We start from the raw sequence: 140,533 nt of genomic DNA on the forward strand, positions 1-140,533 counted from the left end.
ATGATTTTGCCGTACACAGTTTATGCTCTTGCGGGCCAGGAACGTTTGGTTGTCACCTTTTAGGCTCGTGCGAACGAGGAGCTTTTGGTGCCGTTTGCTTTAGGGGTAGTAGCGCTTCAAAAATCTGCCGTTGATGGGGCCGATCTTCAACCCGTCTTCTGCCATGATTAAGTAGGCGCCATTGGTGTAGACCTCTTGTATTACGTAGAGTCCATCCTACTTTGATGTGAACTTGCTTTTTGTCTTGTGAGTTGTAATGATAGGCCTACGCAATGCCAACACGAGATCTCCGGCTTGGAAAGACCTTGGGCGGACTTTCTTGTTGAATGCCTTGGATAACCGTGCTTGGTAGCATTCCAAGTGTTGTTGAGCTTCGAGCCTTCTTTCATCTAGCGCTTCCAACTTTTGAAGGCGCAACTTTGCATTTTCTTCATCAGTCAAGCCTTCTTGTATAGCCATCCTTAGTGAGGGGATTTGACTTTCGAGCGGTAGAACAGCTTCTACGCCATATACGAGAGAATAAGGTGTAGCTTGGGTAGGAGTCCTATGTGTAGTCATATATGCCCAAAGTGCTTCACTTATTCTTTCATGCCAGTCTCTCTTTGTTCGGCCGATTACCTTTTTCAGGAGGTTGCACAGCGTCTTGTTGAATGCTTCAGCGAGGCCGTTGGCCGGAGCATGATACATGGAAGACTTGTGCTGCTTGAACTTGTATTTGTTTCAAAGCTCGTCCACGAGTCGGTTGGAGAACTGCTTTCCGTTATCAGTGATAATGTAGCGAGGCACCCCATATCGATGGATGATATGCTCCTTGATGAAACGAACAACAGTTTCCTTTTTGACTTCCTTTAAAGGTATGGCTTCAGCCCACTTGGAGAAGTAATCTGTTGCAGCTAGGATGTAAGCTTCTCCTGCAGATGACTTTGGCGTAATTGGTCCTATAACGTCCAATCCCCATGCGTCGAACGGCCATGAAGCAACTGTAGGGTGTAATGGTTCAGGCGGTTGATGTATGAAGTTGGCGTGGAATTGGCAGGCTTGGCACCTTTTGGCGTGTTCCAGGCAGTCATTCACCATGCTCGGCCAGTAGTAACCCATTCTTTTAAGCTGGAAATGTAGCTTTGGTCCCGACTGATGTGCCCCACACACACCTGAATGTGCTTCTTCCATGGCTTGATTAGCTTCTTCCTCACCTAGGCATCTCAGGAGCACTCTTTCAAAAGAGCGTCGGTAGAGTGTTCCTTTGTAGTAAAGGAAGCGATGTGCTCATCGATGTATTTCGGAACGGTGTCTAAGATCATTTGGAAGCTTTCCGTGCTCTAAGTAGTCGATCAGCGGCTGTCTCCACTCTTCAACATCGACTGGAAGTACTGAGATGACATTTGTATCATCTAGTGACATTTCATTAACGAGCGAAATCACCTATCTTTGGCAAACTGGCACGTCTGCAGCTTCATCTTTTCCTAGTGTCATACTCGAGGCTAGATTGGCGAGAGCGTCTGCCATTTGATTTTCCTTTCTTGGCACATGTTCTAGTGTCACGGCTTCGAACTTTTGTAGCAGTTGAGTCGCTAGCTTGAAGTATGGGACGAGATCATCTTTCCTCACCTCATATTCAGTTAAGAGTTGATTGATTATGAGCTTAGAATCGCCATATACCTCAAGAGTTGTGATTTCCATGTTGATCGCCATTTGGAGCCTGATGATCAATGCTTGGTACTCAGCAACATTGTTGGAGCATGGCTCACTAAGTTGGAAGGAGTAAGGTAGTATTTGCCTTTGTGGCAACATGAATACTACTCCTGCCCCCGCTCCGTTTGCTCGTGCGGATCCGTCGAAGAACATCGTCCATGTCGGGAAGATGTCGATGTAGAACACCTCCTCGTCAGGCAAGTCGTCTGAGATTTTCCAATCAGCCGGGATTGGATAATCGGCAAGGAAGTCTGCTAGCGCTTGTCCCTTGACGGTTTTAGCTGGGACGTAGATGATCTCATATTGATTAAGAAGCAAAGCCCATTTAGCGAGTCGCCCTGTCAAGACTGGCTTAGACATAACGTATTTGACAGGGTCGGCTTTAGCAACCAAGTGGATGGTGTAAGCATGCATGTAATGTCTGAGTTTCTGAATGACAAACACCAAAGCGAGACACATCTTTTCTATTGGGGAATAGTTCAACTCAGCGCCGGTGAGAGTTCGACTGAGGTAGTAAAGTGCTCCTTCTTTTTGGGATTCATTCTCTTGGGCCAAGAGTGCTCCGATTGAACTTTCCTGAGCAGCAATATACAATATGAGCGGTTTCCCGGGCACAGGTGCCCCCAGGACAGGTGGACTTGACAAATATTTCTTTATGCTTTCAAAAGCATTATGGCATGCTTTGTCCCATACGAATGGGACATCTTTCTTCATAAGGCGACTAAACGGTTGACAACGCCCTGCGAGGTTGGAGATGAAGCGTCTGATGAAGGCTAGCCGTCCTTGTAGACTTTTCAGCTCGTGCAGGTTTCTTGGCTCGGGCATGCTTTGAATGGCCTTGATCTTTGATTGGTCTACTTCAATACCACGGTGCTTGACGATGAAGCCGAGGAATTTTCCAGAGGTGACGCCAAACGCACACTTTAACGGGTTCATCTTGAGGTTGTATTTTCGCAGCCTTTCGAACACTATTCGCAGATCCTTCAAGTGGTCTGATCTTTTCTTCGTCTTAACCACCACATCATCTACGTAACATTCTACGTTTTTGTGTAGCATGTCATTGAAGATTTTCTGCATTGCGCGTTGATACGTAGCGCCAGCGTTTTTTAGACCAAAAGGCATCACCTTGTAGCAGTAGATACCTTTTGGAGTACGAAAGGCTGTTAGTTCCTCGTCTTCGAGGGCCATGCGAATTTGATTGTACCCAGAAGAGTTATCCATGAATGATAATGCCTCATGGCCAGTGGTTGCATCCACCATGATTTCAATGATTGGCAAAGGGAAGTCATCCTTTGGGCAAGCATCGTTGAGGTCCCGGAAGTCTACGCAAACACGTATTTGTCCTGATTTCTTAAGGACAATGACGATGTTGGAGATCCACTTGGGGTATTGCACTTCTCGAATAAAGCCTGCTTCGATTAGCTTGTCGATCTCGACCTCGATTTGTGGGATAAGCTCAGATCGATAGCGTCTTTGAGTTTGCTTTATCGGTCGTGTTCCAGGCCTGACCGCAAGATGATGAACAGTGATGATAGGGTCCAGGCCGGGCATTTCTTTGTAGGTCCAAGCAAAGACGTCTTTGTACTCTAACAACAGCTGATAATACTCCTCTATCTCATCTGTACTTAATAATGCACTTACGAAGATAGGCTTTGGTTCCTTGCTTGTACCTAAGTTGAGTTCCTTGAGATCATCGACCGTGGCTTGCCCCCCATCTTCAAGCTGTGGTGGTGCAGCAGTGACATCTTCCTCGGGGATTTCGTCTTCTTTACCTTCTTGAACCATGATGTGGAAAACATCTTGGATCTCCTCTTCAGTGCTGTCTTCTCGAGCTTGTTGGCATAAGGATTGTCTGGTGTGGATGATAGTACGCCTTCTCACTTTCAGTGGTCCCTTTGTGTCAACCTCTAGGATTGCTTGGCGCTTCATCCTTGAAGGAATCAAGCTTCGAACGTCGCATTTTTCTGCTAACTCATCGAGCTTTTCTTCCTTTGGTGTTGTTTTCCTCTTTCCAAAAGGCTTTTCATTATCTTCAAATCTTTCCGAAGCTGATCGTCGCAGAGGAGAGATAGTTGTGTTGCTTTGTTTCTTAGGCTTTAACAACCTTTCAAAAACAGAGCTTTGGGATGTTGGCGCGTTAAGCCGTTTGAACATGGAAGTTCGGTCTTGCCCACGAATACGATCAAGTACCAAAATTCTGGGTTTTGAATGATTCAGCCTATCGAAGACTAACACTCGAATAGGAGGTTTAGGCTCATCTTGATTTTGTTCAATGCTCACACTGATGTGTTGAGCGCTAGCGTTTTTCGCTTTGCTTGAAATCTTCACGAGTGCATTTGGTGTGAAGCCAAGTCCAGCTTTGTTGTTGTCAACTCCGTAATCATGCTCCTTCAACTTCTTTTGAATCTCGGTGAGGTCACGATCTTTGTCGTTGACGGTGTTTGAAACCTTCTTTCCAAGATTTGAAGAGGAAGCAAAGTCATGCCTAGCCTTTGACATGAGTTCGTAGGCATTTGGGCTGAAGCCTTCTTCGGTCCTCTTAGTTGGAAGAGAGCTTGGTTTCACTTTGATGCCATGTTGCGCCTCCAGATGGTTGATAAGTCCGGCGGTTTGCAAGTTTTTCTCCTCTGCAGTCTTTATCAGCCTTGTAATTATTTCCTTCATCTGAACCAGCTGTTTTTCAATGGAGGTAGCGCCGATGGTCATGACTTGTTCTTTGTTTGAAGCCATGGACTGTGCTTGAATATCTTGAACGGAGACAGAGATGAGAGGTAGAGATTGTCCCACTGGGCGTGCCAAGTTTGTGAACACGAAAAATTCCTGAAATAAGAAACAATTGTACGTGCACAAAATAATATTTTTGTGTTTAATGATTTTGGGGTTACAATCTCTCTGTAGTTTGGTCCTCTGATTCTATCTTCGTAGGGTGTAGGTTTGTGGATGAGTTGTTGATCCAAAGGGCCGTCGGGGCTTAATCTAAGGATGAACAGTTGATGAATGGATCTTCAAGGGGCGTTGGGCTTGATCTTGAAGAATGGGTGTATGGGTTTGTTGAGGTTGTTGATCCAAAGGGCTGTTGGGGCTTGATCTTAGGATGAACAGTTGATGAACGGATCTTCAAGGCTTTTGGGCTTGATCTTGAAGAATGGGTGTATGGATTTCTTCAAGGGCTTTTGGGCTTGATCTTGAAGGTTGATGGATGAGCAGATCTTCAAGGGCTTTTGGGCTTAATCTTGAAGAACGATTGAATGTGTGGATTTGTTGAGGTTGTTGATCCAAAGGGCCGTTGGGGCTTGATCTTAGGATGAACGGATGATGAATGATGAATGATGAACACTTTCTTCAAGGGGCCGTCGGGGCTTGATCTTGAGTTGGTGGGAGTTCTTCAAGGGCCGTTGGGGCTTGATCTTGAAGGAGGATTTGACGAAGAACGAAGATTGCTTTCTTGATCCTTCGGGATTTTCTTGAGAGCTTTAGAGCTTCAAGGCTTCAAGGTTTTGGTGTGTTCTCCTCCAATTTGGGAGTAGAGAAATGTATTTGTGAATTCCTTGATGCTTGATACCTTGTTGGAGAAGCCTATTTATAGGCTTTGAGAGTGAATCACCACCATTCATTTTTTTGGTGAAGTGAGTGGAGGTTGTAGGTGAAGGGAGTGGAGGTTGTAGGTGAAGTAAGTGGATGTTGTAGGTGAAGGGAGTGGAGGTTGTAGGTGAAGTAAGTGGATGTTGTAGGTGAAGTAAGTGTGTGAGGTTGGTGAAGTAAATAAATGTTGTAATTTTAATACATTGGTTAACATTTATTTTACTGAAATTTCGATGTCTACAGTTGGTCACATAGTGTTCACGCGAGAAAATTCTAATAGCAAAAAAGTCAGTTTACTCTCACCAATACGGCGGGGATGAGGAAACGTGGCCGTCTTCATCTTCTTCGTCAATTTATGGGGAAGCCATAAAGCACTCTGCTTTTTGCTCCTGGCCATCAGCAGAAAATTGGGTTTTTTTTGCCTTTCGGTAAACTGTAAATGCATTAACAAGCAAAGGAGCAAAGGAGTGTTATGGGGAATAAGAGAACAAGACGTTGCAACTTGTGCAAGAACATCACCCCAAAAACACTAAAAAATATTAACGTTTTACTTGGAAATATTTTTAAAATGACTAAAAATATTTTTGGTGAGACTGTTTTTGGGTTCCAAAATCACTTTTGGTAAGAGTGTTTTTGGGTTCCAAAAGCGCTTTTGTTGAGTGTGTTTTTGGGTTCCAAAAGCACTTGACGTGCTTTCTACAAGAAGTACTTGAAGTGCTTTCTACAAGAAGCACTAGATATATGTTTATTGCAGGAAACGCTTCAAGTGTTGTTTCAAGATTCACTTGCATCTTTTTACTAAGAATTGATTCTAAAGCACTCTCTTCAAAAATGCTTTCAATTATTTTAAAAGCACTTCTAAACGAATCCTAAGTAAAAGGAGGACATGAACGAAGAGGAATAACCAATCGATGAAAGAACATGAAACCATTTTGTTCCAAAACCAATTCCGGAATAAAAGACCAAAAGTCGAGCTTTTGTAGACAAGGAAGTCCATCCTCGTTGAAAATGTGCACCAATGAAGAGGGGGCCTAACGACCCATGTGCCAACGCTCATCTTTTGATTCTTAAATGATGCCAATGCTCATCCGCATAAATTGAGTTTTTAGCATTTCTTTCGTAAAAACATGATAAGTACTTCGCATGGGCAAATTACTTGGTTGTATCATGTCAAATCAAGTGATTAGTCACATGCATTGCGTGACGTTGCGTTGCCATCTCAAAGACGGCCCTACGATCGACAAATTTGTATCATGTCAAATCAAGTGATTAGTCACATGCGTTGCGTGACGTTGCATTGCCATCTCAAAGACGGCCCTACGATCGACAAATTATAATAATGAGTACCAATATGGTCGCTATTACATGAGCTTGGACGTAACAAAATCACTTGTTTGTTATATCAAGAGTGAACAAAATCAATATGGTCGTCTGATGCACTATTTGGCATTACGGTTCTTTTTGACAACGATACAATAATTACATTAAATTCATCTAAATTACGAAAAAGATACGAACTTAAGTGCAGAGGATAGAGCACACTACTTTAACCGTAGATTAGAGTTTGGGTAATCGAAACAAATACAACGTTTTTGGTATGTTCATTTGACACCACCAGTAAACACCGTCTCTCCATGACGAAGGATTAAACTCTGCAATTTTTCCTGTCAACACATTTCAGAAAAATGGGACCTAAATTCTTCCTTAAATTTGTCAGTGAGCCGGACGGATGTTTTAACCTCACGTTGCAACGTCACAAAACAGCAACGGCATGTCAGCTACCAACAGGAAAAGACAACTGCAGCTAGAAGGCGAGAATTCAGATGACATGCCGGAGTAGCATTCCGAACGAAATTTTGATCCTCTTGGGACATGGATTCAGTGAAACTTTTTGGAGATCCATCAACTCCACAGCAAAAGAAGTCGCACGCAAGTCGCGTTGAGCAAGAGAACAATTGTTGACACTTAAAAAACACATACTTTGCTGCTTTCCTCCAGATTTCTTGACCCTGAAACAGCTGTAGCTAACGGCGGCTAGTTCGACTTTTCGGCTTTGCTGATTTCTGCAATTGTTAGAATACAGGGAAGAAAATATTCAGCAGATGTATACTGCACATCAAGTAAACTATATTACTAGAGATGGAAAATTAATCCCATCTCTGCATTATAGAGCTATTCTCCATGAAAACAATAACTAAATTACTTGATTAGTATTAGCTTCGTAATCTTTGAAGCCCATGTTTGTTTACGGAGCAAAATTTGAGTTATATCAAGTGCAACGTGACCGAAATAAGAGAGCTGAAAGAAAATTCACTCACCATTGCAGTAAAGCTAGAATTCAGCCCTGATCCAGCACTACCTGTAAAGTGATAAAAGTATTGGACAATCAAGCCTAAGTTACGATAAAAGATTCACATATGTGCCAACCAATATTACCAGTAGAGTTAATTGAGTTACGTCAAGATACAAGATGTACATTTTACATATTTACAACATTGTAGAATCTTTTCTGGTAACATACAACATTGTATAATTGTGTACGTGAATTATATCAAAGTTTTCATGGTTACGTTGTAAATGATCTTTAAAGACAACTCATTTACATCTATGTCATCTCAACGAGAACAAGTCCAAATACAGTATGGATACCAATCCTCAGTCTACATAAACTACTGGGCTAACAATAAAATCTCCCAAACTGTATAGCTCAAAACAGAGCGAACAGTGGAGAACCACATGGCGGCCACTAATAAATTTACAATAACAAACCAGGGACATACATGCTGTCATGGACACTGCTTATGCATAATGCTATTTCAACCAGTAATGCCAAACAAAATGCTCCTTGGTAAGTTTTGAACCGCCCACAAAAAAGGAAAAAAAAAATAGAACCATGACAATCTTGGGAAGTAAAATCATAAACTTTTATAGCAGAAGACTTCTGCATGCATTGGTTCTAGCATACACTATCATAAAGAGAGATTTCCATTTAACACATTCAATGCCTCAAAACCATCTTTCCGTTCTCAAATTAGAGAATGATAAGAAATACCAAATTTTTTTAGTTAAATGTAGAAATCCTGAAGTAGGTTTAAGCGGAATCAGAAGAAACCTGAAGTAAATAATGAACTTCCAATAGTTGGTGTAGAACCGAAGCCTGGAGCAGGATTGGGAAACAGAGAGGGAGTTGAAGCAGGTCCAAATGCTGATGAAGAACTAAACAGTGATGCCTGGGGCGTAGAAAATGGCGTTGCAAAAAGAGAAGATGCAGGACCAGTAGTGGGTGGTGTAGCAAATAGAGAGGAAGACACTGGAGCAGATGAAGCAGAAGGGGTACTGAAAAGTCCACTCCCAGATGAAGCTGTAATGGTAGCTGCAGCAGACGTCTGTGGGGTGGTAGATGTCCCAGGGGTTCCTGAACTAGCAAACAATCCAGCAACTTGTGTTGATGGTTGCAACGTTGCAGGTAAATGCAAAGTTGGATGCACCCTCTTAGCAGCAGCTTCTTGCCTAGCTGTTTCCCGCCGATCAGCCTCGAGAAATGGATCATTCCCATACCCTTGGCGGCGCTCATTAACAAGATAAGCTGTTTTCATGGACACAACGTACTGATGAATACTCTCCACCTAAAAAACACATTATATCATTGATTAGTAATCATACATGCAAAGAAACAGAATGCTGCTTCATTTGTGCACACATAAGCATGTAGTTGAGGGGAGGGAAAACCATAATATATATATATATATATATATATATATAAACTCAAGGGCACATGCATTAAACAAATGAGAACTCTAATGACCTTTTTTATAGCTTCATTGTTTATTTTACTTTGAAACCATTCAAATGATACAAAGTGCTAAAAAAATTACCATTTATGCAAGTAAATTGGTATCCAAAAATACCCTTATTCTCAAGTTGTATTTGATATCAAATAACAAGAATTTAGATTCAGGTCATGCAAATCTTTCTCCATCCATAAACACGAGATATGAAAATGATTTTTTTTACAAGAAGTTAAAATATAAGAACAATAAATTATGGAAGGAATCATCTCTGTCATATATACACCAACCAAATGCTAGTTTTAGCATAATGAAGTACACTTTACTGCATAATTGTATGAATAATGTTAACTAAAAAAACATCATCAATTTTGTTCACCTTAGCTGCCACATGAACGAAAAAATCATGCACATTTGACATGACTTTTGGAAGAGACTGCAACAACGAGGATCTATCATTGGCTGGGTTCCTCTCAGAGTCTAGAAGCAGCTGCTCTAATTCCTCAATCCACTGGCGACAATCAACAAGATACTTCTCAAATCTTGCAATTGTTTTCTGTAGGAATGGAGATGGTTTCCTCAGAATCCCGTTGTAGAAATCAAAAACTGGCACTATAGAACTAGTTGTTAGTTGACTACTTGAACCCGGTGGTACTGTTGCTCCAGGAGCTTGTGATGGGGCAGTGGCATTTGAAGTACTTCCTGCATTCAGATGAAGAAACCTTGGGCGTAAAATCATAAAAGAACGAACAGCAACCTCGCTGTTCCGCAACATGTCTTTCACAATAGCCATCAACTCCTGCAAAAGAGCTTTCTGTCGGTCCATGGAAGTACCAATTCCCCCAAGTTCCTGTATAGATAACATAAGAAATTGAATCATACCATACATTGACAACTAGAAATATAAGGCATGCAAAAGCACTGATTGACACAATCACAAAGAAAATGGCATTGAAAATTCTAGAACTTGTGCCAGACCTTTCTAATTTATTTAGATTCATGGGTAGCATTTAAGTCTTTACATCAGACAAACGATGAGGTACAGTCAACCCTTTTACCTATCAGTACTATGCAATGCACTTCTATTGTAAAGGTACGAAGTCATTCAGAATTGAGCATAAGATCTCGCAAGTTAAATACTTTTCAACTTTTATAAAAATAATGTACATACAAGATAATCAAACTGCCAAAAAAAACATACTCCTGTAAGTAGATATTGGACTGAGGAGGACTGGGAAAAATTAACATCCTTCCATTTCCATTTCAGTACAAAAACATGCCATTACGTCAGAGCCCCACAGTGCAAACTATATAGTATAACAGTATATACACCAGAGTACAAAATCCACCAAAACAAAAGCAATTTGCTTACAATGACCAACTCATAATAACAAGATTGCAACCCGAAAAAAATAAACAGTAATCGCAATGAGAAAATTTGATCTGTCCAAGAGACAAACCTGAAGAATACGACTTGCGTCATGCTCGAAAGCATCATTGGAAATGGAGGAATCGTAGAGACGACTACACTGATCCAGCCGCTGGCTTTCATCCCTATACCCCAGTATCCGTTCCCTGCGAGCAAACAATAGTTCAGAACAGAACCTCAAAAACCATATAGGTTATCTCAGGTCAGCTCATAATTATAAGAGTGAAAAAATAAACCCAAGTTCTGAACTATTACACTTGGAATTAAATACCAACTAAACCCAAGTTTTGAACTTTAATTAAAACCCAACAAATATCGGACAAAAAAAAAAAAAGAATTCACTATACAGAATCTAAAGCAGCAATTTTGCATAATACTACTTTACACAACGAAAAAGACTCAAAATTTCGCTTTCTTTTCCTACATTTTCTCAGTAACCAATCAGGCCAAACACCCCAAAAAATCACAATGAAAAACCGATAACAGGCTAAAAATTTCTTCGCAAAAATTAAAGAAAACTTACTCAATCTGCAGAAGAATTTTCTGGGAATCCGGATGGAGATCCGCCCACTTGGTATCATAACTCGCCGGAGTCTTGTCATTAGTAAACAAATACAATTGCTGTTGCTGCTGCTGCTGCGGTTGTTGCTGCTGCTGTTGCTGAAATTGCGGCTGTTGAAACAGCGGCTGCTGCTGGTGGAATTGCGGCTGTTGAAACAGCGGCGTCTGTTGCTGCTGCTGCTGCGGTGGTTGTTGGGAGAAGAAAGAGCTGCTTTGCAGAAAGGGCTGTGAGGGCTGTTGAGTTTGAAACGGCAATTGCTGCTGCTGCTGCTGTTGTGGCTGCGGCGTAGAGAACAACGACGCGAACGCCATTGTTGTGGTTACTGTGGGCTGGTTTTGGGATTGAGGTTCGAAAATTGGGGAGGACGAAGAGACCCCTGTTTCAAAACCCTAGTGAGGGAAAAAGGACAACTGGAAAAAACCCGCCCTTTGTCCTTCAGTGTGGACTTGGACGAATAAATTGAATGAAATCTTTTATTTTTTCCATCCGATTTCTCTCGTCACACCTTATAAATAGTGTTTTTGTTTTACTGGAGGAAAATGGAAAAGAAGTAGAAAGTAGTTATTTTAGGAGGGGCACACCATCGCTAAGTTAAATTAATACGTAATTAATAAAGGTCACACATTTTCTGTGTTGAGAAATATATTTTTTATATTTTTTAAATATTTTTATTTTAATTTTTTTATGAGAGGAGTTATTTGTTTTTACCAAGTTGATAGGCATCCCCAAAAAATAGGGGTTGGCAATTAGGAACGAGAGTGAATGAGTTGAGAGGGTAGTGATAAAATGATATAGCTGTGAGGTTTAGAAAAAAAAAACAGTAAAAACTTGTTTGTACAAAATGACTTTAATACCCACATTATTTTCTTTTCTAATATCTTCTTTTAGTTTTGTATTAAAAGGGTATGGTAGTAATTTTACTCTTTTTTTGTTGACAAACAATGTTTTATTAATATGTAGTTTTGATTACCGTATTACTCTTGATTGGTAAGTTAATCAAATTGATAGTCCATTACACAAGAATATGCTTAGATTATGTGTGGATGTATGATGTGATCTAGTGAATGAACACGAGAATTACTCCAATTTGACATCAAAACTTTGTACCTCATAAAAATTATGTAAAGGAAAAGCGACGTCATTTAAAAACAATGTGTATAGTACGACAATAGGCAAACTCATTACACAATAGAGTAATGGGCTCATTCGCAAGACTTTGTACTTCGGCCATTTTCTAGTTAACAAATAATAGGAGTTAGGAAGCCAAGATCTGATCTGCGTAGTTCTGGTAGCGCTCTGGTCTCAACATGCTGGACCGTCAGAAGCTCATTCCCTACCATCAGTATCTGGAAGATATCAGCCTAAAGTTCAGACGGAATAATTCATAATTAACTTAGTTAATAACAATAAAATTTACCAATATATCTATTAGCACGGTAACAATTCTTTATTCCTAATGATACATTACCAACAAATTTACTTTCCCTAAAGTCAGCATGGTAAACCTCAGTCATGTCAGGATAAAACAATCCACATTGCTGCTCACTTCCCTTAGGCTTAAGATCCTCATTGAACAAAGCCAAAATGTAAGCCTCTAATCCCTTTCCCGGTCTTTTTGGTGTCCCAACTTGCCCATGCTTGATCAGATTGGTATTATATGTCTTAGCATTCTCAATATTTGCAGGCTCTTCTCCTTCTCCTTGTGAAGGCCAACGTGTTTCGCTGATCACAACAACCTCAACTTTTGTGCCCCACTTTCTCAAGTGCCCGGTAAAGGGCATCTAGTGAAGCATCAAGCAAATTTGTGTACCCCAATGCTCCATCTTGTACAATAACCTCTGTGCATTTATCAATGCATAGTCTAACCTAATCTCTTGCGGATGATCGCGGTATGCGAAACATGGATACGCGTTGAAGAGAAGGGGGCGACCATTGGTTTGCAAATATTGTACTAGAGGAACCATTATTGAGGCTGCATCAGGATGCCATGTTCCGGCTGATGGCGGATACAGTGATGTCAGTACATTTTGGAACACTGCAGGGGATAGAGGAATACTGAGGTTGGCTGTAATTAGGGCATTTCTGAAGTTTTGCATGGCTGGGACCATGCTGCTAGCATTTTACTTGGAACCATTTCATTTCCAACGGATATACAGCGAAATTTCGCGGATGAAGCAAAGGGAATGACATTGGTTTAGAGCCAAATGTTAGCGAAAGCTGAACCATTGACTAGGGTTGGGACATCTGCGTCGAGTGTGCCTAAAATGACTTGTATTCCTGACCCTTTCAGTGCCTGCAGAACATCTTATTGTGGTTTGAGTAAACGAATCTCCGAATGTTCCTAGATTTACATACCTCGATCACTTCCGGTGTTGGAAGGTTGTCAGCTTGTCTGCTATAGTTAACTCCATCCCCTTGAGCTCCTGCAAAGTGACACTAAATATGACATAGCTTTGTAAACATGTGTGTATGTTTGTTGTTTTTACACGAAAAATGATATATATAAGAGAGGAAGTACTTACCAGCGTAGCTTTGGAAATCAGTAACAAGAAGCATAAAAGCTACTGCAAAGTAGTAGATGAACTGTGTGTTGTTTTGTTTTTTCTCTGGAATTAGTAGCTCATAACATCTTCAAATTGCATGGACTTTCTCTCTAATTTTTAGCACCAATATTCTTTCATTATTTTCTTAGGTAAGGTTCAGCTAAAGAAAGATGTTTGATGTGGAAATGAATCAATTGAAACTTACCACGCATGCTGCTCCTTTGTAGGGTCAATCAATTTAATTCAATTCAAAGAAATAGAGAGGGAAAATGCAGCTTGCAATTCCATCTGAGTCTGACAATAAGGAATGTTATTTTGCCTTTTCCTTTTGGAGTAGACAACCATGTAGCGTGGAGCCTTTCAGTTTTCATATTTTTAAAAATCGTTTGGTAATTACTTTCCGTTTTAGAAAAATGAAAGTACAAATGAAAAATTAGAAAAGAAATTGGTTATCAAATGGTTATAGTTTTCTCTTATTGATTTAAACAAAAGCATTTCTCTTGTTTTAATACTTTGTTAGATCCCGAGTTCGATGCTTTGAGTTAGTGAGTCTGTTAGACTGTAGCCACGGGCAAGATCAAATTCCCGATAGCCTCTCTGGGTCCAAAAGGGGTGGATAACCATGACTTGCCATCAGTTATCCCCATTTTTGTTAAAAAATAAAAAAAAAGGGTAATCTTTTCTCAACTAGGATAACACTAAATTAATTTGGGTTAGATTAATTTTCATCATTTCCTTTCCTTTTTGTTCAACATGTCCTTCTTGCATATATTTACTTAAAACCGATTAATTCTATCGCTTACAAATAATTTTTTAAAACGCATTGACGACATCATGATGGTGATATGAGTGTTGGATGTGTTTACAATGGAGTCATAAAGCACTCATATTCTTCAAATACTCAAAAATCATATAACAAGCTAGAAGCATGGACCAAAATACAATTTACTTCAATTTAGGCGGTAGTTCTCGGACATATAGAAATTTAACTGGTAACTTTAAATCAGACTCAAGGCCTCAACACTAACATTAAAAACCCTGGAGCACTAAAACACAACATTCCCCATTACAAACCAAAAAGAGTAGAGAATTACAAAGAGACTCAAAAGACACAGATTTTTTTTTCACTTGAGTCCAGGAGTAGAAATTGCCAACTCCGGCCAAGAACATAACTCAGCTCCGACAGGGCTAACACCCACGTTCACAAACCCACCACCCTCTCCGTTCTCGATCTGCCACGTGTTCATCATCCCGCCGTGGGGTCCACCGAAACCACAATCTCCTCCCATCGCAGGAAAAGGCCAAAAAGCTCTCCCAAGCCCAAAGCCCATCTCCTCGAACCCACCTGAAAGCCCAAGCCCGAACCCGCCCAGAGCCAAAAACCCACCAGGCCCGTGGGTGTTGAGCAGAGAATTGAAGCTCCCATCGCCACCGCATCCATTTCCCATGTTACCCTTCAAATCACCGAACTGTAAGGCCGCTCCACCACCTGGGTTCAGAAAAACAGGGGTGGCGGAAATTGGGTTGTTGTCAGAAGTGGAGGTGGTTGTGGCGGCTGAGGTGGCGGTGCGGGAGCGCTTGGCGTTTTTGCGGTTTCCGCCGCCTACTGGGATGTCGCGGAGGGTGCCGCCGTGGGTCCAGTAGCGGCGGCAGGACTTGCAGAAATGGCGGGGCTGGGAGAAGTTGTAGTTGTTGTAGTAGCAGAACTTGGTGTTGGTGGAGTCGCAGCGTGGGCAGGGCAGGTGCTCTTGCTCCGGCGGTGGTGCCACCGTGGCCTGGGCGTCTTTCACCGTCTTCCGGTTCTGGCTGCTCTTCTTCTGCTGATCGCCTGAGTCCGACGGCATTTGGGTGTTCAAATCAAACTGGCTGAGCTGGGTTTTTGAATATTTGGTTTTGGTTTGGTTCTGGAGTGCGAAGAAAGTGTTCGATATTTGGATGGTGAAGAAAGTTAGAGAGCGAGTTTTTGCTGTGAGGGGGTAAAGGGGTTTTTATGGAGGAGAGAGAAAGGAACAAGTTTTCTGAGGCATATATGAAGAGATGAACAGAGTGAGCAGGCTTTTACAGCGTGTTCTGTTAAGCACGACATTTTCAGTCCGCTCCAGAAGAGGGGAGAGAGAGAGAGAGAGAGAGGCTCTGTATTAATTTCTGTGATTTTGTTCGGCTAAAACTACAGATAAATTTTAACTAACTAATATGTTCCCTAGCTTTTTTTTTTTTTATTTTTTATTATTATTATTTATTTTTTTGACTTGAGCAATAGATGTTAGATGGTAGACCTGGTTTGGTACTGAGGTGATTCTGAAAAAAGTTGGTATAAAAAAAAGCTGGGATCTGTTTTTGTGTTTGGTAAACATTCAGCTTCAGCTTTTTTTCACAGTTTTGGGTGAAAAAAAAGCCAAAAACAAGAAGCTGCAAAACCCAACTTTGAAAAATCGGTTTTTTTTCACATCTGTTTTACATAAAAGTTTACCAAACACTATAATACTGTTTTTTTTTTTCAAAAGCACTTTTACAAAAAAGTTTACCAAACACTCTGCTGCTTTATTTCACAGCCGCTTATTCTCACAGTATAGCAGAATCAACTTTTTTTCAAACCACAGCAATACCAAACCAGCCCTAACTACGAACAAAGTTCAAACTCATGCAGTTATGCAAAGAAACAACACATTTCCACCACTATGGTAAATGACCACTTGCTTTAGCTACGAAGATTTGGGTTGCTGGGGATTCAGATAATATCCATTGGTTTATTCATCTTTTGCATATATGGTATAAAATATAGTCGGTTAAAATTTCTGTCTGTGTTTAAATGTAAAATATGCAGAATACAGATAGCAGCCTGTGCCGGAGATTTTGTTTCACCTTTTGCATGCATGCTTTTTGATGAGGCCTCAGTCCTGAATTACTGTGCATGGGAACTAATTATTTATTTATTTATTACAAAAACAAAGGTTTGATCTTACGATAATACCGTACTAGATTACTGGATTTATTGCCGTTTTCGGGCTAGTAGCTAGCTGAGATACGTAGTTGATCTCTAGGTTATGTAAAACCTAGAGTTATGAAAGAAATTAGGAACAAAAAGGAAACAGGAAGGAGTTTGATTGCATGCAAGTAAAAATCAAGTCGGTTTTGTTTTTCTTTTTTTAGAGAAACGATATTAGCCATTTTTATTGAGAAATTAAGAAGAATTACATTACAATCTTCAAAGAGGATGTGTGGAATTGATAAGTCTAGAGGCTCCTCAAACAAAAGAGACCTGAGAACATAGTACAATGCCACTTTGGACGATCTATGAGCCGCTCCATTGGCGGAATAGCCAAGCCAATCTATAAGCAAAAACCATGTTCGTTTGTTACATATAACATATTGATAGTTTAATTCAAACTTTACTCCCTAAACTTCCAAAAGGGGGCTCTAAATGTCTTCTCTAAGAGTGAAAATAAAGAGTCTTGCATGAAATGAAGATGTATATTATGGTGACAGTGTCTCAAATCTATAACAAGATGTTATATGTTTTAAATTTTTTATATGACAACGTATGATGATTTAAGATACCGTCCCCTTGACGTCTCCGTTTTATGTAGGTCCTTTTTTAGTGAAGACAGGCCAAGGTTTGAACTCTTCTACAATGACCACCAGTATTACTACAAGTTTTCCACACATTCACATCTTGTTTGCTAACATACACAAAAAAAAAAAAAAGGAAGGCTATTTCTCTTTGCATGGTATGTATCCTTTTTCACATTGTACATTGAACTTCATACCTTCACATTGTACGTATTGATTTGTCCCCTCCCTAAGTTCGATCATGTGTAAATCGTCACTTTACGTATTTGGCTAGAGTACCACCTACATTTTCTGGCGTGGCAAAATACATGCATCTACCAAGATTTTGCAAAGAGTGATTTAGTCAAATAATTGACGTGGATAAGTTTAACCAAGAAATGTTTTTGTGATTGTTACATTAACTTAACAGAATTATGCTTTATTAAACCGTTGTGGATGATATATAACTTTAGTGCGTAAGAAAATGTAGGCCTCACTCTCGTCAAGTTAGCAAAATGGCTCAATGGACAACTTAATACAGTTCAAATACATTAAGAGTGAAGTTACAAGATGAATATAAATTTACTACGTAGATTGTAGACTTCATAGTCCATGATTAAAACAACGTGAAAAACTAACGTTTATACTTAGAGGGTGAAAAGTAAAATTAACCGCCAGATTAATCAATTAACACTTTCTTCACACACATTGCTATACTTCACAAGAACCAAACCATTATTAGAAATTTAGAATGCAAAAATACTATGGTGCTCTGGAATATTAGATGCTTTAGAATTTTTAATTGTTAGATTATGGTTATTGTTTCTTTAACTAAAGATCGAACATCTAAGATGTCGAGATATAGAATACTCCAGGTCAGTCTAACACATAAAGGTAATTATTTGATTCTCTCTCTAGAAACGCTCTCAGGAAAGAAGAAAAACCCTAGCAACATTTGTAAGCGTCGTTGGCCCTTGCTTAGGCTTGGGCTGACGGCTCTCCCTCTTTTTCTTTTCATTCCTCCTCCTTGTCCCTTTCCCTTCCCACAACCCCCTCCCCTGACTGGTTTTTCTTTCTTTTTCTTCTCTCTTCTTCTTCCCCACTTTCTTGTTGGCACCTGCCCTTCCGCTACCTCTGGTTGTCAGATTGTGAGGTCGTGGCTTATTTTCCCGGCGTCCTTTGCGTTTTTCGTCGTTTTCCTATTTCTCTCCCATGCTTTTCCATATCCCACTCCTCACTCAGCCATAAGCTTGTTCTTGAAGTGCTTGACCCTATTGGTTCCCTAGATCCACACCTCACAGCCTCTTGCCATATCGGCATGCTGAAAATTTTGGACAAAGTGGAACGATTTGCATCGTAACAAGAGTGTTTTACACATCCCCTCCTACCCTCCCCTTTTTCTTTTTTTCGTTTGGTCTCTAGGTTCTCTTTGTAGGTGGTGTTATCAGCATTTTGGATCCCGAAGGTTCGATTTGGTTCAGCAGTTTAAGCTTAATCTTATAGTTCGTGTGTGGATTTGAATTTGGTGTAAGCACGGAGAGCAGCGTTGAAGATTAGGGTTTTCTTTTGTTGTTTTTTTGCTTTTGTTGGACTTAAGTTTGTCTGGGCCTCCCTAACTGTTTTGGGTTGTAACTCAACATTTGCTCTGACCTTTTGTTGTTGTATTTTCTTTCTTAACTTTTGTACTGATTTATCTTTTCAATGAATCTTTTCGTTTCGACCAAAAAAAAAAAAAAAAAAGGGAATGCTCTAGTATATTAGAAAATCCAATAATCTAGAATGATCTGTATAGGATTAGATTCTCCCTATGCAAGAATATTAACCATACATTACCCGTCAAATTGGAGGAGAGGGGAGGGGAGAGGGGGGATTGAGAGGGATTGATGGAGCATGTTTGGGGTACGTAGGGCAGTGCCGCAGAACCATGAATGTCGGGCAGCGTGGGAGAAATTATTCGGTCTCTCCTCTGATTTCGGACGCGTCATGTCCGCATCAGATTCCCTTCTCCGTACGCCTTTCTCTCACCGCATTTCCCGCTCCACTGTACCCATCACCAAACAACACCAAATCTCTCCTCTTCATTTTCATAATACTTCTATGGTACGTAATAATGAAGGATTAAAAAAAAATTAACGGTTTAGATATTGCATCTAAAAATCTAATAAATCTTGTAAATGTTTCTTTAAAACTCATACTACTTTGTGTATCATAGCATAGCTGGACCCCTTCATTTCTTGTAATATGTACAGTATGTACCTCAAAAATAATTAACGACACAATTAAGCTTAATAACCAACCACAAGGGGTTTGTCTAATGGAAAGCAAGGATATGTTTGAAACTTTTAATTCGTGTTTAAACTTTTATGAATGTATTGTGAGGCTACCTGACTTTACTTTATCGTACTTTTTGATATAGGGTTCAAAAATATGTTACAAACTCAAACGGTACTAACGTTGCATATCGTACTTTTTGATATAGGGTTCAAAAATATGTTACAACCTCAGACGGTACTAACGTTGCATAAGGAGAAAGATTAGTATGCCATCAATGAATCTCAAACAACTTGGAGACCATGGATTGTGTGTAATCTTAATAACCAAACCACATACAGTACTAACGTTACATAGAGAGAAAGATTAGTATGCCTCTATGAATCTCAAACAACTTGGAGACCATGGATTGTGTGTAATCTTAATAACCAAACCATGCATGCTTTATTTATCGTGTAAGTTTAAATATAAAGCCATGCATGTATATATGACCTAAAGTTGAAAACAAATTGATATAGAAGTTCATGCATCGATCCGAATTCATGCATCTATTAGACTTGTACTACGTTGCAGATAGAGGTTACATGGGGACAAACTGTTTCTAACAATTTGAAGGGTGTGTCGAAGAAAAATTTGCTCCATTATGTAGAACCCTAAAGTAATATGTGGATGAATGTTTCGTTTTATCCTTTTTAATTTTTTACCAAGAACGTTCTCTTTTAAAAATACACCATAATCTTTTCAACCATAATGACCCGTGCCAAATCTAATTATTAATGGAGAACTTTGTGTTGCCATGCCATCATGAATGGAACTACATGAATGGAACTAATTATTAATGGTTAACTATTAGGCTGAACTTAGTATTTGTTAAGGAGGGATAAATAAACTTTTTTTTTTTTTTTTTTTTTTTGGGGTTAAGTATATATACTAAGCAATTTTTAGGGGTAATTTCAAATTAGTTTCAGTTTTTTTAGAACATTTTAAATAATTATCTAACGTTTTAATAATTTAACATCCATTAGGTCACTATCGTTAAGTGATAACCTTGACAAGTATTGAAGCGAGATTTCATTCCGCGCCATTTATAAAGCCCTAAATTTCCAAATCAATCCTTTTTAACTAGACAAAGTTAGCGTTTAACTTAGCTAAAACATGTCAATTTAAGGATTTAGAAGTCTAAAATGATGTGTTAGTGAAAATTAGACTTAATATATGTCCATACCATCACTTAACTTTAATGACATTGTCAATTAGCGGTAGTGACATTATCACTTAATGTCAGTGACCTAACAAGTGTTTATTTTTCAAAACGTTAGGTAGTTATTTGGAATATTTTAAAAGGTTGAGACCAATTTGAAATCACCTCTAAAGGTTGAGACCAATTTGGAATCACCTTCAAAGTTGAGTAGTTACTTGTAATTAACCATTTTTTTAATATCTAATAACATTTATCTCTATATTTGACATAAAAAATTAAAAATAGGTGGGTCATAAAAATATTGTCTGGAGAAGCACATGAAGAGGCTAGCACTTAAGTTTTTCCAAAAATTAATCACTTCTTAAAAAAGCACATGAAGAGGCTAGCACTTAAGTTTTTAATAAGAGTAATGTTAGATAGACTAAATTTGTAAATTTGCTAACTCAATGACATGTCATTAATAGAAATGAGCACATTTATCAACGATTAAATAATAATTCAATCATTAACTTCCATGTTATTTACTTTACAAAATTTTATTTACAAATTTAATGTCCCTAATTTACCCGTTTAATAAAACTTAAGTACGTTATAAAAAGATAACTTCTAACAATAACACTTATGAGCTACTTGTTATGTAAGTTGACATTAGTCAATTTGGTTACTTAACCATATTCATGTTTGTAAACAACAATAGATAATTAAGCAATACTAAGTGATAGTTTACCCGTCGGGGGCAGATCCATTACTGAATTAAGGTGGTCCCGAAAGTCCGGAAAAATGTTTGAGAAGGTCTTTAAAGGACCTTCCAGATATTTGGTATGTGGTCCATAGTGTCCATCAAGTGTCAACGAAATACCAACTAAAGAGATCTCGGCAACACTCATGAGTCATGAGCAGGTGTCAACAACACTTAGTGGGTCTTGCTTACAAGTTGTTGACTAGCGTTAAGCGTAGCTAATAACAAATGATCACATTCTAACTAAGAACTCAATGGAATGCCTCACTTAAAATTTATTTTATAAGATACACGAAAAACTTGTATGTTTTACACAAGAGATCTCAAAGGTTCATCATGGATGTGTCATTAGTGCCAATATTGTGTGTTTAGACAACATTATATATACGATGTAAACAATGTCTAATTAACATTAGACAACTTCAAAATAAAAAAGCCATAATGCATATTATGGAGATTTCTACTAACGTTACCAAACTTTCTGTTTGGAATATTTTTTCAAACAAACATTAGATCAGAATTACTAGTTTTTGTTTTGCAATTGCAAAATTTTGATGAACAAGTTTGAGAAGGGTACTCAACACATCTTTTTGGGTTTGAATAGGACCAACCCTAATAAGAAAAACAAGAACGAAAAAACAAAAAGGGAGGGAGAAATTGGGATTAGACACTAAATTCTTTTAAAGATTTAAGATTAGAAGTACATCAAAGTAGTTTTTATACAAACAAATGCAGATACAAAAGATTGTATTGTACTTTTGTCTCCATCGCAAAGTCTTGGATAAGAATAAGATGAAGGATTCTCCCTCTAAAATCAGCTCATATGAACAAGGTATATAGGGGGCCCTATCACAGCGACACACGGCGGAGAAAATCATGTGGCCTGGTTGTCGGTCAAGAGGATAATAGCACGCTCAGCCACAGAGGGCCACAAAAATGTCTCCGGCAATCAATCATAGGTCGCTTTCAGCCCTGTCAGTCTCCATCCATGTGACATCCCACATCGTCCAGGGGATGATCCTTAAATGTATATTCCAATCCTAGCACGAGGCCTTTTGGGAGCTCACTGGCTTCGAGTTCCGTAGGAACTCCGAAGTTAAGCGAGAAGGAGGCTAGAGCAATCCCATGATGGGTGACCCACTGGGAAGTTGCTCGTGAGTTCCCAAAAACAAAACCGTGAGAGAATGGTAAGCCCAAAGCGGACAATATCGTGCTACGGTGGTGGAGCGGGCCCGGGATGTGATCCGCCCCGGACCGGGATGTGACAATTGGTATCAGAGTCTAACCCTGATCGTGGTGTGCCGACGAGGACGTCGGGCCCCTAAGAGGGGTGGATTGTGACATCCCACATCGTCCAGGGGATGATCCTTAAATGTATATTCCAATCCTAGCACGAGGCATTTTGGGAGCTCACTGGCTTCGGGTTCCGTAGGAACTCCGAAGTTAAGCGAGAAGGAGGCTAGAGCAATCCCATGATGAGTGACCCACTGGGAAGTTGCTCGTGAGTTCCCAAAAACAAAACCGTGAGGGAATGGTAAGTCCAAAGCGGACAATATCGTGCTACGATGGTGGAGCGGGCCCGGGATGTGATCCGCCCCGGACCGGGATGTGACAATCCACTCCTCCCCTACTGCTTACTGCTCACAGCTTACTGCTTATTTGATCTCCGATCAGCACTGACAACGCCTCCGTTTTCTTCCTTTCTCCATCAGTTGAGAGTTTTGATCAAGGTTCTAAAAGACGGTTGGTTCTAGTTGGGCGGTGAGTTGAGGTCTAGCGTCCAGACGGTTAGGCGGCGTCTAGGCAGACTAGGCGAATTTAACTAAATCAAATATATTTCGTGTAAATAAGTATATGTGTATACATAAAATATATATAACTTCATCATAAACTACAAAATAGAATGACACATATATTATGAAGTATTGGACCATAATGAAAATATGAGGAACAAACGTATAATGTGTGCTCATTTAAGTATTTAACAAGTCTCTTACAATTTATTGAAAAAAAATAAAATGCAAAATGAAAGTTATCTATTTTCTGCCTAAGTGAGTCGCAACCTAAGTGAGTGCCTAGGCGAACGCCTCAGCAAGTCTAAGAGTCATTTCTTAATTTTCAAACGCTTAGACATTAATCTGAGCGGTGGCCAGCCACCTAGCGCCTAAGCGGGGATTTTTAGAACAATGATTTTGATCGCTATCTATGTCTCTCTTAATTTGTCTCACTCTGGGTTGTATTTGGCTTTTTTCTTATTTCTTACTTAAGTGTTGATAATTTGTCTCTCTTAATTTGTATAGTATACAGTGATTTTGATTGCTATCTATGTCTCTCTTAATTTGTCTCACTCTGAGTTGTATTTGGCTTATTTCTTATTTCTTACACGGAGTGATACACAACATGTCTCTCTTAATTATCATTGATAAATGTGATCATTGATAATTTGTTTCACTCGGGAATTCTTACTTAAGTGTTGATTAACATGCTTATTTCTTATTGGTAATACATTATTTAGTGTGCAAATTTAGTCTACAAATTTAATCTACTAGCATTACTCAATTTTAATATACTAGATAATTAGTGTTGACATTTCTTGAACTAAATACAGAAATCGAACTGAAAATTACAAAAACCGAAATATATCCAAACCAAAATTTACCAAACTTTTCGGTTCGATTTCGGTAAGCAAACTATATTTGTGTATTTGGTTGAGATTAATCTCAACCATTGGTTCATAAAGAAGGTGAAACCGAACCGAAATCTATTTTTTAGAAATATATAGTATATTAGTGTGTTCGGTTGAGATTAATCTCACTCATTAGTTCATAACAACAAACTCATTCAATCATTCTCTCTCTTTTATCAGACCACCGCCATTTGCTACTGCTGCAAATTTCGCTGAATTTTTTAAGTTACATAAAAATTTGACATTCCAATTCAAACTCTCAAGCTCACATAAAAATTTTGCCAAACTTTGACACTCAAAATCTCTTAAATATGGGCTAAATTAAGATAGCCTAAAAACTTCGGCCTAACAAACAGAGGCCAATTCAATTTTTTGTTTACCAAAGCAAACCGAAACCAATTCAATTTTTCATTTTATCAAACTTTGGATCACCAAAAATTTCGGATCATTTTCGATTTGATTTTTAGTTAATCGAAATTTTGTATTGATTTTCAGTTTAACATTTTTGGTTTGGTTACCAAACCGAAACCAGCCCTATACTAGACTCAGTGCATAATATCCTTTGAACAAAAAATAAAGAAGGCTGCGTATTAAATTTTGTGGTGATAGCGGTGCACTTTGTCATAAAACAAAAGAAATCTTAATGAAATACTTCTGGTACTGTTTATTTTTAACGTTAAGGACATTTTACTTTGAAAAGTCACTTCTAGTACTATTTACTTACACCTTTATTTTATTATTTTGATTAAAAACTAAAATTTTTAAGAATTTTTCATCAATTTTCCTTAAAACAAAACCTTTTGTAAGAAACCTATAACTGCCGTACACAAACATGAATTATTCAAGCATGCTTGATGGCGCCAGGTGAGACATCTTCAAGCATCTTGAAAAACGTCTTCAAACTGTACAAGCTTGTGAACGTAAGATTTAGATTCAACATGAAAGCTTGAATTAGTTGAAAGAGACATGGATGTGGAATATATAATTTCACACCACAAGACTCAAAAGTAAGTTCTAAATGATTTGGTTGCAGAGTTGATTTTGCTGGGGAATGAAATAATACTTCCATGTTCTTGTTATTTTTTTTGTTACATTGGAAGGGACATCGAACTCTGAACTCAAGGAAATTTTTCATTGTGACAAGAACATAAATAGTATACCATGTGTTTTAATAGAAGTGGTTGGAAATTTTATTTTTTAAGTTATTAACTTTTTAGCACACATATCCCACCATTTATATGGTAACACGTGGTGTACCACCCCGTGTACCGATCACATTGAAAAATCTCTCCTGAACTCAAGGTTTTCATACATTGTTCTCTATTCCAATTTGAACGTAACTACTTACACATTTAAAGTTCATCGAACCAAAATTTAATAAAAATCCTAAAACCAAGTCCCCAAATCTCCCAAACCAAATAAGGCATAAACATTATTTGAAAAAGGGCTAGTATTTGTTACACCAGTTTACATAATAAAGGCATGCATGGTTGTACCCACTCGCCTAACCAGCAAGTCGCCCATGCACAAATTCTTAATAAAAGGGGAGCCCTGCGAAGGGTGGAGATTAATCTTAAGACTGGAACTAGATTGCTGGAGGGTGTAGAGATGGGTCAATAGTTAATATAGAGCTGAAAAAGAGCCAGCTTTCAAACTTGTTTGGATAGAGCTGGCTCAACTTAAGAAGAGAAAGCAGAATCAAAGCTAAAGTCAAACCTTTTCATTGCTACCTCAGGAAAGGCAGAAACTGGATCACTAGAATGTGATGGAAGAAAATTCCAACTGAATCATTAACCCTGTTTGGACTAAAAATAGACTCTTGGGACTATCCAAGGCCCATATGAATTATGTCTGAAGCCTAATGGTTGTGCAACAAATAAACAGTGCACGACCTAAAATTTAAAAGTGCTTAATGACATGGCAATTGTGGGTGGCAAAAACCCTCTTTCACACAGAAGGAAAATTACTTAGTTGAGTTTCACAAACAATAAGTACTTTCCAGTCGCAATTTCTTATTTCCAGTCACAATTTCTTAGTTTCAAGGGGATAAAAGCTCAAGTATCCAAGTGAAAACTCATCATCTAACAGCAATCAAATCAGCCACTTGGATTAGAGGGAATGAACTAAAAGGGCTTACTCTGGAAGAAAGAGGCTGTTCTTAAAAGGTAGCAAAAGGAAGAAGAAAATTACATTCAACTCAACATACAAAAAGACTTCAAAGCTCTGTAAGCCTACTTTTTACAAATTCCCTTCGTAGTTCAAACACTCTTTATATTTTTAACTCTGCTACTTTCTTTGTAGTATCGATTTCCTGTATTGAATTTCCTTTCTCAACACATCCTGTACTTTCAAGAACTTGCCAGATTGGCGAGTAGTCTTGCCCGAATGCATGTATTTACTGTATATCTTTAATTCATTTGCCTTTCATTATTCTGTTGATTCAAAATCTAACATGCCCTTACTTTTCATCGCTTTAAATACTTTATTTTTCAAGCTAATTTGTCTTGTTTTCTGTCTTTACATTTACATGAGAATTGCAAACTGACTTAGAATACAGTTTGATTAATTTGTGGTTCTCCCTTGGTATCAACATACAGAAATTATAAAAGTCCTTGTCACCAAGTCATAAAAAAGAACTTAACATAGATTTAACACCCTTATGGTACAATCCCTTTGATAATGAAATTGAATTACTTATGGAGTAAGCAAACAACCTAAAACAAACAACCAATCATTCAATCTGTTGGTATGGGCCTATAGTAGCATGCCTAAAAAACACTAACTCATTTAAGATAGCCTGAAGGCCTACTCAAGGCTTATCAAAGGCAACCTTAAACTGACAGAGTTTACCACAAATACAGGGGTATGTCACCAACAAATCCAGCAGCACATTAAGTTACCCACCATTACATTAAGTTACCCTAATCCATGGTCTCTGAGTTGTCTGAGATTCATTGGAGAAATGATTCTTGTGTCTCCATCAAGCAATTTTTTGGCAAGTATAAGGTTGGCAGCTTCACTTGGATGGTAGGGATCCCAGAAAACATGCATCGACCGATCCTTGCAGAGACTGGATTGTGGACCACATGGAATTATACCTGCGTATTGGCCACCAATTCCACAGCATGCTACACTTGCTGTTGTAAATCCTGCATATATATCAATACAATTAGGGAAAATTGGAACATTTACGGAAGTTCTAACGGAGTTATTCAAAATGGCTATTGTTTCGCATTGTGACAGGTTCAGAAACCAATATTCACTGAGTCTAATATAATAGGTTTGAAATTTAGTTTTGATTTTCTTCTTAGAATCCATACGATTGTTGTTATCACTCTAGGTATCGAACTCATCATCTATATGAGTAAATGCTAAGACTAGCTCTAGATTATAGTGTCACTAGAAATATATAGCTCATTAAACATGTTAGGTTTATTTGGGCTTACCATATTTGTCATAATTTGTAATGACATCCATCACTACATCATACACGTTTGCATAAACAAATGTTGATCCTGGAAGGTTCTCACTCAGTTCAGCAAGTAAGCCCTTCAACCGCCCATTGTACTGAAGAGCTAGCTTATTTGGCAAATCCACACACTGGTCTGGATTCAGTTGATTTATGGTCTTTTGGTAAGGTATGCATCCAATAGGTCCAACATTTCCAATCACAAATTTGCGAGCATCCAATTGATAAAGTCTCTGCACAAATCAATTAGTCAATAACCATAATTAAGAACCCAATTAATCAAGAAAAGTGGTAGTGGATTAACTTAAATATGTATATACAGATGTGGGTTAGGTAATAAAAGTGTGACAGCTTGTATTCGCCAAGGTTGAATATACCTTCCAGTAAATTATAGTAGTTTAGAATATCCTATTAAAAAAATTAAAATAAAAAAACTTTTAACAAAATATACGTACAGTAAGTTGGACTCTGAAGTGAGAGATCAAATCATCAATAAAAGCATCTGGGCTCTGAGAAATTCTTGCTCCAATGTAGAGGACTGGTAGTAGATAATTGTTCAAAAAGTCATTGGACCCAATTGTGACTGAAAAAATAGATCTTTTCATAATGTACTCTTTTGCCTGTGATGGACCCAATACGCTGTCGATCTGCATCCTTGTCTGGTTGAAAAAATCAACTTGGATATCCATTCCCACCCTATTAACCTGCAACATTTATGGTTTAATCCTCTGTGATCAGACAAAACATGTGTTATTTAAGTGCATAAATTAAACTAAAGCAAGGTTAATCCACAGACGGTTGAGAGCTAGCTAATTACAAATATTCTTCCTGTTGCATTCATAATCCCTGCTGCTCCTGATGCATAATTCACCCCAACCAATAGGGCTTTCCCTTTGGCATCTGGTGACAAATATGGGAGTGCATACTTTGGTTGCCCCAATTCTTCTCCTGCATAAACAAATAACACACCCCAAGTTAAAAACTATGTTTCACAACGTTGATAAATGTCTCAAGTTTATATCGTCCTCTACAGTCGATAAAAAATAAAAACTCCCATGCAACATGTTATACACCCCTTTCTTTCATCTTACTCGTCATATATACTAACTATGCAATGTACAAGATAAAAAGAAATGAGTATACAACATGACATCTGTAAGTTTTTCCCGTACGCACGTTAGACCGGCTTATATTGGAGAAGAGGTTATACTACCAACAAGGATACCCTTACCAACAATATCACCAATGGTTCTGCCATTGGTAAACCTTCCAGTTGGTTTTCCTCCAGACGCCTTGAAATCAATCCCGTTCGGAACCATATTGGCCTTCGACAACGTGGGCAAATAGTTGTTGTTTCCAGCATCAACCAGAGAATCACCAAAGATAAAAGAAGCTCCTAACCCTTGATTCTCAGCAGCATTTCCCAAATAACTCAGATTAAAAACGATCAAAAGAACAAACCCTACGCAGGCCACAGTGTAAGAATACTCCATGGCCATGCAGTTTTGAAGCTTCACAAAGTCGATGATATGAAAACTAAGTCCTAAAAAGTAACTATATATGCAGCAGCTTCTTGCTACGAGAGAAGCTAAAAGAAGCCATCGGTGAAAACTTGTAAGATTTATACTGTTCTAATTTTCCAGCTGCTGCTGCATTTGGTGTGGCCTATTTGTAGAGGTAAAGTCCTGATCTATGAACACGTATTTTGATGAGTTTAGTTGACCAACATTGGTGGGATTTTCTCAACCGTTGAGGACATTTTAGGTTGCTTCTGCAACCATGCAAACAATGACTCACTCACGTCATAGAATCATAGACAGTCATAGGGGGAGCTTCTTGTTGGCTTTGTTAGAAGTTGATACAACTGCTATTTAATTTATCGATTTAATTATTGATCCGCATGCAGTGAGTCCATATCTCATACTATAAAACCAGATTTGATTAGGTTTTTTTTTTTTTTTTTTATAAAAAATTATACTAGCATAACTCCTTACTTTGATCCTGAGAATGAAAATTGATAGAGGTCTTTAATTTGTTCACTGTAAATTATTTTGGTCATTTCGTGAAAAATCTGTTAATATCCTCATTAAATTGTCACATAAACGACCACGTGACTACCTTTTAAAAATTATTTTTGTCAAACTAAAATCTTCACTTGACGAGGATTTTGACTTATTTTTCACAGAATGATCAAAATGATATACTGTGGACAAACACAGACTACTTCTATTGAATTTCATTATTAAAGATCAAAGTGAGAAGTTATGCTAATTTCAAAAATTATTTTAACTAAAAACCGGTTTTGATTAATATATTTAAAAGATTTTGAAAACCCAAAAGTTGAAAATTTTAGATCCAAACCTACCTATTGACCAAAAAAGAACCCAAACCTACCTCTAGAAGCGCACACCTTCAGTCCTACAGAATTATATAGTTGTTCATGAGATAGTGTACTGTCCAATAAAATTTGGTCAGAAAAATAACTACCTGAAGAAACTCAAGCCCAAACGAAAACAAAACACTTCCAACACCAAACAATCCGAGGCTATAGGCAACCCAATCTCCTTCAAGGAATATAAATTGTCCAAATGTATCTTTCTGCTTAAATTGAATAGTCAGCCAATTAAAATATTAATATTTTTTTAAAAAAATTTATAAATAATAAAATATAATTTATAATTTTTTTAATCACATAATTAATCTAAACCATTGTGACACATATACCAACGGCAACAATTCCAATTTTTCTGATTTTTTTTAATGCCAAAAAACCTGGACCATTGATTTGGAAATCCAACGGTCCAGATACGTCATCTAGCCATTCGGGTCGAATTTCAAAAAAAATTTACCATTGGAAATCCAACGATCCAGAAATATACTGTTGGAAATTCAACATCCTTTATTTCATCACGTCACTCCTTTTTTTGGAGCCGTTAGTGCGCCTGCATGCCAACCCAACTCATTGAAATTCTGTCATAAAAATTAATGTGCTATTACAAAGAGTCTGTAGCATTTTGACGGTCAAAGCTCGAACTTTGTCAGTGACCGAGTTGAGCAACGAAGTCTAATAACAAAACTTAAATTGGTTACCAAAAAACTAAAATTGGTTGCCAAATAAATCTTTTAAATTTTTTAAATAACATTAAATATGGAAAAATTAATAACTAAATCTTTTTTTATAGTACAAATGCCAATAAAGAAAAAACACACTGAAAAAGGTGCGTCCTAAATTAGGAGTCCTAATGCTTAATCTCTCTCCCCTTGTTTGCTAAATAGGGGAAAATCCACAATTTGGGCTCCAAATTTGACCGTTGGAGCGAGGGATTCAAATCGCCCACTGGGACTCAGAGTCCGAGAGAGAGAGTAAATTCAAGTCACCCACACCCGCAGAGACTCATCAGATTCCCAGAGACAGAGAGAGTTCACAATGCCAACTCTGGGAATGAAGACTGTTGCCCTAGAATCCTCAGCAAACCCTAACCCTCGAAGCAACAATGAGCACCCCCAAACCCCCAAGTCTCTGTACGAGCAGTCCAGAGAAGATCGAATCAGAGAAAACCGCGAAAGAATGCAAAAGCTCGGCATCGTTGATATCTCTCTTCAGCTCAAATCCAACTTTCAATCAATTAGATCAACGAAGAGCTATTCCGGCCGAAGTACGACGCTGTCTGGACCCACTTCCGTTCGGTCACGAGGACCCACTCGTCGTTCGTCTAGGTAATCTTTCCCATGCCCTCTCTGTTAACTTCTTGGATTACGAGAATTTTCCCTTAGAAATTAGAATATTTAACCAAATGGGTCTCTGATTCTGGTGGATTTTTACTGTCTCTGGTTTTGAATGTTTGATACACACGTTTTTGCTTTAAAGATTGAATCGTTATTCGACCAGGTCTGTGATTGTTGTTGGTTTGAAGCTGTTTCTGAGTGTGAATGCTTTTTGGTACTTGACTTTGGAGAATGTGGATTGGGTCCTCAGTTACTTTTACTTCAATTTTGTTAGAGTTGATTTCTTTTGGTTTTTTCCATGTTTTGGTTTTATGGGTTCAGATTGAAGAATGCAACACCAGTGAGCTACGCAGAGGTGCATGTGTCGAAGAAGGATGAGGCTTTGTACATGAAAGGTATTACGCTGGAGGAGGGTGATAGGCCGGAGATCTACACGCAGGAGCATGAGACGCTGTTGGGCAACACTGATAAGACCTGGACTCTGTTTGTGGATGGTTATGGAAAAGATGGAAAGCGGATTTATGACCCGGTTAGAGGAAAGACTTGCCATCAATGCAGGTATACATTTTTCTGCCAAAATGCAGCCTTATGTAAATATCGAATGCCTTTTTTTAGACTCGGAGAGAATGATAAGCTAGGATAAAATCAAAGGTTTGGGATATTTAAAAGATGATTAAGGGCTTGTTTGAAAGTGCTTTTAAAATGATTGAGAGCGCTTTTGATGAGTGCTGTTGGAACCAATCCTTAGTAAAATGCAAGTGAAAAGCACTTCAAGTGCTTTTGGAACCTAAAAACATTTCACCAAAAGTGCTTTCAGTCATTTTAAAAGCACTTCCAAATGAGCGCTAATTAGAGTGGAGGACAAGGTAAGGAACATAACCGGTATGAACATGGAATATTATAGTGACAAAGTACTAATGAAATATTCACCCTCCATGTCCATAATTTCAGTGTCATTTTCTTGCTATATGCTGTGTCTCGATAAGCGTTGTAGTACAGGTCTTTCTGGACTAGTGCATTGGCTGAATATATTTGCAAGATTGAAATTCTGTTTTACAGGCAGAAAACTCTGGGCCATCATACTCAATGCAACCAATGCAACAGGCTCCAAGGGCAGTTTTGTGGCGATTGTCTGTACATGCGGTAAACTTTATACTCTTGAAGGTTTCTTCTCTCATCTACTATCAGTTTGGTCCCATTGGTTTGTAAACATTAGGCAGATTGTTGTAACGTTGCAAAGCGGTTAATAACCATAGACTCCTAGAATGCTCCTCTTGGGCACTTGCTTTGATTGTCAAACTTTACAACCTGCTGTTTTTTACTACTGGGTTCCCACTTATGCTGTCCCTAATTTGAAGTTGACACGTAGATTCCATTTTTATTTCTTTTATGTGAATTGCAACATGCTGACCTCAGTGATGCTTGTCTTACAATCCTTATATCAATTTCCTTGCATTTTATGGGAGTGAAACAAGCTGGGTGGAGCTTAGGCTGCAGTGGCATGATGGAATTATAGCAAGTTTTTTTTTTTTTTTTTTTTTTTTTTTTTTTGTCAACTATACACAGAGAAGTTCCTTTAGAATACTATGACTGCAGACTGTCAAATTCCAATGAAAGTCAACTTTAAATGATATATAGTATTAATGATTAATGTATTGCATGGACATTCCCCCGGAAGCCCCAAAAGGAAAGGAAAAAAGTGGGTGGCTAACAAAATTTTCATCGGTTGGACTTCACACATCTCGTAGGTTTTGCCTCAGATATGTTCTACACAGTTGGCTTTTATGAATCATCCTTTTGTGCTTTACAAGAGGGCTACCTAACCTCTTTTTGTAATGGTTGACTCATGCATTCTTAAATGTGTTAATCCAATGTTTATACTTATTTATTTATCTTCTTGGAGCAGATATGGGGAGCATGTAATTGAAGCCTATCAGAATCCAGATTGGATTTGCCCTGTCTGCCGCGGAATTTGCAACTGTAGTTTCTGTCGGACAAAAAAAGGATGGCCTCCTACTGGCATCCTCTACAAGAAGGTTCCTTTCAAAACCATGCCACATATTTTTTGTTCTCTCTTTTGTCCCTGGGCAACGGGGCTAAGATTAATTTTGTCTACTTTCCAGGTATCACAACTAGGTTTCAAATCAGTTGCACACTATCTCATTCACACCCAACAAGGACAGACAAATTCAGGAGAAAATCTGGAAACCACGCATCAAGTTTCTGCAAAGAGGTCGTTGCAATTCCCAGATGTAGATGCATCATGTGAAGAAATTGTCAAGGACGACAATGATATTGGAGCGATAAAACGTCTAACTTGGCAAGAAAGAGATGACGAGTTTAAGAGTGAGAAGGAGAATGATATCGAGAATAGCAAAAATCTAGATATTAACAACCAAACTTCTGCAAAGAGGGGATTGTCCTTTTCAGATGTGGTACAACAGCCTGAAAGTTTTGGATCACCTGAGGTTGACCACAAGGTTGGTGACCACCTTGGATTGTCAAAGCTTCAATCTGAGACTGAGAGCAGCAGAGATGATCGTCAAGGTGGGAAAGAGAATACAATGCCTTTGATGGATATGAAACTTGGTAGTAGCAATAATGCATTGGAAACTAGCTCAAAGTCTGAAATGAAGCCTGCTCTGGATATTGAACCAAGCACTGATAGTATTGGTGGAAGACTAAGGCAGAGACGCAGGAAAGGAAACGAGCTTAAGGATGATGACTTACGAGAGGAAAAAATGGAAATTCCAGATAGCAGTCCTGCATTGGGCACAGGTTCAAAGCTCAACAAGAAGCGTGTTCTTGCTGAACCAAGTCCGGACAGCATTGGTGGAAGATTGAGGCAGAGGCGCAAGGGCAATGCCTAAGGCAGCATCCATGATGTTGAAAACTAGCAAATAGGACATTTTGTTGATGCAAACACTCTTGGTGTCAGTCTAGGTAGCTGAGAGAGTATTGCAGCAAGACTCTAATCCGTATGATTTCTTTCAGCAAGGATTGAGTCAGGTCTTTTGGTTAGTGTGACAGAATTGCGTATGTTGCAAGAAACCATGTTTTTCTGTATGTTATTGACAGTGGTTTCCAACCTTTTGAATTCAGTCAAGGTCCTATTTTGTTATGAACCAGTAAATTGTAGGTCATTACATTTCAGACGTGTTAATTTAATGACCTTCATTCACCACATATTGGTAATTGTTAATTTGCTTCCCTTATTTGTCGAATTACATGGTAATTATACACTGATGTTGGATTTTCTGCTAATTAAAATAGTAAACTCTGCTAGGCTCGTAAAAAGTCCGTTTTCTGTTAATCATGGGCCATTCCTTTGAGATACCAGATGTATGAACTGGCCTCTCATTGCCAATCCATTAATAGAAAGGTGATCTCATTTACACTGGAGAGATTCTACCGTGCAACCACGGGATATACTTCTGATTACACTCAAAATCTTGCCTTTCTGCTAGCTTTTGGGCCCTCTGCCTCTAGTGAAGTTAGGCACAATAGGTTCTAAGAAGACCATTGAGTTGAGCTTTGCTGGCTTTAGAAAGCACTTTGATGCAATAAAAGCTCAAAAGAAAAAAGCCAATTGCTTATGAAGGGGAAAAGTGGAATGTAGATGTGATTATCAACTTCATTGGATACTCCAACTTTAGGCAGAATTTCTCTTACCACATCATAGATACCTAACCCCACGTGATTGGTTGGAGTATGAATTTCCATTTGGTAGCTATTTGTAACATTTCAACAATGTCATCTTGCTTTCCAAATATGTACAAATATAAAGGATCGAAAAAACACTTGGTATGGTGCATAATTACGTTTTTAGAGTGCAAAATGATTATTCTGATTTCCTTAATAAAAACCCTGAAATTAATTTTTAGAATTCAAGTATATAAAGCACTAAACCAAAGTTCTAACCAGCCACTAGTTGGTTTAGAGTAGTGTATTCGATACCTTGCACCTAAATTTGAATCTCCTTTTATATACATTAAACAAATTTAAAATATCGTCTTATACAAGAGAGAGAGCACACAACAAGGTTTTAGTGCACAAGTGCAAATAACATTGAAGCAAGACTTGAAGAGAATCCAATATCTAGAGAAAAGGAAGAGGGGTTGAAAATGTCGTACGTAATATACATGCAAAAGCATTCATATGAAGAAAAGAAAAGGAGGTCACCCTTTTTGCTCATTACTTGCAAGTAAAGATCCCACTTTTGGCAAAGTTGGGTGTTCTTGTGCTTTGAGCCTCCGAGGCACATCATTTTGCATTTACTTAGTTGGCCATTATGTAAAGCAATTTAACCCTTTTCTTCTTTTCGTAAGCATGCAAGATAAAACATTGAGGCTTCGATATTCGAGCAAATGGTAATCTTGGTAGCTTCTTTGACAACTATCAATATTAATGAGAAACAGTTTAATGAATTAAATTATCGTAAAAATTGATTGTCTTCTAAGTATTGTTAATATAAAATTCAATAATAGTCACACTTAATAATGAAAACCTAGTAATTTTTTTTTTCAAAAATTTAGTTACTTATTTTATAAAATGCAACGTCAATAACTTATATTCGAGAAATTCTTATTTATCGTTTATTACGTTCATGATCATGTCCAACTATTGGACCATTTGATGTAGTCCTCCCTCGTGATTTGACAAGGCATTGTAGGTTATTCAAAAAGATTGTTGGTCAACCATGCATGCATTATGAATATGATCTTTTCTTAGATTAGGGTTATCTTCTCTCCTTTTTTTCATTATCTTCATCTTTTTTTCTCACATTTTCTTATTTTATTTTTCTTTTATTATAAAAAATTAATATAAGATGTTAACGTGACTTAACCGTGACTGTTCAAATAGGAAGGGAGCGAAATAAAGAGAATAAAAAGAGAAGAGAATAAAAAGAGAAGAAAGAATCATACTCCCGTATTCTTAAGTTGGCTTCAATATGACGATTAATGTTCCGAATTGTCATATAAAATGTGATTAAAACCATCAAATTCCAACGACCATCAAATTCCAACCATGTCAAAGAATTTTCTTTGATTTGAAGCCCAAGTAACGTGTCCATTTTATATTTTGTAACTTTTTGGGTCAAATTTAAAATTTGGAATATAGTGAGAAGGGAGACTTTTAATTTGTATAGTTTTGGTGGGAATTATTATTGCCTGTTACACTCACGATGGTGTATATAATTGTCCTTGTGTATGAATGACATATGTTTTGGATTGATTTGATCAAGTAGAATTCAGTTAAGTATTTTTATATGTTTCATTAGTATTTTTTATCCGAATTATGCATGGTTGACTCTATTTTCTAATTTCTTTTAGACAAAACTATGCGCATATGGTGATCGTATTGATAAAAACTCAATATCTAAAAACAATTAAAAAATCCTCAATATCTCATACGGATAACTTTTGATTGTAGCTTGAAAGTGTGTGACTATTTTATGTGTTTTAACAACTTTTTGTTGTAGCTTAAAAGTATCGGGTGTTTCTTTATGAGTACCTAGGGAGACAAGTTATGTTGTAAATTATTTTACATGTTTTAACAAGAATTGGACTACAACCTGATGTGTTCTATTGTTAGGATATATTATCATAAAATTATTCAAATGTTACTTTTTATTTATCGAAAGAAATTTCATTAGAATCAAAACATATATATGTGGCCGACATGTTAGATATGCCTCTTAGAATTCAAGAGACTACATATGTCAAAATAACATCACAAACCTACAATTATAAACACATAAAAAACACAATATGATTCTTCAATCATGGAGAATCCTTAATCCTAAACCCTAAACCTAGTCATGAGAACTAAACATTGCAAATCCAATAACTATCATGGAGACTCCACGTGGAAAATACCGCACCAACATCTGATGATCTTCCAATTTTTAGCAAAGAAGCCCTGCTGTCAATCTCCTCCAATAAATATCAAGTTATCTTTTTATAATCCTTTATCAAGCACATAAACCACATACACCATCACCTCAAATATGAGCAACAATCACCACTCTGAAATATTGTACAAACCACGACCACAAAAGCTTTAAGCTCTCCTCGAGAGATGATCATGCATTAATGTTTTGATTATTTCCATCCATCATAAGTTTGTTTCAAGCTTAAAGCTTGTACTTAATCACTTTTAACCTCGAAGCTACACCTGCTAAACACACCTCAAATATGAGCAACAATCACCACTCTAAAATATTGTACAAACCACGACCACAAAAGCTTTAAGCTCTCCTCGAGAGATGATCATGCATTAATGTTTTGATTATTTCCATCCATCATAAGTTTGTTTCAAGCTTAAAGCTTGTACTTAATCACTTTTAACCTCGAAGCTACACCTGCTAAACACACTACAAGTTGAAATGTATAACATATCTTTTTCTTTTTGACTTTTTGGCTTTTTCCTTAACTTTAGTCTATAGTCAATATAATCAGTCCAAAGTCGAAAAAGTAAAACTAGAATATTGCAAAATCGGTTCTTGTGTGGGGAGGCAGGTTCTAGGGCTGTGTGCACCATGTCCAAATCTCTCTGCTATTGAGGAGAGGGGAATCCAAAGGAGCTGTATGCTTATCAATTGTCTCGTTTCATTTGTATGTGTGCTTTCAGCTTTTGCTAGTAAACTAGGATGCTAAATATTTCTGCCTAAAACTTGCATGATGTTGATGCACAACAACATTATCATCTAACTGTTAACATCTCAGGGTTGAGAGATTTTTCAGTGTGACCGTCACACAAAGTAGTACATCACGTGTTCTTATATAAATAGTGAAATATGTGTGTTAAAAGATTAATAACTTAAAAATTAAAATTTTCCACCACTTCGATCAAAACACATGATGTACCATCCGTATTTCCGTCATAACTAAAAATTTATCCTCAAGGTTAATGTCACACTACTAATTATTTGTTTCAATTAGAAGTGAAACCATTCAATATGAACTTTAATTTATTTTGTGAAGTTTTCGAAGTAAGGCTCTATCCTCTAACACTAAACATCTTCCACATTGGCCACAACGACTTACACACGTCTAGTTTTCATACGTTGGAAATTGGTTGTCTTCTTGAGTTTAATTTTTACATTGTTTTTTGTAGTGGTTAGAGGTTAATAACTGTGAGAATCATGTTTATAAGAATCAAATTTTTGTGAGTTTTGATTCAAATTTAAGAGTCAGGGTCAAAATTTTCGACTGCTTTGAAACGCCTTGAGCTTTTTATTCTATTTATATTATATATATATGTTTTTTTTTTCTCTCTACAACAATGCCAATAGTATTAATAATGCACAACAACATTATAAATGCATGAGATACATGTCACATCCCGGCCCGGGTGGGACCACTTCCTGAGCCCGCTCCACCACCGTAGCATGATATTGTCCGCTTTGGGCCTCGACCACGCCCTCACGGTTTTGTTTTTGGGAACTCACGAGCAACTTCTCAGTGGGTCACCCATCATCGGATTGCTCTAGCCCCCTTCTCGCTTAACGTCGGAGTTCCTATGGAACCCGAAGCCAGTGAGCTCCCAAAAAGCCTCGTGCTAGGTAGAGATGGGAATATACATATAAGGATCATTCCCCTGGACGATGTGGGATGTCACAATACATGTAGATGATTATTAATTTTGACATGGTCTCATTAAGGAGATTCTTTTAAAGTGAGATTTTTTATAAAATCTTCGTCATCTCATTTTTTTGTATAATGGTTATAATATAAAAATTAGCACGGAAATTATGTTAAAAAAATAAAATGACGGATAGTTCATAAAAAATCTCACTTTTAAGAGAATTTTTTTAATATTTCTCATGTTTTTGCTTTCTTCCACTAGATCAAACCGATCGTGATAACCAAAAAAAAAAAAAAAAAAAACTACTGCATTAAACTTCTATTGGTAACCTTTGACACAAAAAACAAAAAAAAAATAAAACAAAACAAAAAACTGCTATTAATACAATTACTAAGGAAATGTTGTGTCGTGCATTCCTATCTTGAAGACAGTTTTACTTCATCGGTATCCTACATCTTGGAAACAATCATCATAAATTAAAGGAAAAAAACTTCCCGTACTGTTTATTTTAATAAAAAATTATATTTTTACACTAAAAAATTAATTCTGGTATCATTCGCTTTACCCTCTATTTTGTCATTTTCGTTAAAACTCAAAGTTTTCAAACTTTTTCCATTAGTTTTTCTTAAATTAAAACCTAAAAAAAGCACTCCTTCAAAAGGTATCCATTAATTTTCAACATTCTTCTTTTCAACTCTCCTGGGGTACATATTGTATGTAATGGATAACTTTTTAAGATGCCGGAACATGACTTGGTACACTAATTCTAAGTGCCATAATATAAGCAGTTGATTTTTTTTTTTTCAAGTATCTAACCATGTGTATTGTGACACTTGATGTACCGAATCAAATTTGCAGCGCACATAAAAATCTCTCTAGGTGATGAAATACCTGACTATTTGCCTAAAAGAAATCATTCATTTTTCACAAATAAAATACCGTTTGATTAAGTTAACATGTATATAAAGTTTTCTTTTGTGTTTTTATACGTACGTAAAATTGTGATTAACTATTATGAAAGAATGAATCATTGTCCATAAGAATGCAAGCCGTGTTCTTATATCTACATCAAAGTTAGTTGTTGGCATATTTATATTTTGAATATTCATTCATAAAAATATAAAGGACCTGCATAATATATAAAGTTTGAGGCTTGCCACTTTCAAACCTCTAGAAGATATGGCTGCGGTACAATAATATTAATAAACAACACAAGAAATATCTTATGAGATATATGGATATCAAGAAATGAAGATATTCCAAGCAAATGATACTAATATTATCAAGAATATCATTTTTAGAATGTGCATTGAGTTTAAACCCAATAAATTAAAGAAAATAAAAGTCTTTTACGCATTCATGATGGATATAAAAGGACAAAACACTTTATGCCTTAATCAAATTGCAAAGCAACAAATTAAGGGTTTTCATTGGTTTTAAACATTTAAAAAAAGAGAGGATGCTATCCACATACTTATTTGTATCTCTCACACATACCTCTCAATTTTTTGCTGTCAAATCAAATGAATTTAAGAAAATCAATGGACAAAAATTTAACAAGAGTTTGTAAAAGGTAAAAAGTAGTGTACAAATAGCAATACCCGAAGAAAAAAAAAGTGTTGAATCACCAATTGTGGAGACATCAAAACAAACCAAGTTTTTATTTGTTAATCAAGTGGGGTTAACATTCAAGAACACACTAAACAAAGGAAACCAAAGCCAACTTAAAAAAGATTTGAAATCTTTATTTGTCTAATTGATATAAGAGTTGACTAATTAAGATGTTTAGATGTCATTTTATGGTGGTGGACAAATAATAATAGGCCTAATTGTTTAACTTATGTTTTACTATTTTTTTTTCATGAGGGAATATGCTTATTTAACTAACTGAAAAAGATAGCAAGTGGACAATTTGGAGATGAGATCCTATATGTTCAGATAAGTTTCACAAATAACTAATAGCAATGCAAAATCTTATAAAATAAAATACAATTAGCAAATCAAGCAGGTGAAAATTGTCGAGAAGAGATCCTCTCCGGATTTCTTCTACCAAGGTCATCATATTAAGTAATCCGGACATTTGAAATTTCATCTAATGACCCCACCTGTTTTGATCCCTTAAAAGCTATAATAATTTTAGACCGTTGCATGAAATTTCAAAGACCCGGACTACTTGATCCGGTAACCTTGGTGGAAGAGATCCGAAGAGGATCCCTTCAGATCTCTTCTCGACAATTTGTACCTGCTTGATTTGCTAATTGTATTTTATTTTATAAGATTTTGCATTGCTATTAGTTATTTGTGAAACTTATCTGAACGTATAGCTTGAACACAGCTATTTTTACATCATAGAAATATTTCTATCAGAGTGAGAGAAGAACTTGTGGTAATCAAGAATTCCATCAGAGATTTTACATGATATGTTTTGGGAATGCTAAATAAACATATATGTTTTGTTTTGTTTTTGGATAGATTGATAAGATAAGAGACCAATAAGTCAAAAGCTCCAATCCTAAACACTAAACAAGTGTTACTTTCCCACATTCTAAATAGCCTTATATAAAATCATGAGAATTTTTTTTTTTTTTTTAACAAACAATATTATCCATATTACGGGATTAGAAGAGTAGATTAAGTCTCACAATGGGTTAACAATAATATGATTCAAATTTGATTTTGGTAAGAATTAAATCTAAAACCTTTCACTTACAAAGTAAAAGAAATACCCATACACCGTAGTACTAAATGACAAAATAAGAGAGATTTAAACATGAACGTTATGAAGCAAGGGAAACACACATTTTTGTTAACTCGTTTAACCAACATTTTCTCAAGATTAGTGTTTTAGAAGACCAAATAGTAAAAAAAAAAAAACACTGATTTGCGATTGAAATATACTATTTTATAATATTAACATAAAATTGTGACGTGAAATGATATAAAATTTATAGAGAGTTTTACTTTAAGAAAGTCGCTTTAGCATTTTTCATATGAATTAGGGATAGTGTTATTCATACACTCATTTTTACATTTCATATACTCTTATTAATTTTTATTCATTAATCTTTCTTAATTTATTTAATTTAATTGTCAAAAATTAAGAGAGATGTGTGAGAAATAAAAAAAATAAACGCGTAGAGATAGCACTACTGCGAATTAAGAGATAGCACTACTGCGAATTAGGCAGCTACCTCCCGCCTAGTTGGACATAAATCAGCTGTTGTAGGAAGCCAAAGCCAACTGATTATTTGACTTTTAAGGCGCGACTGTGGAAGGGATGGTAGTGCCTTCCGTGGGTCCCACCACCAACACAGCTAAACATCAAAGCAACCTGATTATTGTCGATCGATTAAAAAATCGGAAAAGAAAAACAAAATTAAATAAAAATAAATGAATAAATGAACACCATTTTCCTTTTTGGTTTTGTGAAAGTCAATGTTCTTTCTCTCTGTTCGTATTAGGAGGAGCTATTGGTGTGGTAGTTTGTAGATTGGGTCAAAGTTAGAGAGAGAGAGGAGAGAGGAGAGGGAGAGCTTGCAATTAATTGCGGTGCAGTGAAAGGCTTTAATTCTTGAAAGAAATTTCTAACATTTGTGCATTTGGGAATTTCTTCTTCTTTGCAAAAAGTTGGTTCCTTTGGAATTTTGGAGATCTGGGTTTTTAGGGTTTGACCCCCTTTCCTTTAATTTTCATTCCTTGGGGTCGTTTAATTTTCTTCTTTTTTTCCCAGAATAATTCACTTTGTTGACGTTTTGTGGAAATTGGGTTTCTTTTAAATGCTATTTTGGGTGGGTTTGACCTGGAAAATTGTTCGAATGCTTCACTGAGCCACCGGCTTTTTTCAGCAGCGGCTTTTGGCTTTCAAGTAAATTCGCTTGCTTTCTTCCTCTAATTTTGAGTTTGGACCCAAAAGCTGCTTCCTTTTGAAAATCCAATTGGAATCCAGAGGTGGGTTTTCTTTGATCTGGCCAAAAATCATCTCTTTCTTGCCTGGGAGGAGCTAGGGTTTGATGGGCTGAATCCAAAACCCTAGTGTTTCTGCTGCTCGGAGCCAATTTTCCCCTCTGGGTATTTTGATTCAGATTGAATTCAATTAGCTTTCATGCATTTTTCACTATGGAAGCCCTTATATCAGTGTGCTGCTCTGCTCATGGACAAGAAGAGCAGCGGCAGCAAACGGAAAGATGGGTCATCGGATTCAAATCTTGACATCCGGAAAACGACCTCAATTCTCCGAAAACTTCAGGAGAACAAGCTTAGGGAAGCTCTTGAGGAAGCATCGGAGGATGGATCACTCCTTAAATCCCAGGACATGGAGTCTGAGCCCCTTGGCAACCAAGAGGAGGGCCTTGGCCGGTCCAGATCCCTTGCTAGGCTCCACACCCAGCGCGAATTCCTCCGTGCCACTGCACTCGCGGCTGAGCGCATATTCGAGTCAGAAGACGCCATCCCTGAACTCCGTGAAGCTCTATCGAAGTTCCTCACTATGTACCCGAAATACCAGTCTTCGGAGAAGATCGATCAGCTGAGGCTTGAGGAGTACTCACATTTGTCTCCAAAGGTATGCCTTGATTACTGTGGTTTTGGGCTTTTTTCGTATCTTCAGACAGTGCACTACTGGGAGTCTTCTACATTTAGTTTGTCTGAGATAACTGCAAATTTGAATAATCATGCACTTTATGGTGGTGCTGAGAAAGGCACTGTGGAACATGATATAAAGACTAGGATTATGGATTATTTGAACATTCCTGAGAATGAGTATGGTCTTGTGTTTACTGTGAGTAGAGGTTCTGCATTTAAATTGTTGGCCGAATCATACCCTTTCCAAACGAACAAAAAATTGTTGACTATGTTTGATTACGAGAGCCAGTCTGTGAATTGGATGGTTCAGAGTGCCAGAGAGAAAGGTGCAAAGGTTTACAGTGCCTGGTTTAAGTGGCCAACCCTCAAACTGTGCTCAACTGATTTGAGAAAGCAAATTACGAACAAAAAGAAGAAGAAGAAGGATGCTGCGACTGGTCTTTTTGTTTTTCCAGTTCAGTCTAGAGTGACCGGGGCCAAGTATTCTTACCAGTGGATGGCATTAGCACAACAGAACAATTGGCATGTCTTGCTTGATGCTGGGTCATTGGGTCCCAAGGACATGGATTCGCTTGGTTTATCCTTGTTCAGGCCTGATTTCATCATCACGTCATTTTACAGGGTCTTTGGGTTTGATCCAACTGGATTTGGCTGCCTTCTGATTAAGAAATCAGTTATCGGATGCCTTCAGAATCAGTCGGGGTCAACTGGGTCTGGAATGGTGAAGATTACCCCCGAATACCCAATGTATCTTAGTGATTCTATAGATGGTCTGGACAAGTTGGGCGGAATTGAAGATGATCATGTAGCTGAAAGTGGTGAGAAACCCTCCGACTCTCGCCATGGATCACAGATGCCTGCTTTCTCTGGAGCATACACGGCTGCTCAGGTGAGGGATGTATTTGAGACTGAGATGGATCAAGATAACAGCTCGGACAGGGATGGAACTAGCACCATATTTGAAGAGACGGAAAGCATCTCAGTAGGGGACATGATGAAGAGTCCTGTGTTCAGTGAAGACGAGTCATCAGACAATTCAATTTGGATTGATTTGGGTCAGAGTCCACTGGGTTCTGACAAATCAGGCCAGATTCACAAACAGAAGATTTCCTCTCCTTTGCCTCCATTTTGGCTTCTTGGGAGGAAGAACCATAAGCAACTTTCCCCGAGACCTACTTCTAATATACATGGCAATCCAATATATGATGACAAAGAGGTAAATTCAGGGTCACATGATGACTCCCATGTGCTATCATTTGACGCCGCTGTCTTATCAGTTTCAATGGATTTGGACCATGTCAAGGAAGTCCCTGAAGAACAATTTGCAGAAGTCAGCCCCACTTTACAAAATGGTAACATTGGTTCTGATCATCATAACGGGGAGATCCAGGAAGGTGGTGGAACCAGCAAACCTACTGGGTCACTGTTGAACTCTGCTACAAATGGGTTTTGTCCCAAGAATTCAACTTCAACGTCTCGGCATTGTAGCCTAGAGAATGGATCAGCCACGGAAAGTTGTGGTGAGATAAGAGAGAGCGCCATAAGAAGAGAAACTGAAGGTGAATTTAGGTTGTTAGGAAGAAGGGAGGGGAGTAAATTTACTAATGGTCGATTATTTGGTTTGGAAGAGACTGAAGCACCAAGCAGGGGGAGACGGGTGTCCTTTAGTGTAGAAGATAACTGTAGAGATCATGGAAGCCATAATCTTGAGACAGGAGAGGTATCTGCAGCTAGTCTGGACGACGAAGATTACACCAGTGATGGGGAATATGGTGATGGACAAGACTGGGACAGGAGGGAACCGGAGATCTCATGCCGACATATTGATCATGTTAATATGTTGGGCCTCAATAAAACGACCTCCCGATTGCGATTTTTGATCAACTGGCTTGTGACCTCGTTACTGCAGTTAAGGTTACCTGGTTCAGATGGAGACGGCAGAACAAATTTGGTTCACATCTATGGGCCAAAAATAAAATATGAAAGAGGTGCAGCTGTGGCTTTCAATGTGAGGGACCAAAACAGAGGGTTGATCAATCCTGAAGTTGTTCAGAAGCTGGCTGAAAAAGAAGGTATCGCTCTTGGCATTGGCTTCCTCAATCACATACGAATCATGGATACCTCGAGACAGCATGGGGCTTCGAATCTTCAAGATACTACGCTGTGCAGGCCGATGGAAAAAGGAAGAAAAGGCGGGTTTGTACGGGTTGAGGTTGTAACAGCTTCTTTGGGTTTTCTCACCAACTTTGAGGATGTTTACAAGCTATGGGCTTTTTTGGCCAAGTTTCTAAATCCGGCCTTTGTCAGGGAGGGTGGGCTGTCTACTGTCGAAGAAGAATCTGAGACAAAATCTGAAGCATCTCACGATGAGATTGTTCCGAATTGAGAATCAAATTTCCTGTGTTTGACATGTAAAATTGTTTGGTGGTCTCTCAAAACGTCTAAGCAGATGATTTCCAAGCCAAAGCGGGAATGGTTCTGTTCCTGTATGGGTGGATTCTGTTGTTCGTTTGCTCGGAAAACTCAACAATGCAGGCAGATGAATTTGTTGATTCATATTTGTTATTGCTCTGTATTCCCTTTCTTTCCTGTTTCACTTTTGGGGGTTCTTGTAGAGTTGGTTTAGAAGTTTGTATCATCTTCAGAAATGGTAATGCAAAAGCAGAGTTAGGATTGTAACTACTGCCATTAGTCCACTTTCTGCTCTTTCAGTATTTTATTTCTTGCAAGGAAATTCAGATTTTGCTCCTCATTTTTCTCTCTGTTTTATCATGTTTCCCCGGAAGATGCATGATAAATTCTGGAAAGTGATTGTGCACTCGCGTTTTGTCCCGCTGCACTTCTCTCTCTATTTCTAGCCTTTTGATTGAATAAATAAAAGAAAAATTGCGTGCGGAGGAGGAAACTGGAGTGAAGGTTGCTACCCCAAAGTTTCCCCTTGATTAAAATTGAGAGAGGCCATGGAAGATGGGATCCTTCTGTCTCTATTTAAGTTGAAGATTCATTTGAAATTCAATGTCTATTATGTTTTTCAGCTTCTATTTTTCACCCAACCAGCTGTTTAGTTGAGCGACATTCTAATCTAAACCACGCGGGAATTTGAAATTGGGTAAGGAGGTCGCATTGCCCTAGCTAACTTCATTATGCCAAAGTATGCATAAAACTTGTTATTTTTACCATATGACAACAGCAGAATATGGATACACATTGAGCCATTGAATGAGAATCTTGTCAAACCGAAAAAAGTAGAAAGAAATTAAAGATTAAAGAGCGGCAGATTTAAATGTATGGCATGGAGGTCTTTTTTTATTTTTTTTATTTTTTAGTAATAATAATCAGTAGGCCATATCCATTGAGTTTTGTTTCCCTTGGAATTACAGTGATTAAAGTATATATCATTAGACTTCTCTTTTAGCTTTTTGTGCGTTTTGTGGCTCTCTCTCACTCTAAACCATTTCCGACTATATATTTTCACGTATCTATCTTTTTTGCCGAATGACAATGCATGCAACCAGTTAAAAGACAGATTCTCGCTTTTAGTTGAAGTTAGTAGCTTATTGTCACTGCATTATGAGGCAACAACACATCCCATATTATAAGGCAAATTTTTTTATTCCAACCAGAATAATACAGAGAGAATGGTAGTTATGGGTTTGACTCCTAATTTTATCTATATTGATAGAAACCAAATTTGGAGGCTATTGGGGAACCTAATTTGTAGATAGAGGAAACCTATTCTTGGTAGTTGGTGGGAAATGAAATTTACCATTTCAATTTTCATCACCCTAGTTTTTTAGTATACTTCGGAATATTTTATATTTTGAGATTTTTAATTGTTACAATCTTGATCAAGAATATAATAATTAAGATTTAATGGTTAAAAATCTCGGAATATAAAATATTATGAACCACCGTAAATTTTTTGTTCAGTGCTGCCCACTTTTTTCATTTTATCGGTTCATTAAAGAGCTGCCTGCATTTTTTCACATCCATTAAGGTGCCACAACCAAACTCCATATCCTATTGGACCTATTCATATCAGTAAAAAACTAACAAAAGAGCATTAAAGGAAGGGTACTCGCACTCGAAACACGTTATAGAGTGGTGCTATCCACATACCTTTTTTACCTTCACAGATTTTTCTCTTAATTTTTGATTGTCTGATAAAAAGTAAATTGATGAAAATCAATGAATAAAAATCAACAAGAGTGAAAAGTAAAAAAAATGTGCAAAAAACATTATCTCATATTATAACATTGCGAAAAAAAATATCATTTAAGTAAGAGTAAGTCAACCTCTTTTGAATACTGTGATAAAGGAGAATAGTTATATTTAATGAAAAAGTAAACAAAAAAAGGGAATTATAAGGGAAAGATTAAACCCCATTTAACCAAAGCATCCAAACAAAAAAGGCAGTTAAAAGTTCAAACCAAAAAAGATCCATGCTTTATTTATAGGGAATTTTAATAAAAAACTTTCGGTACTGTTCGTTTTAACAAAAAACTATATTTTTACCTTAATAAGTTAATCCTGATACTATTCACTTACAACGCATTTTTGTCATTTTCATTAAAACTCAAAGTTTTCAAACCATTTTTCATTAGTTTTCCTTTATTTATAAGCCTTCAAAACTGCAGCATGAAATAATTTAGGGCATTAATTGATGCCTCAAGGCAACCAAACTTCTACTTTTCATGTACAATTTGGTTGTGGATTTAAGGTATTTGGCAGAAAAGGAAAAAAAAAAAAAATGTAATCTTTGAAGCCACACTCCTCTGCCACTGAAGATACGAAGTGAAAACAATCTTATACAAATTCAATGATAATAAATGATTTCTCTTTAGGTTGACGGTTGAGAGATTCTTTCATGTTTCCGTTTTACCATGTGGCAATCATTCATTGAACATTGAGAATATTTTTTGAGTACGTGACGAGTAATTATTGGATAATGACGCCATATGAACTAAATATCGATTTTATGAGCATACAAAGAATGCTAACAATCTTATCTTTTGCTAAAAAAAAAGGAAAAAAAAAAATTTAGCCCATCCCAAAATAAGCACTGGATCCCTTCCACCTAATCCTCCTCATCAAATAATCTGAGCCCTTGAAATTTGATCAAACAGCTAATGTTATTATAACTTTTAAAATGGGCTCGTGTTTTTAGCCGTTGGATCAAATTCAAATGCCCAAATTATTTGATAAGAAGGTTTAGGTGGAAGAGATCCGGAGATGATCCCTTTCCCCAAAATAATCTATTCAAAGGGCAAGAATATGCTGAAAAAAGTCGTTTTGAGATTGGAATGATAGATTGAGGAGAATGAGGATCCTCTCCAGATCTTTTTTGTGAGGATTCTAAGGATCCTCAAATTGTGTCTATTCATCGTATATCATGCGGTTAGTTTTCATCAGATATTATTCATATTTAATTTTAAATAAAAATATTTAAATGATTTATGACCACACGATGTACGATGAATGGACGCGATTTGAGAATTCGCAGCATCCTTACAAAGAGAATTCAGAGAGCATCCTCATTCGGTTGAGGGGTTATGAAAAATCCATTCAGGCTACCAAGTTGGAGAGAATCAACCTTATCTAGGAGTGGGCACGGGTCTGGCCAAGCCCAAATTTGAAGGGACCAGACCAGACTAGGGTACAAAGGAGACGGGCTAGGCCGAGTCGGGGATTACATTTTCTTATATAGGCATCACAAGAAATCCATGATAAATACGAACAGATCTTGATATGAAAGCCCTAATATGAAGCTAAGAGTGACCTAACACACATGGAGAGATTAGTACTCTTTAGCCTTAGCATCCTCACTAGCGGAAGCAGTGGTAGGTTCCACCGCAGAGCTCGCAATCTCAGACTTCGTGGCGCCGTTTTGAGTAGTGGAAGCAACGACATTCCTGGACTTGACAGTGTCGAGCATGCGCTTGCTAATCTCCTTGGAGTAAACTTGCGGGATCTGAATCCCGTCCTCCTTGATGAGGGGATGGGACAACGCACTCGAGATGGTGAAAGAGAGGTGACAAATCAAGAAGATGGTGGTGGGGTGGCTGGGTTCTGTAAGTCTGGGTCCTTGGGATGTCAAATCGAGGTGGCAAGAGAGAGGTAAGAGATAGATGACAAATCGAGAAGATGGTGGTCGTCTGTGCCGTCGTGTTGTTGGGGTGGTGGAGGGAAGGAGACGACACACTGGAGACGACAAGAGAGACTCGATCGACATAGTGAGAGTGATAGTTGAATTCAATAGGTTTGAGGATGAGCAAACCTAAAACCAACGATTCAGATTGGATGGAGAGATGATCTCTTCAATCTCATCCGTCCATTCTAACTACAAACGGGCCAGTCCGGGTACCCCCGTTTCCTATACTTCAGGAACCGGCCCAAACCAAGAATTTTAAAGGCCCGCCCTGCCCCGCCCAGTTTCTGTTTTTATAAAATAGGAACCAGCCCGTACCCATCTCCAACCTTAGTTACTCGCCCTGACCCGCAATTTCTGTACGTCCACCTCTAGCCTCAGCCTCAGCCAACTGATCATTTGACTTTTCACTATTGACCGCAAGAGGAAAGTGGCTCCAAAGGGTCCCACCTCCAACAGATTTAAAAACCAAAGCCTGACTGTTAATTTGTCATGGATGGATGGATTGATTGATTGAAAATTGGAAGGCCAAAAAAAAATGCACATACAGAACAGAAAAGCACCATTTGGCATTCGGTTTGTGAAAGTCAATGCCCTTTTTCTCTCTGTTTGTTAACCAGGGATTGGTATGGGAAGAAGATTGTAGAGAGAGAGAGAGAGAGAGAGAGAGAGAGAGAATTGTATAGAGAGAGGGTATTGGGGGTTGCCAAATCAACACACCTATGAGTTTTGGATTTACAGAATCTGAGTAAATGAGAGCATTTCGTGAGGTGGTGGTAGTGGTGGGCTTTCTTTCCCATTAGATGTGCTGCTGCACTGACAGTTGACGTTTGGTGGGATTTTTGAGCTGGAAGAAGTACCCACCTTTGCTTTCAAATCGGGGGTTTCCCATCTCTGTAAAATTTCCTACCTTTCTGAAAATTCAACCCAAATCTCAATATATCAAGATTTGGGTTTTGTTAATCTCCCCTAAATCTCAATTCCCAAAAGAGGAATTAGGGATTCATGCATTTTTCACTGTGGAAGTCCTTCTCCCACTGCGTTGCTCTGTTCCTGGACAAGAAGAGCAGCAGCAGAAGAAAGAAAGATGGGTCGGATACGAACTCCGACGCCAAGAAAAACTCGTCAATTCTCCGGAAGCTTCAAGAAAACAAGCTCAGGGAGGCTCTGGAGCAAGCTTCGGAAGATGGGTTTCTCTTCAAATCTCAGGACATGGAGTCTGAGGCCATTGCCTACCAGGACGAGGGGATTGGACGGTCCAGATCGCTCGCTAGGCTCCATGCCCAGCGGGAGTTTCTTTGTGCCACTGCTCTTGCTGCTGACCGGATTTTCGAGTCCGAAAACGCCATCCCTGAGCTCCATGAAGCGTTCACAAAGTTCCTCACTATGTACCCGGATTACCAGTCTTCGGAGAAGATTGATCAGCTGAGGGTGGAGGAGTATGCACATTTGTCTCCAAAGGTATGCCTTGATTACTGCGGGTTTGGGCTTTTTTCGTACCTTCAGACACTGCACTATTGGGATTCTTCTACATTTAGCTTGTCTGAGATAACTGCAAATTTGAATAATCATGCACTTTATGGTGGTGCTGAGAAAGGCACTGTGGAACATGATATAAAAACTTGGATTGTGGATTATTTGAACATTCCTGAGAGTGAGTATGGTCTTGTTTTTACTGTGAGTAGAGGTTCTGCATTTAAATTGTTGGCTGAATCGTACCCTTTTCATACGAACAAGAAATTGTTGACGATGTTCGATTATGAGAGCCAGTCTGTGAATTGGATGGCTCAGAGTGCTAGAGAGAAGGGTGCAAAGGTGCACAGTGCTTGGTTTAAATGGCCAACCCTCAAACTCTGTTCCACTGATTTGAGAAAGGAGATTTCAATTAAGAAGAGGAGGAAGAAGGATTCCGCAGCTGGTCTTTTTGTGTTTCCGGTGCAGTCTAGAGTTACTGGGGCGAAGTATTCTTACCAATGGATGGCACTGGCTCAGCAGAACAATTGGCATGTCTTACTTGATGCAGGGTCTTTGGGTCCCAAAGACATGGATTCACTTGGACTGTCACTCTTCCGCCCTGATTTTATCATCACATCGTTTTACAAGTTATTTGGGTTTGATCCAACTGGATTTGGCTGCCTTCTGATTAAGAAATCAGTAATCGGATGCCTTCAAAATCAGTCAGGGTCAACTGGGTCTGGAATGGTGAAGATTGCCCCTGAATACCCTTTATATCTTAGTGATTCGGTTGATGGTATGGACAAAATGGCTGGAACTGAGGATGATGAAGTAACTGAAAATGGTGAGAAAACCACTGAAACTCGGCAGGGAAAGCAGATGCCTGCATTCTCTGGAGCATACACATCCTCTCAGGTCAGGGATGTATTTGAGACTGAGATGGATCACGATAACAGCTCAGACAGGGATGGGACGAGCACCTTATTTGAAGAAGCTGAGAGTGTCTCAGCGGGGGAGCTTATGAAGAGTCCAATCTTCAGTGAAGACTATTCATCAGACAATTCGTATTGGATTGGCTTGGGTCAGAGCCCAATGGGTTCCGACCATTCTAGTCAGATTAACAAACATAAGATTGCCTCTCCTCAGCCTCCATTTTGGTTTTCTGGCAGGAGGAATCGTAAGCAAGTTTCCCCAAAACCTGCTTCTAGGCTGTATGGCAGCCCCGTATTTGATGATAAAAAGGCAAACTCAGGGCTACATGATGACTCTCATGTGCTATCATTTGACGCCGCTGTCCTATCAATTTCTCAGGAGCTGGACTGTGTCAAGGAGGTCAATGAAGAACAATTTGCAGAAGCATGTCCCACTTTACAAAATGGTGAAAGGGCTTCTGATCATCATAATGGAGAGATCCAAGAAGAATGTGGAACTATCGAACCCTTGTCCAATGGGTCAGTGTTTAATTCTGGCACAAATGGATTTTGTCACGAAAATTCAACTTCCACCTATCAGCATCAGAACCTAGAAAATGGATCAACCATTGGAAGTTGCACAGAGATTAGAGGTGGTGCCATAAGAAGAGAAACTGAAGGTGAATTTAGGTTGTTAGGGAGAAGGGAGGGGAGTAAATATGGAAATGGTAGATTTTTTGGTTTGGAAGAGAATGAGCAACCAAGCCGGGGGAGAAGGGTGTCCTTTAGTGCAGAAAAAGACCACGTAAGCCATAATCTTGAGACAGGAGAAATTTCAGCAACTAGTTTGGAGGATGAAGAGTCCGCTAGTGATGGAGCATATGGTGACGGACAAGACTTGGACAGAAGGGAACCTGAGATAATATGCCGGCATCTTGATCATGTTAATACGTTAGGTCTCAATAAAACCACCTCCCGGCTGCGATTTTTGGTCAATTGGCTTGTGACCTCTTTGCTACAACTAAGGTTGCGTGGATCAGATGAAGACAAAGGAACAAATCTTGTTGACATCTATGGCCCAAAAATAAAATACGAAAGGGGAGCAGCTGTAGCTTTTAATGTGAAAGACCAGAATAGAGGGCTAATCAATCCAGAAGTTGTCCAGAAGCTGGCTGAAAAAGAAGGAATCGCACTTGGCGTTGGTATCCTCAGTCACATACGAATCATGGATAGTCCAAGACAGAAAAATGGTGTTTTGAATCTTCAAGATGCTACCCTTTGCAGGCCAATGGAGAACGGCAGAAATGGTAAAAAAAGCGAGTTTGTACGCCTTGAGGTTGTGACAGCTTCTCTGGGATTCCTTACCAACTTTGAAGATGTTTACAAGTTATGGGCTTTTATAGCAAATTTTCTTAATCCAACCTTTATCAGAGAGGGTGGGCTGTCAACTGTCTATGAAGAATCTGAGACGAAATCTGTAACATCTGTCCATGATATTGTTCAAAGTTGAGAAACGAAATGATCAATTTGATGGCGAAATTATTTGTTACCACTGGCTGAGCATCCGAGCTGATGATTTCCACGCCGAAAGGATGGAACGGCCCTAGATCCTGATTTTTCCGTGAAGTTGCATTCTTTTGTTCTTCAACAAATTGCTCATGGATGCAGGTAGATGAATCTGTTAACCTCTGCATTCTCGTTTTTCGCCTTTTAGGTATTGTTGTAGATTTATGTTTCCTTTGTTTTCTATTTTCTGCTAGAAAGAAAGGGTTGTTGTAGAGTTGGTTTAGAGATGTGTATGGTTTTAGGCAAAATCATACAAATCTCTAATCCAAAAGCAGAATTAGATTGGAATTGTCCCATTACTCACACTCTGCTCTTGTACAATTCATGGTATAAAATAATTGATTACTTGTGAAAAAAGATCCTTTGATTTTGCACTCTTTTGCTTTTTAGCATTGTTCTTATGAAGATGTGTGATAAGTTTTGCCCTACCAGACTTCGAAAACCGGCAAACGGAGCTGGCTAATGACGGCTTGGTTTGGATCGGTTGTCACCGGTGCTTTTTAGTCACTAAATTTAATCGAACCGTGTCCACACCTAATAAAACAACGTATTTATTTTATTTTATTTGTGTAAGGCTTTGGGGTGCTTTTCTTGAAGAGTTGGTATTATGGAAAATGAAATGATTAATTGACGACGTATCAATTAAATGGTAATTATTTTAACAATTGAGATTTATAATATGATACATCCGGCTGATCTTAGTTTTAAATCAAATATCAACCAAACATTGATGACATATCACTCAAATGTTGACCATTTCAAGAATTGACAATTGAGATTTAAAATCTGATCATTTATGGCTGTCATTGTAAAGAAACAAAGCAATGACACCTAACCAACAAATACACATCCCACATTATTTTGGAACCTCTTGTGGGGGAAGTGGGTATTTGGGAAAAGCTAACTTCTGAAGGAAACTTTTCCAGCGTGGGTCATGACAGTGATCGGTCGACAAATTTGATCCCATTGAATTTTTTCTAGTTGCCAACTGAAACTATTATATCAAGATAGTGACATACTTACACACACATATATATATATATATATATATATTATATGACAGAAAGCTTCTCCAAATAGATAATGTAAAAAATTAAGAGGATAATGCCACCTTTATCTCACCTTTAATTTCAATGACAAATGTACTGAACAAAATATGAACACATTAGTTGAAAGCAACTTATGCCATACAGATTATTGGTTTCCACGTGATAGTGTTCCAGTATCACATGATGGTTTCTCCGGGGATGATCTTTTGTCTTGATTCCACAGGTTGGTTTAGCATAATGAACTAAATTTTAGACCATGTGTATGAAGACCTACAGTGATTGAAAGGGAATCCGAAACTTGAATAGGAAACCGATAAGTTTTGCGCTGATTCGAACCTGGTTGGCCGCTAGCTTCTCTGTTGCTGATGAACAGATGCACTACGGACAGGAAAAGCGAAATCTAGGGTCTATGATTCCATCACCTTTATAAGAAATGCAGACTCCAGTGCCGACTCCTTGCACTGGAGATGCCTATCTTTCTCCACTTATCTGTCGTTAGATTAAGCAATATTGGACGATTTTGGTCATAAATTGTAAGTTCACGAACCCGTGCAATCCATTTTGCAGATTCCCAAACTCCAAACCTGAAATATGTCAAAACAAATAGATAATCAACACGCTGCCAACTCTTTCCGTTTTTCTGACTAGTGAAAATCCTCCTCCATCTTGTGAGAATATTCACATCCTTGCAGAACAGTTAAAAAGTGAAAATTAACGTCGGCATATGAAAAATTACCGTGTATTGAAAGATGAGGATATCATGACAGCTGGAAAAAGAACATCCTTCTGGACATTGTCATAAGGAGAATAGTCACGTATGGCGTGAAAATCATCAATGTCCCCAGGTTATCCAAACTCTTCATAGTCAGCAGCTGTAAGCGGTAAAATGGGAGAGAGAAGAGTGTTTGTTGCGTCTAAAAATGGAACCTGAAGCACAGAGCAAATGAATTCATTTCTGAAGCTAATCACAAGAAATTCAGCGTGACTAAGTATATTTAATACAAACAATAAAGAATGAAATGCCTCCTTGTAAACATATGCTTGAAAAATGAAGTTCCCAATGCATTAGTTTCCCTCAATTACCAATCATCTTTCAATTACCAAATCACAATTGTCAAGAAATTATGATGAGATTCTCTTCGAGTTGAGAAGCAAAACAAAACCCAAATTAGAAGGAACAAAGTCTATTTAACCAAAGCAAACTACATCAAAACTACACAACAAGAACTAATCAGAAACCTAAATGACAATAAAAACCAAAAGCGGAAGAAGATCCATGTTTACCTTCAAAATTTCAGCCTTAAATAGATATGGGGATTGATTGATGGCTGAAGCAACCATGAGTCCTCCAGCACCATGACCCCAACCAGCAAGTTTGTTTTCATGGACAATCTCTCTGTCAACAAGAAATTTGGCACAGGAGATGTAGTCTTTGATGGAATTAGTCTTCTGTGTACGTCTTCCATCATGGTGCCACTTCTTACCTCCACCTCCTCCGCCTCTGGAAATATTATCCAGACATGGTTAGTAGGCAATCAGAAGGCTCTTTCGAAAGGAAAACTAATGTGAGTTTGCAATGCTGATGATGTCAATTATTTAGTATGCCTGAAATTAAGCCACAAATAACTTAGAAATGGTATTCAACACAAACCAGACCTAACATCAGCATACGCAAGATCCAACCAAGATCAAGAAGGCTTTTCAACTCACTGCACCATCGCTTGTCAAGAAGCTCACCGTAAGCTCCATGGACATGAAGCAATCCAGGGTTCTGATCCTCTTTCTTGTTTATGTGGGCGTATACAACAGTCAATGGAACCAAAACTCCATCATAAGAAGATACATTATACTGTTCAAAAGCATAAAACTCAGAAAGATCTTTCCACAACTGAGCATCATCAGAGTTGGAATCAGTTATAAGATTCAAAGGTTTTGAATTTATGGCTTCCTCGTTGATGCTTTCTATGGAATTTGTTCCAACAAAACTCGTGTTCTTTCACAAAAAATATTCTGCTGTTCAATGATATTCCAATTTCCATTTGACAGGTCATAATCAACCACAGCATCGGGAATCTGGGAAAGTTAAGAAGATTGGGTTCATAATCTGAACTTTGGACATGGAACACAAATGGATAGATGACTCCAGAGTAGTGCACATTCAGTAATCTTAAAACAGAAGGATGCATATTGTGCTTATTTATTAATAAACCTAATCTCAAAAGTGAAAACCTAGAACATCTAAAAATTTGCAAATTCTAAACCAAGCTGGGTAGACGATGGAAATTTTGAGATCAATTGTTTGGCGAAAGGATTAATTTACACAGCCCACTTAGAAAAGGAAGAAGCTGAAATTACAATCGTGACATTTTAACTTCTTTTCTTTGATGGAAACACAATATGAATGCATAAATCTATGGAAGAATCCTGCAACAATCTTTAGAAATGATCATTTTTACTCACATACCACAGGTGATCATATTGTAAAGCGCATCACTGGTGAATGGTAATCATTATTTGGTCCAGGTGAAATTTGCGTAACATATTTTGGAAGAGGCAGGAATTGTGGGTGAAGCTCTTTTAGGTGCACTGGCCCCCGAGACAGCATGAGGTTAAAAGAATGAGAATATTAACGGTCAAGAGAAAATTTTAAATTCTTCTACATTGAAATTGTTGATAACAATGCATGATGCACACATATGACATACCCCAAAATTGGTGCTGTTAACCTACCTTCCCAGCAGGCAAAGGTACAGTGACAGAACAAAGTTTAAAGTTTCGCCCTTCCCTTAAAATAACTACCGAGTACATTCTGCAGTAAATCAGATAGTAAATTAATGCCTGGGGGTAACTATCCACATTAAACAAGAAAAATACTTAGATAAAACAGATAGTCGAACTGAAATGCTCATACTTGATGCTAGAGAAAAGAGCTACTAACAAAAAATCATTTTAATAACAAAGAGAACTGCTATAGGGCATATCACAAGGAGATAACAAAAACCATTCAAAAGCAGAAAACTTTAAAATAAAAAAATGAAAGATTGACATGAGAAACAAACGTAACACCTAGTTAATCACAGACCTCCCATATTCTTGGACTGGAAGAAGAATGCAGTGGACTCTGAAGAAGATAATGGTAATCAACTGACTGGTCCGCTTTAGCAGCATCCGTAAACAGATAAAGAAATCCTTGGTGATGCTCAAGTATGCCATGTGATATACCATTACATTCCCAAACTAAGTTCATCCCGGACAATGGATTAGCTGCATTTATCAAAAACACCTAAAATGAGGTCCAAATTACTAATTACTATATCTCTTTTTTTTAATTTATTACTATTAAGGGGAAGCGGAGGGTTCAAAACTATTACAATAATTTAGGGAAGTGGGGAGTTTCGAACAGGGTACACCCTACCAAGGAGAATATTGGACCACATGCAAAAATGGATGCTTTAGCCAATTACTATTACAGAGTCATCTTCAAAAGTATACCTTGGAACTTAGAAGACATGGTGGAGAAGGTATACACTGTCACAAAACGGAAATCGAATGTTAACATAAACTTCCTCATCCGGTTCTTCTAGAATCAAAACATCATCATCAGTTGATCCAATCGCGCTACAATATATCCTGATTGACCAAATAGGCTAGAATTACCAACATTTCACTCAAGTATAACAGAATAGCATGCATAAACAGCACAATTTCGCATAATACTAGCCTATATGGCCGCCTGTTTTCATCAGTGACAACATAAAGCAACGCCTGCCCGTCTTTGGCCCAAGCCAAATTCGAAACACACTCTACTTTCGGCTTACTACACAATGCACCAGAGTTCAAATTCCTAACAGATAATCTAAACAAGTCAGCCTCCTTATCATAAATTGTGTAAGCTATAAACCCACGATCCGGCGACACTTCCGATAACTCTTCGTAAGCATATCCTACACAAAATTAAACTCAAACTAAATTCCCAGCAAAACAAAAATTTCCAGCTTTTAACATAAATTAGTAAAAGATTGGCAATTTACCCCCACATCTTTGGGACTCCTGATTGTAATCAATGAGCTTCTGCTCGATCCCCTTTCCCGATGTGAAATCGAATCCTGAGGAAGGCGATTTGTGCGAAATGAACTCGTCGTTTAAACTCGCGAGTCTCCGGCAGAGCACCGGAAGTTGCTTCCCCTCCTCCACGCGCCGGTAGTAGAACCTGCAAGCATTTGATTCTCACTCTCAAGCATCGGAAACCCAGAAATACCAGGGGCCCCAGCGCAGGGGAGGGGTGGAGAGGTCGGAGGCGATGCGAGAGGCCATCTCGGCCTGGAGCTTGCTCTGAAGGCGGTCGGTGCCGGACATGACGGCCTCCGTGTACTTCTCCTCTTGCTCCATGTACATGTCCAGGTGGCGCAACGCCACTTTGTCGTTGAGCTTCGACATCCAGCTGTAGGAGTCCTCCCACGGGTGGTCGTGGAAGTTGAAGCTCGGGCTTCTGCGGCGGCCGTGGCGGCCTTGGTGACGCCGTCGACGACGGCTTATGGGCCCAACGCAGACGGCGGCAATGTTGACGGAGGGGTTTAAGGAGGTGGCGCATGGTAGGGGGTTACATTGGTGGTGGCCCTGGTGCGTTTACGCTGGGGGTTTAAGCGAAGCCAAATTACAAAAATGAATTTTGTAGTTTGACCATGTGTCTAATTCAGTCGCTTAACGGAACTCTCTATTCTCGAGTCAAAATATCAATATGCTCAAAAAAAAAAAAAATCAATCAATGTAATTTCCATTTTATGAACTTTGCGACATATATTAAATTGATTGTGCCGCCAAAAATGTAATAGTCAATGATCGAACGGTCGAAGATTTCGTGTATACCATGCTCCGAGCACATGATTTCATTTCAGTTTAAAAAAAATAGAGTCAAACCATTTTAGAAAACTCTGATTTGATTGACATGGTAGATTTTCTGCTTTGTACAAAAGCATATCAAAAGTTTGTGGCTTTTTGATTGGGCGGTCTGATTTCTGGAGTCTCTGACCTGCCAAGGAGCTAGCAGTGTGGAGCACACAAAACTTTAAGTAACCAAGAAAGTACAAGAGAAATTGTTATGAGAGATCAGAAGTGGTCAAAGCAATGGCATGATAAACGGTTCAGATCAAATGAGAAAGATCCAACGGTGACTGCAAAAACACAGACCACAGGCTTTTTTTTTTTTTTTTTTTTAGTATATTGATATTTTTACACTGAGAAATGGGAAGTTCGGCTAAATCACACAATGAATAGCTTAATTTGGTATCGAATTCGTCATCCACGAAATTCAAACCTAAAATCTCTCACTTTTAATTGAAGAAAAATACTACCAAACTGTAATACTATCAGCGCGCAAACATTTAAATTAGGCTCTTTTTTCATCTCAACTCTCACTCATTCAGTATCTCTCTCTCTCTCTCTCCTCCAATGGCTTCTTCCAGTTTCTTCAAGATTGTCATGGAAAAAGATCTTCAAGAGAGAAAGCTTGTAAGTTGATCAAAACTTTGCTTCTCGTCATTTTTCTCATTTTTTTTAACTTGAAAGTTGGGACCTTTATAAAATGCTCTGTTTTTTGCCCTTTTATTCTTCATTTGTTTCTCTTCATATGAAATTTTAGTGCTGTACATGTAGTTTCTTGAGAAATTCTTATCCTTTTTGGTTAATTAGCGTTCCTTTCCAGATTAAAAAAGCACAACTCTTTTACTGATTACTTCTCTTAAAATACATAAGTTGTTGTTTTCACACTAAAACTTTGATCTGCTTCCTTGTGGAACTTATAATTAAAGCCAAAGGCACTCATTTCGGCTTTCAACATAAGCTAAAGCATGGCTTCATTTTTGGCATCCCACATGAACCATTTTTATAAAATCAAATCCGATGCCGATGAGCAGTCCAAATCATAATGTCCCTTCGTTAATTTATGTCACATGTAGTCTTGATATTGTAGATAACTATAGATGCATGGACATATTAATCAGAGCAAGTTATCCATTGCAGAAACTTCCAGAGAGTGCTGTGGTTATGTATGGAGATTATCTAGGAGACAAAGTAGTTGTCAAGGTTCCGAATGGAGAAAAATGGCCGATAGGATTGACTAGCCGTGACGGCAAGGTTTGGTTAAACAAGGGCTGGTCAAAATTCGCAGAGTTTTACTCACTAGACCATGGTAACTTACTGATATTCAGCTTTGAAGGAGATCATTCTCACTTCCACGTGCGGATTTTCACGAGGAGTTGTTTAGAGAAGGACTTCGGTTCATTTTTTAGTGTTGAAGACCACTTAAGTGGTGAGACAGATAATGTTGGTTCATCCGAGTCACCTCTAATGGGGTCGTGTAGCAAGAGAAATGGTGAAGGCCCTGCATTTCCACTGAATGCTCCTCCAAGCTTCTTCAAGGTTGTCCTGGATGATACACTTCGAGATGGGAAGATCGTAAGTTATAACTTTGCTTCCTTATATTCAATCTCTACCTATATTCTCTCTGCTTGAAGTTGTGAACTTTAGTTGATATTCTTAGCATGAAAGTTGAAATCTTGTGGTAGAAAACCGTTGACTTGGCTTGCACATATCCTGCATTTACCTGCTCCTATGTATATTTTGATCTTGTTTTCGAAATGGTGTATATATCGTAAATCGTAATATCCCTGTGCTAATCGATGTTTACTAATTACTGGTATGTTATATGATGTTTCTTGCATCGACTTGTTCTTTTTAAGTAGGGACAATATCGGTGATATTGGTGGTGGACCATGTTGGGCCTATAAAGTTTATCATAATCTTCATTATAAATTACATAAAACAAGCTACTGAATGTTCCAGTAATATTTTCTTGTTTTTATTTCTTCATGAAATATGCTATCGACTACAGAAAATTCCACCGATAGGTTCGATGAAATATGAAGATTTTATCGGAGACAAAATGTTCCTTGAAGTTCCAAATGGACCAGTATGGCCAGTAGAACTGTCAAGGCGTGATTGTGAGATTTGGTTACGAAAGGGCTGGCTGAAGTTCGCTCGATTTTACTTCCTCGAGCTGGGGTGCTTATTGTTGTTCACCTACAAAGGGGTCTATTCCCATTTCCAGGTTCGCATTTTTCGAAGGAATACTTTAGAGATGGACTACTTCAATTTAAGTGATGAAGATGAAACCGATTCCAATTCAAGTGGGGAAATTGAATGTCAAAGAATGAAGCATGACAAGGAAAGGAGGACGCACGGTATGTTCACTATGGTTTGAGTGCACATTTAGAATACTTTTGAGATTTTCCTTTTCTTCTAAAACCTCTCATAGAGTTGAAGAATTGGAATTAAACAGGTGGTGATGGAGGCATGTCTGCTGCACACAGATCACCAAAGGTCCTTTCGAGAACTGGTCAGAGTGAATTGGAAGATAAAACTGAAAGAGCCTTTGCAAAAGCTAGAAGTTTCAAATCTCGCAATCCATTTGCTGTGATCAGAATGCGACCATCATACATTTCAACTCACTTGGTAAGCTTTTTTGCAGCAACCCCAGTTTGTATATGTGACTAACATCAACCCCGTTTTGGCTTCGTCCATATGTGTTTAACTTGTTTCATTTTATTTCTGTTTTGCAGAAATTACCTATATACTTTGCCCAGGAACATATTTGTGAAAGCGGCGAACGCAAAGTGACTCTAAAGATTTCAGATATGAGATCTTGGTCTGTTAAGTGCATTATCCAGTTATACAACTGTCAGACATGTGCAAGATTCCAGGATCATGGTTGGAAAGCGTTTGCAAGAGACAATAGACTTGAAGAAGGGGATGTGTGTGTATTTGAGGTGATACCGAATACCTCTAAATGTGCACTCAAAGTTTACATATTCCGAGATAAAGATCAATGATGCGGATGCCTTCAACAACGCTAGCGGAAGAGCACGACTTAATGTTCTGATCATCATAGTTGTCATTAGTGACTATTGGAGTGTCTTGGGTTGTGAAGAAGATATTGAAATGATGAGATAGTCTAACTTCATTTGCAGTCACCTTAGAACCGAACAATTTGAACATGATCTGATGGATTGATCGATGTTGTCAAATTATTGTTATTCAGTTTCGAATTATTTTTCTACTAAATTTATGGTGTTTCGGATGATTCATCGTTTCAAGGATTGAAGTGGTTAATATTTTCATGTTCGGAGCTAGTATTTTTGTGACAGAACTATACCATGCTTTCGAAAGAAAAAACAGAACTGGGGGCTGCACTGATCCGCTACTGCGAGGGTCTGATTTCTATGCTGATGACATGCTAGTTACATATGCAGAACAACTCAGCTATGTGCCCGGCAGCTGCAATAACCTTGTTGTTTGTTGACTTCTCTGCAACATTAGGTGTGTGCATGCCCAAAAACTTACAGAAGTTCATACTCGAATTTGTTAGGTCATCGTTTAAAGTTTCGTTTTTCTTCAAATTCTTTGTAGTTATGTCCTTAAGATCGTGTGGTAATGATCACTCGTGCTTAGTTCACGGGGATAGTATTTTCTTAAGGATAATGCTAGAGAGACTAAATTTCTAAACTAAATTTTGTAAATCAAATGATGTGGTGTGGATTTTTAGTATCAAAGTATTTCTATTTCATGAAGAGTTTTGAATGTACAAGGCAATATATGTAGGCAAGAAAAGTAAATGGTTACAAGCAACCATCTTTACATGAAACCCTAGAGACCGGGTAAACCTAGGACACATACTTTTCCTTAATTTAAGGTGATTTACACCAGACCCAAGACTAAGAAGTAATCAGCAAGTTAAGGACCTCGAATCAAGGAAAAAGAGAAAGCTAGAAAGCTGGCGGTTGACATTGAGCATCCATGATTACTTGGAGACTTGTGATATGAGATGACATGATAAGGTTTTGTGATTGGTTCTAACACTCCCCCTCAAGCTGGATCGTGGAGTGTAGTCGAGCCAAGCTTGCTCAGGAGCCGTTGAAACTGATGAGAGGGTAGAGCCTTGGTGAATAAGTCAGCCAATTGGTCATGGCTCCGAGTGAATTGAGTTTGAATATGTCAGTGCAAGGAGAACAGCTGTTTCTGGCAGTAGGAGCTGAAAAGGGTTCATAATGCAAGCCTAAAGGTGTTCCGTTGATATGCAGTGTTTTAAATATAGTTATGCTAGAACGGATTGCGCCTTATATGCAATGAAATGTGTTATGAAAATTGTTGGTGATGTAGGTGCAAACCTTTCTTGTTTTTTGTTTTTTTTTTTTTTTTTAAGCAAATGTTGCACTTTTGGGTAAATAGGGGACAATCATCGAGCAAATTCCACTTGTATTTTGTAGGCAGATGTAATGAAAATTTTTGTGAAATTCGGTTATTGTTGTATAGATTTTGGGTTTTGGATTTTGAATAAAGTAGCATTGTAATGAGATTACGTTCTTATCTTCTTTTCCTTAAACTAGGAATAAGGTAAATTGCCCCCACGCCTACTGGACATTGGGTTGTGTCCCTAATTGCCCAAGGAAATCCATAAAAATCCTAAGAAATCTATGAAAAAACTCCATACAAATCTGCCAAAATCTAAAAGAATTGTAAAATTTATTAAAATCCTTTGAAATATGTCACTGAAAAACAATCTATTAAAATCCTGAGAAATCCAAATCGACTACACCCCCTAAGATTCATACACCCAATTGTCTTAGTGGATAAGACTTGGTTGTTGTATAGAGAGAGAAGAGAGAGAGAAAAAGGTTAGTGAGAGAGAAGGGAAGGGAAGGGAAGGGAAGGGAAGGGAATTTGAAGGAGAGAGAATCCCACTCCATTTATACAATTTTAATTTCCATATTGTAACATCTCAAATGCATTAATAAAATTCTCCTTGTATAGTCGAAGTTTTCTATAATAAAAAAAAAAAACATTAATGATGATATCTAGTTTTGGTTTGGGAAGTTGAAGAAGCTTTGGCGTGTGAGAGAGGCTCTTTAGCTTCTGCCTTATGGTTGGCAGAGCCTTCTTGACCAAGGCATTTGCTGTTTTCCAAAAACAAAACACAATTATATAACAATGCAGCATGCAACAAGCTATGAAATACATCTGAAAAGCTCCCCTAATTTTTAAGTAAAACTACGTGCAATGGCTTCTCTTCTTCCGGAAACTGATCGTGCACGGCCAACATTTTCGGCTACCACTCCACATTTTTTCAAGATCATCCCGAATGACGCTTCTAGATACACAAAACTTGTAAGTTCACCTTTTTCTCTTTACTTCTTTGAGCTAGCCAGCTACTTAATTGAGTAATTATTTTTGTTGTTGTACAGAGGATTCCGGAGAAATTTGTGAATAAATATGGAGAAAATATATCAAATCCAATACTTCTTAAGCTTCCAAGTGGTGTAGAATGGGAAATCCAAGTAAGAAATTGTAATGGTGACATTTGGTTTGACAAGGGTTGGCCGGAATTCTCTGAGTTTTACTCTCTTGATTATGGAGACTCTCTAGTTTTCCGCTACGAAGCGAATTCCAAATTTCATGTTTGCATATTTGATAGAAGTGCCACGGAGATTGAGTATCCGTTACCATTTCCGGAGGTGGAAGAAACTGATGAAGATGATGATGAATCCGTTGAGGTTTTGGAGGATTTTCCACCCTGCCCAAGAACAAGGCAGAAATCTCCGTTGCCATGTCCTCTGCCTCGCATGAAAAAGAGAATAAGCACTTCTTCAGGTAAAAAATTCGGAAACAAAAGCTCTTCAAGGAGGCATCCATTGACCAAAAATGAAAAATCTATAGCTCTTCAGAGATGCATTGATTTCAAATCTGAAAAGCCTCACTTCAAGGTTGCGATGCAGCCCTCCAACATATTCCATAAATATTTATTGACAATCAAACATTCTCTGTTCAAATATTTATTTGTTATCTTTACTTGTTGCCATGCAGTGTTCAATACGATGTAAAATATATATGAAGAAGTAAAACAAATTACTTTTGCCTTCTTTGTTTTTCTTTTTGAAGATTTTGCCTTCGGAGTTTGCCAAGAGGCATCTTATGCAGCAACCAACTGGTAGTGCCGTCCTTTGTGTTCCGGATGGAGGAACTTGGCGTGTTAAATTCACATATGCAAATCAAATATCTCGGTTCTTGTGTGGTTGGCTGGCGTTTGTAGGAGATAATGATTTGAGAGTTGGTGATGTGTGTGTCTTTATCTTGATTAAGGACATTCCACTCCCGTTTGAAGTTGTCTTTTACCGTGGTACAGAGGCAACAAATTTCTCTTTTTCTCCAAGTTTACAATGAATCGGTTGTTAATATTCGAATTTGTGCCCCGTTACAAATGCATAGCTTCCACATAAATGTTTTGTTCCATTTTAGGACCTATTGATCAGCTGACATACGGTACAGACCGTTGATATGTCATCAACAATGTGACATCCTTTTCACCAAGAGAACTTCACATGTTACTGATGCATTTTTCCCAATATTAGTTTTATTATCAAGCTGCATTGAGAATTTTATGTTGTATAAGTTAATGCTTTAACTAGGTCGCTCTGGAAATGATTATATACTTTGTTGATTTTACTGTAGGCAAGTGCAAAATGGGGAAGATTAATGGCCGGCATGTTAGTCAGAGGCCTTGCACTTCATCTTTGAGTGCTTCTGAAGTTGCCAACAAGTCAAAGATTTCTGATCAGGTTGCTCAAAGGCCTTCATGTTTGAAGGCTTCAAGGGTTCTTGAAACTGCTAACAAGTTCATCCCAAAAAATCCTTTCTTTAGAGCCACTGTGCGGTCACCATCCAAGCCAATGGTAGGGTCATTGACCACATATTTATACAACTTTGTTTCAAGCCTTCAAACACAAATACTCCATGAACCTTATTAGTTGTGCGTATATTATGTATATGTAGTTGCTCTAAATTAGGTATATATCATTCATCATATGCAGTATGTACCAGCCGAGTTTGCCAAGAGATTAAAATTACAAAAGAAGCAAATTGCAGCTCTTCAGGTCGGAGAGCAATTGTGGCCTGTTAATATAATTGGTTACAACAATGAGGGAAACAGACATTCGCACATTTCTGGTGGGTGGCGTGTATTTGCAGAGGAAAATCGTTTGAGAAAAGGAGATGTATGCACATTTGAGCTGATCGAGATAAATGACATTGTGCTGAAAATTCATATTTTCAGAAGTTGATTACACAAAGTGTGTACTGTCATTTAAAGAGGGACGCAGAGCACAGTTACCATGTTATGCTGCGAAAGAGACCTCATTTGGCTGCAGTTTCAAAGATCCATAAATACAATTTGTAGTTTGTATTTTGATATATTAGTAGCATAATATCACTACTGTATGAAGAAAGTTGAAGTCTTATCGTAAAACCGTAGTAAACTAGTTATAAGGCCTTACATGGTCCCTTTTATATCCTCAACACTATATATAGACTGTTTTGAGTACCAAGAAGTTTGCGAAGAGTTTCATTGGACAAACATTTTGCTTTCATACAGGCATATTCTTCTCTCTTCACATTCTGATCCTCAGTCACCTCTCTATAATGTAGAAGCCTGAGTTGGTTTCATAGAGTTTTGCTGAGTTGCCTCATCCAATTTTGCAACTACGGCACTGGATTGTATGGTGGTTTACTGGAGAATATAGTTTTGAGAGGAATGTTGATGAGACGCTTTTAATGCCATCTTATAGTTTGACGTTAACTTTGTTGCCAGTATTATAAAACATCGTGTTAAAAACATGAATGACAAAAAATCCATGAAAAATCTCACTTTCAAGAAAGTTTCCCTTAACATTTTTCTATAAAAAAAAATAAACAGACAATAAATTATTTAAAAAAAAAAAAAAAAGAGAGAGAAGTTTGCACAAATACCAACTAAAGTTATAATGGTGTGCAATTACCAATATGTTCAAAACCAGAGAAGTGTTCCATTATAAAATATTATGCAAAAAATATAAGATGACGGAGACTTCTCACTTTGAGAGTCTCCTTATTACCTCTAGCATTTCTCTTCTCCTTTTCCATATTATTATAGCATCTCAGATAACAATGATATTTAGCTTTGGGTTGGGAAGTTGAAGAAGTTTTGTAGCGTCGGAAGTTGAAAAAGTATCTCAAATAATGAAAGCTTAAATGCGGCAGAAATTCGCAGCGCAGCCTTCATCATAACAATTTCTATTTTCCAAAAAAGAAGAACAATTATTACAACAATTACCTGCTCCAGTAATTTAATTAGCTGCATCCTTTGGAAAATTACAAGTCTACAAGCGCTGCAATGGCTTCTCTTCTTCCGGAAATGGATCCTCGTCAACGGCTGAGCTTTTCTCCTACCACTCCCCATTTTTTCAAGATCATCCCAGTTGAAACATCTAGAGACAGAAAACTTGTAATTACTCACATCTGTATCAAATATTTTTTTGACAGAAGATTGCTGATGAGCTAGCTAGCTAATTGAGCTTCTTTTTTTTTTTTTTTTTTGCGTTTGTTGTTGTACAGAGGATTCCGAAGAAATTTGTGAACAACTATGGAGAAAATCTATCAAATCCAGTACATTTCAAGCTTCCAAGTGGTGCAGAATGGGAAATCGAAGTGACAAGGCGTGGTGGGGAGGTTTGGTTTGACAAGGGTTGGCCAAAGTTTTCTGAGTTTTATTCTCTTGGCTATGGTGACTGTCTCATTTTTCGATATGAATGGAATTCCAAATTCCATGTTTGCATATTTGATAGAAGTGCCACGGAGATTGAGTATCCATTACCATTGCCGGGGATGGAAGAAACTGATGAAGATGATGATGAATCTGTGGAGATCCTGGAGGACTTTCCGCCGTGCCCAAAAACAAGGCAGAAATCTCCATTGCCGTCTCCTCTTCCTCGCAAGAGAAAGAGAATAAGTACTTCTATTGGTTCTACAAGTAAAAAATTAGAGACCCAAAGCACTTTATGGATGAAACCATTGACTGAAAATGAGAAAGCTATTGCCCTTCAGAGAGCCATCGATTTCAAATCCGAAAACCCTCACTTCAAGGTTGCCATGCAGCCTTCCTACATATCCAACCAATTGGTAAGCTTTCTATGGTAAAATCTTCTGATATGATAACCATAATTCTCTTCGAAAATGTTTAACCATAATTCTCTTCGAAAATGTTTTCTTGCTGCCTTACTTGCATTTTCTTTTTCTTTTTGAAGATTTTGCCTTCTGAGTTTGCCAAGAAGTATCTTACGCAGCATCCAACTGGTAGTGCCATCCTTCGAGTTCCGGATGGAAGAACTTGGAGTGTTAAATTCAAATATGATAACAAAAGAGCGCGATTCCTGCTTGGTTGGCTGGCATTCGTAGAAGACAATAATCTGAAAATCGGCGATGTGTGTGTATTTATGTTGATTAAGGGCTTTAAAATTACATTTGAAGTTGCCTTTTACCGCAGTAAAGAAGCTGCAATTTGTTCCATTTCTTCTGCTGCAAAGGAATGTAGTGGGGGCCTGCGAACCGCTCAGAGAGGCCAGGAACCATTCACAATCTCTGAAAGATCAAGAGCATATAAAAGCTACACATCTCTGGACGAACCTGATTATGAAGGTGAAGATGAGGACTCTGTTGGAATCTCGGATTTTCAACGGTGCACGAGAAAAACGAGGGAGAAATCACCATTACCCTCTCCTCAACCACTCAAGAAAATCAGAACAAGTAATAAAGTAGCAAAAAAACGCAACATCATATATTAGAAAATTTGGTTACGTACTGAATAGGCAATGTTTTTTGAAAGACCTCAACGGTATGAGGAAAATACTTTAGGCACTTTAAAAAAAATAAAAAATAAACAGTATTGAATTTATTTTTCCATCACCTTGACTACTTTTAACGAATTACTTTTGTTTTGGTCACAGGGGAAGATGAATCAGATGATGATTCTGTTGTATCCTTGGACAAATCTGCCTCCTGCCCGAAAAATATCGAAAAATCTCTTTTAGCATCAACTACAAGTGGAAAAGCTATAGCTCTTGAGAGAGCCATTGCTTTCTGTTCCAAATCTGTAAACCCTTCGTTTTGGATTGTCTTGCAACCGTCGTATGTCACTCAAAGTTACTTGGTAAGCTTTTGTATATACAGAATCCTTTGAAGCAAATAACAAGATTAATGTTAATTATTCCAATATTTTTCTGAAATACTTTGTTCTCGTCCTAATTTCCTGTTTTCTATTTTTTCAAAGCATTTACGATCAGAGTTTACCAATAGACATCTTAATATGAAGTCTGCTGGTCGTAATGCCATCCTTCAGGGTCCGAATGGAGGAACTTGGTCTGTTAAACTCAAATGTGAAAACTCGAAAGGCAGGTTCCTGCAAGGTTGGCAAGCATTTGTAACGGACAATAATTTGGAAGTGGATGATGTTTGTGTTTTCACCTTGATGAAGGACGTTAAACTTTCTTTCGAAGTTTTTTTGTTCCGCACTACAGAAGCTGCAAATTGCCGCATGTCTCCAACTGGTAAATAGTCAGCTATTAATTTTAGAATTTGTGCACCATAACTAGGTTTGTATAGGTTAGTTCAGTAATGGAACTGTGGTCCGTTCTTCAATAATGAACTGACTGTTGATTTGTCATGGGTAACGAACCGGCTGAGGTCGGTTCGCCCATAGCATTATTGTCAGCAAAACATACGAACATATTATCGAATACATTTTCAACAATATTGAAGCACTTTAAAGAATGGACGTTCTGCTCAACGTATTTCTGTGGTGCATAAGTTTAATTATGTCTAACCAAAAATTTTGGCCGAGGAAATATGATGATTATACTTTGTTGGTTTTATTAAAGGGCCTTCCGATACATCTTTGAGCGCTGTTGAAGCTGCCAACAAGTTCGTTTCAAGCAATCCATTCTTCAGAGTCACCCATGGTCTGGGGTCATCCCGTGTGTTGGTAAGTATCATTGACAACATATATTTACAACTTAATACCTGTTAATCATCTCCATTATACACAGGGCCAGTGCGAAAGTTAAAAGTAAGGCCATTTTACATTCAAATACTTATTTTTTTTAACCATGTATAAATGCCAGAAACAAAATTTTATAGTTAAGAATCATCGTCAGAAATCGTCAATTTACAAATATTATCATGCATAGGTGCCACCCATACATCGTTGATCTGTCACATATGTATTCATACTCAAATAGTTTTTTTTTTTTTTTTTTCTCTATGTATTTAGAAAAATGCTTTGTGGTTCAAAAAAACAGAAAAATACTATTGAGACTCACTTTCACAAACAGTTCTAGTGTTTCTCTTGTGTTTAATACTATATATCTATTTTGTGCAGCATATTCCAACTAGTTTTTCCAAAAACTTCATTGAAAAGAAGAAACAAATTGTGAAACTTTGGGTTGACGATAGAATGTGGCATGTGAGCTTGACTGTTCATTGGCGTAAGGCACTTAAATTATCTGCTGGCTGGGCTGCATTTGCTAAGGGAAATTGTTTGACAGAAGGAGATGTTTGCATATTTGAACTTCTCGACAGAAATAATATCTCACTGAAAGTCTACATATTTAGATGTTGATTATTGTGGTGTTTAGTTTGTCTTGATAGGGTTTTGCTTTGTTGGGTTCCACTGCTCTTTGTTAGAACTGTTTGTGGATGCTTTGGTAGACCTTATGGGTTCTTGCCTCATTTTGGTTCAGTCTTTTTTTCATTTGGTAATAAGAGAAATATCTGAATAGCTGATGGATTATGAGTTAATATTGCTTTAATTTCGACTAGTTATGTGCAAACATCTAATTACACTAGTTTTGCATGTTCCTGGACTCAATCAGATGCATGCCATTGTATCATTGATGTTCTATGTTCACATTTCATTGCATCTGCTCATATTCAAGTTTGATGTCAGTGCGAATTAATGGGCTGGTTATCGGAAAGTGTTGGAAATTGGCTCGGCTGGTCGGTGTACATGAGGGAGTGGCGCCCGGCCAGTTATGCACAAGAAAATCAAGGGAGAAATCTCTGTTACCATGTCTTCAACCATTCAAGAATATCAGAACAAGTTCAACTAGTAAGGAAGAAAAACCTAACACAGCAGTCACGATTTCATTGCTTCAGCATGGGGAGTGACTATGAATGAATTTTGATTCTAAACGCCAAATGGAAGGGATGAAATGACAATTTTAACATGTGAGGCTCAGGTGCAAGCTATTAACGATGGACATGGCTCTCTTTCAAATACATTTTTATTTTTTATTTTTTATTTTTGAACAAAGCGATATTATTTACACCTTAGTGTGTGGGAGTGGGTTAAGTCTCGCAATAGTAGGTTATGATGTATTCCTCAATTGCTAGGCTTGGAAGGATTCAATGGGGAGGCCATGCATTCAAGCAATTACGAAAACGACACGAAATATGGTGGGAAAATTGTTTTGGTCGTTGGGCCTGGAAATTCAGGCATGGAAATTGCTAATGATTTGTCAAACTCAGGAGCTAAACTTCCATTTTTGTCCGTAGCCCGGTAAACTTACGTCTTCCTTTTTGTCCCACACAACGCCAACTAAGCTATTTTGTTTTAGCTCCTTGAATGTGCACTCAAATTTGTATTGATCATCTTACTTTGTCTACATTAATATTTAAACTTTTGTAAAAATCGCAGGTACACGTTCTTAACAAGAAAATGGATTGACTATTAATATTTAAACTTTCGTTGTGCAGATGATGCACATTGTATATCAAACGACATTAGTTCGTGTTTGAACTTACACTACAAGAAAATGGATTGACTATGATTGATTATTAAGCGTGATAGAGTAACGTGGCATTCATAGTATATTCATCTGATATTACAAAAAAAAAAAAAAAAAGAATCGTTTTCTTTGAACCTGCTGACCAGATATTATTTGTAAGATTCATTATTTTTATTCTTCGAATTGATTTTTCTATAAGTTAATTGATTCTTTGCATGTGTTTTTGGTGAACGAAACTTTGATATACACCTGGTAATTTCTTACACGATCCGTTAACACGATACGTAAATGATATGAAAATAAAAGATTTTGGGTCGACACGATAACTAATGGGGGTCACACGATAAGAACCCGTTATTAATGGGTCCTTAACAGATTGACACGAGAGTGACACGCGAATAACCTGTTTCGACACGTTAAGAAAAAAGTTACAGTGTATATGTATATAGTGAATATTAAAATATATATTATTGAATTATTATTCTATATAAATTTGAACATTTTAAGTTTTATTTATTTTTATAATATACTATAGGCAAGAAGTAAGATTAAAAAATGATAAAACACATTAAAAATAAAAATATCAAGTAATTTAAAAATATCAAACACATTAAAAATATAATAATTAATTTACAAGTGCGAAAAATGTGAAAAAATATGCGAACACTCATGATCACATTCAGTACGCTTTGAGGATGGGTACATTGTGGTTTGAATTTTTAGAACCATACAAACCCTCATGAATAGTATTTTTAAGGGAGTTCACAATGAACCAATATCATTTCCCTTGATGATTCATGAAAATTGAAGGGTTTTACTATAAAAAAACGTGCAAGGTTTCGTCAACCTTGAAACGCAACTCCTTTCGTTTTGCATATCCTTAAACATTTGGTATTTTGTAGTAGTGTACTAATGTTTTCATTAGATTCTTATTTTGGAGTATGTAATACTTTTTTTTACAGTAAAAGCATTCTCAATTTGCTTCGTGTAAGGCGAGAATTTCAGCATGGTTAGACGAATTGGCAACTAAGATCAGTTTAGTTGACCTCCAAGAGATTGAGGTGCCTCCAACGGTAAAGACATAACCCATTTGAGAATGTGCCTTGTGCGGATCAGATAAGTATCCTGCATCGGCATAACCAACAAGGCAAGAATCGACTCGAGATAAGGAGGAGTTTGGCTAAGTCACATAATGAGCAACCTAATTTGGTATCGAATTCGTCATCCACAAGATTCGAACCTAAGACCTCTCACTTCCAAGTGAAGAGGAATACCATCAGACCGTAGTACTGAGTGGCTAGAGTATGTAATACTTAAAAGACAAATGTTGCTTTTATGTTTTGAAGTAAGATTTATGTGACAATGTTATATGCATATACAAATTTAATATTATGTTTTCAATTTTTTTGGGGTCAAATTGTGTTTTTCATTTCCATTATTTATTGATTTAAAATATATTTTCCTTAACGGGTAACGTATTGGGTCATGTTATCTGAAAATATTAATGGGTCGATTTTGTGTCAAGTTATAATGACACGAACATAAAAAACACGACACGAATATTAGGTCTACTTTGATACGTGGAGCTGGAGCGTTGGTCACATCATAGAGAGTATTTCCTCCAATAAGGTTGTACCTATATTTTTGTAATACAAATTTAACTACATTGCATTTATTTTTTGAATTAGAAAATTTCCTCTTAATTCAAGTACAATTACAGCTAACTAACATCAACTCAACTATTGAAAGACTAAGGTGGTTTGATAGTATTTTGACACACCCCGACCGAGATCAGGGCGTGCTGGCCGTCACTCGAAGGTGACGTAGCCATGTGCGTGTGCGGAAGCGATTAAGATAGCAATATAAAGGTACGAATAATTAAAAACCTAATAGCATACAAAGTACTAGTGTATGTGAGACACAATTCAGAGCAAGTCTACAACAGTCAAAAAGGAAAGTTGCTACATAATTACACCCGAAGGTGACCCTACAATGGTGAGTGTCTGTCAGAAATGCCGGGACGCCCTCTGGGATAAACCACCGAACTTGCTAGACCACTAGAACCTGGAGGGGCGCAAAAACAAAAGCGTGAGTGGGCAAAAACAAAGCTCTTTGAAAACTCTTTAACAAAATACATTCTAACCCCTCGCCGTAAAACCTGTATACTTCCCAGAAAATGAACATATATACGTATGTATAGGTATGTCAATCATGCTCCACATATGCCATTCATGCTCACAATATGCCATTCATGCTTGAGAATATGCCACAACAGAATCTCATAATCAAATATAAATACTCAAGCGTAATTCACATCAATAACATATAATCTGGCAGCCGGGAGTCACCTAACGTGACATGTACCGCTGCATATAGAGCTCCAATCTCAACTCAACATCTGAATCTGCACACGAGTCGGAACCACCTAATGTGGTCTGTACGACAGGACTGGGTGTAATATATACGCTCTAGTGCTACGATCACGTGAAGACTGTGCGAATAATCGCGGGTCACCTACGAGTCGGAACCACCTAATGTAGTCTGTCCGACAAGGCTTGCACCTAACTTGGATCCAAGACGAGCGTGTGGTGCGGGTGAACATCACGTGAAGGACTATGCCCTGGCCCTGGGCGGGAGCACTAACACCGGGGGTGCAGATTATGAGCTCTCTAACATCTCAAACTACTACTGAAATACAAACAGGAATACCACTTACCTTGCACTTACCTGTGCGTCCACAGCACCAATACACATATATAAATGTATGCCGCTACTAATGCATGTGATGATGCATAATCGATAATAATAAAATGCATGGCATAAACCAAATAACCTTTTCTATTTAATTTCTGGGAATATAAATGTATATAGGTATATACGGAAAACAAAAGCCCACTCACTGATAATTAGAAGGGTCGTAGCCCCCCTGCCTCGAGTGTGTACGCTCGTCTTCGGAAAACGAATCACCTATACGCGACAAAGTTACGAAAACGTTAATTTAAAAGCACCTAAGCAACTTCTCGTAATAACTTCTCATACATTGCTCAAATTGGACAAATGAATATACCAACGTGATCTACACAACCTCAGGATCACACCCATACTTTTAAAATAATTTTTGGACCACGCACGCGCCCCCACGCGCCTGAACAGGCACGGACCCACGCGCCCCCACGCGCGGCCACGTGACCTGCACACTGACGGTGTCAACAGACGCCGTCAGGAATATTCCGTTAACCTGACGGAATATTCCGTTAAACTTAACCGGACGCCGTTAACGGCGTCAGGAATATTCCGTCAACTTTGACGGAATATTCCGTCTCCTTCTCCAATCAGTCACCGACGCCGGCGCCGTCGCCGGAAAACCTGCAACTCACCATTTCTCTCTCGTTTTTCCACCTTTTTCCACGTTTCTTGCACCAAAATCAACCCTAGAACTAATAGAACATGTCCCAACAAGTTTTAAGGCCTAAAAGATCGAGATTATACCTGTCAAAATCTCCAAAACTCGGCCAACTCCACAACCAACGATCCTGACGTCCAAACTCGTCCAACGAACCACTCCCAAGCTCCTGGGAACCTCACAAACACAACTACAAGCTTAGAATCTCCTAAAACAAGCTAGATTAGGTTTGCATGAACAGTACATAATTCGGCCATGGTGATATCGACGTGAAAACGTCAAAGTTCTTACCTGGAAATGGCACCACTGGACTCCTCTCAGCCTCACGAGCACGAGGGTGGTCTTGGTTTCTCGATTGGTGAAGGTTTGAGTATGTTTGTATGTGTGTCCGTGTGTAGAGGAGGAAGAAGAAGAAGATGGACTCGGAGAGAGAGAGAGAGAGAAGAGACAATGGAAGAGGGAATCAGGGAAAGGTAGAGGGAAAGTGGGACGGGGTGTATGAGTGTGTGTGTGGTCCTACAACACCACACAACACAAAACTACACGTAAACGAACAATTTAGGGGTAAAATCGTAATTTCCCATGTACGTTTTAATAATTCCGGGACGGGATGTTACAATTTCGTTTTAGTTTTCAATTTAAAAAAAATTAAGAATAAAAAACTTATTTGATAATTATTTTTATTTAAAAAAAATGAAACCTAATAACAAAATAAATGAAAACTAAACAGTTAAATTTTAAAAACTCATGAAAATAACGTGCGTGTGCTTCATTCATCATGGACTCAAATTTTATATCAAACCCCAAATATAACTTTTAATTTAAGTCAAAATGTAACATTTAAGCTCGATTTTTCCTTCATTAGAAATGACAAAGAAAATAAAAGAAGATTAATAAAGAATTCATGAAAACCAATCATAGCAGTCCGTTGGGATGTAGCTAGTTGTAGTAAGTACTGACTAAAAAGCAGTGACTATTCATCTGATTAAAATCATTAGATTCTGTTTCCGGGGGATAGTCTCTTTCCACTCTTCTCACTTCTCGAGATTAACCTGTCTAGTCGGTAATCTATAAGAGAATTTATTGAAAAGGGGTCGGGATCCTTTTTTTTTTTTTAATTCGAAAAATTTGTACCGTTAAAATTTGATTTAACACTTGAAGTTATTATAATTTTTAGAATGAACTTTGTTTGTTACTGTTAGATCAATTTTTAATTACACAAATTTTCTGATTTGATGCAATTTTTAACTACACGAATTTCATGATTTGGTAGATTAAAAAGTCCCTTCCGAGTTTATCTATCACATATGATATCAAGCTTCAACCATCTCCCAACCCAAAGCTTTTGAATCAGTTCAACCATGGCTTCTTTACGGCCAACATTTTCATCTACAATACCGCATTTTTTCAAAGTTATTCTTGATGATACATCGAGAGACACCAAACTTGTAAACTTCTCTCTCTCTCTCTCTCTCTCTCTCTCTCTCTCTTTCATAAAGATTAGAAAATGTTCTTTTAACTTAAATTTCGACATGTGCAGAAAGTTCCGATGAAATTTGTGATGAAATATGGAGAAGAGTTATCAAGTCCAGTATATCTTAGACTTCCATGTGGTTCAGAATGGGAAATAGAACTGAGAAGATGTAATGGTGAGGTTTGGTTTGAGAAGGGTTGGCCGGAGTTCTCCAAGTTTTACTCTCTTGACTACGCTTTTTGGCTAGTTTTCGGGTATGAATGGAATTCAAGATTCCACGTCTTCATATTTGATAGAAGTTGCACAGAAGTTGACTATCCCATAAAATTGCCGGAGAAGGAAAAAACCGATGACGAAGATGACGAGTCGGTTGAAATCTTGGATGATTTTCCTACAAGCCGAAGAAGAAAGGGGGAGAAACATTTATCTTTACCATGTCCTTTGCCTCCGAAGAAAAAAAGGAGGAGCTATTCAAGGATGCATCCATTGACTGACAAAGATAAAGCTACAGCTCTTCAGAGAGCCATTGATTTCAAATCTGAAAAGCCTCACTTCAAAGTTGCCATGCAGCCCTCCTACATATTCGGCCATTTGGTAAATCCCCTTGCATAAATAATAATCAAATGTTCTCTCTTTTCAAATAAACAAACATTTTGTTTTCTTTTGAAGACTTTGCCGGCGGGGTTTGCCAAGGGACATCTTATGCATCAGCCTGATGGTAATGCCATCCTTCGTCTTCCTGACGGAGGAACTTGGTGCGTTAAACTCAAATTATATGAAAAAGGGAAAGTGCGATTCCAGCGTGGTTGGTTGGATTTTGTAAGGGACAATAATTTGAAAACTGGAGATGTGTGCGTATTCATCTTGATCAAGGGCATTGAACTTGCATTTGAAGTTGTCTTTTACCGCGGTATTGTCTCCAGGTTTACATGTAATAAGTTGTTCTATTCGATTTATGCTCAGTTACGAATGCATAACTTACACATACGATTTGTTATTTTCCTTTTTATTGTTGGGAAGGCGGCCATGCCAAAGGAGCTAGAGCTACGGATCGGGGAAAGTGGGAAATTGGCACATCTAGCTCTCACAATCCTTATGCTGGAAAAGAATGCAGTGGAGGCCTGAATTTGGAAACTGGTTATGAAGACCATGATGATAAATCTGTCGAAATCCTGGATGATCTGTGCCCGAGAAAATCAAGGGATAAATCACAAGTAATGCGCAAGTTGGAAGAAACTGATAAACATGATGATGATTCTAATGATGATATTAGTAGAGATTCTGATGAAGTACAAAGTGATCCAACAATACCTGAGGAGGAAGAAACAGATTCTGAAGATGATGAGTCAGTCGAAATCTTGGATGACTTTTCACCCTGCCCAAGAAAAACAACGGAGAAATCTCCAATACCATGTCTTCGGCGACACAAGAAAATGAGAACATGTTCGAGTGGTAAAGCAGCAGAATGCAACACCGGCTTCACAGCAACAAAGACTCAACCTTATGAAATCAAGAAGTCATTCAGAAGCAAAGATTCGCATTGCTCTAAATCAGAAGTGAAAAGTAAGGAATGTGTATTTAGTTTTATTTTTATCTTTTACCTTGTTCTGCCTTCCTACCAAAAAAAATTAAGATGCCACTTTATGTTTCTTGTAATATCTGATAGGAGAACATGATTTTCCCACAATGAAAGAAGTTGGAGGCTTGTCTAGCAGTCCAATATTCCGAAAACGAACACCTGATGTGTTGGGGAGGGAACATGCATTGACCAAAAGCGAAAAAGCTCTGGCTCTTCAGAGAGCCACTGCTTTCAAATCTGCATACCCTTCATTTCCGGTTACCATTCAACCAGCTTATATCCATAGTAGTTACCTGGTATGTTTTACGTACAACACATTCTGCGTGAAAAAGATTAAGCACATACGTTTCCCTCTCAAAGAGCAGAATCACAATAGTCTCTCATAAAAAACTTTCTTATTGTCTTTCCTGGTCTCTGTTTCATTTTAGGGTTTGCCATCCGAGTTTGTGAGGACACATCTTAACAAGCAGCATTCAAGTAACGTAATCCTTCAGATTTTAGATGGAAGCACCTGGCCAGTTAATTTCAAATATGAAGTAACACCTCGATTTCAGAATGGTTGGTCGGTGTTTGCAAGGGAAAACAATTTGAAAGTTGGTGATATATGTGTTTTTGAATTGATCAATCGCAATGAACTTACATTTGAAGTTGTCTTTTTCCGCGCCACAGAAGCTAAAATGTGCTCCTCGTCAGCAGGTAAATCTGTTCATTTGCTAGTGTATACTTCTCCATTATGCTTGCATCATAACTTAGATTCTGGTATTTCTTTGTAATTTTTGGGGAATCCAGACCATGGAGGAGGAGCAATTGATCAAGTTGAAATAAAGAGAAGGTCCAGATGTAAAGTCAAATCGGGTTGTGAAAATGGTGTGTTGCACTCTTGATCCTTAGTTTACTTGAAATTGTCAAGTCCACAAAAGTGAAAAATGCAGAAAAGTTTGGTACTCAGATTATATTTTGTATGTTTTACTGTAGGAGAGTACACAAAGTTAAAGATTTCTGATCAGGTTACTCAAACGCCTTCATGTTTGAAGGCTTCAAGGGTTCTTGAAGCTGCCAACAATTTCATCCCATAAAAATCCTTTCTTTAGAGCCACTTTGGGGCCAACATCCAAGGCAATGGTAGTAGGATCATTGAAATAGCATTGCTTCGAACATAAATACTCCAGCCTAATTACTTGTGCACGTATGTGTATATATGTTGTGTATGCACCATGCACGAATTATGTTCACTATTTATCATTCATATTTTGCAGTATGTACCAGTGAAGTTTGCCATGAGATTCCCCCTACGAAAGGCGCAAACCGCGACCCTTCAGGTCGGAGAGCGGTTCTGGCCTGTGAATTTGATTGGTTACACTAATGAGAGGAGACAAATGATCATTTCTGGTGGATGGCTTGCATTTGCGGGGGAGAATAGTTTGAGAACAGGAGATGTATGCACATTTGAAATCGTCGAGACAAATGACATAGTGCTGAAAGTTCACATTTTCAGAAGTTGATTAGGCAAAGTTCTTAATTTCTTTTAAGTGGGATGAAAGACCTCAGGTACCAACCACATTTTGCAGTCGAAATAGACCACTTTTTGCTGTAGTTAGAAAGGTCTATGGATACCTGGGATCACTCTGTATTTTGCTATGTTAACTTTTGTGCTTTAAATATTTTTGACCTTACAATCCTGGGGTTTTATTCAAGGTGCAACTTCCTATGATTGTGATGTATAAATCATCTTTTAAACAAAAAGTTTATTTGTGTCGTGAATGCAACTATTAATTAGAAATGCAATTGTGTAACTTTAAAGTAGAATCCCAATAAGATTTGGAGACTAAGGCTGTGTTTGGTACACAGTATAAGGAATCGGATATGACTAATAATACGGACTAAGTTGTTTGGTGTCCTTTCGTACTAAATAGTCACCGGATTAATTTAAGCAGTCAGATAGGATAGTCGGGTATATACTTTCGTAACAAACCATTCGAAAGAAATCAGATAACATTGTTTTTGTTTTCCATGTTTCTGTTGTGCAGATGATTCCAAAAAATATTTTGAGGGAATACAGTAATGATCTATCAAGCAGAGTATACCTTAAGCTTCCAAGTGGCTCAGAATGGAAGATAGAAATGACATAATAAGAAATGAACCAACAAAAAATGTAAGCAAATATAACCATAAGCAATTTCTAATATATTGCTGTTGGGGTTTCTCAACCTATGTGACATTTTTGTAAATTCTATCTTTTGTTGAACTATTAACCCTTTTGTTTAACCAAAAAATTAAACATAGTAAAATACGTAAGAGGAATGCTAACGCATGTTTCCTTTATTCCGCCAAAATATGTTTCTCTTTTGTTGAACTATTAGCCCTTTTGTAAGGAGATTTTTTCAAAAGTATGACTTTTTATGGACTTTTTGATATCTCACAGTTTAACGTTAATTCTCATGTTAACATTATAAAGCATTGTGTCAAAAATATAAGATGACAGAGGGTCTATAGAGGTAATTTTTCAATACGTAAAGGTAATTTCAAAGAATAAAAACCACAAAGGAAACTTTTTTTTTTACAACGATATTATCTACACTAATAGGGAGGAGGGTGAGCTTAGTCTAGTGGTTCAAATTTATTTTTGACGCGAACTTAAGATCTCCTACCTATAAATAAAAATAAATACTACTAAACTGTAATATTAAGTGGAAAGAACTTTCTCACCTACTCCAGACCACCGTTGCTTTTTGGGCAGACCACCGTTGCTTTTTGGGGAACGTGAATTCGCAAAAAGAGGAGAGTACTTTCTCTCCTAGTCCAGACTACCATTATTCCTCCGTTTTCAGAAGAGAGAGAAGTGAAAGAAAACGAAAATTCGAAATGGCAAGAAGATCAAGAAGAAAACCCTCCTTTTTCAAGGTTCTTTTAGATGAATTTTCTAGCCAGTTGGAATGTCTACCTCCTATTTATACTCTATTATATGCTTCACATAAAAATCACCGTTGTTTTCTTCATATTTTGTCTTTTGGAGTCTAATTATTTGGTTATGTAAAGGGAGTCTTAAACCTCCCAAAGTCTCTTAAACCCTGAAGAGAAATTTCGGTAGGGTTGTTTGCTAAAGTCAGCTCGTAGGCCTCATCCTTTAGTGAGAGGCGTCCTATATATGCGTGCACCCCTTAAACCCTACCTCTTCATTGAAGGCAGACTAAAATCCCAAGAATATGTAATTGGTAAGGTTATTGAATTGTTTATGCTATAAGAAATCCCCCCTTCAAATGAATTTCATTGTCACTCTTTGGGCATAAATTTCTATCTGTGATAAAAATATGTACTTGATGACTACATCACATATTTATCATAGCTCTTTGCTTAGAACTTTTAATGCATACCAGTCTTCAACGTTCACATTGTAGATTGATAATCTACATCCGAGTCTTTTGTTACAGCAAATCCCGGCGGCTTTTCTCGTGCATTTTAATGGAAACGTACCTCAGCAGTTCCACCTTCGAACCTCAGCTGGGACTTGGTGTGTTAATGTGGAAAAAATTAATGACAGGTTCTTTTTCCAAAAGGGTTGGAAGAAATTTGTTCATGACAATGGTTTAGAGATTTGTGAATTCCTTGTTTTTCGATATGCCTTTAATTTGAGATTCTACGTTGACATATATGGAAGAAATGGCTGCAAAAAAGAGTTTGTAACAGTCACTGGGAAAACCGAGAGACCACATGAAAAGGGACATGATCATGTAATTCAGAGAAAGACCCCAAGAAATCATGAAAATCAGAATGTAGATAATCGAGGCCTAAAAGGCTCCACTTATGGAACTAGGACTAATCAAGTAACTACTCCCATACAAGATGAAGGCTATGAAGCAACTGATGATATTGATTCTCAAACATTGATGCATCCGCGGTGGCTACAAGTACTGGGAAAGCTTATTCCCGTCGGAGAGACAATGTTTTTGGATCTGAAAACCCTTTTTTCAAGGTTGAAATGCGGGACACGTATATCCATAGATGTTACTTGGTAAGCTTTTTTTATGGAAACAACCGTTGGAGGCCATTACAACTTCTAACTTCTATTTATATACGTCTATGTGTAACTGAAAAGAATTGAGCAATGATATTTTTAGATATAAAGTTAAATCACTATTATTCTCTCCATAAATTTTATTAGTCTCTCATGTTTTCCTTTTTATTTTTCATCTTTTCAGACCGTGCCTTCTAAATTTGTTAATGCACATCTCATTGAGCAGCCTAGTACCATTACCCTTCGGGTTTCAGATGGGAGAACTTGGCGAGTGAAAGTGGGATTTCAAACAAGAGGGTGCCAATTCTTAGCTGGTTGGATCACATTTGTGCGAGACAATGAGTTAGATGTTGGCGATGTGTGTGTCTTTGTCTTGATTAACAAGATTGAATTTATATTTGAAGCTGTCTTTTACCGCAAGGAAGAAGCTGAAAATCATCACATCTCGTCCCTAGCAGGTAAGTAATCTGCTAAGTTTATCAATTTCTGTTCTCTGTCTGCCCTCTGCATAACATACACTTGTTTTCTTCTTTCTTTTTCGTTTTGGGAAGACAATCCACTTCAGAGAGCCAACGGTTTCAATTCTGCAAACCCTTTTTTTCAAAGTTGTAATGCCGTACTCGTCTATCCATCACCGTAATATGGTAAGATTTCTATAGAAAACCCTGCTGACCCATCGCAAGTTCTGCTAACTTCTATTTGTACACGTTTGAACAGAAGTAAGCACTGACACATTCACAGAACAAACAAAATCATACGTGTATATGTATACACACACACATAATATATTCACATCATGAATTTTATGTTGTCATTCATGCTTTCCGTTTTTCCTTTCCTCTTCCAGTGTGTGCCATATAAGTTTGTCAAGATACATCTCGCTGACCACCCTAGTAACCTTACCCTTTGTGTTTCGGATGGGAGAACTTGGCCTGTCAATTTGGTGTATGAAGGTCCAAAAGGCAGATTCATAGGCGGGTGGTCGGCATTTAGGCAAGACAATGATTTGAAACTTGATGATGTTTGTGTCTTTGTCTTGGTTAACAAGGTTGAGCTATTTGAAGTTGCCTTTTACCGCAAGCCAGAAGCTGCGAATATTTGCGCCTTGTGATCAGGTAAGCGATGTATTATGTTGTGAGTTTCTGTTCCATTAGGTCTGCCTTCTTCATAACTTAAAGAGTCTTAGACATGTTTTGTTCATTCATTTTTGTTTCGAGGAAGTCAAGCGATGACGGTGGATCAATTGGAGTCGAGAAACTGAAAGAGAAGCGTCGTAGTTGTAGATGAAGCTTCACCTCATCACACGCTTCTCCTGCAAAAGAAAGCAGTGGAGGCCTCCAATTACTCATTTGTTTTTCTGAATACCTTTTTGCTGTACATGATGAGAGGATCCATTGGACAATGCAGTGACCCTTCTTTTTATTTCCACCTTAGATATATACTACCTATTATATTTAGGGTTCTAATAATTTTTTAACTTTTAAAATCAGAAATTTTCAAAATATTTTTTTATCAGAATAAGTTCATAACGCTTGGTTAAATTTCAGATAAAAAAATTTAGAATTCAAAGAATCTGTAATTACATTCCATTTCCGATCTAATTTTTTGCAAATATTATAATTCAAAAATTTCAATGTTGGAAATGAAAACACCATTTCAACTATCCACCGCTGTTAAATAAGTGTCCCACCTCTAGAAAATAAAAAATTGATAAAGTATTCATAAGGTTCTAAAAAAATTTAGGCGCTAGTCGGGCGGTGAACTAGGGCCTAGCGCCTAGGCGGCTTAAGCGGATTTAAGTAAATTTAGTATTTATTATTTTAATATGTACATATTTACTCATAAAAACTATACTTCCATTTTCATTAGTTTTTAGTTCACAAAGAATGTTCTTTAATTAATAGGTAGTATAATAAATAATTAATTGAAAACTCTCATTAACAAATTGACTAGGTTTATTTTGGACTTTACTATTTGGGTGGACAAGCCCCATTAAAGTGATTGGAAGCTCATTAAATTCTCACTAAAAAATACCAACTGACGACGTCGTTAACCTTAGGTTATTTTAAAAGGTTTCATTGTCTTCTTCTTCTCTTCTTGACCTGCTCAACCTTTTTTTACCCAGATGGCTGAGAAGATGAAGTGGTGCAGCTCCAAAAACTTAGTTGATCTGGTAACTCCCAACGTCGCCTTGTCCTACCTAGCTCCTTGCCCCGCCTAACGCCGGCTAGTGGGTGATCCAATTTTTCTACAGATTAGGCCTTAATCGGAACGGCAACCAGCTGTGGAGCGCCTAGGATGCCGCCTAGGCCCTTTTTTAGAACACTGAGTATTCATAAAGGTGTATATAAGATATACATTCCTTCAAATGCCTAAAACACCAAACGCATAGTTGATGGTTCTGTATTTCTGACAAATCCCCTGCTTAGTAGAGAAAGAGCTGAACAGGAAGAAGAAAATTGGTGATGGCAAGATCAAGTGCAACAAGAGCACCCACTTTTTTCAAGATTCAAACCTGATAGCTTTGAGTTAACAGTATTTAGAGTATATATAGCAACCTTTAAGGGGAGGGATTCTTTTTTTTTTTTTTTTTTTAATTTAATTTTATTTTATTTATAAAAATAGAGATTAGCTATAGGGTTAACACCACATCGAATTTTAATGATCCGAACCGTTCATTTTTCAAGTTGCACCTCATAGATCATTCTTGCAAAATATTAGCCAAATCGGAAATGTTAAGACATCTAATTGAGTTCAGATAAATTAACGAATACTTTGTTATATAAGAAACAATGAAATTTTTTCTTGCAAAATATTAGCCAAATCAGAAATGTTTAAGACATAATTGAGTTCAAAGAAATTAACGAATACTTTGTTATATAAGAAACAATGAAATTTTATCTTGATAATTAAATAGGTAAATAGATTCGGATTGAATTGAATTTCTGCAATGATAATATATGAATCAAGACTTACAAAATAGACGGTTCAGATAGTTAAAGTTCGATGTGATGGGCCCCACACCGTATCCCCATTTTTAAAAAGAAAAATGGGAATCCCTTTGGATATATATAGAGGTTTGCATGTTATGGATCTATAAAAACAAAACATATAGATGAATTAGATAAAAGGATCACGAACTGCCTATTTATTTGTTACAATGGATTGACTAAATAATCTTAGTTTTAATTTTTTTTTTTTGAAAAGAAAATTTTTTTTATAGTAATCTGTAACATAAACGATTCCGATCATAAACACAATAACTACAAAGTATTTTGAAGAGCAACTCCATTGCCCCTCATCATCTCTTTGTGAAATTGGGAATATTATCTCTCAATTTATTTATTTTTATAATGAAAAGAAGAGAAAAAAAAAAAAAAGGATCTCGGTCATCAGTATTTAAGTGGTTCTACGCTCCAAAACCCCAAACCCTCCACCACCGAAACAACGCCATCACTTGGCGCGAAAATTAGCCCCAATTCATTAGAAACCTTAATTTTTCACAGTTAACTCTCATGCAATCTGCCTTCTACACGGCCTCCAGCTCCCACCAGTTTCAGCTTCCATGGAAAATCAACGAAACCCAATTCGCAGCTCAGAGACCAGTCCCCAACAAGCTCAAAACCTGCTTCAAAGCTCCGACCTTTTCCAATTCTCTAAGAACTTCAATTGGGTACGAACCAGAAGAAAGCCTTGGTAAAGAACCCTTACCCGCCAGGCCAGGTCGGCTTCCGGTCGTGATTCGGAGGTCAGGTAGGGTTTCTAGGTACTTCTGGGATGGTAATTGTTTGCAGTTAGTTGGAGTAGATGGCGGTGCGGCGTCGTTCAGTTTCAATTTCGATGATGGGTTCAGAAAATTGTATAGAATCTGTAGTTTGGCTGTTAGGGATTTCTTTATTCCTAAGCAAGTTAGTGGAAGTTATATGGATTATGTGAAATGGAAGTTCTTGCATCGGGTTTTCAGCTCGGCACTACAGGTCCTTGCCACTCAGGTACAAACTTATGTGATAAAAGTACATCCTTTTTCGATTAATTGATTGAAATTTGAATGAAATATGACAAGCTCAACAGAAGGAGTACTATTATACAGAAAGAATAAGTGAAATAGTTGAGCATTATAATCCTTGGAAAATAGAATCAAAGATTTTATGAATGAATTTTCGTTTATATGGTTAGTTATACGTGGGGATGCACTGATTTAGGCAATGTTTCGGGCTATTGGGATTGGCTTCTCTCGCTCGCTTCCAGCAGCTGCTGCCCTTAATTGGATCTTGAAGGATGGACTTGGACGGCTGAGTAGATGCATCTACACTGCTAGTCTAGCATCTGCTTTTGATACTAATTTGAAGGTAAGGCTTCTACTTCTGTTATGGAACGGAATTTCCTTAATTGAGGTTGTTGCAGTTAGGGTCTATATCGGTATTTTGGTGTTTGAAACCAAAGTACCGTGGATATTGAGTGCTTATGCTTTAGAGTGATTTTATTAGCTACAAATACATCATTGATTTTGTCTTTTTCTCATTTGTAGAGAGTTCGGTTTTCAACGTCGGTGTTGTTTACTTTGAGCATTGGAGTTGAGTTGCTGACACCTGCATTTCCTCAATACTTCTTGGTTCTAGCATCCTTAGCCAACATGGCAAAACAAATAAGTTTGGCTTGCTACCTAGCGACTGGTGTAAGAACTGAAACACGTTTCCTTGCTTACTTTTATGAGGTTGGGTTTTAGCGCCTTCCCATTTTGAGTGCCAGTGTTCTTCCCTTGTATAAGCAGTCTGCTGTTCATCGAAGTTTTGCAATAGCGGATAACCTTGGTGAAGTTTCTGCAAAGGCACAGGTAGACTATGATATTTCCTACAAATAAGTCGCTATTAGTTATCTATTGTGTACTTGAAAATTGAAACAGGACATATTTTGACTGTTGCGATGATTTTCAGATTCAAACGGTGTGCTTTGATAACCTTGGGCTTTTGCTTGCTGCGCTGTTAAATATGTTGTTCAAGAACAACCAAAGGTTCCTTTTGAACTTCTATATATACAGAACTAATGATCTTTAGTTTTCTTAACTTTTCTTCATATTTGATGTCTTTGCTGTTATGATGGTCGATTCTTTTTCTTTGCATGCTTTTCTGACTTGTGATTTATGTGCCAGGTTGCAAACAGTCTTACCATTTCTCGTATACCCCATTTTCTCAGCCATAGACCTTTTGGGAATATATCAAGGGCTTAAACATGTCCATTTACAAACATTAACCAAGGTGACTGAGCATTTTCTCCTTCAGCATCCCGCACTGTGAAGTTTTCCTATGATAACAATCTGATGTATATGCGTCTTACCCTTCAGAGGACTAAGGAAGTGAAATTTCCTGATAAATGCTGTAATTTCATCGTCTAATTTTTGTATGGTTCTCATGTTCAGGATAGACTTGAAATTCTACTAAATAATTGGATCGAGTTAGGTTATGTTCCTGCGCCTGCAGAAGTAAGTAAAGAAGAAGGAATTGATTTCCTACGGAGCAAAGGTTAGATCTTTCACATGCATTTCTTATCCCCTTGTTTCAGTGTTTTATATAAGCACATATAAGCTTAAACCAAATGACTGAGGTTTGAATCAGACAAGGGATTATGGCCCATCAGAATAGGGTACCTGGATCCCAAGAATCAGATCCCTGAGTTATCCATGATGGCAATGCAATCTACAAGTGCTGACGACTACTACTTCATATCCATGGAGATCTTGTACACAAGAATTCGAAGGACAAAGCAAGTAAGTTTATTAAATTATTAATCGATGTTCAACCTAGGTGTCCTGTGCTTATGTATCATACTCTAATAGTTATCTTTTCTTTCTCTTGATGATTTCTAGGCGGGCATCCTTCTTTGTTTACGGGAAGGAGCTGGAACTGCGGACGTTATCATGGGTTTGTTGCAGGTAAAATGAATTTTCTTGAAGATAAAAAAAACTTATGAAGGATTGATTATTAACTTGGTGTGATGCTTGCACCGTTAAACGTTTTATGGGGCTCCTCATGTTCTGTCGTTTGTGTGATAATTTGCCGTGCAGGCATGCTATATCCGCAAAGCTGTTCTTATGAACAAGTATAAATGGGAGACCGTGGTAGATGCCGGAGATGCATTAGACTCAGCTCCAAAGGAGTGGTCTAAATTGGTTGAGGAGTGCAAGCGCCGTGCACAAGGCGATATGAACGTGTTGACCGAGCAAATTGTGACATTGGGTTGGGCTGCTAAACACATATTATTGAATACGCAAGAACAGATTCGATACAGTTTTGTGGATGACTGAAGATTCTGTATGTCATAGAACCTTGTGTTTTTTTTCATTTCTCGGCCGTCGGTGGTTTTTCCTTGGTGGTATGGAGAATTTTGAGGAATGCACAGAAACTCAAGTGCAACTATTTTGTAACGGATTGTTCTACTTCGATTTGTGTATTAGATGTAGGGCGGGGAAGAGCGAAAAGTAGAACGAAATCGCATCTGTATTTCAGTTCTTTTTCTTCTGTGAAAATCTTGAAGCTGCAAGGCAGGTGAAAGGCAAAGATCTTTCTATTGATCATATACAAACCATTATATATACAGTGGAATTTGATCAGTGTCACACAAACGTACAACTGGATTTGCAAGCCTTTTCGGTTTTGACATCAATGTGAAATGCTTGCCTCGGTGCTATAGAACGAGTAATCAAAGCTAAAGTTGGCCCTCTCTTCGTCCCATTTTAAAATCTCCCTTGAATATTTAAGAGCTGCATCGACGCTATCGGGCTGCAGTCCCTTCACCACGGAAACGTACAATTTCTTCCCGGTTAGAGAAGAATAGAGCCTCTTGAACTTTGCTGCAATGTAGTGAGATCCTAAATGACCCAATGAGGGGCTGCTGTTAATGTTGTTGCTGCTCGTGTTGCTACTCGAGCGATTACGACTAATAACTGGACGAAAATCTTCGAACCACTCACAGTGATTTAACGGTACCCGTTCCACCTTATCCTCGAATAAATCAAACTTGTTTAGAATCAAGAGGAAGTCCATCTGTTCAAAGGTCGGATGAGTGACGATGTTTTCAAAGAAAGTCCTGGCCAGCAACATCTTGTTATCGAAAGACCCGTTCCCATCAGCAGAGAACTGATCATAGTCGCTCAAGGACACGCAGAAAATGACCATTCCAACATCTTCAAACATCTCCAACCATTTGCAGTTTTCTCCAAGTCCTCTTGCATTTACTCTAATAAGTTGGTACCTAAGAAGCAATCAGACAAAAGAAAGGTTAATTAAAAAGAGTGGAATATTATCTCAGTGACCCGTAGAAGTGAAAATTAGAGAATAAGAAAGTAGACGTCAACTCAATTTGTTCAACGGTACAAGGAATCTATTTACTTGCATAAACTTTTACAAACACCTATCCGCACGTGAGCTTTATCAGTTACGATTAATATTTATAAAACATAAACGCTTAGTAAGCACTAAGCAGAACAGGTCCATTTGAATGTGCAATAAACGGGGGAACATACCTAAGCAAAGAGTCATGCTGGTCAGTAGTATTGATGGAATCTTCAGATTCTGCGTTGGGAAATGAGAAGTCCACACAAGCAAGCCCATTAGATGAAATGACACCTTCAGCATATAATATATCTAGATCTGTGGGCTCGTAGTCTATTCTTAATATGTCAACAGCCTGAAAAGGGAATGAAGACCAGGTCCATTAGATTAAGCAAAAGATAATACTATGATTACTATCGACCAGCATGAGTATCATGCAAACAATTTACAAGAGTTAACCACAGAGGTCACAGGACTTACCCTCTCTAAGAAATAAGTAGCAACACTAGGTAGCATTTCCAATTCACTTCTCCGCTTGTATGTGGCCTGAATGGCTGAATCATTCCACAATTCCTCAACTAATGGTGCATATTCACGAGTAGCCGCTGGAAAAATGGCTTCCAGATTGCCTGACACCATAGTCTTGAGAAGCCAATCAGAGAACGCTTTCAGCCTCGGGCCAATGGAGTAAAGAGTTTTCTCATTGTTTCCTGTTGTTAACCAGCACACAAATTCTATAAGCAATATATCAATTCTAACATGGTTATTCGGAATGCAACCCTCTCCAAGTACGATGCAGACTAACCAACCTGACTAGTGTAATTATAATATACATTGCTAATCAATCAGTGCAAAGGAAAACTCAAGTGTAAGAAGTTACTACATATCTTTTGTACTTGTTTTGGATATGAATATCTTATAAAAATTGATATCTAGTTCCGTTACTGTTTATAATTCAGTTTCCCAATCTGAACAACATAAACTGAGGTTATGCACATGCACACATGTATCAAGTCAAAGAAGAAATGGAAAAAGTTATAAAATTATAGACTCGAACCATTGGCATCTGTTTGACTGGACGAACATTGCTTCCTCATCCCATCCAAACATTCCTCTTCAAAATGCTCACGGCCCTCAAGAAGCATACCAAGATAACCATACACGTTACTCTGTATTGTACATTTGATATTTTCACGCTCATCCACCAAGAAAGGGACAGCTTTATATAGAATCTTTGCCTGGAACATTCATATGTGAATGGTTAGGGTTTATATTTGGCAGATAATAAAAATTATATTCTGAAATACCAGAAACGACTTAGAACTGAAAACGTGGGGCAAACTTGTTGGCTAAGAAGTCCATCCTAGTTAAGCTATCTTGATTCAAAGCAGTTACTATTCCTTTATAGTATGATTGCTTATAACATAACATGTATGGCCTTGCATGCAATAAATCAATTCAGAATCCCATTGAGATCAAAATATAATTTTTAGCAAGTATGCTTCATCAATATCAAGTTATCAACTGCATATAACTTTAAGGCAGAAAGCTTGACCTAGAACTTGTTTTCTCATTTTTGGTCAACACAAAAACTAAAACTTAGAGAAGCAAGCAAGAAATGTAATTATTAGTACACACCACCAAAGATTTTGCTATTACAGCATCCGCAAATTAAAGCATTATGATTAGAATCCGGACCTCTAATTCCCACATACATACGTTACAAATAGGTTGATGTGGAGATATGATCTATCTCTTGAAACTTGAAACATCAATAATTTATTCAGCTTCGGAATTTTCTATAGAAAAGCATCTTCGCACAAACAGAATAGAACGAATAAGAACAAATAATTTCAGATTAAATCAATCACCTGTTTAAATATAGTACTTGTTCCAGAACCATTATATCCAACTAAAAGAATCTTCTGAAGTATTCTCTGCTCAATGTAATCAGGGACGACTCTACTACCCACATAGTTCAGGGATTCTCCACAAGGAGTTGAAGATTTAGAAGGGACTGGTAATGACAAGGCGGCACAAACAAGCTTTGTTCCAGCCTGAAAAAAAATGATTAATAATAGTTTAATATACATCAAAATCCTAACAAGCAACCAAAACATAACCGAAAAATGTAAGTAATCTTCAGAACAATACCTTGCCCCAAATGTATCCTTTAGTATTTTTCTGGCCCTCCTCTTGGTATGAACCGTCCTCGTTTACCCAAAAGTGTGGTTTACCAGCACATTGAACCCCAGCCAACTGCAATGTTCAACAGAAGGTGTAAATTAACCCTGCACAATAACCAGTTGCAACAACAATTCATGTGTCTAGAAAGTCCATCCAACCTGCAACATCCGAAGCTCAACTTTAGTAATTTCCCGACCATTTATATAAACCTGTGTGTTTCCATTGCTAGCATTTGCTTCGATGGGACCCCCAACACTAAGATGGGGACTAATTATCTGGGAAGGCTTCTGTCCTTCCTGTTAAAATTCGACAACAACACAAAATTTCAAAACGTGTTAGCATTTGATGAAACAACAAGAACCAACAAAACAAATCTGAGTAAACAATATTCACCTTTCCCCAAAGACCAGAAACTTTATCATACCAATAGTTCCCTGGTTTTAATTTCTTCGGCGGATTTGGGCAGGTTTGTAATAGAACCAGCTCCTCCGGACAAAGAGGCTGTCCATTCACACAAATATAGTCCGAAGGCAGCTGATTCGCCTCACAAAACTTTTCGGCTTTCATCACCTGTCTAACCTCCAAATCATTCAACAGCCGCTTGAGCATTCTAGAGCACTTCCCCAGGCTCCCTCTTTTCGACTCGTCAATAGGAAACCCAATGCAACTCACACATTTTCGACCTTCGGGCATCGACCCCATTGCCCTAAGCACACAACTACTACAATACTTAGCATCACAGACAATGCAAACCTCCTTCTCAGTAAACCTCGTCCCCTTCAAACATCTATAGCACGCCTTCTTCTTCCCTTTGCTCTGAGGCTCCCGCTTTGCCTGCACAACTTCGGCCTCGTCTTCATCAGCTCCATCGTCCGACTCAATATCCCGAAAAGTCACCACCGGCTGCCGCAGTGCGCCATAATCCAAAGCCTTACTGGATGAAACCCGAGACGACGGATAGTCCAAGCTCAAAACGGACTCCGTGGAGGCCCAATCCTGTTCTGGTTCGGGCCGGTTCGAATCGCTGTTGAAGTCCACACTCTCCTTCCCGCCACCAATCACATCGGAAAACTCACCCGACCTGTAATTCAACGCGTTCGAAAACTCCGACGCGCCGGAGCTACTCAATTCACCGGACAACGCACACCCAACCACACTCTCCTCACCCCTCTCCTCAAATCCAATCACCGACGTCGGCGAAACCGTCGACTCAGAACCTTCCAACTCCTTCGTGTAATCCTCGCTGCCCCGATCGAAAACGGAAGTCGGAGAGACCGTCGATTTAGACACCTTGAGCTCTTTCGAGAACGGTGCGGGCGCCATCACCGGCTGGACCACCGGCAGGGTCAGCTTCTCGGGCAGCGCAACCCCTCCGACCACCGCCGCCACCGGAATCCTATCGATGTTAATCGGAACCGCCCGCGGGAGATCGTAACTGACCGGAGGACCGTTGTACTCTATCGCGAACGAGTACTGGACCCCATTGTCGGCGTCGGAAGGCATTTCGTCGGCCGAATCGAGCTCGGAAATCTTAATTTGAGCGAGAGCAGCACAGAATCATCTGCAAATTCAGCACGGGATTATGAGATTGCAAATTCAGAAGGCAATGGCTCGCTGAGGGGTTGATTGGAGGGGAGGGGAGTGGAAATAGTGGAACTGGATTGGGGAAAAGAATGGAGGAGGAGTGGAAATAGTGGAAATTGGAGGGTCAGTGGGTAGCGTTTGGGGAGAAGGAACATGTAATGGGAAAGTGAATGGGTGGGGAAGCGCAGAAAAATACAGCGAGCTGGTATTTTGGATTGGAATCTTTTTTGTTTTTTATTTTTACTTTTTAGTCTTTCTATTTAAACGCCGTAATTATTTAAGGATTATTTTTTGTTACGCCCCTAAAACTTCATTGTGATTCACTCCATCTCTCCCTCACTTCCCTCCCCTAACCCGCATGCCGGTATACCTTGCATTTTATCCATGTGTTACTGTTCGTATATATTTGCAGGTGTTGGTAAGAAGATTGAAATTCGGTGACTATTTCTTGTTCAGCGGTTTCAATGACGAAATATGGTTGTGGAGTGCTTTTGGTTGCGGTTTGTTTTTTGTGCTGCGAAGTTTTGGTCGAATTGATGAATTTGCCTTGGTGGCTGCTGGCAATACTTTCATCATGGTGGCTGCGGAGACGAGCACTACTTTGTCCACTTGGAGAATAGGAATTAGGGTTTTAGTTTATATTTATCTACTTATTGGGCTGGATTTTTGTGTATTTCCTAATGTGTTTTGAGTTATTTTGCCTTCCGTTGAGTTGGCTTCTAATCTCTTTTCGAATTAATGAATGTTACTTCTTGACCAAAAACAATAATAAGAGCTCTCTTGTCCCTAATCAAAACCTTAAGATAAGTTCATCTACCATTAGATTAATCCAAAGGCTCCTATTGAAGAGGACCTCATAGGTCTTCAAAATAAGGACTTAGGTGAGCATATTGATTTTCATCAAAGTTGGTCCACTTTCCTTAGTGTGATCAACCTTGATCAAAATCAAGGTAGTGCTCCTAGAGGTATAAAGTTTTTATCTCAATAAGTGAATACATCAACCCTAGGATTAAAGATCTTCAAGGAAGTTTGTAAAATTTTTGTTTTTCACCCCCACAAAATCCAACACTTATTCAATGGCAGAACCACTCTTTAGATTATAACTCTAAAAATTTGCTCTTGCGTCAAAGGAAAGTGTGTTACGGAGCAATTTTACGGTATACTCTGATATAACACGTGTATTTATTTTTTATTTTAAAAAAAAATTTAACATAATCCATATAAGTATGACATATTAATCATGTTACTTATTCATATTATAATACGTGACAAATGTTCCAGTTACACAAAAGATTATTGTGTGTAAGCAAATTTATCAATTTGTGTGGCCGCATAACAATACTCGTATTAGTGATGTAATCATTATTGTTAAAATGAAGAGAAAGTTTGAAAATATTACAATAGTTTAAAAGATGAGGAGTTTCAAATCAAGACGTATGTGTAGAAACTCAATCCACTAAAATATTGGAACACGTGCAAGTAAGCAGTCATTGTTGATTAGTGTTCTTTCTTTGGATATCATAGGACTGCATCTCCAATAACTAATGCTAAAAGTCTCTAATTAGTCAAATTTTACGGAATTTATTGTCAAAATTTTGAAAACAACATGCCAAAAAGTTTGAAATTTGGAAACCATAAAACCACTAAATTATTTTTTACATATAATTAACAACTTTTGTATCATGTTTAACTTCAACCTTTGTAGTTCTAACCAACCAAACCTACCCCACCTCATCACCTAAACATATGCATAATCTTCTATTACACCAAATAAAAAGTCGAATTAATTATGTTTGATTAGATATATGTTTGCTAGATTCGTGGTTAAATGCGATGGTTCTACAGCAGTGCGGCTTCAATTCGTGACTGTAATGATCATGGATTTATTTCGGGTTTTAGTTGTTTTGTGTTATGTTGGCTCGAATATTGTTTATGCTAGGTTTTGTTGTTGAAGATTTTTTAGCTGTTTGTGTAAGTCTTGGCTGCTTTAGGTGAGCTTTTTGAGGTTGTTACATTTGCAGTTATGTAAAATTCGTCTCATTTACACGTCTTGACGTATGATTAGAGTTATTTTCAATGATTTTTTTCTGAATTAATAAAAAAAAATTGTAATAACATGTTCGTTTGGAAGTGTTTTTAAAATGACTGAAAACATTTTTGATGAAAATGTTTTTAAAACCAATCCTTAATAAAAATTTAAGCGGATCATGGAAAAAATTAGAAAGTAAAACACAAGAACGGTTACAAAGTCATCCTACCCTTATCTTTTAAGTTAAGCGTGGTTAAACTGACGACCTTGTAATTGGAACACTTCAAGCTTTCGGGATTTTGTGAATTTGATTCGTATGTGTAAAAATAGTGCACTTTGAGTTTGATTCATATGCCTATCACAAAAGTCCAATATAAAGTAATTACTATATATATTCATCCACTTGTGGTCATCTTTGACTCTCTTATAAATCTAATATTCCCCAAGACCAAAAATTAAGTTCAAAAAAGAGAATTCTTAATTGCATGCAAGGGTCAGGACACATAGAGGTTCCTCACACCTAAAATATGCATCTTTACATTATTGAATACTACTAAATACAACAACAACAAAACCTTATTCTATTAAATTAGGTTGGCTGTATGAATTTTAGAACGTTATTGTGCTCCATTTTGCGCCACGTCTTCCGTTAGCTACAAGTACTTCGAGTCTTTTCTTAGAGTCTCTTTCCAAGTCTTCCTATGTCTTCCTCTACCTCTTTTTCCATGAGCCTTTGTCTCATAATCGCATATTCTAATGAGAGCATTTGTAGGTTTTCGGTTTATATGTCCAAACCACTTTAACCGATTTTCTCTAATCTTATCTTTGATTGCAGCCACTTTTACCTCGGGTATTCTCGTTCTTAATTATGTCATTTTTCGTATGCTCACACATCCAACGAAGCATTCTCATCTCCGCTACACTTATTCTTTCTACATGTTGCTACTTGACCGCATAACATTTTGTGCCATAAAGCATTGCTTACCTTATTATCGTCCTATAAAATTTTCCCTTGAGCTTTAGTGGCCTACGACGGTTGGGAAAACACACCCAATGCACTCTTCCACTTCATCCATCGAGCTTGTATTCTATGGTTGAGATCTTCGTCCAATTCTCCATTCTTTTGCAAGATGTATCGAAGATAACCAAAGCGCTCCCTCTTTGGTACTTCCTAATTTTCAATCCTCACTCCTATCTCATTTGGATCCCCATTCCAACGAACTTGCACTCTATATACTTTGTCTTTGATCTACTTAGCTTCCCGCCAAAGATACATATGCTTAAATGTATTTTCACGAATAATGAGAAGACTTTTGGTGATGATGCACAGTTTAACACGTTTAATTCGTCTTCTTTTTACCAAGGGGAAGCATACCCCAGAATCAAAGAAGGTGTGATGTCTCAATCATCATTATAAAGTAGACAGAAAAAAAATAAGTTGGTTAAGTTTCTCCAAGCCGTCTCTAAATACTTTGCTTGGTGCTTCCATGTTTTCCATGTACAAAATATTTAGCGCAAAAAAGGTTCCTTCATAATTTGTTAACATTTTCCCTAATTCTATCTCCTAATTCGTTGGCTTTCAAAAGTAGTCAGTAAAATACGAAACTTGAATCGTTTATGTGAAAACATGTTAATAACTCTAATTTGACTAGTACACCCCCTAAATTGAGCCAAACAGAGTACAAGGTTGTTGAAGCTTGACTTGAATATATTTACTGTGCTCAACCTTGTTTGCAAAAACTTGAATAGCTCGGCTCACATGTGGGACAAGTAAAATTCGAGCTTTAAACTCAATATGGTATTATAATTTATTCATTTGAACGGAGGAAAATTTGAGCTTAAAACTCGATCGAGCTTAATATTTCTTGCTACTTCTCATAAGTGCTTATCCTCAACCAGATAAAAGAAATTACTTTTATTCTGGTCTTAAGTTTGATTTTTTTTTTCTCTCAAAGTTACTTGTAAAAAAAAATTGATAGAAGTTAAACAACAAATACACTAAATTAATTAACTACGCAAAGAAACTTTTCCCAAGCATATGTATGTAATTTGTGGTGAATATTTGGCATTCCACATGCCTAAAAGCTTTAGGTTTACAAATTACATGATTCAAAATCCACCGTAACTTAGGCATGAACAATATTTGGATCAAGAAAATGGGAGAAGCATGCATGCATGCATAAAATCCCATATATTAATCACACAACAACAATCAGATATTATATCAATCAAACCCTAAAATCTTCTTGAACCCATTTCCCCTCCACGAGAAGCAAAGCTAGGCGCCGAGCTCAACATCGGCACACAATTCCCATCGGACGTGTAGTGCTGGTGCTTCTGGTTTGGCACCATAGGCAGCGCTTGTTCCGAAACCCTCCACATCTTCACCGACTTATCCAAGCTTCCACTATACACGATCCACCTCTTCTCCCCGGATGTCGACTGATCGTGATCTCTCTCCACAGCCAAGCACTTAACCGGCCCCGTATGCCCCGACAGCACCGACAGGCAAATGTGATCCCCGTCGGGGCCTAATCTCCACACGCAAATCCCCATATCGGCGGAGCCACTGAATACTAAGCAACCGGCCGTGGCCAAGCACAGAACAGCAAGTTTGTGGCCTCTCAAAACCCCGCCGTGTTGGAGGTTCTTCTCCCGTTCCCAAAAGTTGACTAGCCCGTCGGACGAGCCACAATATATGATCGAGGCGTCTGTGTTCACAGCTAGGGATGTGATTGCGTATTTCTGCTTTAAGAGCGTTTGTGAGAAGAAGTGCTTAGTACCTTCTCCTTGTAGCTCTTTCCGCCAAATCTTAACCGTTCCATCTGCGGAAGCGGTGAAGACCAACCCATCAAATCCAACAACCAATGCATTCACGGCGTCTTCATGAGCGTTGATCGACTCCAAGCACTTGAAATCGGAAACCCTCCATACCTTAAACGTTTTATCCCACGACGCAGAGTAAAGCAACGTTTGATCTTCGCTCAAGCTCAAGCATGAGATGGAGTCAAAATGCTTGATCCATAGGACTTTGCTCTTGCCTCTCACTTCAACGTAATTACTCGGCTTCATGGAACACTTAATGTAATTCTTCAACGTCGGTAAAGTTCCTATGCGCTTGTGGTTTGCGTTCTTGGAGGACACCTTCCAAACCCTAATTTTCCCGTCTTGATGACCGGTGAAGATCTTCTCCCTCGCTATGATTATCGCTTTAACCAACCCACTGTTCGATTTGAACCCCGAATACTCTTTGTGCTGCTTCCAAATCCGAATGTTCTTGCTATCCGACCCCGTGTACAACAAGTCTCCAGAGGCGGCCAGTGAGTATATGTGACCTTCCTCGCGCACCAACGCGCCTATGAGGACGTTGGGGGAGAAGTTATCGTTAGCCGTATCTGAAGCATTATTATTATCGCCGTTGTTGATATTGTTGTTCATATGAGAAGACCATGGCGACTTATTCAGAGGAGACAAAGCGGCCTCCTCCGCCACCATCGAGTCTGGCTCGTAGCTTGGGGGATCGAATCGAATCGAAAAACCCGAGTTGTCGTGGTCCGGGAAGTTCTTTAACCCGTCGAACTTTTGGCCACGAATGCTGTTCTCTTCGGAGAATATGCGGTTGTCTCTGGACGAGCTTTTGATGGATTACATATAATCGTGAACAAATGAAAGGAATAAAAGAGGGAAAACCAGGTGTTTTTTTTTTTTTTGGAAGAACCAGGTGTTAAGGAGGCCGCAGGCTTTGAAAAGCAGCAACTGCAGGCTGGGAATTTTCCCTTTTTTTTTTAATTTTAATTTTTTATAACTTTTTAGTAAAAAATACAATAAAATTAGATTTTCCCTTGGCAGCCATTGTGGATCATGGGCTGCCCAATCATGTGGCGCCACGTATGATATACCCAACAGAACGGAGATAAAGGTAAAGCTGCAGGTTGGATTGTGACTTGGTCAATGGACCAAAATTGGTCGGCAGGCTTCGTGCTTGGATGATGATTGTGGTAAAGAGATGGATAAAATAGGAAACACAAGAGACTTGATCAAATTATTACCCAAATTTTATGTATTCTCTTATCTTATGTTATTACGTAAGCATTAATTACTATTATCTTGTGTTATTATGTGTGTTTCTGGCTTCAATTAGCTAAGTGTCCAATAAAATCATGAGAAGGGAAAAACAAGAGACTTAATCAAATAAAATGAAGAATCTCATTGATCAGAAATACCATTGTATGATTACATTTTACATATACAAAACTTACGCTCGGAGAAAAAAATTTTGCATCACCTTCTGATGAACTTATAAAAGATAACGCTTCTTCGGCAAAGAAGCCTTACCATGAGACATCATGAAAAATGTTTTCATAGTCATTTTTCAAGCGAACAGACAACAAAACCATAACCAAAGTCAAAAAGAACAACACAACACTAAACAAACTCTTTAGAGGTACAATTCCTCAACCGCAAGACACCTAACCAACATGAAAGATAAACTCACAAGGCAACTCTATTGGTCAAACTCAACACTGTCTAGACACACAAAATAGACATCATACCATCACTTGAAGACCTCGCAATGAAAAACGACCGAAAAAAATGGCTATGAATCCCTCAAACCACTATTATGACCCCTTGAAGGAAATACCACACCACCATCTGATGATCTTGCATCGTTGAAAACAAATCTTGTTATGAGTCCCCTTCAACAAATGTTGAGTTTCCTCATAATCCTTCCTAAGCGCACAAACGACAAAATAACCAACTCATATTTCAATAACAATTGTCGCTTTAAAATTCAAGTTGAGCAGTTTGTTATAACTGCTTAAGAAGCACTCTTCCTAAAAAGGAGAGAGTGACCACAACCTCAACCATAAAGGCACTTCTTGATAAAGCAAGAGTGTGACAACTACTAGAAACATGAAAAGAAAGAGAAAGAAGGATAGCCTCCGACCCCATGGTTGGGCTTGGCGGCGGTAAATTTTTTTCCTTGATTTCTCTCTAAAAAACAAGAGTATTGATTTTTGTATAAGATAAAACTTCCATTTCCCTCTTGGGGATGAGCTCATTCCCTCACTTACAAATCACATATATTCACACTAAATTTCGTACAATCGTAACCCTTAATTTTTTAATTATCATTTGAAGATCATTTGATATATTGGATGACTAAACGATTTCCTATTCGAGTGATTTTTTTGTAAAGATGATCTTCAAATGAAGATTATGAGATTTAAAGTTTCGATTATAAAAATTTTACGATAAAAATCTGTCATTTGCAAGTGGAGGAATAAGAGAAATGCTTTAGTATATTGATGCATGGTAGTAGATTGGCGGGTCAAGGCCCATCATGACGTACATGGATAGTGAAGAAACTTGGGGACCGGTTAAGCTGAATTGAAGTACTTAATACAATCACTTATTGATGATCAGAAATTGTTAAATAGAAGCATGACTAGAGATGCTCCACTACCTGTTTTTTGCTGCCATGTTTAGTTGTTTGCCTCTCGGTAGGCTTTTTTTGTTTGACTTGCATATTTGCCCAGATTAATATAAAGGAAAACTAATAAAAAACGTTTAAAATTTTTGAATTTTAACGATAAAGATAAAATAAAGGGTAAAGTGAATAATATCATAATTGATTTTTTAGTGTAAAAATATGATTTTTAGTTAAAATGAACAGTACCGTGAACTTTTCATTAAAACTTCCAAGTATATAATCCTGTGTTACAAAAAAAAAAAAAAAAAAAAAAAAAAAAAAGGAAAAAATCATGACCTTTAGGTTGATTAAAAAAAATACATAAGTATCTGAAGAATCCCCAAAGCCCAACCGACTACAAGAAAGCAGCTGTCCGATTTTAGTTTCGTTTCCCGCCGATACGCTCGCACCCTTCATCGACAATCTTTCACTTCACCTTATCGCTCCAATAATTTTCCGTTTGTTTCTCGAGAAAATTCCGATTTCTCTAAATAGAAAAACAACGATTAACCCAATCTCCCACCGTCAGAATACCCAATCACAATGTTCCCAAACACCGCAGCGCGACGGAGACTGGCTTCTGTGCTGCGGCCATGGCTCCAGGAAGAGCCCGAACTCGATCTCAAATTAGGGGTTATCAATTCCCACGCGGTCGCCAGGAACCTCCGGTTCGACACTGGGGCTCTCAACGAGCTCTTCGACGAATCGGCCGAGTTTTCCTTCTCAGAGGTCACTGTCGAACACTTGAGCGTTCGGTTCTCGAACTGGCTCGTCCCTGCCTTCTCAATCGAATTTCATGGCGTCAGCGTGGAGCTAGCAGTTCGGTAAGTCACTGCTTCTGCTTTTTCTGCGTTCAATTTTCCTCTTTTTTTATTTTTAATTTCTTTGCATTATTTGGTTTTTGCAAGCTTTATTTTTGGGTTTTTCTTTGATAGGGAGGAGCAAAATTTAAAGCGAAAACCGAGGGAGGAATATGCAGAAGATGTGAAGAAGAAGAAGCTTTCGGAGATAGATCCCGAGGTAGGCATTGTTGTTGCTAAATGCTAATGTTGAATTTCAAGTTTTTTGTTTGTTTGATGTTCTCTATTTTAGTTGGGTGAAAAGTACTTATTTTGCTTACTTGATTGGTGATTCGCAAATGTCAAACCCCGGGAATTTTCGCTTCATTTTCAGGGTAGTGCTTTACATGGTGTTTTTGAAAAGCTTGTGGCCACTTCTACTCCAACAAAAAGTTTTAAAGACACCCTTTGGAATCTCTTACTGAAACACTGTCAACTTCGAGTGCAAGATATCAATGTACAAGTTAAGGTTCCCATCTTAAATGATTCACTTGTTTGTGTGTTCGACGTAAGAGATATCAATGCAGATCCTCAGTATCTTGATCACAGGTGTCTTCTTCGAGGTCTATTTGGTGCACTCTTTCTACCTTTGAAAGAGAGCTCTTTTGTTATAGCAGGCAGTAGTTTTGAGGTGGGGTTCAAGAGAGAAAATCAGCTCAAAAACGTGTTGTTATTGACTGATTTGTGCACTTGCATTAGATTAAATAATTTTCAGCTCGTGGATGTAAATCTTCAATTTCCAGAATTACGTTGTACATTTTCTCCGGATGACATTTATTGGTATTCAGCATTGGGTAAATTGTCATCCCAAGGATCTAGTTCTGCTAGAAATGGTGTCCAACTATGGAAACTAGCTGCAAGAAATATGAACAACTTGACTTCAGGTTCTAGATGGTCGTTGCAAAAATTAGTTGGTCTTGTTTGTTTATGGCTACGTTATGCTAATGCTTACGAGCAGTTATTGTTAGCAATTGGATTTTCTGATGATCACTCATTGAAGAGATCAGCTACTAGAATTTCTCAGGACAAGATGTTTTTGGCTTCTGTAAAGAACCAATGCAAGGTGATTTTTGATATAGAGAAACAGTTGCCGGCTGAAGCCATTGTACAGGCACGGAGAATCGCCCGTCATAGAGCAGCATCAAATGCTCAATCTACCAAAGATAGTTTAAAAAAATCCTCCGTGATTACTCACTTCGACTTCCTTCTCAAGATCCTTCTGGTACTAGCCTGTACCTGGAGAGTTCTGTGCAAGATATTCCACTTTATCATACACTTGTTAACTTTTAGGAAAGTATTGGACGAAGAGCCAGACAATGCAAATTTGGATATTGTTTCTGGAGGTCCGTGTAAAGATTTTTGCTTCATCGTGATCTTTGGAAATGTTCTAATCACTATTTCTCATATAAATGAAGTTCAAATCTCAGTAAATAAACAATTAGAATCACATATTGGAATCTCTTGTTCAGATTTCCTTTCATTTCGTCTTTCAGTTGATTCGCTGTTCTTAAAATATGTAGAAGACATGTGTGAACAGTCTGTACTTGTATCATGTGGGCAGTTGAAGGTTAGATCCTCATCTCTTTCGAAAGCTTCTGTTAGAGAAATCATTTCAAATGGGGAAGAACATTGGAAGGAGAGTAATGATGATTTGAAGAATATTCTGTGGGGTGAGCCAGCACAAACTTTTCCCCTTTCAGAAACTTACGAAACTGCTTATGCTGATCATGCAGAAGGTGCTTGTGCCTCATTTTTGAAAACATTTCTTGGAGACATGTGGTTGAACTGGAAAAGATCCTGCAAAAAATTTGAAAAAAGTGAGATTCAGTACTTTGAAAACCCATTCCTTCTCTGTGAAATTAAAAACTGGACATATCCAGACCTCAAAAACTCAGAGTCTGGGCTTTCGAAGTTGTTTTTGACTATGGGAAAGTTGAATCTAGTTTTGGGATGTCCCGCCATACTATCGGTATCTCTGCTCTTAAAGCAAATACAACATGCTCTATGCTGGACGGAGGACAATGGTCAGTCAGGGGTTCTGCTACATTCTCCAAGAGCTAGTAATGATAGCATTTGCACGCACTATGCTAATAGATTGGAAATGGCATTGGTTAAGATGCTTCCAGAGAAACATGTTCAAATAGGGATATTTGCAGCTGGTCCTCACATCCGTATGTCATTGGGAAAGAGTTTTGGTCGTGGCAGCAAAGACAAAAATCATCAAGTGAGTCAGGAAGATTTTCACCTTGCATTTGATGTGCACAGCATAGAGGCTGCAGTATGGCCAACCTCACAATTTGATCTGGCATCATTTGTTGCACCCTCAGGAGCTGATGATGTAGAAACAAAGTGCCTCAGGTTGGAGAAGCCTCTCGGAGTTGATAAATTTAAATCAGATAATGGAAAGTATCAATCTCAGGGGTCAGTTTCTCTTGGTTTTTATTTACACGTTGATGGTTTAGATGCTTACCTGATCGACTCAGCAGGGAAAAAACAAAGTGACATTTTAGTTCTGAAGCCAATGACTGTGTGGATGTCATCCTTAAGGTAGGATTTTCTTGCTGTGTTTCACTCTATATCTATTCTCCTGGAGGTTTGATAGCTTAATCTCACATGCTATTTTCTCCAATATTTCAGAGAGGTTAAAACGATGGTTGCCTTACTGAAATTTTCAACTTAGTTTTCATTCGATCTATGTTTTCTAAACCCTTGACCCTTCACAGAGAGTAAATTCCTATGGTTTTCGTGAACTTCATTTAGGCTTAATATGTTGCTCATTGGTTTTTAAGAGTATTCTTGTCACATTCTTTATTAGGATGACTTCTTATTTTCAAGTGCATTGAGAATTTTATTGACTGAGTAAATCTTCATATGAGTCTGTCCTCTTTCACTATTCTTTTCACGTTTCCAATTTTTTTGGGAAATGAAAATGCTTTTTTTCTTTTCTTCTCCTTGTTCCTTTTCTGAGCATGTGATTCTAAAGATCATAAGAAATCAGATGCAAAACAGAACCTTCTCTTCCCCCTATTTACTCCCACCCTTCAAACCCAGAACAGAATACAAGTGCATTGCATATTGACAAAATTATCTGTCTCGTCCTGATAGTAAGAATTATTTTATTGTGCAGGGAGTATGCTCATTCATTTAGCACAAATTTTGTTGCTCTCTCAGCAGCTTTCTATGGGACAGCTAAAGGATTCACTATTTTGTCATATACAGATGAGATTTATGTTTTCCTTCAGGTGATTGTGTTTGTCTTCTGCCTATCCAAAATCAATAACTTTTGTTTCGTTTTTTAGGCATGATGTTATTGTTTATTAATACTTTTAATAAATCATTATGATACAGTTTACCCCTGTTGGTGATCTTAATGCACGGCAATTTGATTTGATACCATTTTTGACTGAGAATATTCTCTCTGACAGGTGCTTGCCAATTTATCTTCTGCAATGTCATATTCATTTAGCAGTTTTGCAGCTCTAAGTTACTCGCCTTTTAAGTTTGCAATACAAGAATTTGCTTTTCCTGAATCTGAGAATGTGGAGACAACTGTACATGGAGCTCCCTTCAATTATAGCAGTTTCCTAGTTTCATTTAATGGGTCCTTCAAACTCAAGTCTATCGATATCATTCTTCACAAGTCAAGGATCAGTGGTAATCTGAAGAGTTGTATAGGAACCTCTGATGTTTCAAGTAGCAAAAAGTTAGCTGATCATGACTTGCCTGACTGTGGCATTTGGATATCAATTCACCAAACAACTGCTGATATATCTTCAACAGAAGGAAGAGGGAAAGTTATTTCTTATTTATCAGAAATCCAGTCTATAATTTTTAGATATAAGAATCAAAAAGGAGAAAGTATGGATCATTCTGCACATGGTGATCTACTGCAATCTCTTGATTGCTTATATGAACTCTCACTTTCTAGTTGTGTATTTCATTTATTGCTGCCTCTCTCTCAGAATAACCCATCTTCAGGTAGTGCTAGTAATGCACTTGGTACCTCAACTTCTGTTGGTGAAATAGTGCACGTGGAAAATCTTCCATTCACCACTGATTCTGAAAGCCCAAATGGTCAGAACTGTAGCTTTTTTCAGGAGACAGAATTTGCTTCAAATATTCCACCACCTGATGCAAGTCATTGGTTACTGATAAATGTTACATTGGGTTATATTTATATGGGAAGGTACTCAACAAAGAATGTTATGAACGGAGATCAATTAAACAAGTTTGTGTCTTCAGTTTATGTTGGTGGTGAATTTCAGACAATCTGTTGCGGAATTCAGGTGATAATTTTATTTTCATTTTGTGTGAATTAGAGAGGGATCAATGGTTTTCGTTATACTTTTTGGGTTTAAAAATCTTTAAATACAATTTACTTTTTAACTTTGAAGTAAGTTTCAGTTAAGTGCTTGGATGTCTAATTAAAGCAATCAATTTCTCTAATTTTCCAGTAATGGCAATCAGGTAAATAACATTAGAATTGAAATGATGAAGTTTGTTTCCAGTTGTTAATTGAATTATATTGTCATCATTGAAAATGTGAAAGCTACAGCATCAGATTATTGTTGGGGACTCTTTTTTGGGTCTCAACACAGATAAAAGCAATTTTGTTCTTGTTCTTGACGGTCTTTGATAAAAGCAATTGTGCAGTTTTCATTTTTTTTTTTTTTTTTCACGTCTGCATAGCTAGAGATCTTAGATCTTTGTATTGTAATGGTGATCTTTTCTTTGTGGTGGTTATAGATGGTACATATTTACATGCCTTCCATGCATTCATTTTCTCAATTTAAGTAAGCTTTACATGTAAATGACTCATGATGCTACTGGGCAGGGTGGTTTTCTGTTCCTTGAAATAAAAGCTTTGGCTACCTTCATCAACTGTTTTGCTTCATATCGTCTTTGTTTTGCAAATCTTGTATCTTGTTTACAATCGTCTGATGAACACATTGAAGAAGCTGCAGTTTCTGTGCATATGACCAGACAAAATAATCATTGTATCAACGAATATATGCAAGAGGCTCACTGTACATCTCCACATGCCAAGATCACACAGATGGACGCTTTCATCTTAAATCTATCTCAGTTTTCTTGTGCTCTTTTGATTGAAGACGAAAATGGTATATGCGCTGTTCACCACTGTGTGTCAGATGCACACTTACTACGAATGTGATTTACAAAATGGTTTTATGTTTGCAGGTGGTTTGCAGGAAATTGTTCTTGAGGTTGATGTCCAGTTTAAGTTTCAATTGGAAAACATGAGAAGAAAACTTATATTTGATCTTTCTCGCTTGTCAATACTTTCTAGGGTCTTTCAAGAAATTGTGGAAAATGAAATCCAAATTTCTCATTTTTCTGTTAATGATGCGTGTTCTTCAAGAGGTCCTGGTTCAGAGGATGAGTATTCTGTACCTAATTCCCTGCCTGAGGCATTCCGTCTAAGTCATGTCGTGAAGCATGCAGGTGCTCTCATGTCAGTTGAGATGCCTTTAAGTGATCCTTTGTGCTTGAATGAGGTTTGGGTTGGAAGTGGATCTATTTCAGGTTTCGATATCACAATATCCCTATCTCAAATACAGGTGAGCAAGTCTATACTACTCTGGCTCTTTCTACACGTTTTGAACAACGGGTTCATGCTGCTGTTTCTTTGTCTAGTATTGTTGAACTTGTGATTACCATTAATGTCTTATTTCCAAGTCATGTGCCACTGGGTCTAATCTGCTTTATTTCATTAGGTGCTTTTGTCTATGATTTCATCCTTCTCTGAGGTAACCAAAAAAGAGATGGTCAGTGAATCGGATAGAAGGCACATGTCCAGTGGCGAGGAATTCAAAAACAGTATGGAGACGTTGGTTCCGAACGGTATACATCTTCCCCAAATTTATAAGTCCTCTTGCTTGCAGATTTGAAGGCACTTGATCTAACAAATATTCTGTTCTGTAGGTGCAATAGTGGCAATTCAAGATGTCCATCAGCACATGTATTTTACCGTTGAGGGGGAGAAGAATAAGTACAGTGTGGCGGGTGCAGTTCATTATTCTCTTGTTGGGGAAAGGGCTCTTTTCAGGGTATGATACATTTGGTACTACATGCTTCTAGTGGCTAGACCAAAGATTCAAGATGAATACTAGTGTTCCAAATATAAGGAAAAGGGTATTTAAATAAATAGTTCTAAGTAGCTTTCTGCGTAGTGATATCATTTTGCAGCTGTTTGTTACTAAAATATTTCGTTTTAAATACTGATATCAAATCACACAAATATTTCGTTGTTCCCGTAAAATAACGCTTTGAGGGGCTAACTTGATATCAAATCACATTTTCGGTTGTTCTCTTAAAATGGTACTTTGAGGAGATAACCAGATAATTTATGTGCATTGACTATCAGAATGGATGTTCTGCTGCATGGCTTTTTGGCCTTTATTTGATTTGAATATTTTGGTTCTTTGTTTGAGTTATGTTGTCAAGATACTCTAATATATACTTTCAGAGGTTGAGGTAGCCATTGTGTTATGTTGGAACGAACAAGCCATGTGAATATGAACAACAGAAAATGTATAAGCATGATAAAGCCATTAAGCTATTGTGTTATGTTTTAGTAATTATGACTTTATTTCGTTTTGTACTCGGTCTGTATGACTCTTTGGTTGTATTAATTGATTTCTCTTCTTACCTTCATTGTGTGCCGTCTCTACGGAAACTCATGTAGGTCAAGTATCAAAATCAAGGGAGATGGAAGTCATCAGTTTCATGGTTCTCCTTGATATCATTGTATGCTAAGAATGGCACAGGGGAGCCTTTGCGCTTGAATTACCGTCCAGGATCTGGTTTTGTTGACTTATCTAGCGCTAATGATAATAAGTGGGCACTTTGGAGAGCACTTTCTTGTGAGCCTGAAAATACTGACGGTGACGTTGACTGGGAGCCCAACAATCAATTGGTTCAAAAGACATTTTACCTCTTGAACAAGAAGAATGACTCTGCTGTTGCTTTCGTAGATGGGATTCCAGAGTTTGTTCCCAAGCCTGGAAATCCATTCAAGTTGAAAGTGTTCCATAATGTTTCTGTAGCTCGTGATGTAAAGATGGATAGTTACCTTGGGGAGGCATCTGTAACTGGTCTGCAACATGATGCACTCAGGGATGATGGAAAAACTTCTGCGAGAAGTGGAAAGCTTCCTTGCATTGATATTACCTTTGACAATATTTCTTTGACCGTTTTCCATGAACTTGTAGATACAAAAAACATGTTTCCTCTCCTTCGTGGTTGCATTGACAGAACCAAGCTTACTGTCCAAATTCTCCCTTCTAAAACCAGGGTGATAAGCACGTCAACTGCACTTCTAGATTACTTTGATGCACAAAAACACTTATGGTGAGTTTTTATTCTGAATAAAGTTGAACAGATTCTATTAATTTCTAATGGTTGCTTTTACTCTGTAATACATTTTCCTTTGGTAATGTTTCGATACATGTCTCTATTCTTATGTAAATGCAGGAGAGAGATTCTCCACCCAGTTGAAATATGCATCTTCTATCGTTCTAGCTTCCAGCTTCAGGGATCTGAAGCTGTTTCGCGAGTACCTGTTCATATTCACTGCAGAACTAAAGGGGTTAGGTTCTAGTTTCTTGAATGATCTTGTGATCTTATCATTTAAGGACCCATCAAATATAATTAAAACCAGAGGAGAAGAAGAAAGCACTTTTTTTCTCATATATATCCTCTATCGTAACGAAGTTTTGTTATTTCCTATTCACAGTTGAATGTATCCCTATCCGAGCTTTCAATGGACATACTTCTCTTTGTAATCGGGAAATTACATTTAGCTGGTCCTTATTCAGTGAAAAGTACTAAAATTTGGGCCAATTGCTGCAAGGTTTGCTACCCTGTTATGTAATCAATCTATGAAGCATCAAATATTGTACTTTCATGGAAAATATTGTGTATGTAGCAAATATTCTCTTGACGTCAATATGTTTCCCAGGGATTTTGATAGCACAACCTTAATTAACCATGAATCTTTGCATGCATATGCAACCATGCATAACCTGGTTTCTATGCCTATCATCTGTCTTGTGAGAGTGAAATTCTAGTTTATCAATATGTTAAAGTAGCCTGTATATTCATTTGTCTAATATTTTTACTACATTCCATGAATTTCCACCGGCCTTTATAGCTGTACCACCAATGAGTTCCAGTGGACCCCAATGGATACTCTTCTGGTGAATTGCTATTAAAGCTCTTCTGCTTTTGTGGATAATTGATCAACCTTATTGTTCATGAGTTTATATAAAATTCTAATTACTAGTGATAAGAAATAGGGTGGGTCTGAAATGAATTTAAATATTGATATTGTATTCTCCTACTTAGTATGTATAATTTTAGATGTCTAGATAAATCTGTGTTTTACAATTATTTCTCCGGAACTACAGACTTCATAAGTTCATGCAACCTTTGGGGGGCACCTTTTGAAAACTTATTAATGGAATATGTGCTGCTATAGGTGCCTGGTGCTACATCTAGCTGGTCCTTTATATGTATTTTTGGTTTACATTTTATAGTAGAATGTGGAAGGAGTTATTGCACTAAACTATTGTTGTCTCCACAATACAATATCTTGTTAAGGTTGCAATATTGGTGGACTTTTTCTCTTCATTATTTCCACCCACCCCCCCACAAATTTGTGGCTTTTATAACAAATTCTCTACAATGACAGGTGGTGAACCAGTCAGGATTGAACCTTCTATGTCACTTCTTTGACAAGCAAAGTGTAACAGTTTCCAAAAGGCAGTCTGCGTCCATTATTTTAAGGTAGCTTATTGTAATACTGAATTTTACAAATCCACATTGTCAAGACCGGGTCAGATGAAATATCTTAACATAACTTTCCATTTTTTGTAATAAAAGTGTACCTTGTTTTGAGCTCTACAGTTTATGATGGTTTATGTGAAACTTGGCAGTTATGTTCATTAATGTTGCTTTAGCATTCTTAAGGCATGTGAAACTGAACGTGTGAAGTTTGCTTTCAGTATGCTAGACATCAATGTTAAGTTTGCCCTGATGTCTTGAATGAAGGCAAATTCAAGTAATAGGCATGCATGCTAAGTAGGTTATCATATGAGCTTGATTACCTTTTAATTAGCATTAAGAAACTGTGTAATTTGGAATTGATTTGAATTGACTCAATAAATCATTTATTTGACTAGGATATTTCATGGTTTAAGAAATTTTGAAGTTTTTTGTTCCGCATTTTCAGAGTAACAGGTTCATTTATCAAAACTTCTATCTCTTGTTGGTTAGTCTTAAAGTTAGCATTGTAGGATCTTTATGTGCATTCTCTCTCTTGGTTGGTGGGGAAGGGTTTTATGTGTTTTGGGTTGACGTTATTGAACTGGTTTTCATGCTTTCTCATGCATTTGCTTGAATTTTCTTCTATTTTTATTAATCAAGTTTGCTTTTCTTATCAAAAAGGAAAATGACTGATCTTAATTATTGCTTAACCAGAAGGTGCTCTGATTTGGAAAACAAACCTTCAGAAATTGCGTCAGTTGCATCAATCCAACTCGCTGATCCTAATAGATCTTTTATGACTAAATCAATTGAGGTCTCTCTTTTAGATGCTCGAGTACTTGCTTCGAGAACACGCATAACATCACTTCAGGGTATGCTCTATTTTCTCTAATAAGTATTGTGACTTTTCCCCTGTTCTTTGAATATAAAGAGCTTTGATTATTATAATCAGCCTATGGTCACAACCTCATTCTCTCTGTTATCTTCGTAAAAGGAATAAAAAAAAATTCTCTTTTTCCTTTCACTTGTCCAAATGGTTATAGAGTTGGATCCTAAAGTCGAATGAATTGTAAAGGTGGAATTATTCATAGTGGATTGAGGGTGAAGTGAAGTATGCTTCCAAAGTGATCGAAATGTAGGAATGTGAATTTTAAAACAAACAGTTATTTGTCAATGTCAAACATGTAGTTGACAAAAAAAAAATGTCATACATGTAGGATATGGATATGCACTCTTGTGCATGCTTTTATTTGACCTGTATGCATTGTAGACAGAAATTAGTATGGCTAAGTTTTTAATAGCCAATTCAGCCGAGAAGTACTTTAATAGCTGATTCAGCCGAGAAGTTAGCCAAGGTCAAACTAACCGAACGAGTTAGGAGCCTAATTGACCTCCTTTTACTTCTGTTCCAACTAACTAATTTTTCAATGTTACTTTGCTAGTTTCTTTTTTAAATTCAATTAAGTGTTGAAAAAGATAGAAACAGTTCAATTGAACTGAATAACAAATTATTCAGTTTTAAAGGTCGTCGAGTTTGGATTAATATTTCCTTTTTTTATTTTTTTGTTCTTCGACAGATTCAAGAACTTACCCTGGGCCATTTGTTGTTGTTGATGTTTCAAGGAAGTCCGAGGTATTAATATCCATTGCTCTGCTCTGTATATACATAATAGAGATGCTCTACTATTCAGATTACTTTCATTGTTATTAATTTTCTGTTTGTTTGTAGGATGGGTTGTCAATTGTTATTTCTCCTCTGACAAGAATACATAATGAAACCGGACTGCCTGTAAAGCTACGATTTCGACGAGCTCAGCAGAAGGAAGATGAGTTTGCTTCTGAGGTGCTAAATGTGGGTGATACAGTTGATGACTCCGTGGCCATGTTTGGTGCTATAAATCTGTCTGGTGGAGAAAAAAAGGCACTGATGTCTTTAGCTGTTGGTATGCGTTCTCAACACCATTTTTTTCAATTAAATCATAATCTCAATTTCTATTGACTTCAGTCCATGCGTAATATATCTCTTAACGTGATCAATCAGTTCGGACAACTTATTATTTGTGCATCACTTTAAAGTCATAGGTAGTGTTTTTTGACTCTATGCATCTGTGTTGATTTTCATCTCATCTATGGGCATTTGCACAATTCTGTCTACTGTATATATCCTGTAAAGCCTCCCACTAAACTGAGGAAAGTAAAGGATAACCCTGGTAATCGGAATGTGAATTTATCTAGAAACTTAGGCTTCTGCGAGGCTGATCACAGTGTTGTTCTGTTATTGCTGTCAATAGCTGTAGAGACGTGTCAAGCCTGATGCCAAGAGAGAGATTTAGTCTGTTTCTGGTTGCTAAAAGTATATATAGACGTGTTCACCTACCAAGGGCATAACAATGTTGTCTTGCTTATAAAGAAAAACTAGGACATGCTATCCTTTGTTTCATTTTTCTCATTATCCTGTTTGCTGTTTGCTGTTTGCTTATCTTCTGAAACCTTAATGGTGACTGTTATGCAGGTGACTTCTTGTTGTCTTTTAGACCTGAAATTTCAGATGGGTTAATGAATTCCAAGAATCCACTCATAGTGGAATGGTCAGATGATCTTAAAGGTGGAAAGGCAGTCCGTCTCTCTGGAATTTTTGATAGATTAAGTTACAGAGTGCGGAATGCTTTGTTTACTGAATCGGTGAAATGTTCCTTCAGCACTGCATATTGTATCCTTAAATCTGAAGGGTCCAGCATTTCCAACATGCATTTTCTAGTTCAGAGTATTGGGAGAAGTGTTCCTGTTGTAGAACCTAATAGGTCTACGGATGGTCTTGAAAATAGCAAATTACCAGTTGCACTGCAAGAGCAAAAGGATATTTATCTTCTTCCTACCGTACGTGTATCCAATTTGTTGCACACTGAGATACATGTTTTCTTAAGTGAATCAGGTAAGCAAAAGGAATCTGCTGGTATCATCATCTGTTTATTTTATTTTATTTGACAGTTTCTAAGTCAAATTGTTTGTCCCATTGCAGATCGATGTTCCACTACCGGGTCTGACAACAACAGAAATCAATCAACTGTGTCATGTGGTTCGACGGTTGACTTTTATGCGAATCCATCCATAATTTACTTTACTGTTACTTTGACTGCTTATAATACAAGCTGCAAACCAGTGAACAGCAGTGATTGGGTAAAAAAGTTACGGAAGCAGAAGAGCGATGTCCCTTGTTTGGACATTGATCTGGAATTTGGTGGGGGAAAACATTTTGCTTCCTTAAGATTGTCTCGAGGGAACAGGGGCACACTAGAGGTTAGTTCTGCTATGGCTTCCAGTTTCTACCATATTCTTCATGTATATCTAGACAAAAGATGCCTAAAGCACATTTTGGATTTTTTTCTAGTTCTGCATGCTGAACGAGTTCTGCCAAAACATGGCTAATTATTTTAGTTCTATATCTTGTTGGATTTAGTCTCTTTATCCATTTGCAGGCTGCTATTTTCACGTCATATTCCCTGAGAAATGATACAGAGTTTACCCTTTATTTCTTTGCCCCTAATAAGAAGCCTCTTTCTAGGTATTCCTTCTGTCCATTAATATTGAAAAGTATTAAGCACCGCGCCTACTGCCATATCTTGCCTATTTGATAGCCATAAACTATGTACAGGGATGAAGTTGAGAACCATGGTTCTAGCATTCCTCCAGAGGTGGGATTATATTTGCCTCCAAAGTCAATTGGATCGTGGTTTTTACGGTGAGAAAAATTATTTCTTAGGAATTTTTCTTTAGTTGCATGATTTTTACAGGTCTTCATGTTATTGCCTTACGGGCATCATATGTACCCTCTGTTTCCAGACCCAACAAAGTGTCTCTCAAATTTCTGAAAGATAATGCATCAGAGACACTGATCGACCTGGATGCTTTATCGGGCCTTGCGGAAGTAAGCTTGGAAGTGGAGGACGGATCTGGAGTCAAATATATTACAAAGCTTGGGGTTTCCACAGGACCACCTTTGAGTAAAGTGGTCGTTCCATCACAAATAGTAACGATGGTCCCAAGACATGTTGTAGTTAATGAATCAGAAGAAAGTATCCAAGTTCGTCAATGTTATTTACAGGTTTGCTCTCAATGTTATATTTTGGAGGTTCCTTTTCGTTTATTTTAACACATCTTTATTTATTGATTTGTTTTTTATTCATGCATTTTAGTGTTTATTTTTTCATTGTGTTCTGAAGTTCTTCATTTCTAATTGGAAAAGGATGACTCAGTAGGCATGATCCTCATAAGCAGTAAGCAGAGGGCAGCTCTCCAGCTTCGGGATGGATTGAGCAAGAAGAGAGAGTTCGGTTTATTTGAGCATATTATGAAGAAGCACAGAAAAGTTAATGAAGATTCACTAATATATCTCCAGTTTCGGTTGCATGAGTCTGAATTAGGTTGGTCAGGACCAATATGCATTGCTTCTCTGGGAAGATTTTTCCTCAAATTCAAAAAGCCTTGTATGGACCAAGTGACAGCAGTAGAAAGCAATGTAACAGAATTTGCTGCTGTTCATGTTGTGGAAGAAGGTTCTTCTCTTGTGTTACGCTTCCATAAACCTCCAAACGTCAGTCTACCATATCGAATAGAGAATCGCTTGTGTGATGTATCTGTAACTTACTACCAGAAGGTTCTGCTGTGCTACTTTTCTTTATTTCTCAACTGCTGATTTTTTAGATACGGATTGTGACCATGACTTGTGTGCTAATTTGCACTTTCTGTTACTTGACTTTTTCCAGGATTCATTGGAGCCTGAGATTCTTGGATCTGAAAGTGGTACCGATTATGTCTGGGATGATTCGACTCTCCCTCATAAGTTGGTTGTCAGAATCAATGGTAGCCCCTGATCTCTTATTTTGCTGTATAAGTACTTCAAAGTAAATTCCTTAGATTAAAGTAATAATTTTATTCTCAAAAAAAAAAAAAATAATAATAATAATAACTTTGATTGGTAGTTTATGTCAACATGGAGGCGATAAAGCTTGCAACTTACTTATTAGCACATCTTTGTTACAGTAAAGAGTCCAAAGACCTATCTTCTCATTCATTTCAAGATCTCATATGTTTCTTATATGCTTTGGGTGCTGAATTATGGCTTGGAAGTAAGGTTTTTAATAAATCAACACCCATGTGCAAAAAGTGCGCAATACTGAAAGTACCATTGTAGATTATCCATAAGATATGATGATTTTTCGTCACTGTCAAGGTTATTGGTAGTTGAATGAGTGGCTTAATGGGCTACTGATTTTTCTTGTAGATAGTCTTCCGCTACGTGAAATTAACTTGGATAAGGTGAGGGCATGGAAGCCTTTCTACAAACCAAGGCAACAGAGTGGGTTGGCATCTCATTTACCATTGGGCAAGAGATCAGGAGACCAGGGAATTGATTTTGGTGAGTTAAATGCCAGGGAGATGATGAAGGTGGGGTATGAAGTATATGCAGACGGTCCAACTAGAGTTTTAAGATTTTGTGAGATTTCCAGGAGCCACAAGGGCGATAAATCATTTCATTCATGTCAGAAAATTCAACTAAGAGTTCCTCAATTTACAATCCACCTACTTGAACAGGAAAAAAAGGTAAGTGAAAGAGTTATCTTGAACACTTAGGTCACCATGCTGTTATCCTGCTTTGTTTTTTGATATTTTATGCAACCTCCTGGCCAGATCCTTTTATTTTGTCTGCATTTGCACTAAGTGGAGAGTTACTAATTGTCTTTATCACAAGATATTAGATCTCAGGGGTAGGATTCCTGAAGGTTATATTTTTTATTTGTTGCAGTTGTGTTATAATGAAAATCTGTATTTTGTAATGGGATTCAGACCTCCGTTGTTGTTTGTCGTTCATGGTTGGGCTCAACCATTCAACATATAATTTTAATATATTTAAATTTCTATTTCACTTGAAACATAAACTTCTGTTGCTGACTTTGTGCTTCAGTTCTTATTTCTTGTACTGGAACCCATTAATCATTGAAAAATTTAAACCTCACTTACACCTGGAGGAAAAAAAATTGAATGCCTTGATATTGACTTCTAGTGGATGTATGCGTATGGAGGCTAGGATGCAGTAGGTGTGATTTTGTTATTTTTATTTTACTTGACAATGTTCAAGTTGCTTTTATTATGCTTTTATTATTAAGAATTTACTTCAATCACGAGCTTTTCATATGAATGACAGTGAATAGCCATTGTTGATGAAAATTGTTTTTATTTTATTTGACAATTTTCAAGTTGCCTATGGTCTTGCCGTTTGAGTTTACATCATTGTTTTACGGAGAGAGTATTTATTACTGCTGGCATGGTGTCAGATTTCTATACAATGTTATTCTACTGAATACTTTATTTGGTTATTTGATTCTGAAGGATGGAGATGAAACGGAACCTTCAGCTTATACACCAATCATAGCTGCAAGAATTGGGAATATTAACTTTGATTCTCTCTTTACTTATGAGCAAAAGTTCTGCCAGATCTGTGTACAGGTATTATTATTATATATATGCTTGTTGCCTTACTGAGAGTCAGTGAACTTTACATGTCAGTTGTCTTCTGTTCTTTTCTTGTCGAGGAGGGTCTTAGTACAATGCTTGTTCATTTTATTTTAAATAACCTTTTGGTGCATTCTTGAATTTGATGCAGTCACTTAATCTGGAGCACAAGTGGGTGGGAGCTCCTTTTGCGGCAATGCTTCGTAGACATGAGTTAGACTACAATGATTCAAATGACTGTGTACTCAAAATTGTTGTTGTCTTCCTTTCAACTAGCTCCAATGTCGTACAAGTTAAATACTCATCTATTGCTCTGCAGGTAAATCACCGCTTAGACCTAATACTTTATGTTAATATGTTTTTCTCCCCTTCTTGTGCCTTTGTATATGTCTTTTCTTTCTTTCCTTTTGTGGTGTTTGCTTATATAAATGTTAGCTTGTGGCCTATAGATTTCATAGTATTGTGTCCACTACTGCATAGGCTGTTGCAGCTTTGAATTTATGACTTGGTCTTGTCTTCCACAGCCAATGGATTTAAATCTTGACGAGGAGACATTGATGAAACTCGTACCATTTTGGAGAACATCTCTTAGTGATTCGAAGAGTGGGCAATATTATTTTGACCATCTTGAGATCCACCCAATAAAGGTTAGATGCTTTTCATTATATTTCCCTAGAAATTGTCTTAATTATACTTATAATTGGTCATCCCGAGTTACTGCACTCTCTGGGAACTGAGTTTGTATGCCCTTTTTAGATTTATGCCAACTTTCTTCCTGGGGACTCATATTCAAGTTATAGCTCAGCCGAAGAGACTCTGAGGTCCTTACTGCACAGTGTAGTAAAGGTGACACAAGATGGACCTCTTCTTTTGTTGGACCTTCAATGCTTAGTTCACTTTTTTTTTTCTTTTTCTTTTTTTTTTTTATTTTAATTTTAATTTTTTTTTTTTTTATACAGAATTTCACCATTTATTACCTTATTCTTGTAATTCATTAGGTCCCTGCAATAAAGAATAAGGTTGTAGAGCTCAACGGCATTATGATCACTCATGCTTTGATAACGATGCGTGAATTAGTTATCAAATGTGCACAACATTATTCATGGTAAACTTGTCATATAGACCGTCTTATTTGTGATTCTTGTATGTTCATTTCTGAGCGCTTATTTGATTATCTAGGTATGGCATGAGGGCTGTCTATATTGCAAAAGGAAGTCCATTGCTTCCACCAGATTTTGTGTCGATTTTTGATGATCTGGCGTCATCCTCTCTTGATGTGTTTTTTGATCCTTCTCGTGGGTTAAAGAATCTCCCAGGTTTGACGTTAGGTATGCTTTTCACACTTTCTTTTTTTCATTCTTCCTCTTTTCCTTCTGTTTAACTTTTCCTCATTTCATTGATAATATTTTTTTTTTAACAAAAAACTAAAATTTTTTACAAGCAAAATCAATGAAAAACTGTGGACAAGTACTCCTAAAAAATATACAAACCATAACAATAACCCAGCTTAGTAATTCCAAGTCGTTACCATCTTTTTTTCTTTTCTTTTCCCGTCTGTGTTATCTTGTAATTCCATATTCATATGGTCAGATCTTTCAGATAACGATGTATGGTCCTGACTGTGAAGTGTCGTTCTGTTTTATCTCTGACTTGAAATATGTTTTTTGCTTCTTTGGCTGTATGTGTCAGGCACGTTCAAATTAATCAGTAAATGTATTGATGGTAAAGGGTTCTCAGGGACAAAACGCTATTTTGGTGATCTAGGAAAATCTGTAAGTGATATTTACTTTTTGTTAAAAATATGTTTGTGAGTTTCGGGACATATCCAACCCATAACTATCAATTTTGTGGTGGCTTTGCAGTTGAGAACAGCTGGGACGAATGTACTCTTTGCTGCAGTCACAGAGATATCAGACTCTGTTTTGAAGGGTGCAGAAGCAAGTGGTTTCAACGGAGTGGTAGGATTATTCTTATTACATTACTAGCTGCATATGTACTGTTGGAACCTTTTACATTTTGACTGTCATGTATTTCAAGGTGACTGGCTTTCACCAAGGAATACTGAAATTGGCTATGGAGCCATCACTACTGGGGACTGCGTTGATGGAAGGTGGCCCAGATAGAAAGATTAAGCTTGACCGGAGTCCTGCGGCTGATGAGGTAATATGCTTTTCATGCTCTTCTGGTAAGACCGTAAGAGTTCTAACAGTATATTTGGGGCACCTTCGTATTTCATTGTGTGGCAAGCTTTCAGGCTGCATAGCTTCTGTGTTTTAGGGCACAAATGTTATGACTTGAGCTCACTAACGGACACAAGGGTGGCAATGCCTATGGCTTAAGTACCTAGTTTGTCATTAAAAATGAGGTTAAGACACAAACCCAATTTCAATAGAGAGAAGTAGAACAAGTTCAGTTGATTACAATAGAATCACTTTATCAAAAATGGTAATGATTGATTGCTATTACTTAATGTAAATTGTAATTTGATGACAGCCTTGCCATATTCCTTCCCTTGCCTTTGTTTCCGCCTCTTAACAGTGTGGTCTGAAATTAGTAACTTAGTGAAATTGCACAAGACTGACAAAATATACCACGAACCATTCTTAGAATGAAACATTGAGGCACGTCTTTAGGGACTGAATGCCCATATCGTGGTGTCTTTATTTGTTTGGTCCTTCGAAGATTGCTCACCTATTGATTTTTTTTGGATTACTGCAGTTATATATTGAAGGATACTTACAAGCCATGTTGGACACTGTGTATCGACAGGAGTATCTGAGAGTCAGGGTCATTGACAATCAGGTAGTCTTAAAAGAAATTAGAAAGTTTGTCATAGATAAGACTCATTTCGTTTATGTTTTCATTCTTGATTGGAACTTATCGCTCTGGATAGTGACTGAGTTCATACATTGTATGGAAGAGTTGCATGGAATCTTCATCTGGTAATGATGTCAGTCTGTATGCTTGAAGTCTAACAACAGAAAGCATGTCTAATGGGAAATCTTACGTGAATTTTCTTAAATTTAGGCGATGTTTCATTGCCAGAAAATGTCAGCCTGTACGCTTGAAGTCTAACAACAGAAAGCATGTCTAATGGGAAATCTTACGTGAATTTTCTTAAATTTAGGCGATGTTTCATTGCCAGAAAATGTTCTGATTGAGATTCTAATAGTTTTGTGTGTGTGTGTGTGTGTGTTTAGGTTTACCTCAAAAACCTACCCCCAAACAGTTCCCTCATAGAGGAGATTATGGATCGGGTGAAGGGGTTTCTTGTGAGCAAGGCATTGCTAAAAGGAGATCCTTCAGCAGCATCTCGCCCGCTGAGTCGTCTTCGAGGTGAAAATGTAAGTGGATCCCCTTCCTTCACAACCTTTATTTCTTTGTTATGATTTTTGTAATTAGTCAGAAAATAAGTGCTTTTGATATTAAACGTACTAACATTGTACTCACACCTTACCCATGTTGTCTTGTGTCTGTAACACAAATGGCTCATGATCCTTCTAATTTTTCGACTTTTTATCATTCCACGTGCATTAACTTGAACTAGATAAGTTGCATATCTCAGTATCCGGGGATGTAACAGAAGATGTTCCGAGTCTGTAAATTGCATTATTATTTCTTCCCGCTTCGAGTTTTTTAGTCCATGGAAGAACGTGTGGATATCCCGATATGAACTAAAACCGGTTTTGCTTATTTCTGTTCCGCATTAGTTTTTCCTTGGCTGTCAATAGTTTTTGGAAGATAAATATCATGCAGTAACTTCACTTTCTGCATTTCACCCATCAACCATTACAAGTAACTAAAAGAGAAACTTTACAACAGGAATGGAGACTCGGACCAACGGTGCTTACGTTGTGCGAGCACCTGTTCGTAAGCTTCGCCATCCGGTTGCTGAGGAAGCAAGCAAACAAGTTCATCTCCAACATCAAGTGGAAATCCGAAGACAACAATCCTAGTGCAGTTGTCCCAGCAAGCCAACCACCCAAGTTTGTTGCCGGCCTCAAATGGGGCGTCGGCAAGTTTGTTCTGTCAGGGATTGTAGCATATGTAGACGGTCGGTTGTGTCGCTGTATCCCTAACCCTGTGGCTCGCCGCATCGTCAGCGGCTTTCTGTTGACTTTCCTTGACAACAATAACCATAACAATCCATGAAATATCCACGTGGGTTTAAATATAGTTTTTTTTTACCGCATGGACCATTTATCCGATGAGGTCTTTGTTTTCTTTACACATAGTTACTATTTTTTTTTAAGTATAATCTAAATTAAAGTTGGTCAGAGTGAAACGGCCCGCGGATTATAATCCAAAGCAACATTAAAGTTGGTTAGAGTGTAATGGCCCTCGGATTATAATCCGAAACAACCGAAGTTGCCCATTGTTTTGTTTCCTTGGGTCGCTTTCGTGTTGCGCGCCATCGGAGGGACATATCTTTAAGGAAGCTCCAAATCAACGTGCAGATATTTGTTTTGAGACGTGGATGAGATAGAAAATTAAAAAAGAAATGCTAAGGGAATTCTTCCAAAAGTGGAACTCTTGATGGACTCTATAGATTCTCTAACACTTCATTTTTTAGCATAATATTTTATAATATTGATACAACAATTAACGTTAAATTATAAGGTGACAGAGTATCCATGAATTTTTTTTTTTTTAAGTGAATCTCTTTTATTATTTCTTAAGTTAAAAAGGATGGACAAGGATTGTCTGCCCTTCCATTTCCAGTGCCCTCCCGTGCCCTTCTGTTTTGTGCGGTCATGTCAACATTTTATATTATTTTTTTATAAAGATAATAAAATAAAAATAAATAGTAATATAAAATGTTGACGTGATTTAACCGTGACCACATAAACAAAAGGGCACGGAAGGGCGGGAGGACAAACAATCCTTAAGTGGGAGGACAAACAATCATTGTCCAAAAAGGATAATGCAACACTTTTACAAAACCTTATATTTACAATCACGATGTACTCAATGCAATAATTAACTATGCAATTATACAGATTTCTGCATATTCACACTCTTGTAGCGTCAACACTTTTGTTTTTTTTTCTCTTGTGTTTAGATTAATTTCTTGATTTAGAACTTATAGGTTTTTTTTGTTTTTTTGTTTTTTTTTTTTGAGATAACGTATTGTGAGTTAAGCTAATTAATTCTGACAGTGTTGTTCATTATCTTAAACTTGAGTCCACATTTTCTTCCAGTAAATTAAAATAATTAAGGGTTTTTTTTTTTTCAATTTGTAAATAAATATAAAAAATAATTGACAAAAATGAAGGATAACGCTGTGGGGCCGGCCAACCTGATTTAGAAATCAGTCGTCAGGTGTCTGACCAGAAACAAACTCCGTGTTATTTTTACAACAAGAAACAGACAAAGGAAAGTAAATTACTTTTAATGGTAATTAGGTCATATAACTTTCGCCCACATAATGTCAATTTATAGATAAAGGCCAAAACATAAAAATCTTTCCTAAAATTCGTACTCATTTCTCCAAATTGAAGTTTAAGAGAATTGTTATTCGGACTTTAAAAATTTTATTTATGTATTTTTTTATTTTGGTAAAAAAATAGAATTATTAGATTAGAGAGCCAAAAGGATTCGAACCCTCATTGTGGTTTAAAGGCAAAACACTCATCTTTACTACTATGATAATGAGTCATTTGATTTAGAATGTCGATAACAATTCCTTAAAGTTAACCAATTAAAAGTGAAGTTTTTTTTTTAGACGTCGTCTTTCTACGTGACGGAAACAAAATGGTCTAATCTACTACCATCAGTGTTCAAAATTAATGAGATACCGCTATTGCATCAATTCACTTTAAACAATAATACTCCACCTTTTGTAAAATAATGCAAAAAAATGAAGAAAATAAAAACAATAAGGCAACTGAAATTACACCTTTGAGTCAGCAATCACACAATCATCGACCATTGGATCAAATGTCCATGGCATTAAAAAAAAAAAAAAAAAAAAAAAGGGTAAATTGCCGTTTGACTCTTTGAACTATTAATCTAGTTGAAATTGATTCCTAAACTATTTTTTTGGTAATTTAACTCCCTGAACTATTTGAAATAAGTCAATTAATCCCTTATCATTAGATTCCGTCCACAATTCTGTCAAATTCAAGGGCAAATTAGTCTTTTCATCATCAATTCTTACATGATACTTATAATCACTAATAAATTATGACATGTGAGCACATAATAATGTGTAAGGACAATGTGAAATGGTGTGTTATGCAAACGTTTGGTTTCTTTATGTTTCTTATTATGCTGTAAGTTTTTGAATTATTCCGTGTCCATGTATCATTATTTTATTAGCCGTTATAACTGACAAGTAAAAATTGTTGATAAAAAAATTAATTTGCTCTTGAATTTGACGTAATAGTAGATGAAATCTAACGACAAGAGGTTAATTGACTTATTTTAAATAGTTCAAAAAAATTAATTTATCAAAAAAATAATTCCGAATCAATTTCAACTAGGATAATGATTAATGATTTAGGGGATTATACCGCAGTTTATCCTTTGAAAAAAAAAGGAAACCACAGGCAGCACAGAACCTTGAAACCCGAAAAACCACTTCCTAGCTAGAACAAAACAACAAAACTGCACTAATACAATAACTCCAAAAACCACCGATACCACTCTCCTATAAAACAAAGCCCCAGAAGCCAGAAGCCAGAAGCCAGAAGCCTTCAATTCCTTTTCCTGGCTTTCATGATTTCCAAAGCTCAACAGCAACAACCATCAACTTTCTCAGAAGCAGCTTCTGGGAAGATCAAAGATGGCCATGAAGTCTCTCCTGAGTCACAGAGCTCCATCACAAGCCACGTCTACTTGAAATCACCCACTGCAGCTTCCTTGGACAGAGATGTTGTTCTCAGACGCATTCGCAACCATAAGCACTTGAGCAAGGTTAAAAGTGCTTTTCAAGCTTTCATAGGAAGCAGCAGGAGCTCTCCAGAACCTGCGACTAGTCCTAGGACCCCTACTTCTAACATCCACCATGAGACATGGCTGCACCAGGAGGACTCTTTCTCCTTCCCTTAGGCTTAGTAACATTAAATCTATTGATTTTGTACTTCTATTATTATGTAGTGGATGAGAAGCACTTCTGTATTAAGCAGCTTTTCTCATAATCTATGCATGTAGCTGCTTTCAACCCATCTCAAAATTTCAATTCTATGATCAAAGGTTTGCACATGTTTTGATATGATGTCGAGAAAGGAAACAGATCACTGAGTGACTCCATGGGGACTTGAATGGTGGTTTTTAATTTGTGCATAAATCCAGGGCATAAAAACAAACCATCTAATCTGATGAAGGAAAAGTGGGGCAAAAAGATTTTACTTTTTATTTCGTTTTTGGTAAATAGGGCAAAAGCTTTTTGTTTCCACTTTGCAACCAGTTAAATGGACACAATAATTAGATAACGCGGATACGTTTTTAGCAAAAGCGAAGTTGATTAGATTAGTGTGTTCGTTTTTTTCATTAAGTTCGAATTTTCATGTGAATTTAGCAAAGTTAGTTAGAGCTACTCCTATTAATTTAGAGTAATTTAGCATTTTGAAAAGTAGAGTAATTTAGCGTTTTGAAAAGTAGGTAAGATATAATAATACCTCCAATGGTATTTCCCAACATTTCATCATATACTTTTCCAGGTGCTGTTGTTGACACTTCAAAACAATTATTGTGCGCTCAAATTTTTTGCATTTAAAAAAAAAGCACTTATAAAAAGTTCACAATAATTTTTTAAAGTGCTAATAATATCTCTCTATTCTAAAAAAAAAAAAAAAACCAAAATGGCTCATAGGATCATAAAGTATTAAAACACTGATCATACGACGGCTATTTCTACCTTTTTTTTTTTTCTTTTTTTTTAAGAAGGGTGATGGGATATGAACTTTAGATTTCTTTTAAAATTATTAAATTAATGGACAAAATTTTCAAAAGATAAAAGAAGGTCCGGGCCACAAGATAAAAAAAAAAAGAAAAAAAACGCGTTCTTTCATCAATGAAACAAAAATGAAAGAAAAATATGCTAAATATGATGAAGAACAATGTGTAATACAACACCACTGCAGAATCTAAAAGTTCGACGGTTAAATCCCGTGGGAATTGATCCCTCCCCATTTGTTCATAATTCGTAGGCATGTCCTCGTCGGGGGGCCAAAAATGCTGACATTTTAGTTTGTCACTTTTTACTTAACAAGCCCGAAGAAGAGAGGAGGCGTAATGCTTGGTTGGAGTTGTTCAACACTGCAGATGATCTAGGTACCTGCATTCTCCTTTTCTCCAAGAACGCTAAGGAATTCTGTAAGCATTGAGGGGCAGGTGTCTCCTTCAATATAATAGTATCCACCCTGCAATTCGCATTTTCGCTTATAAGAAGGATCGCATTTCATTCATAATGGAGTGGCATTAAACGTAATCTTTCGCTGTCATTATAGAAGAGGTCACTCACCCTGAGCATTTTAGCTTTTTCTTCTTCTTAGTGGACTTTGAGTTGGTCTTCTCATCCTCAGAGTCCGAGAGGAACTTTTGCCTGCACATGGAATGTGGTCATTTGGTTACAATCTCGTAACTAAAGATCAGCATCTACATACAAAGAGAAGAGAGAAAGCGAGGCAGAGAGAGAGAGAGGGGTCATACTTCTCACGAGCTGCAAGCAGCTCAACGATGTTGCTTGGAAGCATCCCTCCATTACCCAAAGATTCTTGGTTTGCTTCAGGTTCAGAGGCATCTTGAACACTTACAGACGGCTTTGGAGTTTTCTTGGGTGTTTTCTTTTGGGCCCATTGTCTACGACGTTCTTTTGCTTCACGAACCACCCTATATAAAGTAATATCATTTTCTGTTAAAATTTATTTCTTAGGCAAGTAATGCAAAATGTGGATACCGTATAACCGTAATCTACACCAAGTTTTTATCTACAAATGTTTCACAAATGGGTGCTTCGACCCAAAAAACAGAGAAAAAGAAAGAAAATCGATGACCAGTAACACTTATTGACTAAACTTTTTATTACTCATATCACAGGTATAAAACTTGTCTACATAACATGTGTTAGAACATTTTCAGGCTTGCACCAACCTTCAAACAACTCCTCAATTACTCCATAAGGTTACTGCGGTTGGTCGCAGCTGATCACATATAAATACATTCATCATTCGATATTGCAGAAAGCAGTTTTTTCAGTACATTGCCAGGTAATATACCAGACAACACAAAGCGTCAAACTTCTTCCAGCCTTAGAAACATATAAACACGGGAAAAAAAACTATCAGATAGGAATTCAACCACAGAACTTCGATGTGATCCCGCAAATTCATTTATCCATTCCATTTAATAACACGATTTCAAGCCTATCACTTTATCAAGAAGCATAAGAAAAAGAAACATAATTTCGTATGTGCTCTGACTAGTGAGAATTGAGAGAACACTACAAAGAATCCCAACCAGAATTCCGAATTTCCGAAATTTTTCGGGCTTTTCGTCTTTTAAAATCAAGCCACGCAGCACAAGTTTATCATTTTCATAAGAACACAGTCCAGCTCAATCCAATGAATTTAATTTCCAACATTTATAAAGCAACAAACCGAAACCTTAAAAAATCAAAACATTGTTTAGCAAATAGAGCAAGGTGAACCCACCTGGCTTTGTGCTCTTTCTGGAGCTTGTTAAGTTCTTGGTCTTGTTGTACTCCCTATAACCATTAACAACGTACGAACAAAGTTCAGAACTTTATGGCCGGAAATAAAACATGAACTTTCAATTTTCCCCAAAGAAATTACCTGATCGGCCGTGAGCTCCTCCGGCGCGTCCGAGTCGTAATCTTCTCCGTTCGACATCGGATTCCAACCCCTTTTTGTGTCGGGAGAATTTCAGGAGCGTCTAGGGTTTATGGTTTAAGGCCTTAACCTACTCGAAGAAGACGATGCTGGTTGTGCAACTTTCGGGTCATGGAAGAGTAGGTAATCGAATTCGAATTAGTATTGGGCTGGGCCTTGGGCTTGACTCTTATGGGCTAAACAACACTGGCCCAAAATTATCGTGATAATAAAGGGGGTGGGTCCTTTTTTGATTGGAGCGATATAGTTTCATCACCACAAACAACCAATTACAAGGGTGCCACATGAGTATATATGTTCTAGTAAACAATTTCTTAATATGAAGGTAATTAGCATAAAACAAAAATAATTTTTGAACCCCTATACGGCCACCATAGAAACCACACTTCTAAAACGAGGAGTGGGTCTTAAATGCTGTTTAAATGCAATTTTAGAAGTCAGTAAATGTGAGATCAACACAATTGTCAAATTCTCTAAATTCTATAGGTTTTGACCAACTAGCTACCCATCTAGTTGTATTTTCACTTGAAATGTTGAAAGAGGTCTCAAGTTAAATTCTCCTCTTTGAATCGAATTTTATTTCCTCTTAGGGATTACGATAGGTTTATTATCTTTACGAGCTTTGTATAGTTTTATGTTACGTAAATTATATGATCCTTTTTTGTACTTTGTGTGTGACAGCCCGTTCCAGATTTTCGAACCGTAGGGGTGAAATGATGATTTTGCCCCTAGCATGTTGGTTTCATTGTGTGGTTGTTTTGGGTTTTGTTTGGCTGGTTTTGGACCACACACACCTTCCCACATCCCCTCACCCATTTCCCTGTCCCGTATCCTGTCCCTTTCTCTCTCTCTCTCTCTCTCTCTCTCTCACATTTCTATCCCCATATGTACGGACACAACTAAAACCATCCAAACCTTCACAGATCGAGGAAACAAATTACATATTCGTGCTTGTGAGGTCCTTGGGAGTTCAACCATACCCATTTCAGGTAAGGATACCTTCGTTTTCACGTTGAACTCGGGATACCCCGATTTGGTCACTGTTCATGCACACGTTAATTCTTGTGTTTTTGGGAATTTCAAGCTTGTAGGAAGCTTGGTGAGGTCCTTAGGAGGCTCGGGGTGGTTCGTTTGAAGGTTTTGGACGTTGAGATCGTGAGTTACAAGGTTGGCCGGAGTTGGTGGTGTTTTCCCGGCGAGATTCCATGTGTTTTAGTGCTTGAAAGTGGTATGGATTTGTTCCTCTTGTTGTAAGCTTCATTTTGGTACCAATTTTGTGAAATTTGGTTGAAAAACGAGTGAGATACAAGGTTTTAAAGTTTTCCCGATTTTCCGGCGCCGGAGCTTCGCCGGAGAAGATGACGGAATATTCCGTCAGTTTGTACGGAATATTCCTAACGGCGTTAATGGAATCCATCAGATTTAACGAAATATTTCTGACGGCGTTAACTGACGCCGTCAGTGTGTCAGGCACGTGCCTGCGCGTGGGCGGCGCGTGCGGCGGTGGAAAATTTTTCTAAAAATATGGGGATGTTCCTGAGGTTGAGTAGATCACGTTGGTATATTCATACACCCCATTTGAGCATTGTATGAGAAGTTATTTCGTGATGTTGGTTATGTGCTTTAAAATTAACGTTTTTATAGTTGTTTCGCATATAGGTGAGACCTATCCCGAGGACGAGCGCGGTCACTCGAGGCAAGGGGGTTACGACCCTTCTACATACCAGTGAGTGGGCTTTTGGTTTTCCGAATATAGCAAAATGAATTGAAACGTTTATATGTTTTTATGCCATGCATTATGTTTGCCGTTTGTTTATGCATTGTTAGTAGCCTATATATATATATATATATATATATATATATATATATATATATATGTTTGGTGCTGCGGACGCACAGGTAAGTGCCAAGTGAGTTATGATTTATGTTTATGTTCAGTAGTGATTTGAGATGCATAGAGAGCTCATAACCTGCACCTCCGGTGTTAGTGCTCCCGCCTAGAGTTGGGCACAGTCCTTCACGTGATGTTCACCTCCCGCACCACACGCTAATTTTGGATCCAAGTTAAGTGCACAGTCCTGTCGTACAAACCACTTTAGGTGGTTCCGACTTGTAGGTGACCCGCGATTATTCGCCCAGCCTTTACGTGATCGTAGCACTTGAGCGTACTTATTATACACCCAGTCCTGTCGTACAGACCATTCTAGGTGGTTCCGACTCGTGTGCAGGTATAGTTAGTGAGATAGAGATTTGAGCTCTAGATTCAGCCGTACAGGTCACGTTAGGTGACTCCGGCTGACAAATTACATGGCATTGATTTGACATTTCCTGAGCACTTGGATTTTGTTTCGAGGCTTTTGGCATGACATATTTCTGAGCATGACTTATATATATGTATATTCTACTTTTCTGGGAAGTATACATGTTTTACGGCGAGGGGTTAGAACTTGTTTATGAAATGGTTTTTGAAAAGCTTTGTTTTTGCCCACTCACACTTTTTGTTTTGCGTCCCTCCAAGTTCTAGTTGGCTAGCACTTTTGGTGGCTCCCCGAAGGATTTCCCCGGCATATCTGACAGATTATCACCAGTGTAGGACCACCTTTGGGTGTGTTTTTGTAGTGTTATTTCTCCCGAACTGCATTAGGTCTTTGTGCTCTGAACTTTGTTTTTCACACTTACGCTTGCACATATATGTTCTTACGTTGTGTATAGCTGATTTTTATTTATTCGTACTTTTATTATTATTTTATTCGCTTCCGCACGGTGCACATGGTTATGTCACTTCCACGTGACGGCCAGCATGCCCTGATCTCGGTCGGGGTGTGTCATTGTGTCACCGAGTTTTGTTCTACAATGGGAAAGAGGAATCTTAGAATAAATGTTGAAAATAATTTGGAATGTATTTAGAAAAATATTTTTCATTTAAAAAAAAAAAAAATTCTTATGTACTTAAATGGTAATTTCATATTAGGGTATATAATTATTGAATAATTAGTTTTTATGTGGAGTATTCTAATTATATGTGGGCTGCTAACTTAAAAACTCACCCCATCATATAAGTGGATTAGCTTGAACTTGTATCAAGCTGGACTCGTTAAAGAAATAAAAAAACTAAGTCAAAGCTCGATAAAATTCAAATAAACAACTTAAACATTATGATATTCGGCTTTGCTTAGCTCAGTCTATTTTTTGGCCATATCAATTGAACACCGAAAAAGAGTGGAGTGTCTTTAATTAAATGTGGATTGCTAATAAAAAACTCATCATTATATAAGTGGATTAGCTTCAACTTGTGTCAAGCTGGACTCGTTAAAGAAATAAATCAAGCTAAATCAAAGCACGATAAAATTCAAATAAACAAAACTTTAACACTACGATATTCGGTTTTTGATAAGCTTATATTTATATATATTTGATATCAAATTCACTTGTCTTTTCTTAGTTAGTTCTTATATTTTTGAGTTATTTACTTTGTTTTTGTGTTTTGTAGGATTTGTCAAGCAAAGAAAAGAAAAATAGCACAAGTGGGATTTTAAATAATAAATTCGTCAAAACTGCCTGTGCAGGTCAGCTGACTTTGGAAGCAAGTTGTGGACAGCTCAGAATGAATTAGAGAATGAGCCATGTATTCTTGGAAAGCTACGGATGTCTATTTTATGGAGCATTTCACGGATTACTAATATCATTTTTCTAGAAGAAGTTATGGTCATTTTAACACTGAAAGGTTCCAAGAGGCTAAGCAGTTTGTAACTGACAAGAAAGCATTGAAAGCAATAAATCCAATAAATCTAGCAGCCAAAACTGATGCAATTAAGAACAAACCAGCTGACACCTATTCAAATATCAGAGGAAATGAAATTAAAGATGAGGATTAAGAGGGAGTAATTGGCATAAAGGCTACCCAAGGAGTTACAATTGTTTTACCATTTCCTCTCATTTATTGTCATCACTAAATGGCAATTAGTGGATGAGTTAAGGAGAAGAAAATGATGCAGCAAGAATTGGTTTAAAAGTAGCGTTGGGGAAGGAAGTAAAAGGGAAGCCTCAGTCGATTTCTTTCGATTCTATTTTCTCAAACTGATGTCTATCTTTTGTTTTAACTTAAGGATTGTGTAACTAAATTTTTAGTAGTTAGGGGCTGTTTGAAGCTCCGAATATGATTGCAAGTTTGTTATGACATTTCGTTTGAATTACTTTTATGAACGGATGAAAATTGATTCACTACTTGTCTCATTGATGAATTCTTTATGTGTTTTCTATGGATGCATACTTAGTAAGCATATCTTGGATTCTAATGCTATGAATATGTGTGTGCCTGCCCTTGTCGAATGAGGACCTACATATGTTCTAGAGTAGTACTTGTTAATTGCGATTAAAATGTGAACTAATTTATAGGATAAGTAAGACAACGCCAGTACTTATGGTACCTTGTGATGACTCAAACTCTTTTTGTTCTTAATGATTTCTACTTGTTAAATCTATGAACACGCCATTCTAGATTGCATGTTAGGGACTAAGTTAAGTTGAAAACGCCATTCTCTTAACATACTACATAAGAAAGAGTAATAGGTTGAGTTCTAACATGGAGCCAACTTGAGCATCTTCATCCGGAAATAGAAGGAATTTGAATGAAACATAACATGTTTGCATGATTATTTGGTGATGGATAGCAACTCCCCTAACTTGTTTTTCTTAATTTGCGAACTACTTAAAATCTGTTTTTGTCCTGTTTTTGTTCGATTTAATTTAAATAGAAAATCAACTTCAAAAATCCCAAAAATTTGTGTGAGTGTAGCTCTGTGTGTCTAGTATCTACATATAAAATTTCGTAGATTTTAGATAAGTGTAAGTTAGTCTAATAATTATTTTTCGGTGGCTGGTCAGTAGGGACAATAGTCCAGTTTTTGCGACATTTTAAGTAGTTAGATAAAATAATCTTCTGCGGGAAAAACCCTTATTTTCATATGCTACAATTGACCAATCTTATTGTTAATAAGGAAAATTAATAGGATATTTGTGTGCTACTTTGTGGTGTGCTTTTAATCCTATCAGTTTTGCTCAGCTCGTCTATTATTTTTGGCCATATCAATTGAAACACCGAAAAAGAGTGGAGTATACGTATTTAATTATATGTGGAGTAATAATAAAAAATCTCATCCCATTATATAAGTAGATTAGCTCGAACTTGTATCAAGTTGGAGTCGTTAAAGAAATAAACCAAGCTAAGTCAAGGCTCGGTAAAATTCAAATAAACAAAACTTAAAACACTATGATATTCGGCTTTGCTCAGCTCGTCTCCATACTTTCTGGCCATATCAACTGAAACACCGAAAAAAGAAACATTATCCCACATGTTTTGTAGTGTTTAACATGCAATATGATTAAAATTGGTTGAATCAGATTATAATTTCCACTTTGTATTTCCTAAACAGTATGCGCCCACAATTGTCAACCAAGTTAAATCTGATCATGCAAATTGCATAAGCCCGTCTGTTTTACACGTACGGCGATGTCGATACTCGTCATGCAAATTACACCATTCCCATCCATAACTGATATAAATATTATCTTACCTCGGTGAAAATTTTGTATTAGCGATGATTAATTAACGTGTAGTTTTCTGGCATGCACTAGTGCTTTGGCACCGACTTCACTCCAACGATCAAAGAATACAGCTTTGTCTATTAAGCAGATTATCTGTCTTTGAACCATATTTTTATTTGTAATTTGACAAGTGATTGAAAACGACGTTAAGTCCCAGCCAAGAGAGGTACACACAAAGTTGTAGTACGTAAACAAGGGAACTAACGTTTTGAAGAAGTCGTTGAACCAGCTCCAACGGCTGTTTGGTAATATTTACTTTGGTAATATCTACTTCTTTATTATTGCTAATGGATTTGGCACCCGAGACCCCCATATATATATATGCTGTTGACTAGCTGGTATTTTGATTAGGGAGTGGGTATACAGATGTCGCTGTAATTGTTTACATTAAGTTTTATTTATTTATTTATTTGGATAGTACTTACATTCCTTACTTGAAGGAATGAGCTTATTCCCTCCATGCAAATAATGTATACCCATGCTACAAATTTTATAATCGGAACCGTTCAATTTTTTATCTTTATTTGAAGTTCAGCTCTACAAAATATCATTTGAATTAGAGATCATTTAGTCATTGAAATGTATAGGGTGAATCAACGGTGTAGGTACCAAGTAACACATTCATGATGAACCATTCATTTATTTGGTACGTTTGGATGTGTCAATGATTTTTCGATTCGAGTGATATTTGGTGCGAGTGATCTTCAAATGATGATGTTGGAAGACTATAAATAAATTCGAAAGGACATGTGTACCTTTTATGCGGAAGCTTGAATCTCAACACGCTCCTATAAACACAAACAACTGCTCTGACCCTCTGTGCACGTCTAGAACCTCGCAGGTCGTCGGGTTGGTTACGGTATGTCGAGTTGCCCCTTGGTTTTCGCCTCCCAAGACCTAGAGCTGAAAGTGATAGCTCTAAAGACCTAACTAGAATATTTGAACTGTGGAAAAGCTTGTGTTTCTTGTGTTGTCTCTCTTCCCCAAAGCCTCCTTATATAGTGGTTGGGAAGAGTATACAAAGACTGAAAAACCCATGAAAATCCTAAGTATATTCTAATATGAATATCTCTTGATTTTCATCTAATTATCACATAGATAATTAGGAGGTTAATATCCTCATGTGGGTGGAATATCCTTTGATATTTATTTATCCCATAAGATAAATCCTACACATCCCACACACACACACACATAGGGTGTGGCATAGTCTCAATCAACACACTTAGTTCATATCCATTCTAGTCTGTTTCTTCATACATGAAATGGAACACACGAACTTGCTAGAAAGAACGTACATAACCAGGAGCACTGCCATTAAGCTATCACTAAACTAACAACAATGCATCACTCGGAAGTTCATCGCTTTATGCCTTATACTGTTCGTCACACACCAGACTTGACATTCTTTATCCCTCGTTATGAAATTAAAAAAAAAAAAAATGTCATGTCTCACATGTATCATGTATCCATGTCTTATGTTTGATAACAAATATCAAAAGACGCCGCGCAACTAATGAATCACATGACATGGTGTTTTCTTTGAACTGTCTTCCTTAAACTCTCATGTCAGTCTAATTTGATTTAACTGCTTGCCCAGACATGCCTCTTGGGACAGTAGCTAACTTGACCGTCTTAGATAAACATGCTAAAGGAGCGATCATTAAACCTCATCTTTCTATCATAGACTTTAGTTCAAAGGGCATAAGGGTGGAATCATATAGATTCCTTGTGGTTCACACAATGATTGAAGTAGGGATCAATTCATCATTCCCACTATCAATCGGTTATAGCACATACAATATGATTTGTAAGTTATGGTGTATCCTCATTTCAATGAGTGTGTCACATGTCCATTGGCACCCGCCTAGATACTCATATCTGGCTTTACAAGCTTCAGCATGAAACAAATCTCATGTTCGACTTTTGTTAAGTCTCATCTTAGACATTTCTAAGGCGATCGTGCATATTGGTATGTTCAACATACACGTGTCCGGTCTCGCAGTCCAATGCGTTGAGGACACAAATGTCTAATCCTACTCGCTATCTCAACGCCAAGGCGAATCGTTCGTGTGAAAAACCGGTTCTAGCTTGGTGACACTCGTAAAGATGTGTAAATAATCATTTCAAAAATAAATAAATATGAAATGAAAAACTTCAATGCCTTTTTATTCAATAATAATGTCAAATACAAAGAAAAACACATTAAACCCTACATAAACCGATATTCTTTACATGAGTCAAAAACGAGCTTTTAATTATGGGTTTAGCCATGGGATGAGTGAGCATATTATTGGTCGAGATATGTATCAACACTACTTCACCCTTGGTAACCTTGTTCCTAAAGAAATAATATTGTGTATCTATGTGCTTAGATTTGCCATGATACTTAGGATATTTAGTGTATGCTAAAGCCGAAGTACTATCATAGTAGACAAGTACAACTTCTTGAGCATAAGCCGTAACTCCCATATGTTGTGGAAACCTCCTAAGCCAAATAACTTCTTGAACAATTGATCTAAGGGCAACATATACTGACTTTATTGTGGACAGAGCAATCCAAGTTTGCTTCTTGCAACACCAAGAAACAATTCTACCTCCAAGGACAAAAGCATAACCTGAGGTGGACTTGTGTTCATCTCTGTTGCTTGCCTAGTTTGCATCAACTTTAGATCCCCTCCTTGGTAACATAGGGCTAAATATTTTGTTCCTTGGAAGTATCTCATAATCCTCTTGACAACTTGCTAGTGAGCTTGTCCAGGATTACTTTGATATCGACTTACCACTGCAGAGGCATAGGGGACGTTTGCCATTTGTTTTTTCTCTTTCTTAGTCTTTAGACACTGTTCTAAGGACAATATCGCGCCTCCTTCCATATGAGTGTCTATGAGTTTGGAGTTCTCCATCTTAAATCGTTCAAGTACCTTCTTAATGTAAGTCTCTTGAGCCAAACTTAGAAGTTTCCTTGAGCGATCTCTTGTGATCTTAACTTTAATCACATAATGTGCTTCACCCATATATGTCATCTCAAAATGGGACGACAACCATGTTTTCGTGGTTTCTGTGGAGTGATGCGAGAATTATACGCGCACAAATTAAACCCTCTTTTTATCGATTGTAGTATATGTATAAGTAGGGATCGTTCTGGACCGGGGATTAGGAGGGATTGTTAATCACTTGGATTTGACTCAAAAACGTAAAAACAAAGTTAAAAACGTTCACAAAGACTCAAAGGACTCAAAACAAGTTCAAAAGACTCAAAACTGCCTAAAAACACTAACTAGGCAGTTTCTGACCTTAAATCCAATGTTGGACGAAATTAAGATTATGGCTTGCTTCAAATGTAAAAACACAATATAAAACACTAAACTAGACTCAAAGAATGTAAAACTAAACACTTAAAACACTAAAACAAACCAAAAGACTCAAAACAGCACCAAAACACTCAAAACTGCCTTAAAAACACAATCTGGGCAGTTTTGAGCACTTTGACTACTTTGGACGAATTTGGGAAATAAAATGAATCAAAACACTTAGAAACATAAACTAAGACACTTTCTAACTAAATTGGACAATAAAGTAAAGGGGGATTTGGTTTTTACGAAATTAAACTAAAATGCACAGATTTAAAGTAAAAACAGATAGTAAAGATGAAATGGATGGAATTGAATGGAATGAAGGCTAGCTAAAGGGTTCATCTCCACACATGTTATACTTGCATAATAAAATGATTTCCAATTGCATTTCAATAAACCATGATGCTCAACACCCCAAGTTAACCGTGATGCACTAATTAACCTTCAAATCTTCCTAACGTTATTGAATTGGATGATGCATGCGACAATTCAAAACATTCCCCACGAGTCCTCAACATGAATGCATAGAAGAGATACAAGCAAGAATCATTACGCTCTATGAAAATTATAAGTGTTGACGAGGCATTCGTTACTATGGATTGCATGAAACTTATGCCAAGAATTCGTTTAACGCGATTGTTTATAAGCAACCTCCACTACTTGTGAATATAAGTTCGTAACTATTAGGTGAAACTCACTTATATTCTAGCGTCATATTCATGCATGAAAATTAAGCGTGCACTCTCAATAAACATACATAAATAAGTTATCAATCAAACAGTTAAACAAATTGAATCCACAACTTATGAAACGCAATTAGAAGTAATCAAATCAAAATGAAAGCATAAACATATATTCGAATCACCCCCTAACCAAGGGGGGTTTAGTTCCTCATGGTACAAAACAAAGAGAAATCAAAGAAACACCTAAACATTCCAACAACTCAAACTTGAATTGTATGAACGTTTAGGCACTATTCTCTTCCTTTCCTCATTCGTACAAAACAAAGAGTATTGAAATTAAACATTGAAATCAAAGAAACACCTAAACATTCCAACAACTCAAACTTGAATTGTATGAACGTTTAGGCACTCTTCTCTTCCTCTTCGTTGTAGCACAAGGTCTAGGGATAGTTTGATGGTGTGAATGGTTTGGGGAGTGGTGGAAATGGAAGGATGGTGTTTGGATTGTAAGGGAGACTCACGGCACAAAGATGAATTAATGGTCTACATTTCTGCAATGGATGAGTGAATGAAATGTGTATGAATGGAATGTCTTAGAATGAATGCAATGGATGCTTATTTATAGGTGAAATGGGGGGAACATGACAGCTAGGAGGGAATGTGGCTGCATGTTTGAATGATTAAAGGATGCATGTGGGTTGGAATTGCATGTGCAATGAATATGTGGCTGCATGTGCAAGGGGACAATCTGAAAATGCATGTGAAAGCATGTGTTGGCTGCAATGATGAAATGGATGGGAGTGCATGTGGCTTAATTAATTAAAGGGAGTGCATGTGCAATGTTTTAAAGGATGGAATGCATGTGAATATGATGGAAATCTGATGGGAATGGGAGATGCATGTGCCACGACAATGATGGTGTTTTTCTGTGGTGAATGGTAATGTAATTTGAAATGGGAGAGCATGTGGATTAAAGGGGGAATGATGATGAATGCATGTGGATTAAAGAGAGAGAATGTGGTGTAATGATGAAGTGGAATAAGTGCATGTGGATGTGGCTGATTTGATTTATGGAAGATGCATGTGCAAGGTTGTTGTTGTGATAAGTGATAAGTGTATGATATGATAAGTGAATGATATGATAAGTGGTGATAAGATAAGTGGTGAATGATAAGTGGATGATATGATAAGTGGTTATGATAAGTAATGGGAGCATGTGAGGGAATGAATAATGAATGCATGTGTATGGTTTTGGGAGAAAGGTGGAGATGCACGGCATAAGGGAATTGGAAAGGTTTAAATGTCCTAAAACTAAAGGGAACAAGGTTCCAACACTTTGGTCTTCAATTAGGTCTTCAATTTCGTCCAACACTTTGGCTCCAAGCATAAGCTATCCATCCTTAGCCCAAAAGTGCTCCAAAAGTCTCCAAAATGCATCTTTTTGCTCCTTTAGCCCTTTGGACCTACAAACACACGAAAATAGCTTAAAGTACTACATAACTAAAGAAACATAACGTAAATGCACGAGAACAAGCTATTTAAGTCGCATGAATATGCTCCTATCATGGAGGTTTTGTCATTTCCCACTATTAGAATGTCGTCAACATACAGAGAAAGTATGAGAATACTTTTTCCAGATTTCTTAAGATACATACAGTGGTCTTCTTCAATCATCTCAAAACCAAATTAAGTGATTGAATTATGGAATCTAATGTTCGATTGTCTAGACGCTTGCTTATGGCCATATATGGAACGTTTTAGGGGGCAAACTTTGCGCTCTTGTCCCTTGGCCTCGAAGCCTAGAGGTTGATCTATGTATATCTCCTCGTCTAGTTCTCCATTGAGAAATGTTGTCTTAACATCCATATGGTAAAGTTCCAAATCTAGTTGAGCAACAATAGCTAAAATGAGGCGAATAGAGGCAAACTTCACCATAGGGGAGAATGTTTCTTCATAGTTTACACCCAATTGATGAGTATCCTTTCGCCACAAGGTGTGCCTTATATTTGTCAATTGAACCATCCGCCTTGCGTTTGATTTTTAAAACCCACTTGTTTCCAATGGTTTTACGCCCAGGCTGAAGGTTAACTAACTCCCAAATAGTATTTTTGACCAGGGAGCTCATCTCTTCCTCCATTGCAATTATCCACTTTTCGTCGGCCGTTGAAGACAATGCTTCTTTGTAAGAAGAAGGTTCGTCTTTCTCTGAAGGTATGCAAATGCAGGCCTTTCCATCAACCTTAAAATGACGTTTGGGAAAGTGGCCTCTCTTGCTTCTTCGAACTATGTGACCTTGAATTTCAAAGGGTACGCTCCCATCATTGAGCGTATTCTCTTGAGTGTTTATGGATACATTACTCCCACTGCGTTGTGCACTCTCAGTCGGATCAAGTCATCCTATATTATATTCAACGAACATCAGATTGGAAATTAATTCCCCTCATTCTCTTAAAGATGTTACGAGTTCTTCATATTTTTCCAATTCATGGAGATCAATGTTTTTGACAGTATCGCCAAGTTTTGGGAAGTCATTCTCTATGAATTCCACATCATGTGAATCAATCTCAGTTCTCTCTCCATCTGGATGTTCACCATACATCATATAACCTTTCGAGTTTTCACAATATCTTATAAAGATATGTTTACTTGCTCTAGAACCCAACTTTCCAAACTTATGTGATTGCTTGTGAACAAATCCAACACAGCCCCAAGGACGCAAATTACCCAGATTGGGTTTTGCATCATTCCAAAGTTCGTATGGGGTTAAGAGAACCGTCTTTAAAGGCACACAGTTAAGTATATACGTTGTAGTCAATAATGCATCACCCTAGAAAAATATGGGGAGATTTGCCTACGCCATCATAAACCTGACCATGTCTAATAAAGTTCTGTTTCTTCTTTTAGCAACACCATTTTGTTGTGGCGTGTAAGGAACAGAAAGTTGTCTGCGTATCCCCTTACTTTCACAAAAAACCTTGAATTGGTCAGACAAGTACTCGCGTCCACAATCAGTGTGAAGAGCTTTTATAGTATTCCCTTTTTGATTCTCAACCTTAGCTACAAAGCATTTGAAACAATCTAAAGCTTCATAGAGATGAGCGATCGAGTACACATAACCATATCGTGTGTAATCATCAATCAAAGTTAGAAAATAAGGGGCGCCATGACGGGTTTTCACTCCACAAATGTCAGAGTGAATTAACTCTAACGGTTGAGTAGCTCGAACAACCTTTCCAAAAGGTTTTCTAACTGTTTTGCCAGCTAAACAAGGCTTACATACACGCATATTGACATTAGTGAGTGACCCCAACAAGCTTTCTTTAACTAACCTTGTCATTCTATCTTGCCTATATGCCCTAGTCTAGCATGCCATGTTTAAGAATTAACATGTTTAATAACATTTACTAAAGAAGTATAAGAACAAGAATCAATCAAATCCAAGCAAACAAAATCATTCTTTATTGAACCATATCTAATTTCAACTTGATCCAAAACAATATCCTTTATATAAAAGTGCAGTAATTGAAAGTAAATTAAATTGCATTCCAGGGGTGTGCAAGACATCATGCAGAAGTAATTGACACCCAATGCT

The 140,533-nt window shown here is 37.6% G+C and overlaps 14 protein-coding genes, 1 long non-coding RNA gene and 4 pseudogenes across 22 annotated transcripts; 10 read left to right on the plus strand and 9 right to left on the minus strand.

The window, feature by feature from the left end:
- Positions 1-6,652: 6,652 nt before the first annotated feature.
- Positions 6,653-11,537, minus strand: LOC137747582 (nuclear pore complex protein NUP58). The gene is made up of 6 exons (XM_068487714.2): positions 11,015-11,537; positions 10,523-10,637; positions 9,442-9,912; positions 8,387-8,900; positions 7,593-7,633; positions 6,653-7,337 (listed from the first exon to the last, which is right to left on the minus strand). Exons 1-6 carry the CDS (start codon positions 11,362-11,364, stop codon positions 7,299-7,301), a joined length of 1,530 nt encoding a protein of 509 aa, XP_068343815.2. The 5' UTR covers positions 11,365-11,537; the 3' UTR covers positions 6,653-7,298.
- A 754-nt stretch (positions 11,538-12,291) lies between these two features.
- LOC148698697 (putative glucan endo-1,3-beta-glucosidase GVI pseudogene) lies at positions 12,292-14,243 on the minus strand (annotated as a pseudogene).
- Positions 14,244-14,485: 242 nt separating this feature from the next.
- On the minus strand, positions 14,486-15,746 carry LOC137746501 (dof zinc finger protein DOF3.4 pseudogene; annotated as a pseudogene). Its single transcript, XR_015956752.1, has one exon. The product of XR_015956752.1 is annotated as a dof zinc finger protein DOF3.4 pseudogene (transcript).
- Positions 15,747-26,665: 10,919 nt separating this feature from the next.
- LOC137748973 (GDSL-like Lipase/Acylhydrolase superfamily protein) lies at positions 26,666-29,155 on the minus strand. Its single transcript, XM_068489158.2, has 5 exons — positions 28,743-29,155; positions 28,329-28,459; positions 27,967-28,215; positions 27,489-27,744; positions 26,666-27,191 (listed from the first exon to the last, which is right to left on the minus strand). Exons 1-5 carry the CDS (start codon positions 29,008-29,010, stop codon positions 26,959-26,961), a joined length of 1,137 nt encoding a protein of 378 aa, XP_068345259.2. The 5' UTR covers positions 29,011-29,155; the 3' UTR covers positions 26,666-26,958.
- A 1,545-nt stretch (positions 29,156-30,700) lies between these two features.
- LOC137748951 (uncharacterized) lies at positions 30,701-34,452 on the plus strand. Its single transcript, XM_068489139.2, has 5 exons — positions 30,701-31,228; positions 31,559-31,795; positions 32,297-32,380; positions 33,144-33,273; positions 33,361-34,452. The coding sequence occupies exons 1-5, from the start codon at positions 30,939-30,941 to the stop codon at positions 34,105-34,107; spliced, it is 1,488 nt and encodes a 495-aa protein (XP_068345240.2). The 5' UTR covers positions 30,701-30,938; the 3' UTR covers positions 34,108-34,452.
- A 7,728-nt stretch (positions 34,453-42,180) lies between these two features.
- On the plus strand, positions 42,181-46,104 carry LOC137746937 (uncharacterized). Its single transcript, XM_068486946.2, has one exon. The coding sequence runs from the start codon at positions 42,930-42,932 to the stop codon at positions 45,792-45,794; it is 2,865 nt and encodes a 954-aa protein (XP_068343047.2). The 5' UTR covers positions 42,181-42,929; the 3' UTR covers positions 45,795-46,104.
- A 3,952-nt stretch (positions 46,105-50,056) lies between these two features.
- On the plus strand, positions 50,057-53,823 carry LOC137747692 (uncharacterized). The gene has a single exon (XM_068487848.2). It carries the CDS (start codon positions 50,562-50,564, stop codon positions 53,430-53,432), a length of 2,871 nt encoding a protein of 956 aa, XP_068343949.2. The 5' UTR covers positions 50,057-50,561; the 3' UTR covers positions 53,433-53,823.
- Positions 53,824-54,581: 758 nt separating this feature from the next.
- Positions 54,582-59,263, minus strand: LOC137748857 (uncharacterized; annotated as a pseudogene). Its single transcript, XR_015956758.1, has 12 exons — positions 58,796-59,263; positions 58,569-58,747; positions 58,259-58,481; positions 58,038-58,167; position 57,948; positions 57,616-57,820; positions 57,267-57,410; positions 57,002-57,129; positions 56,194-56,610; positions 55,822-56,038; positions 55,274-55,464; positions 54,582-55,121 (listed from the first exon to the last, which is right to left on the minus strand). The product of XR_015956758.1 is annotated as an uncharacterized LOC137748857 (transcript).
- A 540-nt stretch (positions 59,264-59,803) lies between these two features.
- LOC137747821 (B3 domain-containing transcription factor VRN1-like) lies at positions 59,804-62,570 on the plus strand (annotated as a pseudogene).
- A 1,757-nt stretch (positions 62,571-64,327) lies between these two features.
- LOC137746847 (B3 domain-containing transcription factor VRN1-like) lies at positions 64,328-66,917 on the plus strand. The gene is made up of 5 exons (XM_088685855.1): positions 64,328-64,755; positions 64,833-65,383; positions 65,520-65,764; positions 66,097-66,317; positions 66,456-66,917. The coding sequence occupies exons 1-5, from the start codon at positions 64,648-64,650 to the stop codon at positions 66,702-66,704; spliced, it is 1,374 nt and encodes a 457-aa protein (XP_088541981.1). The 5' UTR covers positions 64,328-64,647; the 3' UTR covers positions 66,705-66,917.
- Positions 66,918-67,792: 875 nt separating this feature from the next.
- LOC137747820 (B3 domain-containing protein Os03g0619600-like) lies at positions 67,793-71,071 on the plus strand. Its single transcript, XM_088678806.1, has 7 exons — positions 67,793-67,903; positions 68,014-68,577; positions 68,703-69,201; positions 69,402-69,604; positions 69,725-70,001; positions 70,332-70,435; positions 70,832-71,071. The coding sequence occupies exons 1-7, from the start codon at positions 67,793-67,795 to the stop codon at positions 71,069-71,071; spliced, it is 1,998 nt and encodes a 665-aa protein (XP_088534932.1).
- Positions 71,072-76,924: 5,853 nt separating this feature from the next.
- Positions 76,925-80,453, plus strand: LOC137746536 (uncharacterized). The gene is made up of 9 exons (XM_088685851.1): positions 76,925-77,090; positions 77,183-77,710; positions 77,786-78,026; positions 78,137-78,679; positions 78,783-78,991; positions 79,124-79,391; positions 79,485-79,562; positions 79,671-79,817; positions 79,952-80,453. Exons 1-8 carry the CDS (start codon positions 77,004-77,006, stop codon positions 79,769-79,771), a joined length of 2,055 nt encoding a protein of 684 aa, XP_088541977.1. The 5' UTR covers positions 76,925-77,003; the 3' UTR covers positions 79,772-79,817; positions 79,952-80,453.
- Positions 80,454-81,557: 1,104 nt separating this feature from the next.
- Positions 81,558-83,832, plus strand: LOC137747818 (putative B3 domain-containing protein At5g66980). The gene is made up of 4 exons (XM_088678808.1): positions 81,558-81,627; positions 82,125-82,696; positions 82,892-83,351; positions 83,756-83,832. Exons 1-3 carry the CDS (start codon positions 81,558-81,560, stop codon positions 83,171-83,173), a joined length of 924 nt encoding a protein of 307 aa, XP_088534934.1. The 3' UTR covers positions 83,174-83,351; positions 83,756-83,832.
- A 2,284-nt stretch (positions 83,833-86,116) lies between these two features.
- RUS4 (root UVB sensitive protein (Protein of unknown function, DUF647)) lies at positions 86,117-89,314 on the plus strand. Its single transcript, XM_068487237.2, has 10 exons — positions 86,117-86,699; positions 86,910-87,056; positions 87,236-87,382; positions 87,479-87,541; positions 87,642-87,718; positions 87,857-87,962; positions 88,124-88,226; positions 88,320-88,471; positions 88,571-88,636; positions 88,769-89,314. The coding sequence occupies exons 1-10, from the start codon at positions 86,223-86,225 to the stop codon at positions 89,006-89,008; spliced, it is 1,578 nt and encodes a 525-aa protein (XP_068343338.2). The 5' UTR covers positions 86,117-86,222; the 3' UTR covers positions 89,009-89,314.
- Positions 89,251-94,040, minus strand: XLG1 (extra-large G-protein 1). Its single transcript, XM_068487236.2, has 8 exons — positions 92,616-94,040; positions 92,381-92,518; positions 92,190-92,294; positions 91,907-92,092; positions 91,093-91,273; positions 90,516-90,745; positions 90,227-90,390; positions 89,251-89,955 (listed from the first exon to the last, which is right to left on the minus strand). Exons 1-8 carry the CDS (start codon positions 93,723-93,725, stop codon positions 89,364-89,366), a joined length of 2,706 nt encoding a protein of 901 aa, XP_068343337.2. The 5' UTR covers positions 93,726-94,040; the 3' UTR covers positions 89,251-89,363.
- Positions 94,041-97,874: 3,834 nt separating this feature from the next.
- Positions 97,875-99,612, minus strand: LOC137749063 (protein JINGUBANG). Its single transcript, XM_068489246.2, has one exon. It carries the CDS (start codon positions 99,328-99,330, stop codon positions 98,071-98,073), a length of 1,260 nt encoding a protein of 419 aa, XP_068345347.2. The 5' UTR covers positions 99,331-99,612; the 3' UTR covers positions 97,875-98,070.
- A 2,038-nt stretch (positions 99,613-101,650) lies between these two features.
- On the plus strand, positions 101,651-121,636 carry LOC137746544 (vacuolar protein sorting-associated protein, putative (DUF1162)). 6 transcript variants are annotated; one of them, XR_015956768.1, is made up of 37 exons: positions 101,651-102,132; positions 102,244-102,328; positions 102,482-104,694; positions 105,275-105,389; positions 105,573-106,433; positions 106,982-107,267; positions 107,347-107,726; positions 107,883-108,009; positions 108,091-108,215; positions 108,854-109,518; positions 109,642-109,756; positions 109,904-110,020; positions 110,861-110,955; positions 111,649-111,806; positions 112,512-112,567; positions 112,664-112,877; positions 113,447-113,866; positions 113,954-114,231; positions 114,411-114,496; positions 114,587-114,673; positions 114,775-115,036; positions 115,178-115,588; positions 115,698-115,794; positions 116,216-116,535; positions 117,322-117,438; positions 117,596-117,763; positions 117,969-118,091; positions 118,201-118,290; positions 118,443-118,549; positions 118,624-118,772; positions 119,134-119,216; positions 119,307-119,402; positions 119,482-119,604; positions 120,163-120,386; positions 120,472-120,528; positions 120,645-120,788; positions 121,267-121,636. XR_015956768.1 is itself a non-coding variant. In XM_068486562.2 (36 exons), the coding sequence occupies exons 1-36, from the start codon at positions 101,852-101,854 to the stop codon at positions 121,594-121,596; spliced, it is 9,468 nt and encodes a 3,155-aa protein (XP_068342663.2). In that variant the 5' UTR covers positions 101,651-101,851; the 3' UTR covers positions 121,597-121,636. The 6 variants fall into 6 exon arrangements, 4 of the variants coding, with proteins under 4 accessions (XP_068342663.2, XP_088542003.1, XP_088542009.1 ...); XR_015956769.1 differs by having other exon boundaries at positions 120,163-120,246; XM_068486562.2 differs by lacking the exon at positions 120,472-120,528 and having other exon boundaries at positions 120,163-120,246.
- LOC148698698 (uncharacterized) lies at positions 120,725-121,040 on the minus strand. The gene is made up of 2 exons (XR_015956773.1): positions 120,902-121,040; positions 120,725-120,814 (listed from the first exon to the last, which is right to left on the minus strand). It is a non-coding gene; the product is annotated as an uncharacterized LOC148698698 (long non-coding RNA).
- A 3,837-nt stretch (positions 121,637-125,473) lies between the features above and the next one.
- On the minus strand, positions 125,474-127,406 carry LOC137748676 (uncharacterized). The gene is made up of 5 exons (XM_068488845.2): positions 127,242-127,406; positions 127,101-127,153; positions 126,100-126,279; positions 125,912-125,992; positions 125,474-125,810 (listed from the first exon to the last, which is right to left on the minus strand). Exons 1-5 carry the CDS (start codon positions 127,296-127,298, stop codon positions 125,642-125,644), a joined length of 540 nt encoding a protein of 179 aa, XP_068344946.2. The 5' UTR covers positions 127,299-127,406; the 3' UTR covers positions 125,474-125,641.
- Positions 127,407-140,533: the final 13,127 nt, after the last annotated feature.

This window comes from Pyrus communis, chromosome 2, assembly GCF_041283825.1.
Source record: "Pyrus communis isolate YQ-2024b chromosome 2, ASM4128382v1, whole genome shotgun sequence".
Classification (NCBI taxonomy): domain Eukaryota; kingdom Viridiplantae; phylum Streptophyta; class Magnoliopsida; order Rosales; family Rosaceae; genus Pyrus; species Pyrus communis.

Coding starts and splice junctions, on each gene's coding strand:
- LOC137747582 (XM_068487714.2), bottom strand. CDS start 11,364: ATGGCGTTCGCGTCGTTGTTCTCTACGCCGCAGCCACAACAGCAGCAG. Junction 10,638..11,014: donor AAAATTCTTCTGCAGATTGA/GTAAGTTTTCTT, acceptor GTTTGCTCGCAG/GGAACGGATACTGGGGTATA. Junction 9,913..10,522: donor ACGCAAGTCGTATTCTTCAG/GTTTGTCTCTTG, acceptor TTATCTATACAG/GAACTTGGGGGAATTGGTAC.
- LOC137748973 (XM_068489158.2), bottom strand. CDS start 29,010: ATGGCCATGGAGTATTCTTACACTGTGGCCTGCGTAGGGTTTGTTCTT. Junction 28,460..28,742: donor AACCATTGGTGATATTGTTG/GTAAGGGTATCC, acceptor TTGTTTATGCAG/GAGAAGAATTGGGGCAACCA. Junction 27,745..27,966: donor ACTTCAGAGTCCAACTTACT/GTACGTATATTT, acceptor TGATTTGTGCAG/AGACTTTATCAATTGGATGC.
- LOC137748951 (XM_068489139.2), top strand. CDS start 30,939: ATGCCAACTCTGGGAATGAAGACTGTTGCCCTAGAATCCTCAGCAAAC. Junction 31,229..31,558: donor CCCACTCGTCGTTCGTCTAG/GTAATCTTTCCC, acceptor TTATGGGTTCAG/ATTGAAGAATGCAACACCAG. Junction 31,796..32,296: donor AAGACTTGCCATCAATGCAG/GTATACATTTTT, acceptor TCTGTTTTACAG/GCAGAAAACTCTGGGCCATC.
- LOC137746937 (XM_068486946.2), top strand. CDS start 42,930: ATGCATTTTTCACTATGGAAGCCCTTATATCAGTGTGCTGCTCTGCTC.
- LOC137747692 (XM_068487848.2), top strand. CDS start 50,562: ATGCATTTTTCACTGTGGAAGTCCTTCTCCCACTGCGTTGCTCTGTTC.
- LOC137746847 (XM_088685855.1), top strand. CDS start 64,648: ATGGCTTCTCTTCTTCCGGAAACTGATCGTGCACGGCCAACATTTTCG. Junction 65,384..65,519: donor CCCTCCAACATATTCCATAA/ATATTTATTGAC, acceptor TTTGTTTTTCTT/TTTGAAGATTTTGCCTTCGG. Junction 65,765..66,096: donor TGAAGTTGTCTTTTACCGTG/GTACAGAGGCAA, acceptor ATTTTACTGTAG/GCAAGTGCAAAATGGGGAAG.
- LOC137747820 (XM_088678806.1), top strand. CDS start 67,793: ATGGCTTCTCTTCTTCCGGAAATGGATCCTCGTCAACGGCTGAGCTTT. Junction 69,605..69,724: donor ATGTCACTCAAAGTTACTTG/GTAAGCTTTTGT, acceptor ATTTTTTCAAAG/CATTTACGATCAGAGTTTAC. Junction 70,002..70,331: donor TTGCCGCATGTCTCCAACTG/GTAAATAGTCAG, acceptor GTTTTATTAAAG/GGCCTTCCGATACATCTTTG.
- LOC137746536 (XM_088685851.1), top strand. CDS start 77,004: ATGGCTTCTTTACGGCCAACATTTTCATCTACAATACCGCATTTTTTC. Junction 77,711..77,785: donor CCTACATATTCGGCCATTTG/GTAAATCCCCTT, acceptor TTTCTTTTGAAG/ACTTTGCCGGCGGGGTTTGC. Junction 78,992..79,123: donor ATATCCATAGTAGTTACCTG/GTATGTTTTACG, acceptor GTTTCATTTTAG/GGTTTGCCATCCGAGTTTGT.
- LOC137747818 (XM_088678808.1), top strand. CDS start 81,558: ATGGCAAGAAGATCAAGAAGAAAACCCTCCTTTTTCAAGGTTCTTTTA. Junction 81,628..82,124: donor TGAATTTTCTAGCCAGTTGG/AATGTCTACCTC, acceptor TTTTGTTACAGC/AAATCCCGGCGGCTTTTCTC. Junction 82,697..82,891: donor GGACACGTATATCCATAGAT/GTTACTTGGTAA, acceptor TCATCTTTTCAG/ACCGTGCCTTCTAAATTTGT.
- RUS4 (XM_068487237.2), top strand. CDS start 86,223: ATGCAATCTGCCTTCTACACGGCCTCCAGCTCCCACCAGTTTCAGCTT. Junction 87,057..87,235: donor CTTTTGATACTAATTTGAAG/GTAAGGCTTCTA, acceptor TCTCATTTGTAG/AGAGTTCGGTTTTCAACGTC. Junction 88,637..88,768: donor TTATCATGGGTTTGTTGCAG/GTAAAATGAATT, acceptor TTTGCCGTGCAG/GCATGCTATATCCGCAAAGC.
- XLG1 (XM_068487236.2), bottom strand. CDS start 93,725: ATGCCTTCCGACGCCGACAATGGGGTCCAGTACTCGTTCGCGATAGAG. Junction 92,093..92,189: donor AAGGATACATTTGGGGCAAG/GTATTGTTCTGA, acceptor ATTTTTTTTCAG/GCTGGAACAAAGCTTGTTTG. Junction 90,391..90,515: donor CTACTTATTTCTTAGAGAGG/GTAAGTCCTGTG, acceptor TTCCCTTTTCAG/GCTGTTGACATATTAAGAAT.
- LOC137749063 (XM_068489246.2), bottom strand. CDS start 99,330: ATGGTGGCGGAGGAGGCCGCTTTGTCTCCTCTGAATAAGTCGCCATGG.
- LOC137746544 (XM_068486562.2), top strand. CDS start 101,852: ATGTTCCCAAACACCGCAGCGCGACGGAGACTGGCTTCTGTGCTGCGG. Junction 102,329..102,481: donor TTTCGGAGATAGATCCCGAG/GTAGGCATTGTT, acceptor CTTCATTTTCAG/GGTAGTGCTTTACATGGTGT. Junction 115,037..115,177: donor TTCGTCAATGTTATTTACAG/GTTTGCTCTCAA, acceptor TAATTGGAAAAG/GATGACTCAGTAGGCATGAT.
- LOC137748676 (XM_068488845.2), bottom strand. CDS start 127,298: ATGTCGAACGGAGAAGATTACGACTCGGACGCGCCGGAGGAGCTCACG. Junction 127,154..127,241: donor AGGAGCTCACGGCCGATCAG/GTAATTTCTTTG, acceptor TAATGGTTATAG/GGAGTACAACAAGACCAAGA. Junction 126,280..127,100: donor CAGAAAGAGCACAAAGCCAG/GTGGGTTCACCT, acceptor TACTTTATATAG/GGTGGTTCGTGAAGCAAAAG.